Source organism: Engystomops pustulosus, chromosome 7 (genome assembly GCF_040894005.1).
Source record: "Engystomops pustulosus chromosome 7, aEngPut4.maternal, whole genome shotgun sequence".
Classification (NCBI taxonomy): Eukaryota; Metazoa; Chordata; class Amphibia; order Anura; family Leptodactylidae; genus Engystomops; species Engystomops pustulosus.
Window position 1 is genome coordinate 99121944 of NC_092417.1, and position 113816 is coordinate 99235759.

The following is a 113816-nucleotide window of genomic DNA, read 5'->3' on the forward strand; positions in this document are numbered from 1 at the left end:
GAACATTTTATAAAAAAAATACTTAAAATTTTAGTTTGATGACAAAAAATGTGCTCCAAACAGAAAATATTGACCTTCAAATCTCCTAAATGTAATAGATGGATATGTGTAGAGTTCACAAATGCCTCATATTGATATGTTTACACAATAAATCATCATTACAGCACTAAAACTGAAATAAATAAATATCTGCTTTTCAGCTAGAAATGTTGAGACAGTCACAACCTGCAAAATATATCAATAAAACAGAATATAGGTGTTAGGGGCGTGTTTACTTTTTAGATTTTTGAAAACAGACAACCACACTCATGTAACTTTGTGACAAACACAAATTATAAAACAAAAAGTACATTGAAAATGCCTTGATAATTTAAGTTTTTACATAAAACTCACAACTAAGTGGCGGTTTACGCACAAATAAGAATTAAAAAATAATAACACAAATTGCGCAGATTTATATATACCACAATTACACTCCCAAAAATGCTAAAACAAAAAACCATGACATATTTGGTTGCTATTCTGTCAAAATATTTTTTTTCCCAGAAATCAACATTAATAACTACCCATCTTCATGCAACTTTGCAGCAATCAGCAATAAAATACAAAAATGATTATTCAAAATTTCCTCTAAAATATGTACAACTCCAGAATACTTGTATAAAGAAAATATACTTTCCTAAAAGAGCAAGATGTGAGGAGATCATACAGCCCCCACACCAATATATTCATCAAAATATGCTGCAAAAGGAATGTTAAATCCACAGGGGACACCAAACAATTTTTGCTGAAAATTGCACTGAGCATCACACAGATCTATCATTGCTTGCTCCCTTACACAATGGTAACCCAAATAAATAACTATATATCCATAAACCAAGCTAATGAGATAAGACACATTTAGATGTGGGCCCTTGTATAAAGCTGTGCAATAACAGGACCCTTCATGCTTCATAAGAATTTGAGTGAGAACATCATAACATTGGTGTAAATAATGGAGGATGGTGTGAAATACAAACTTTATTCCAGAACATGTGTGCGTTTTTGGTGTTACATATAGCTTTATGGACATGTTCTGGGTCGCGGTGTTAATATGTCATTAGGCGAAGAGGATCAGATGTTCGTCGTATCAGTCAATTTTTGCAAAAAATGATTAAGATATAAAAGGCAATAAATGAGTAAGTATATTCTTAGATAGTTTTGGATAGGAGAGGGTTAAAAACATGAACATTAGTTGATATTTTCATTATCTGTGAGGTGCAGCAGCTCCTGTGTGCAGTCTCCTCCAAATCCTCCTGGCTAAGAATCGGGAGGGGGGTCACACTTCAGGGGGCTATATCTTTGGCTCTGTGACACCTGGAATCTTTTTTTTTTTCACATGAAAGAGAATTACTATATTCATATATCCAACAATTTCTTCATTTCTCTAGAATGCTGTCCAACACTGGTCCGACTACAAATTAACAATGAAAACTGATGTCACAGAGATTTGCCTTGGAGCCGAAGTCTCCAATCCAATGTCTGAGACAGAGGGAGAGTCTTGTTGGAAAGTGCTGCTCCTTTAGCACTAAATCTCACACACTCCACGGAAGCGTCTGGAATGAAGGCCGTAGCAGGTTTAAGAATAGAGAAGTTGTCTAGAAGTAGTTCTCGCTGTGTCCCTGACTTGATGTGATTTTCCAGGTCCATAAGCCAAAAATAGAGTTTAAGCTATAGAAATGGCGGCAACGTTGGCCTTTAGGTTAAGCATCGCTGACTCTCAGGTCTTCTTCAGTACTCTGATTTTCTGTCTAATGGATCCTGCAGTTGAACCGAGCCTTTAAAAGGAGGTCTGTTTTTCTGGCAATTTTAGTAACTTGTACATTGACTTTTGGAACTAAATTTAATAATTTTGTCTCTTCTTTGTCAAAGACCTAAAATTCTTTAGGAACGCCAATGCGTTTTTCCAGTTCTCTCCACTCATCTAGGATTGATTCTTTTAAAGTGTCATTAATAGGAAACACTATTTGTTTCTTGTTTTTACAACCCCCAAATAGTTCATTGTTGCTCTTTTAGCAGGGGTTCTGGTTGTTTTTGTGTCACAGACAATTGCAGTTCTCTAATAAAGGAGCACATTTCATCACAGAAGGATATTCTCTCTTCCCTAAGCAGGTTATCAATACACGGCTGACAAACTGGTTTTGGAACGGGCATAGCCAGTAGCTAGTTGGTTAAAGCACATATTGCATCTTTTAGATGATTTTTTCTCTCTTTGTGGTCACTTTCTTCCTCCTTCCTGTCTTTCTCTTTGGGTTCCTAGCAACCCCCTCCCCTTTAACGCGAAGCCACTGAGCCACTTACAGATGTTGAGGGCTGGAATTCTGGGGTAGGAGTTTCCATGACTGGAATGCAGCACAAACCTGGATACTACATAGCCGGACACAAACCTGAATATAATATAAATATTAGGAACCCGAAGCCTTAAGCACATATGAAGAATCAAAGCAGTAATGCCTGATATGAACTCGAAAGCTTTGCAGTAGCCGCGACCCCCTGAATGTAGAGGGACCTCAGAGTCAGCGCCACAGACCTGCTCTGCCCTATTTAAACTTACCGCTCCAGGCTCCTAGATCCTGAACACCTGTTCTGGCTTTGGCAAACCGGAAGAACGCCACAAGGCTCCCTGTGAGTCAGCTGGCCAGATGTGCAGTATAGTGGAGTGTCGGCTGAAGTTGAAATCCTGGAGTCGCAGACTGAGCAGAGATCAAACCCAATGAAAACAGGAGGGGTATAGACTGCATGAGGCTCCAGGACTGGGGGGGCTTTGGGTAACGGGACCCATGCCACTCATAACAAGGCCCCCCCCCCCACTGCGCCATTGAGGAGGGAGCGAGGAGAGTACCTCATAGCTCCCTGCCCGGACAGAAAGAGACTGGAATGCGGATTTGGGGGAGGGACATTTAACTACTCTGCTTCCTGTCCCTACAAAGGTCAAGGTGCATGGAAGACCCAATGGAAAATGTTATTATAATCTTTCTCTGTGCCACAGTCACTGCTGTTTTCTAATTATGATCTTTATGTGGCATGGTGCACTCCTTACAAAAAATCCATCAAATGTTGAGAATGAAAATAATTTGTGCCCATTTTAATACATATAGGATGAATAGTTACCATATTCAGTAGGACTATCATTCACTAGAAGAACAGACAATTATTTTCCTCAAGGTAAATAAATGAATAGAAAAACACTTTTTTCGCAGTGTCTCTAGATAATCGTCATTTGTGTCTATTCTCTATTATGAGATTCCCATAAATAGCATATAGCGCAGATTTCTCTCCTTGACATTTGCTCAAATGAATCACCACATAAGATGCTATTATTCCGGTTAGTGAAAGGTATCATCAGCCTGCAGTCTTAATGAAGAAACCAGTGTGAAAAGACTGCTCTAAATAAATAATGAGGGAGTTTATTAGCAATTAGTGGTGGCTAAGTGCATTGACCCTAGTAAGTATGCTGACCGTTATAGGATTTAGGAGTAAAAGGGGCCCTATTCACTTGCTGCACAGAAATCCTAGCAATCAGCATTGAAATATTGGTAGATAACTATATATTTTTTTAAGCAATTGAAAACTTAAGGGTATGCTTACATTCGTTCTGGGGTGCCAATCACAGACTTTTTGTTCAACAAATTCCACAGACATTAATAAAACCCAACAGACGCTATTGGAGTTAATTGGATCTTTTAGGCACTATTGGATGTCAGTTTTGTTTTTTGTCTGGGCGCTTCTCTTGTTACTTTTTTGCTTCTATAACAAATCCTTCTATATATACGGCATAAAAGATCTACAGAATGCTAATTATTTTGGTAGATTCTGTATGATATGCAGCTTTTATACTCAGATTATCCAGATATCCGGGCAAAACTTTTGAGCCACCATAAGACATAACCACGCTTTATGTTTGAGTTAGATGGCCCTGCTTAAATACAGACTAAGTCCTAGAATGCTTTCACTCCAGAGACAATTTTACCGTTGTGATAGAATAGAAGTTAGATAAATAAATGTGCACATTCATGCAATTTTGTATGTTACAAACACATGAAGCTTGATTGGCACAACACCTCTCAACAATAAAATCTCAGAATGTCCAGTTCATACTTTTACCTTGTATTTAAGAATAAAGAACAAGTCTTCATAAAAACATCAAAACAAAGGTAAAAGCCCAAAGATCCACATGCCAGGATATTTCACGATAGCAATGTAGTTGGTGAAAATCTACCATTTGATTTCATGCATTATGAACCAAACATACCTTGAGAATGCTGTAGCTACTATCTTGTTTAATCCCTGTGCTGAGTTGTTTTGCTGAAAAAACTATTATGACATTCTGGACCTTGGGAAATCGGATTGCATGCTTCTTGCAGTACATAAACACATTACACAAGATGCCTGCACTATCCAGACAGAACTAATCATCCTGAGCTGGATCACTCATACACAGCAGCTGGGGTATGGTGCAGCGATCGATTACTTCTGCCTGTCAGTGATTGCATCATTTTATAATAGTTTTTTTCAGCAAAACCACTCAGCTCAGAGATTCAACAAGATAGATTTCTGCATCAGTGTAGCTACAGCATGCCAGCTGCATGTAGAACATCCATGTTCTGGTACGAACCCACTGGAAACAGTGCAGTGGCCAGAAGTCATGGGTTCTTACGGAAATATGATGTCATCTGATCAGCGGTGGAGACTCTGTAATAGTGTCGGTGCTGCAGTATAACCTGCAAACAGTGGTATCATATTTCTCTATGATGACAGGATTGCCGTTCAGTCTGTTGGATCTAACCAGCATACTTTCCATTTCCACAATCTGAACACGTTTAGAATAGAAAAATATCCTTCTAAATTTGGCAATCACAGAACATGTTATCCTTTATATTGCAAGTTACTGAAACCTCAAACTGAGCGACTAGAGGCTATACAAAAGAAAAGATCAATAGTTAGGGACTCGCCATTTTTTCTCATATCAGAAATAAAACTTGTGTCATGTGAACTGCACTAAATACTGGATAAAATATCTCTCAATCAAGACAACAATTAATTAAATGGAAAGGCCACATTTAATAGACAAAGTGAACTAGGAGTGGAAATTCTTTGTTTATAAGAAAATTCAACGTTAAGCTGATCCGATCTTGTCATGTTGATCAGTGCCATATCAAGTCCTTTTAGCTTCTGTCCAATTTCAGCCTTGATGCTGGTGATACAAACTATCCAGGTTGTCCGAGTCCCGAGCAAAGCTCAATTACCGTAAAATATTATGATTATAAAATAGAAATCTATTTAGTCAATGCTTTATGTTGCAAACTTCTTCTGTTTCATTGGTGGAGGCAACTGAATTAGGATGTCAGTAAGTGGCCTCTCTACTAGGACCAACTCTCCATCATCCAACAAGTCCATGAAAAGCAATGGCTGCATGGTATCCAGCAATAAGGGTGATATTAAGTGAGGGAAAAAAGACAAACAAACAGTTAAACAATGTAAAATAAATCCAATTCATAAATAGTTTGTTTAGCATAGAGAACCATCTACACTTGATGCAAATATAGCAGACCCCCAGGTTTTAAAAGTAGCAGACAATCTTGGACATCCTCCTGATTTCATTAAGTTTTTGGTGCAGTAACTTAAAGAGAACATGTCAGGAAAATAAACCCCCAAAACTAAATATATTTTCATGATATGATAATGCAGCAGACACTGACATTGTGCAATCACTAACGAGCACTTTATATTGGCATATATTATGGCTCATCCATTTTCAACACCTTTAGTCCACGTCATCAACAGCCTACCTGAAACTTCCTGGTTATTTTAAAGGCATGTGCATGACTTCTCCTTGACCTCTCCGATAGCTGCTGCAGTAACCTTTGGTTGGTCAGGGGTGTATTTTCATCTGGCAGAGGCTGCAGAGATAAAAATGTATTAAAATATAAACATCTGCTAAAAACAAAGTTCTGCCCAACACCAAGCTTAAGTCTTTTAAGCAACAGTCATAACGCAGACTGACGTTATATTTTCTAAGGAACCTTAAGGAGTCTTGTTGCTTACCAGTGACTTATCCAAGACACAGAACATGTAATTATCATGCAAAAGTATGTGTTCAGGCTTTGAGGGGTTAAATGCTATGCCAGTGATGGGTGTATCACGTTCAAGCCAATCACTATGGAGTCCGTTCTTTAGGACTTTCCTACTCCAGTCTGTATACTGTTTCTGGGAAATGCTGAACTCCAGGACCTAGATAGAGATTTGGGTGAAATAAGACTTTTTTCTATGTACACACCAGGTTACGTTTCTCAGTACCAAGTAAAGCCTACCTGCTGGTCAGAATGAGCAATGACCAGGTTTTTTGTAGATGGGTGGATACTCATGGCAGTAGGTGGAGAGCTGTATTGAGGGACTGAACATTCATACTGGAGGAAACACAACAGAAGGTTACTATAAGATACACTTTAACTACAGTTTCTTCCAACTTAAATTAATATTAGTGATTCTTCTTACCATATGCGTTTTCATGTTGTATATGTCAATTTGAGAGTTCACAGCAGCTACTGCCAGTAGGGATCCATCTAGACTTGCAGATAAAAGATGTACAGGGTAGGAAGAACCTGTGAAGTCAAATACTTTCTGGTTAGACTGTTCAACTGCCCTTCCAGAGCACACAAAAATTTTACAGAAGATCTCAGTATTCAGTTTCTGGTACACTGTTGTATAATGGAAGTAGAAATAAATATGGCAGGTGTGAACGGGTCCTTATGGGAATTTGCAATATTAGAAGTTATGTTAGTGGATACTTGTACTTCCTCCCACAGTGTATTTAAAAATGGTGTTGAGGTGTCATTAGAAGTGCCAAAAGGTGCGCCCAGTAGTCTAGCAAGCTAGTTACTTATCTTGAATTCGATATTAACTTAAGGTAGAACATGTTTGTCCCAATATAAGAAACTATCTAGGTGTCTGTACTAGCCATCTATGACTAGACAAAAGCTCTGTTAGGCTAGTTCCTTCAATCCTACACAAATGAATGCAACTACGTATGCTCTTCCCGTGGCTCCATACATTAGTGAGAATAGGACATCCTTTCTCTGAATTGCAGGGGGTGCTGTTCTTATGATCAGAAGTTGAACCCTAACCAATCAGCTTAATATCCGCTATCCACAGGATGGTTGCGACAAATCCTAAGGTGTCCAAAGGGGTTAAATAAAACTACCAGTGCAAACAACATTTTACCCTTGGGATCCATCACTGCAGCTCCTAGTATTTGTTGGTGTGCAAGCAGCATGTGAACACTGCAGCACTCACTGACTGATACCTCAACTCCCAATGTCAACTTACCAATCAAAATCCTTACAATCAACAAAACTTTGGAGCTACATCCCTAGGCTTCCCCAATTACCAACGAAACCTTAGAAATTGACCTTCTATCTAGATAATAAATCTAAAATGTTTTAGCTACACAGAAAACCAAAATTATATTGACCTAGCCCTTTGTTTTTTTATTAAGTTTCTATTTTTTACTCCTTAGCATCAAAAATCTACTTTTTTATTTTTTCAACGTAAAGTGCTCTGCGGCGGCTTGTTTTCTGCTTAACAATTTTCACTTCATAGTGATGGTATTTAATATTCCATGCCGTTTACTGGGAAGCAGGAAAAAAAGTACAAATGCAGTGAAAATGGTGAAAAATGCATTTGTGACGTTTTCTTGTGGCCTTGGATTTTACAGCTTTCACTGTGCCCCCAATTGACATGTCTACTTTATTCTTGTGCGATCATGGGGATAACAAATTTGTAGAGGTTTTATAATGTTTTCAAACATATACAAAAATTAAAACCTCCTGTGTGGAGGTTTTGACATCTTCTGGCGCTAATGACTTTTTTATACTTCAATGTACGGAGCTGTGGGGGGTGTCATTTTTTGTGACTTTTGATTACGTTTTCAATGCGATCATTTTTAGGACTGTACAACCTTCTGATCACTTTTTTACTGAATTTTTTATATTTTTCAAAATGGCAAGAAAGTGCCATTATTTATTTTGGGCGCTATTTACCGTTATGGGGTTAAACACAGTGAAAAAACGTTATTGTATTTTGACATGACGGGCATTTCCGGATGCAGCAATACCCAATGTGTTTATGATTTTTATTGTTTATTTATATGACTTCTAGGGAACAGGGGGCGATTTGAATTTTTAGGGGGTTTTTTTGGTGATAATTTTTTACAAACTTTATTTTTATATTTATTATTTTTCAGACCCCCTAGGGGACTGAACCCTAGGTTGTCTGAGCGATCCTACCATATACTGCCATACTACAGTATGGCAGTATATGGGGATTTTCTTCCTCATTCATTACAATGTGCAATTAGCACATAAATAATGGGTTAAAAAAGAGACCCGATGCTGTCATGGCGGCCGATCAACACTCTCCGAGGACGTCTCAGAGAGCGACGATCTTCATCAAGATGGTGGTGCCTAGCCAGTGAGCCCTCTCCATGCACCCAACACACGTCGTCCTAGTATGGCGCGCGTCTGGAAAGGGTCAAACCTTATTAACCCCTTAAGGATGCAGCCAGTTTATTTGTATTTTTCTTTTTAATTTGACATATGTCTTTTGCTGTAATAACTTTAACTTATCTAAGTAATTTTGAGACTGTTTTCTTGTGACATGTAGTTTATGTTAGCAGTATATTTTTTCTGATCAATAATGTTTTTTGGGAGAAAAATCTCCCAAAACATCTCACACTATATTACACATTTAGGAAGTCTGTTTACCCTTTAAATCACAATAATTTTTTCACAAATCAATAGCTCTTGGGATGTACAACAACTTTGCCTTTTAATTTTGTTACCCACATCCAGCAGTTTCTTTGATATCCTAGCCCAGTCCTTAAAGGGAACCTACCACCACAAATCTACCTATAAAAGGTAGATTGGGTGATAGGTGGATCAATGGTACGTGAGGATAGCCCTTTTAAGGGCTAATCCTCACGTCTCTGCACTTTTTTGATAACTTTAATTTGATATTTATTCAAATTTACTTATGCGGCTACCGGGGCGTGGAGTAGCCGCATATGAGATTACACGAGGCGGCTACTCCACGCCCCGGTAGCCACTTTACCCCTCCTACTCACCCATGTTCGGCGCGCAGCTCCGCGTAGCTGCGCGCCTTCCTCCGGCGATCCTGCCGTCTGCGCATGCGCAGAAGAGCAGGCCCGCGCCTGTTTCGGAGTTGTGACCGCGCAGGCGTGGGCCTGCTCTTCTGCGCATGCGCAGACGGCAGGATCGCCGGACGAGGGCGCGTAGGAGGGGTAAAGTGGCTACCGGGCGTGGAGTAGCCGCCTCGTGTAATCTCATATGCGGCTACTCCACGCCCCAGTAGCCGCATAAGTAAATTTGAATAAATATCAAATTAAAGTTATCAAAAAAGTGCAGGGACGTGAGGATTAGCCCTTAAAAGGGCTAATCCTCACGTCCCATTGATCCACCTACCACCCAATCTACCGTTATAGGTAGATTTGTGGTGGTAGGTGCCCTTTAAGTAGCTGTATTCCCTGCCTGTGCAGACAAGCCCTGTGAACCAGTCTTGTAAACAAATATGCAGACTCACAGGTGGGAAGGGGTTGCCTTTCCTTGCTTACTGTGGTGGAAGGAGGGGAAGATCATGTGATAGTGCTCTGTGTTTGGGAGACATCTCTATTCACAGCCTGAATAATGAGGTACAAGATCTCCCCTGTTTCCTACATAAAGTGTGCACTTATAAATGTGTTACATTTGCATTAAGTACTGGTCAGGATTTTATTTAACACTACATACACAGCCTACAGAAAACTGTGTAACAGGTACACTAAGTACTGGTCAGGGTATAATGTAGCACTACGTTCACAGTGATTGCCAGGACAGGTCCACTCCAACTGGCCGAGCGACTATGGCAGGAGTTACAGCCTCACCGTGTCATGTGACAATTTAAGTAAGAGAAGCACTCATGACTTACTATTACTGCATGAAACACTCAATCTAGTAATATTACATCGAGAATCGCTAAGGGATTAAACTGTGTAATTTTTGTCACTTTGCTTAAAATATTGTTAGTACCTGCTGGAGGCTCTAGTGTTTGAAGGTGCGTGCAGGTGCTCTCAGACAGCTTCAGAACATATACACATCCACCCTCTGAACCTACATATAGATGTTCAGAGTCGGGGGAGAAAAGAAGTTGCAGACTTGCAGTTGGTAACTGAGGCATTTTAGAAACCTGGGTGAAGAAGACGACAAGTTTATTTTTAAAGCACATATCAAGAAAGTGCTATGAAAAATTTGACATACTATAAAATGAAGAATTCTATAGAAGTTTGACATACCCGGCTGATACTTATATTATTGTTATCATAACGCAGCCTATGAAGAAACATACGGGAGGATGTGGCATAAGAAATCCATGAACCACAGCGGGAAATGGCACTGCATCGGATACACTCTGATCCCTTCATGAAAAACAAATAAAAAGAAATCCATTTATCAAATAACAGTCTGTTTCAGCTTTAGCCTTTTTTTTACAAAAAAAAAAAACATGTAGACTTTTTTCCTTAATTTTTTTATTGTATGGGATAAATACTATTTTTGATAATTTTTCTTTAACTACATCAAAGTTTATTTTTTTTTAAATTTATTTTTCTCACTTTTGCCCACAAGGGGACACTAATATGAGATTGTTTGAGCTTTTTTTTATAATGCACTGCACTCCAGCCTGATAACAGAGGCAGCCCTGGGGCCCTTTAATGTGTTGGCAACTGCAAAGTGCCGATGGTTGGCAGAAGAAGCCCATTCCCTCTGCACACCGTGGTACATGTTTGACCAGAATGTCTAAGGGATTAAACAGCCGATATCCGAGTTTTTCTGAGTTTTTGTTATTGCCGGGACTGAGCAGGATGCAAGGTCAAACAATCTTCTTCTGATGTAGCTCTGTACCCTTTAAGGGGTTATGCTATGATCCAACTTATGTTGCAAAGCTCCTTCACTGGTTTAAATACTTTCATATACATATTCATAATGGTTTATAAATAATAATTCTTTATTTATATAGCGCACATAGATTACGCAGCAATGCCAAAGCATAACAAATTGGTCCCTGTCCCCATGCGGCATCAAAACAACCTAACAGTATGTTTTTTTTGGAGTGTGGGAGGAAACCGGAGTATCCGGAGGAAACCCATGCAAACACGGAGAGAACATACAAACTCTTTGCAGATGTTGACCTGGGTGGGATTCGAACCCAGGACCCCAGCACTGCAAGGCAGAAATGCTACTCACTCAGCCACCGTGCCGCCCTATTTTATTGAATAAAATGGCATTTTTATTTGTTATCCTGATGCTTCTTTGGCCTGTATTCTGTGCTACACAAGAACAAAAGTGGGAGGGGCCTAGAAGGTGCATGAACAGCACTGAGAGAGGCAGTTTTACCACAAGTCCCACAATGCTTTGCAGGTGCCTCTCTCTCAGCTCTACATTACTGCTTTCAAAGTCTCCTTCCACAAAGCTGTGTTCAAATAGTCCCTGCTCTTTCCATACATTACTGGAATACTGCTATGCTGCAGTATAGTAACAAACATAATAAAAAAGCCATGTCATTATTTCCTCTCCCAATGCCCTTACGCTCTATACCCTTTATTTTCTTATTAATATATAGAGTCACACAGATGTAAATGTTTTTTCATAAATTCAATGGGTCATTTATCATGGTGTCCTGCAGTTCTCGATAACAGATCCTCCCTCTCATTCTCAGCTCCCAGTGAAGATCTACAAGACTAGACTGTCACTAGGAGGTGGTATATGTTGGTCCATTGCTACTACAGGGAGAAGTTTTTGCTCAATTTTATCTTTGCGGTATCAGAATTTACTGTGCAAAAACATCGCAAAAAGGTAGAAATTGAGCAGATGTTAAACATAGATGCGACTGGTGCAGTCTATTCGCATAGAGCACACACATCATCTGTCCTGTGTCTGCTCCACGGGGACCAAGTCACATTTTTCTGCTAAGGGGAGCAAAATTTTAAATAACTAATTACATATTAGCTTATACATAATGACTCAAATGAAAATGAATTATTACTTATACCAGGAATAACCCTTTAAATCCCACCAGAGACGCATAGAAATTGCCAGTTCACATTTCAGTTACATCATTGTTTTTTGCATCAATTATTGTCAAAATAAGGTATGGTTGGACATACAGTAGAAGTGCAAATATTTCCATTGTATCTTATCTCTTGTAGTCCCCATTACTGGTTTTATATCACAAAAATTAAAAAGCAGAAAGGTAGGAGGGATATTTGGACGATTCAAATTAGGTTTCTTTTAGACACCAGGTCATTTTTGAGGGACTTCCAAGGGTGTAGTAATCCCAGAGAGTGCCCTCATCCTTAAAGGGAACCTACCACCACGATTCTACCAATAAAGGTAGATCGGGTGGTAGGTGGATGTAAGGGACGTGAGGATAGCTCTTTTTAATAAACTTTATTCCCTTAATATGTAAATTTAGTTATGAGGCTACTAGGGCGTGGAGTAGCCGGGCACGAGGCTACACGGCGCGGCTACTCCACGCCCCAGTAGCCACGTTACTCCTCCTACCCTGTTGTGTGAGGCGCGCGGCTCCTCGTAGCTGCGCGCCATCGTCTGACATGCTGGCGTTCTGCGCATGCACAAAACACTGGCTCGTCGGACGAGGCACACAACAAGGTAGGAGGAGTAACGTGGCTACTGGGGCCGTGCCCGGCTACTCCAGTAGCCGCATAACAAAATTTACATAATTACATAATAAAGTTTATTAAAAGTTAGCGGGGACGTGAGGATAAGCTCTAAAAAGAGCTATCCTCACGTCCCTTACATCCACCTACCACCCGATCTACCTTTATAGGTAGAATCGTGGTGGTAGGTGCCCTTTAAAGGAGTTTAAAAAGCATTTTTACCCATATATGTTATTGTTTTTTTTTTTTACAAAATATGATATTTATGTATATATATCTAATATATAAAGCTGAATGTATGGGTGTATATATATGTATGTACTTACGTACATATGTACGCTAAAGGAATCTGCGCCGTCCTGTTTACAATCACCAAATTTTGGTCTCTCTCTGTGACTCATGGGATGTCATGTGACTAGGTTTTGAGAAGAAATTTTCACCCCACGCTTTCCAAAATCCACTTATTAACCACCATATACAGGAGCCATTGTCTGCTGCTGCTGTGGCAGATGGAAGCTGAGCCGTGATTGGTTGCTGTATTGCCACAGGTCATTAATATGAGCTCTGAGCTTTGATTGGATACTATAGGCAATGAGTATAAGATGCTTATGTGTGAGGCAAGATGGATAGAGATACAGAAATAGGGGGAGATTTATCAGAAATGTCTGAGGTATAACTGTCCCAGTTTTGATCAGAGATCAGCTGTAGTTTTATAAACAGCTGTGGGAAAATGAAACTCTGATGGGCTGCAATGGGCAGCCAGAACAGTTCTGCTCTCAGACACTTCTGATGAACCTCCCCATAGACACAGAGACAGTCAGAGAGAGAGACAGAGAGAGATGCAGGGACAGTCAGAGAAAGACAGGAACTACAGCTAATATATATATATATATATATATATATATATATATATATATATATATATATATATATATATATATACACACACACACACATTTTCCCTCACAAACTAACACACATACACACATTTTCCCTCACAAACTATATACCTGACCTAAACCATGATGTAGTCTTACACAACTTATAGGCTATCACATAGTGGTACTACTCACCTTTCGCTTTAACTGCAAAAGAAGTTCTGGTTCCTGGCTCACATTGAGAATCTTCCCATCAACTCCTAAAACACAAAAGTATGCATTTACAACATGGTTCCAGACATAACTGCATGATAGATTTATAGCTTTTAAACAGGTGCTTTATTTATAGCTTACTGCTGTAAGGGGTCCTCCCATCTCTCTTCAAAAATATTTGCATCATTGATCTTTTGGTAAAGAGTTTACCTCCAATGTGTAGCAGAGTTACTTATCGATGGGTGGTCCTAGACTTGACTTGCATTTGATTAAGGGATCCAGCACTTTTGTTAGGGTATCATTGCTCTATATCATTATTGAATGCAGGTCTTTTGAGGTGGGCTGAGGCAGTCTTACAGGGGTATTCCATTTACAGCAAATTAAGGTTACTGTTTGTATAATAAAAAGTTCTATGATTTTCTAATGCACTTTATGTATCAATTCCTTGCGTTTTGTAGATCTCTGCTTGCCATCATTCTATAGGAAGCTTCTATGTTTATTTCCAGTGGAGAGAAATGTGGTCATGGTCACACAGGTGCGTAGCTTGTTATAACACACAGCGCTAATTATACAGTCAATCATCGGCCTCAGTGGTAACACGTCATTTATATGTAACTGCGGAGAGCTATGGAGACTAATGATTATCTAAAGGATAAGGTGAACAAGTTGGGGTTGGTTCAACTCTCCACCAGCTACAGGTCCAAATAAACCTTTTAGAAGTACCAGTATTTAATCATACAGGGCGATTTGAGACACTAAACCACCGGTCCATAAGGAGTCATTGCTTCTGGTTCAACAGATAACTAAAGCAGGGACTTGACTCACACAGAAATGGAACTAAAAATGACCTTTTTTCCTAATTTTTAGACACTTACCTGCTTCCCTGCCCAATTATTTTTTTCAATGGTAGAAATGTCAACTTTTATTCTGATGTACAATTTGAAAGAGTAAAATATCCTGTAATAGTTGGAATAGTATATTACACATACCTGATTCATTTGTCTGTCCAAGTCGCCACAACTCTAGCTGTTCAGGGAACTGGAATAGAAGCATCCGGGAGGTTTGGGCACAGGATACAAGATGGCGCTGTAAAAAAAAGCAGACATACAATAATTACATCTATTTAGAAGGGAAAAGCTGAACAATAGCCACTTAGTTACTTTTATCCCCTTCCCCCAATGGACTTTTTCAGTTTCTGTTTCTTTGCATTTCACTTTGAACAAGCCACAGCTTTTTTCATTGTATGGAGCTTTTTGAGGGCTTCTTTGTGCTCCCTAGTGGTGGCATTTTATATTCCATGCCGTGCACTGGAAAAAAAAAATCTACATGCAGTAATTTAAGAACAAACAAAACCCCCACACATTCCACCATTTTCTTATGGCTTCCTTTTTGCGGCTTTCTGTGTACACTCCAAATAACCTCTACTTTATTCTTTGGGTCGATACGATCACAAGGATATTATATATGTTTTTATAAGATTTATTTATAGGGTATTAACCCCTTAACGCCGAAGCCACTTTTCACCTTCCTGACACGGCCCATTTTTTCAAATCTGCCCTGTGTCACTATACATGGTTATAACTTTGGAACGCTTTTTCTTAAACGATAAGTAGGGTAGCACAACCAAATGGTACAATTGAGCTGGTGCATAAGCAATAATCAGCAAACCAACAAGAAAACAAGATGCAGCAATAAAGCTCATCTATCACAATACAATATCAATTTTAATTAGATCCAAACAGAGAAACAATCAGACATACAATTAAAATTCCCTGGTTTAGGTCCACACAGTATGTCCACCTGCAAAGAGCACTCAATGGTGCACAATGATTCCTCCCACACACTCTACAAAATGTGAGCAAATGAGTATGTGTCCCCCAAATCTTCCTGAGGAAGTCGCCAAGAGCGACGAAACGCGTGGGGAGCCTCATACCCCTGCCTTCCTCCCTCCACCTGTATGCCCGCTTGCCAGCACCCTTATGGGTAATTAGCACCTTATCTTTGGCACACTCTTCTTCAACCTCTCCCTGGTTTTTTTTGTCTTAGCACTTGCACTTTAGATAAACACAATTGTGTTTTCACCTTATTACTTGAGAGTATCATTTTTCTAGCATTAACCAGTGGTTGGTAGTTATTTATCTTTGTTTTCTATATGGTAAATTTTGCATGCTGGCATACATATCTGTTTACATATTGGATCCCTATTTGGGACACACATACTTATTCGCTCACATTTGTAGAGTGTGTGGGAGGAATCATTGTGCACCATTGAGTGCTCTTTGCAGGTGGACATACTGTGTGGACCTAAATCAGGGTCGCCAGTCGTTGTTTTCATGTACATTATATGTTTTAAGGGATTTTAATTGTATGTCTGATTGTTTCTCTGTTTGGATCTAAATAAAATTGATATTGTATTGTGATAGATGAGCTTTATTGGTGCATCTTGTCTTCTTGTTGGTTTGCTGAACTTTGGAACGCTTTAACATATCCAAGTGATATTAAAATTGTTTTCTCGTGACACTTTGTACTTCATGTTAGTTGAAAATTTTTGGTGAAAATTTGGAAAAATTCTTGATTTTTGAACTTCAAAATGTTCTACTTTTCCCATACATAGTCATAACTGCAAAAATACTTAATAACTAACATTCACTAAATGTCTACTTTATGCCTCCGTGGTTTTTTATGCATACTCTATGAGGCTTTGAAGTTAGGTGCGATTTTTCACATTTTCATAAAAACCACAAAATCCTGCTTTTGAGGGACCTGCTTAGGTTTCAAATCACTTTGAGAGACCTAAGTAAAAGTAAAACCCCATAAATTACCCCATTATAGAAACTACACCCCTCAACGTACGTAAAACAACTTTTATGAAGTTTGGTAACCCTTTAATTGTTTTACAGGGGTTAAAACAAAATCAGATGCAATTTTGAAAGTAAAATTTTTTTGGCTAAATGTGTTTTTCAAAAAATTTACAAATTCTTAGTGGATAAAATACCAAAACGCTCCACAAAATGTGATACCCAATCCCTACCGCGTATAACAATACGCCATATGTGGTGGTAATTATGCATTGTCGCTTTTTATTGGCTATACAATCATTATTTTTTTGGCAATTTGGACATATAAGGGCTTATTTTTTGCAACATGAGATGCACTTTACAAATACTTCATTTTAGTGGGTCACTAGCTTATTGATGAGATTTTATTAACTCTTGAATGTATGGGTGAAAAGAAAATTGTCATCGGATAGGGAGGTAAGCGGCACAGGGGATCCGATCCATAGGGGGAAGACCCTTACACGCCGCAGTCATGCTTGACCACGAAGTGTAAGGGGTTAACACTCGCGATCGGAGTCAGCCCCGATCGCGGGTGTTAACGCACTGAGAGCTGTGATATACAGCTGACAGCCGCTGCCCCTGGTGCCGGCTCCGTTTATGAGCCGATACCAGAAACAGGACGTTATAGCGCGTCCCTGTGCGGGAAGTATCTATCCGCAGGGACGTACTATAACGTCCAAGTGCGCCTAGTGGTTAAGATGTGGCAAAATCCAACATGTTTGTTTGTTTACATATTTTTATTAGTGTTCTAGAGAGTGATTTGAACTTTTAGCTTTTTGTATATATTTTTTTCAACATTTTATATTTTTCCCCACTATTTCCAGACCCCCTGGGGAAGAACCTATGGCTTGGGTGCCAGAGGCTGCTTCACTGTAGGTAATCAGGCCGTCACCACCTCACATGTTTTCCAGACAGGTTCAATGACTCAAGCACTCTTCCTGCAGTCCAAGGTAGCCCAGGATATGCTGTATCCAGCAATAATTTAAAGCTATACATCCTCAGCTTCCTGGGACTACATGAAGGAGGTGTGGACAGGGCTGGATTATTATTGGAGCTCCTGCACCGCAATTCTTTATGTTCAAGTGGGCCCTGCAGGGAGGCTACAATAATAATCCGGAATTCACCTTCCATCTTTCAACAGCATTGGTGTCCTTAAGACACCAATGCAACTGGAAGCTGTGGCAAAACAGGAAGCAATAAGTTGCTGATTAAATTGCTGTGCCTGCACTTTGTTATAAACAAGTGGGTTTTGGCTCTGCCTGCACTTTGTTATAAATAAGTGGGTTTTGGCTCTAGTATGGGCACTCAGCCTCTAAAAGGTTCACTATCACTGACCTAGGGTACTAGAACCCTAGGGGTTCTGATCAAGTATTGCAGTATATTGTAAATTCACTGGATCCATAAAAGAACCTGCAGACAGATATGCTATGACAGTTATGAAACTCTGTGAAGGTCCTGGCTGTCATAGTAGCCAGCCACCGCCCACCGATGATGTCACTGGGGGTGCTGGGCAGATCAAAAATGGTGGCACCATCTCCTAAGGGGTAAATTGATGCCAGCATTGATCGCGGGTGTTAGCTGCATAATGCAACTTACACACGCTGTATATGGAGTGGGCTCATCCCATGAGCCCATACATCCTTAACCGCCATGTGACATACAGATAAAGTGTCTCAGAACGGTCCAAAAACTGCATGGTTCATGTTTCCAAACATCCTGGGAACTTTAAGAGTCTTGCTCAGTATGCATAAAGTAACAGTTTTCCATAACTTCAACATAACACGTTTCCTAGGCCAGCTTTAAAATATTCTGGCAGAGAGCAGCAACTACATCTAACCTGTAAGTCAAACTTACATGTGGAAATAAGATTTTTCTCAAAGCAGCTTCATAAGATTTTATTTGCACCTTTTCCATCAAAGGTCTGCAAACAATTCGACCATCAACACCTGTTGGACAAAAAAAGATCCATGAGAAATGAGAAAAAGCATTGTGATATCAAAACACATTTGAAAGCTGCAACATACCACCAGAGATGAGAGAAGTGCTGCTGTGTGCCACAGCTCTAACATCATGTGTGTGATACCGAAACGGCTTTGTGCAAACCCACTGTCGCTCTGGCTTCCCGGCTTGAACAGCCAAACATTGGAATTGGAAGATGACACCTTCAGCTGTGCCCACCAACAAGCTGTCCTCAGCCTGCCATTACAAATAAGCACCCCAAGTTAATTTAAGTATTCAACGCTTTAGCATCTTATGAGACACTTATTCAATGATTATCACCTGTGACACTGCAAGGGCCAGGACGCCACAACTGGCCACAGAGTATGTGCGGATAAGTGTTCCATGTGCTAAATCCCAAAACTGGAGTTTCCCTGTAGAATCCACACTGATGATCTCTCCAGATGACAAGACGGCCACACTCCACACAATGCAGTCAGGTTTCCGTCCAGTCAGTACCCTACGGTCCAGTTTCAGCACCTGAAGAAGACGACCTAACATGGAATGACAGGACAAATTTGTCAGACAAACAAAAAATGATGAAGCAGGAACACAGATTAGATGTGCAAGCCTATTATTCAGTTATTTCCCCTCCACCATCCTCCCTGTTCTCATCCCTCCCTCCGTGATGTCGGCTCACTGCACACGAAACCTTTCAGGACCTGTCACCAGTGAAATTCTGCTTTTTGCTGACAGGTTCCCTTTACCAAGACTATACCTTGCTGTAAAAAAGTATAATCAGAAAAATCTGACATCAATACTGCCCTCTGGCGATCTGATCATGGACGTATCGGTGTACATCACCGAGTTAAAAACTATACACACATTTTTAACATTCATGTTTCCCTATTGTATTTATAAAGAAAGTAAATAATTTTACCAACAGGGATGTATAAAAAAAAAAGTCCTACCCTCTAGAAAGTAGCAAATATTTGCACTCTATAAATACCCTTGATATACTGTGGCATGAGAACTCTATGAACCTGCAAAAGGCATAAAACCGTGCATACATTTTCTTTGGTGACTTACTTAATACGCCAACCAGAGGTCGCACTAACATTTTTCCAGAAGGGTAAAAATACTCCTCTCACCATTTTTGAGGAGTATTTTTACCCGAGGAGGAGTATGAAAATTTCGGTAGCACACTGCGCACACAGCACACACAGCACACACACACTACACAGCACACACACTACACAGCACACACACACACACACACTACACAGCACACACACACACACACACTACACAGCACACACACACACACTACACAGCACACACACACACACTACACAGCACACACACACACACTACACAGCACACACACACACACACACACTACACAGCACACACACACACACACACTACACAGCACACACACACACACTACACAGCACACACACACACACACTACACAGCACACACACACACACACTACACAGCACACACACACACACACTACACAGCACACACACACACACTACACAGCACACACACACACACTACACAGCACACACACACACACTACACAGCACACACACACACACACACTACACAGCACACACACACACACACACACTACACAGCACACACACACACACACTACACAGCACACACACACACACTACACAGCACACACACACACACTACACAGCACACAGCACACACACACACTACACAGCACACACACACACACACACACACTACACAGCACACACACACACACACACACACTACACAGCACACACACACACACACACTACACAGCACACACACACACTACACAGCACACACACACACACTACACAGCACACACTACACAGCACACACTACACAGCACACACTACACAGCACACACTACACAGCACACACTACACAGCACACACTACACTCACACACAGAACACAGCACACACTACACTCACACACTGCGCACACAGCACACACACACTACACAGCACACACACACTACACAGCACACACACACTACACAGCACACACACACACACACTACACAGCACACACTACACTCACACACAGAACACAGCACACACTACACTCACACACTGCGCACACAGCACACACACACACTACACAGCACAGCACACACACACACACTACACAGCACACACACACTACACAGCACACACACACTACACAGCACACACACACTACACAGCACACACACACTACACAGCACACACTACACAGCACACACACACTACACAGCACACACTACACAGCACACACTACACAGCACACACTACACAGCACACACTACACAGCACACACTACACAGCACACACTACACAGCACACAGAACACAGCACACACTACACTCACAGCACACAGAACACAGCACACACTACACTCACACACAGCACACACTACACTCACACACTACACTCACACACAGCACACACTACACTACACTACACTGCACACACAGAACACTACACTGCACACTACACTGCATACACAGAACATTACACTACACACACAGAACAGAACACTACACTGCACACACAGAACACTACACTGCACACTACACTGCACACACAGAACATTACACTACACACACAGAACACTACACTACACTGCACACACAGAACACTACACTGCACACACAGAACACTACACTACACACACAGAACACTACACTACACTGCACACTACACTACACACACAGAACATTACACTACACTGCACACACAGAACATTACACTACACTGCGCGCACACACAGAACATTACACTACACTGCGCACACACAGAACACTACACTACACTGCGCACACAGAACACAGCACACACTACACTCACACACAGCACACACTACACTCACACACTACACTCACACACAGCACACACTACACTCACACACAGCACACACTACACTCACACACAGAACACTACACTACACACACAGAACACTACACTGCACACTACACTGCATACACAGAACATTACACTACACACACAGAACAGAACACTACACTGCACACACAGAACACTACACTGCACACTACACTGCACACACAGAACATTACACTACACACACAGAACACTACACTGCACACACAGAACACTACACTGCACACACAGAACACTACACTGCACACTACACTGCACACACAGAACACTACACTACACACACAGAACACTACACTACACACACAGAACTCTACACTACACACACAGAACACTACACTACACTGCACACTACACTACACACACAGAACATTACACTACACTGCACACACAGAACATTACACTACACTGCGCACACACAGAACACTACACTACACTGCGCACACACAGAACACTACACTACACTGCGCACACACAGAACACTACACTACACTGCGCACACACAGAACACTACACTACACTGCGCACACACAGAACACTACACTACACTGCGCACACACAGAACACTACACTACACTGCGCACACACAGAACACTACACTACACTGCGCACACACAGAACACTACACTACACTGCGCACACACAGAACACTACACTACACTGCACAGACACAGAACACTACACTACACTGCACAGACACAGAACACTACACTACACTGCACACACACAGAACACTACACTACACACACACAGAACACTACACTGCACACACACAGAACACTACACTACACTGCACACACACAGAACACTACACTACACTGCACACACACAGAACACTACACTACACTGCACACACACAGAACACTACACTACACACACACAGAACACTACACTACACTGCGCACACACAGAACACTACACTACACTGCGCACACACAGAACACTACACTACACTGCGCACACACAGAACACTACACTACACTGCGCACACACAGAACACTACACTACACTGCGCACACACAGAACACTACACTACACTGCGCACACACAGAACACTACACTACACTGCGCACACACAGAACACTACACTACACTGCGCACACACAGAACACTACACTACACTGCACAGACACAGAACACTACACTACACTGCACACACACAGAACACTACACTACACTGCACACACACAGAACACTACACTGCGCACACACAGAACACTACACTACACTGCGCACACACAGAACACTACACTACACTGCGCACACACAGAACACTACACTACACTGCGCACACACAGAACACTACACTACACTGCGCACACACAGAACACTACACTACACTGCACAGACACAGAACACTACACTACACTGCACACACACAGAACACTACACTACACTGCACACACACAGAACACTACACTACACTGCGCACACACAGAACACTACACTACACTGCACACACACAGAACACTACACTGCGCACACACAGAACACTACACTACACTGCGCACACACAGAACACTACACTACACTGCGCACACACAGAACACTACACTACACTGCGCACACACAGAACACTACACTACACTGCGCACACACAGAACACTACACTACACTGCACAGACACAGAACACTACACTACACTGCACACACACAGAACACTACACTACACTGCACACACACAGAACACTACACTACACTGCACACACACAGAACACTACACTACGCACACACAGAACACTACACTACACTGCGCACACACAGAACACTACACTACACTGCGCACACACAGAACACTACACTACACTGCGCACACACAGAACACTACACTACACTGCGCACACACAGAACACTACACTACACTGCGCACACACAGAACACTACACTACACTGCACAGACACAGAACACTACACTACACAGACACAGAACACTACACTACACTGCACAGACACAGAACACTACACTACACTGCACAGACACAGAACACTACACTGCACAGACACAGAACACTACACTGCACACACACAGAACACTACACTGCACACACACAGAACACTACACTGCACACACACAGAACACTACACTGCACACACACAGAACACTACACTACACTGCACACACACAGAACACTACACTACACTGCACACACACAGAACACTACACTACACACACACAGAACACTACACTACACTGCACACACACAGAACACTACACTACACTGCACACACACAGAACACTACACTACACTGCGCACACACAGAACACTACACTACACTGCGCACACACAGAACACTACACTACACTGCACACACACAGAACACTACACTACACTGCGCACACACAGAACACTACACTACACTGCGCACACACAGAACACTACACTACACTGCGCACACACAGAACACTACACTACACTGCGCACACACAGAACACTACACTACACTGCACACACACAGAACACTACACTACACTGCACACACACAGAACACTACACTACACTGCACACACACAGAACACTACACTACACTGCACACACACAGAACACTACACTACACTGCACACACACAGAACACTACACCTACAATCACACACTCACCCGTCCGGATCTGCGGGCAGGTAGAGATGGAGCAGGACAGGGAGCAGCAGCCCCGCTGTCCACAGGTATCGCTCCGGAGCGCTGCTGACACAGATCACTGTGTCAAGTGTCGCGCTGAGCGGCCCGGCGCGCGCTGTGATCGCGCGACATTTACCTCTTTTGCAGCGCGCGCCGGGCCGCTCAGCCTGCGCGCTACAGGGAATAATTGCCAAGCGTAACTTTACGCATGGCAATTATTTTGGGGGGTAATGGCGCCTCATCACGCGTCTATGACGCGTGGTGAGGCGTTAATGCGACCTCTGACGCCAACCCAATTAAAGAGTTTTTAGATAACTTTATGACTTGAAATGCCTGTGACCTAGTGTGTAATGGTTGCAGAACTTTATAATGTTCTCCAATGTTATGCATTATCATGATTCTACAAAGAGATCAGTGGGTGTCCCATCTTCAAGTAGCCATAATAATTCACACCAAACACCATTTAAAGAAGTAAGGCCAAATTAAAAAAAAAAATCTCATAGGGGTCCTTCAGGGTTTTGCACAAGAAAGCTGCTTCAATGCTATTAAACTTAAAATAATTAAAGGGAATCTGTCATGGTAAATTTGGGACACAAAACCACCCACAGGTCCTTATTGACTGGTGGTTTAGATTCCCATATTTCCCATTAGTTTTTATCTCTGTGCCTACAAAAATAAAACACATCAAAATTATATAACTTGGTCCAGGGCTCATGGCGCCTACAGGGTAATTCAACAAAGATGGTATTAAACATCTGGGCTTCATGGCATTTACTGCAAGCAAGGCGCATGCGCAATGAAGCAGGGCTGTACAACTATGGCTGCATTGAATCACTGCGCAGGAACCAGAGAGGAGTCTGATGTGCTGGATTAAGATGCCATTATGCGTAGATGTACCGATTGAACCGGTTAACAGTGGAGCAAACACATGCATGCCACTAACTAAAATTTACTGCAGCTTGTTGGGTTTTTATTCTAGGTCAGTGCTGAGGTTACTCACCGTGGCAAAAACTTTGTCAACCATGTAATAAGTGTATTACCAAGACAAACAATGTAGTGGCATAAGGTAACTTCATTAGGACAAGGGCTGTGAAGTCATAAGGCAGGTAACCTTTTTAGTGCAGTCAGAGTCATAATAAAATGGATCAACTTCACAAATACATGATAAATTGCTACCTTTTGATCAATGCAGTATTTGCTGAATATTTTTTCATTAAAATTTGGGGAAATTATGACATTATCTTTAAATGTTTGTTCTACTCCTGATCTAAGGATGTATGCCAGGTGATTAAAACCTTTATTGGACCGAGGGTCACATTGTCATACTAGTCAACGTTAAGGGGGAGCACCAGTAACCAGCACGCACATCAGATACAGTAACAACCACAGTACAACTAAATTCCACCCCAGAAATTATAAATGCCACGGTTCAGCAATACATTCTAACCCAGAAAACAAATACTGCATTCAGAGCAGACAAAAACAGAGGAGACCCAGGAGTAGATAAAAATACTGGGGAGCAGTAAGGAATTCAAAGCTACACTCATTGCTGCCCCCTCCTCTTGCACCAATGAATTCTTCCATCAGTTAAAGAAATGCTCATTGGACGCTAGACTGTCAGCAGGGTGGCAGCCACAACTCGAAGAGTGGAGTTAGATTTACCCAAATTAAGGAGTCATCATTTTGGCTTACCGACTCCACAAGTCTGATTGTGAGCACAATCCCAAATGCTAAAACAACATACTGACATACTGCTTTATTTACCTGATGAAGCATTGAATACACGGATTACATTAACAGAACCAGTGACAATCCTAGGTTCTGACGGATGCCAAGCCAGACACAGGATACGATCTGCAGAAGTAAATGTAAAAGTAATGACACGGGTTCATCAACAATGGTCAGAGACCGTTAATTAGACGATATGATGCCTTGTCCATCACCTTTCTGCCGATCTAAGGACTTCTCAAAAACAATCTTCTCAGGCGTGATGCTAAACAGTACAACAGAGCCATTTTCACAGCAAACCTACAACATTAAGAGATGCAGCAAGTGAGTGTAAATCATGCTGCCAAGATCAATACTCAGGATAGATATTGAGGATAGAGATGCAGTACTTACAGCAAGTTGGGTTCCACTGCGATTGGCCTTGATGTCCCAAATGGGTCCTCCGAAGGCATCAATGGAATATTTTACACAGAGCTTCATCAGGTCATACTCAATAATCTCTCCATTTAAACCCGCGGAAAACAGACGGTCACCAGCGGCCCAGCATATGGATTCTGTGGACCTCCTGTCATCACCAGGAATAATCTGCAAAGAGAAAAGTAAATATTAATAGAAGTATAAACAAAAAAACAAGTCCACACCTGCATTCAACAGTGTACTTTAAAAAGAACCCGTCAACAGGGAACCTCCACAAAAACACACACACCTTTTAGATGTCTTCATACATGTTTCACTGATGCCTCTATCAATGGGATTACAGCCACCATTCTTGAGAAAAAGACTTTTTATAAAGACATCTAAAAGGTACTGCATGTGGTTTGTGATGGGGAGAGGGTCTCTCGTGAAAGGTCCTTGTAAACATTCCATTATTTTTCCAATATAAATAACGCACACATTATGGGAGGTTCACTGAAGTTAATGAGGATTGGAAGTTGAGCAGAAGAGCTTGACACAAACCTCTCATGCAGGTGTAAAAAAAATTTAAATTCTCAGCATAAGTGGCTTCTACATTATATCCAGCTCCAGAATTTCTACAGTGGGTACAGAAAGTATGCCAATTGGTAAGATCAAAAAAATTTTTTTTTTTTGCTCCTTAATTTACACTCTGCACCACATCTTGACAGAAAAGAACAGAATCTTATTTCTCATAGTTTGGGAGTCCTTTATGTGTTTTTTTGGTAAGCTGTATTCAAGATTTTTTATTGAACACTCTGCCATAAATCCACAACTAGTGGAGGGCTGCAGTGATAGCTGACTTCCTCCCATCTCTCTATTGCATTTCTGGAGCTCAATCACAGGGATATTGGGGTTCTTCTTTACCTCTCTCACAATTTCTTAGTTTTGCGCTAAAGCCAGGTCAAGGAACAGTTTTGGTTGTCCCAAACTTCTTCCATTTAAGGATTATGGAGGCCACTGTGCTCTTAGGAACCTTGAGTGCTGCAGAAATTATTTTGCAACCATGGCAAGATCTGTGCCTTACCACAATTCTTTCTCTGAGCTTCTTGGGCAGTTCCTTAGACATCATGATTGCCATGTGCTCTGACATGTGACACAGCATAGGGTCTGAATACTTATGACCATGTGACATTTCAGATTTTCTGGGGTGCAGAGTGTACATTATTGAGTAAAAAAAACCTTTTTGATCTTTCCAATTGGCTGCAATGAAACAAAGCGTGAACATTTAAAAGGGTCTGAATACTTTCCATACCCACTGAAAATAGCAAATAATAGCTGGGTCATAATTTCAAAACAGCCATGAGTTAAAGGCTACAGTTATATGCATAATCTAAACATCTTCATACCTTTTCCAGGTAGTAATTGGCAGGAAAGTTGTAAATCTCTACAGATCCATTATTGCGAGCCACAGCAAGCCTCTCTGTCTGCTCAGAGTATGCCATACTGCACACACCGGATGGGACATAGTCAAAGAACCTGACGCGGTGCACCTTAAATTCTCCCATTTCTGAAAAACACATGAAAGGCAGCAATAAGATTATGTGACAGTGTGTGTAAAACCTTTTAACCACAAGAACTTGCTGTGTAAAAACACATTAAGTGTATATGCACTCTAGGGGAGAGACCCCAAGAGCAGACAAGAAAATAAAATAATTACTCTCCTTTCCTGGCTCCTCTTCTGCTCCCTGCACAACACTGCAACTTATTCTCTCTTCCATGTGCAGATTTGCTCTCTGTCCCAAAGTTGTATGACCCGACATCAGGACCTGGAGCAGAGCTGCGCTAGGAAAGGTATAGAACCAGAGAGTAGTACAGTACAGCTGGCAAATACTTACCACTGTAGGGTCCTCTCCTGCTCCTGGGGCCGTTCTGCTAAGTACGGTAAGTCCTTACCCCAGTGCATACAACCAGTGTCAGAAGTCAGTTAGGTGAGGATCATCAATGGCAGTGAGGATTTCTCTGCTGAACTCGGTGCTACTCGGCCTTCTGCACCAATGAAAGCAGCCATTAGTTAAGTGCTTATCGCACTCTGAAGCCTTAGTTATGAAGCTCCTCTGCTACGGATCAGAGGAAAAAGGCACTGGGGGAGGAATGCCGGTACTCATCTTACAACTGATCGAGAGACCAGGAAAACAAAGTCAGAAGTTGAAATGGAGGAGTCGGAGTTGGGCTTACTGACTCCACAACCCTTGTTTGTAGAAATGTCTGCATCATTTCTAACCAGGGTAAATATCCCCAAAAGGATTAGCAATAACCACAGCACCAGAACAGATGCCAGCTTTTCTTTGTCACAATTTTTTGAGAAAAGAAAACAGCAACATGATTAGTTGCTATGAACCTCATCCATATTATCTTGTCCCTAGAAGAAGCCATCCTGTATGCCAGAGGAATCTTGTTGTGAATCTACAACTCCCACTGGGAGTGCGTTCGCACGTCGCCTTTTGTTTGTGTTAACACAGGCGTTTTCAAACGCATCACACCGGCTGAGAAGAGATTTGCCTAAGCACATTGCTGCCAAAATTGCATTTACAAAACACATGCGTTAACAATGTGGTAAGGCGTGCATTTTGTAAACACAACGTTGACAGCAATGTAATTATGCAAATCTCCTCTCAGATGCTCTAACTTGAAACCGCATGTGTTAATGGAACACGTGAAGGCAGTCTCAGGGTGCTTTCACACGTGCTGTTTAATGCATGCGTTTTTAAAACACATTGCAACAGCTGGACAGAGATTTGCCTAATCAAACAGCTGTTAACATTTGCGATTACAAAAGCAGCCATTAAAGAGGACATGTCACCGCAGAAAACCTACCCACCAAATGTGCCCCCATAATCCTCCGCAGCCCCTTTCTCCCTAGCCCTTTTTTAAAAAAAATTATGTGCAGTAAATTGATTTAAAACAATCCGACCTCCTACCAAATAAGAGGTCGGATCGTGTATCTGGCATGCTGGCAGTCGGCGCGCCCCTGCCAGCGGTCACATTGTAGGAGAAGCTGGCAGCGTTGCATCGCTGCCGGCTCTCCGTGGTGCGGTCGCACCGCACTAACAGCGGCTGCAACCTGGCTTACTCACATTGCCGACCGCTGGAGCCGCCAGCAATGCGATGCATGCCAGATACATGATCCGACCTCTTATTTGGTAAATCAATTTACTGCACATAAATTTAAAAAAAAAAATGGCTAGGGAGAAAGAGGCTGGGGTGAGGATTATGGGGGGCACATTTGGTGGGTGGGTTTTCCGCTGTGACAGGTCCTCTTTAACGCAATGGTAATCTGTGCATTAACAGTTTCGTTTTGTAAGTGCAAATGTTAACAGCAATTTAATCAGGAAAATTTCTCTTCAGCTTTTGCAGTGTTTTAAAACATATGCGTTAATGCAACATTTGGCTGCACCCTTACAAAACACATACGCTAACAAACATGTGTTAACAAGATGCTTTTGCGCATGCCGTTTTTAAATGTTTGCTTGTGTTACGGCAATGCTTGATGTGTGGTAATTGCAGGCTGCTGTGGCTATTGGAATTTGTTAAACTACAGTGATCTTGTTCTCCCTGCTGTTTGTGTGAGTAATTGCATGCATTTCAAAAGTTAGACCACAAACGCATTTGTTTTAAAAAACGCCACCGCTTTGCAAAGCGCAATGAAAGCGCAGACGAAATAAAACGAAAGACTTTAACCTAAAACCCATAGTAAAAGCGAATATCCAAATATGCTGCATGTTTCAAGGATGCGAAAACACACCGTGTGTCACCGGCCTAAAGTGTCTCAACTTTACCCATGCGATTACAGCAGAGAGATCACTGTGTTTTTACAAATTCCAAGAGACAGCTGCATGAAATGAACGCACATCAAGCATTGTGATTTTTAAAAACGCAAACATTAGAAAGATGATTTTTCAATGCATTCAAAGTCGCAACAAAAACGCCACTTGTGTCACCAAGCTAAATCGTTCATGTCTGTCACGTGTTCAGGGTGCACCTCATCTCAAAGGTGAAAAGATCAGGGGGCCACTGACATATTTGCCAATTCTGGTGTTCTCTGTGAAATGCAAACACAGCTGCACAGTGCTGTACCAGTGGTGAAACAGGGGAACATTGCAGTTTTGGTAGTGAATACAGTGGCCATTTAATTACATATACACATATATGACATACAAAGTGCTCCACTTTACACACATACGTGGGAAATTGTAGCTCTGCCCGTGTGAATTATTATACACACACACTATATATATATACGCACATAATTTGCACTCAGTATAAGCACACACATGTAAGTATATAGTGTCGCACAGTGTATATCCTGTGTATCTACACACATGTAGTACAGGTGTACATAACACATGACTGGGGGCAGCAGTACTGCCATATATCTGAATTTAAAGTGTCACACGCGCGACTATATACACATTACTAACCCCGATCTTGCTCACGTTGCTCCTTTTCCTTCACGTGTGCGGCACAGGAGCCCGGAAGCGGAATCACGTCACTCCGGCGGTCCCTCCCTCCTGTACCAGAGCGCCAAGTTCATCTCCCAGCGCAGCGCCGGCAGTGAGGAGGATGGTTCAGATTGTGGTGTCCAGGTCAGTGCAGGGTCCCGAGACTACTACTACACACTGCCCTGGAGACTACTAGGACTACTACTACACACTGCCCGGGAGACTACTACTACACATTCCCCGGGAGACTGTTACAGAAGTCTTAAAAGTCCACTCCAAGGCTTTTTTGACCATTAATTCTTACTTTGATACTGTACATACACCTTTATCCTGTCTCTGGCTTATTGGATGAGGTTTGACGACCTGCAAATGAAATTCTCATCATTTTCTGCCAGTCTGATATTTTGACTGTCACAACTTGTTATGTTGCATAAAGTGGAAGGTAACAATTAACGGTGATGCTTCTATTATACCTGTACAGGCGGTCCCCTACTTAAGGACACCCGACTTACAGATGACCCGTAGTTACAGACAGACCTCTCTGCCCCTGGGACCTCTGGTGAAGTTCTCTGGAGGCTTTTAGTCCGAGTCTTCAATGGCACCTGTAAGGTGTCTGTAATGAAGTTTTATTGATAATCCTTCCCATTAAAGCAAAAAATCTAGAAAATCCAATTGTCGCAGTGACAAATATTTTGCCTGGAGCTACAATTATAAAATGTACAGATCTGACTTGCATCCAAAGAAAAAGTGTCCAATTGGGACACATGAACCTATTGGTCACTAAAAATTTACTTTTATTAGTATTTATTAAAAGATGGCTCTAACTTCATCCAATATTATATGTTAAAATTTTGCAGGGTGCAGGGGGTAGCAGCTGTAATATCAACAATTTGAACAGGTAGATAAAGGTACTGGCAAGAGGTGCATAGCACCGTGGGGTTGTAACACTAATAACACTGTGGAGTTGGATCTGTAACCCTAAGGGTAGTACGACATAGAAGTGGCTACGATTTGAACCCAATAAAGCAATATGGATCCCTCCACAATATAAAATACAGCCACAGTAGCATAATCCCATATGCAGCGAGTGAACGCACTGCCAGCTTCCGATATCTATTTTTGATGTGATGTGCTCTATCAAATAACACTGATCACCCTGCTATGGTGAAAGCTGCTACAACCCTGCAAAATTTTAACATATAATATTGGATGAAGTTAGATCCATCTTCTAATAAATACAAATAAAATTTAATTTTTAGTGACCAATAGTGTCCCAATTGGACAATTTTTCTTTGGTTTATAATTGACTTAAACCCAGTCACAATGTGGTCTACATTAAAAAACTTTTATAGACATTTTGTATACAAATTCAACTTAAGCACAAACTTAACCTATCTTTTACGTAACCCGGGGACTGTCTGTATTCCCGTACAGCACGCTTGAATCGTACATTTACCAAAATCCATCATGATAAACCCCCACTCATAGATCCAGACACTGAGGTAATCTTCTTATGTTTATTATCCATGGCCTCCTTCCTTCTAAAATCAACTTTTGTAATTATGCTAATGTTTCACAGGCTGTTATGCTGTGGTGGAGCACCTTTCCCCTCCCACTGTTTGCTGAAACCACCTCCAGCTGTTGTGAGATGTCAGCAGGCAGAGGGAGGTGGGAATGCTGAGGGAGTAGAGGGGTGGACAGTGTAGGCTTGTGAAGCTCCAGTACAGAAGGGCTCAGGTAATACCCTCCTGACTCATTAGCATAATTATAAAAGTCACTGTGCCTGGATGAATAAGTGTTCCTCCTGGTGAATCATGCTTGATTTTATTTGTATAATATATTTTTCTTTAAAGGACCTCTACCATCATGATAAAGGATTGTAAACCAAGCACACTCGCGTACTGGTGTGTGCCCCCTCTGGCCGGATCCGCTCCTCTTTGAGCTTCTACTGCCCTTGTTTTTAAAGGGGTTTTCCGAGAGTTCCGAAAAAAAACTATAGGTGGCCGGGAGCGGGCTGCTTAAAACAATAAAGAATTACTTACCTTCCGGTGCCCTCCGGTATCCGGCCGGCTGTGGCCGGGTACGCCTATCCGTCCCTATTCACAGCATTGTGTATGGGGGCCGGAAGGTTGTCGGGTCCGGCCGGAAGCTGAATGCAGCGCTTCCCCGGCGGCCATGTTTGTTTACATGGCGCCCGGAGCGACAGCAGCGCTGGATACCGGAGGGCACCAGAAGTTGAGTACATCTTTATTGTTTTAAGCACCCCATTCCCGGCCACCAATAGTTTTTTTTTTCAAAATTCGGACAACCCGTTTAACGCCGAAGCCACTTTTCACCTTCCTGACACGGCCCATTTTTTCAAATCTGCCCTCTGACACTATAAATGGTTATAACTTAGGAACGCTTTAACATATCCAAGTGATTTTGAAATTGTTTTCTCGTGACACTTTGTACGTCATGTTAGTTAAAAAATTTTGGTGGTATGTTTTGCATTTATTTATGAGAAAATCAGATATTTGGTGAAAATTTTGAAAAATTAGCAATTTTCGAAATTCAAAATTTTCTACTTTTTCCACACATAACACCAAAAAACGTAATAACTAACATTCACCGAATGTCTACTTTATACCTCCGTGGTTTTTTATGCATACTCTTATTTTTGTAGGATGTTATGGGGCTTTGAACGTCACATGCAATTTTTCACATTTTTATATAAAAAAAGCAAAATCCTGCTATTGAGGGACCTGCTCAGGTTTCAAGTCACTTTGAGAGGCCTAAATAAAGTAAAACCCCATAAATTACTCCATTATAGAAACTACACCCCTCAACGTACGTAAAACAACTTTTATGAAGTTTGTTAACCCTTTAATTGGTTTACAGGGGTTAAAACAAAATCGGATGCAATTTCGAAATTACATTTTATTTGGCTAAATGAATGTGTTTTTCATAAAATGTACAAATTCTCAGTGGATAAAATACCAAAACGCTCCACAAAATTTGATACCCAATCTCTCCCGTGTATAACAATCCCCCATATGTGGTGGTAACCTGCTGTATGGGCACGCGCCAGGGCATTGAGGGGGTAGCTGCGCCATTCAGAGCAGATTATGCATTGTCACTTTTTATTGGCTATACAATCTTTATTTTTTTGGCAATTTGGACATATAGGGGCTTATTTTTTGCAACATAAGATGACCTTTACAAATACTTCATTTAAGTGGGTCTGTAGCTTTTCGATGAGATTTTATTAACTCTTTAATGTATGGAGGAAAAGAAAATTGTCAATTTGGGGTTTCTTTTTTTTGTATATTTTGGGGGTCGTACACCATACACTAAAAATACTATAATATTTTCATTCTATAGATCACTACGATTACGGTGATACCTCATTTATATAGTTTTTCATTTATTTTTACAATTTTACTGGAGAAAAACTAAAATAGAGGAAATCTCATTTGTTTCTGCACCGCCATCTTTTCGGAAACTTAACCTTAATATTTTTTGGTTGACAGAGCTAGTTTAGGGCTTATTTTTTACGTGTTGAGTTGTTCTTTCAATTGGTACCATTTTGGGGCACACAACTTTTTTTGATCACTTTTTAGAACATTTTTGTGAAGGGATTTTATGAAAATTTTTATTTTTGGCGAGTTTTTCGGGTTTTGTTTTTACGGCATTCACTGTACGGGTCCAATAATGTTTCTGACTTATTGTACAGATTGTTACGGACGCGACAATACCAAATATGTGGGGGGTTTTGGTGATTTTCAGGTTTTTTCACTTTATTAGATGTGTATAGGGAATGTTTGTGTTTAGGGGACTTTAACTCTATTTAATTATTTTTATCAAAAATTGTGTTTATTCAGTGTTTTTAACTTTTTTTTCTTTACTTTTACAGGTTAGCTTGAACAAGTGATCCACTGATCACTTGCTCAAGCTATTCTTCACCTAATACAGTGTAATACAGATGTATTACACTGTATTATGTGACACACTGAGCATGCTGCGCATGCTCAGTGTATCACAGCCGGGTCCTGCCAGAGGGCACGGACCCGGCACCCGGAAGAAGACCGCGCAGCCCCGGGCACCGGCAGTCCCGGGGCTGCGATCAGAGCAGCGGGACCCATTCCCCCCCCCTGCTTGGTTTACAATCCTCAATCCTGGTGATAGATGTCCTTTCAGGTAGGTATCTGTCACCATGTAATTGCAGTGTCATGGATAAATAAAACTATAGTAATGGGTCAATCTGCTAAATGCTGCGCCTCATAAAACTGGTGGTCCCTGTTGTATAATCTATGTGGCCTCTCAAATTCAACACAGTTTTCCATCATGTCTGATCTTCAGCCAGCTTGTTATAAAGTAGTAGGTGGAGCGGAGCAGTTTACAATTGTTTACAATGATGGCACAGACAATTCATGGTACTCACATCCTCCTTGTTACACTCCTGTCCTTACAGGGATGCCCAAGGGCAGCCTGCTGAGTGGTTGCTTATGGAGCTGCAGGGAGAGATAGAAGCCCGAAAACAGGATGGATTATCTGGGAAAGTGATGGGTGATCTCCACTACACCAAGGAGGTAAGGAATCATAAGGTCTAGCAGTACTAAACCTCGTGTGAGCCCCAAGAGCATACAGAAACATTTCACGTATCTGCATCTTATAATCCATAAAGGGGTTTACAGGGGTAAAAAAATATGGCTGCTTTCTTCCAAACAGCAGCACTGGTCATGGTTTATGCTGCAGTTCAGCTCAACAGAATTTAGTTGCAATATTACACACTTGCTATAGTCATGTGTGGAGCTATGGATTTCAGCCTTTTAAAGGAATTCTACCACCGGTCGCATGATGAAATCATGTGAGCACACCACCCTGTAGGATATTCAGTACTGATTACAGCACATACTTTGCCTAGGGACATCAACCTTTAGTTTAGCTAAAATAAAAATCGATTTACTCACATATGCAAATGAGCCTCCGGTGCTACTCTTAACTCAACCACCATCTTTCGTTCCCTTCCGAACTTCAATTATGCACTTCAATTATGGATTTTCATTTTCATGCCTTATATTTCTAGTGGCTTCCTTTCAGAACATAGGACGTGTCACCCCCACTCCACCCCACATACACACAACAAAAATAAAGAAACACATAGACAATATTCTTCTAATAATAGTCTTGAAATATATTTTGGTGTTGTGGAATCTTTGCAATGTTTTATTTGCACACAACATCAAAACTTTGATACTTTTATATTCCCCCCTTCTAAAATAGTCAATTCCAGGAATTTAAAGGACATCTACGACCAGGATAAAAGACTGTATGCAAATGAGCCTGAGGAGCTCTGGGCTCCATAGGTGTTCATAGAGCCCTGAGCCTCATTTGCATACAGTATTTTATCCTGGTCGTAGATGTCCTTTAAATTCCTGGAATTGACTATTTTAGAAGGGGGGAATATAAAAGTATCAAAGTTTTGATGTTGTGTGCAACCCTATTATAATACATTGCATCTCTATGTCTTTATCTACTTTACATGACTGTGGGTAGATTGCCAAACTGATTATTTGATTTTGATTTTCTTCTCCAGGGGGTTCCTCTTCTTATTATTGGGCATCACATCTTGTATGGAAAAGTAGTACGCCTAGAGAAGCCTTTTGCAGTCCTAGTGAAAAGTACTAGCCCCTCGGAGGATGCCATGGACACTGGACATGTGGCGGAGACCAACTACAATGTAACTGCACTTATTAAGAGGAAGGTCATATTTAAAACCCGTCCGAAACCTATCATCACCAATGTGCCCAAGAAGGTGTGATGAGCAGACGACCAGGCCTTTTGGGATAATTTAGACTTTCATGGTGTGGCACTTGATCTGGAACAACCTTTCCTTAGTTGGGACCATAAATGGGACCATAAATTACCTGCAGATTTTAACTACTAGCCTCTTAGGTTGGGTGTACAATGCACATTCTAGAATTCCCTCTTTATTTAAAATTTCACCTAGGAAAATGAGCAGGGAAGAGTCACTTTTTTGCCTCAAATTAGTTACGTTTAGAGGCTACATGGGAAGGGTCAATTCAGATGCCTTATTTTCAGTTTTATAGCACTTAGAAACATGGCATCATATTACAGATAAGCATATCATCTTTCAGATGTGGTTCTGTGTTACAGAACTGTAGATACAGGCAGTTAAAGAAATGCGAGCTGCAGATAGACTGCCTATATCTCTGCTCCTTCAGCTCACAGAACGACAAGTCTAATGCAGTTGGAAAGATTGGAGGTTTTCATCTTTACTAAGACACCATGGTTCTAGGAATTATAAAATCAAAAATAGGGTCATCTTAAGTGATGCTTCCACTGCATTACATAGTGCAGAACCTAAATTGCATAACATTTAGCTGGTCTCAGCTTTTCTGTGTTTAAGGGCATCTACCACCAGGATGAAGGACTGTATGCAAATGAGCCTGAAGGGCTCCAGGCTCTATAGGTCTTACTGGAGCCCCACAGGCTCATTTGCATACAGTCTTTAATCCTGCTGATTGATGTTCTTTAAGTAATTAATTCTTATCCAAATGCAGTGAGGCTCCAGAAATGTCACCCTGAAGGGAACTTGCAATAGTTGCTTTGGATGTGCATTGAACTTCAATAGCCTAAGGTTCTAGTTCTTCTGATATTTTCTATATAAAATGTATTTATTTATATTTTTGTTACAAAGTATTTGAACCCCCTCACTTACAACATTTTATTACAGTGCTGTGTGGTAGATCAAGGGGTTTATTGTTCACTGTAAGTCTTAATAAAGACGGGGAATTAAAAAAGTTATTTTAAAAAAAAATTGTTCAGTGGAATTTGATTTTGCCATATTATTTTATCCAATTTATGCTGATGAAAGATGCTCTTTTAATTGGGTTGTTTGAGGTACCTGACTTGGGGTTGTCCCTGGTATCTCATTTTCAATAATGGTGTCTATGGGAGCGGTTGGGGATATTTCCATACAATTGAATGGAGTGGCAGGATGCATGCTTGTCCTGCTGCTCCACCCATTAAAACGGGTATCCTTGTTTTCTACAGGGGTTCGCATTTCCCGTGATTTGGTCCAACTGCTACAACCGCCACCAATCAGCTAATAATTCGCTATGTACTGGTTAGGGGGTAACTTGGCTATTTGGGACAATCCCTTTGAGCTACTTTGGGAGTGCATGCTACAGACTGTGTTGTGTTTATTAGGTTATAATCAAAGCAACTGAATGCATCAACGTAATCCTTGACCTCAAATCTGAATCCCCAATCACAAGAAGAACGCAACCCTAAGATACTAATTACTACAATTAATTCTTCACTTGGTGGTTTGTAATAAAGTTGAATGGATGGAATTAATCAAATGTGTCCCCGACCGCTCTATGCCTAGAATCTAGAGATTCTATTGTTATGAGAATGGAAATGACCACTTCCATCTCCTCTAGATCTGGGAGGCAAAGGCGATGGCACAGTTCACAATGTTCTACTTCTACCACCATTAAGAGCAGGTGATCAGTGAGGGAGGATCTGGATATAGCCTGTCTTTTTTTATGGGTATGTACAATTGCTGGTACTGTCATGGTAATGGCAGGGATCTTTCATTGGCAACAGAGGTCAGTGAGCCATGGAAAGCATAACAAAGGAATATTTTATTTCAAACAGTGTAGATTGGTATTATGTCAATGCTTATGAACATTATCTTCTGAACAACTATAATCCTGCAAGAATAGGGCAGCAATCAAATCTGCTGTCTTAACAAGCAGTTGTGAAAGTTAGTTACTTATAAGCCACTGTACAATGCAATGTGCCATAAATGCTTATGCAGAGAATTGCAGTTGGCAAAATTGCACAGGCCTCAGGCACTTGATGGCATCACCTGACTTACATTTGTATTATTTGGCAGGCCAGTTACAATTTCTTAGTCTGTGGCTATCCACAGATGACCCACAACCTCCTGAGGTTTATTTGGTTGCTCATCTCAAATTTCCTTCACTATGGTATATACTAAATACTCCTCCTTGGACAGGACCCAGGCTTCTACCAGTACATAAAGTAGCTGGATTAGTCTGGAGACAGTTCAATTGGGTCACAGCATATAGAAATACACCTCTGGAAATTCCCCCCTCTCTGGAAAAACCAAGACCTTGCACGCCTCTCTGAGGCCTTAGACCCTGCTTTTTGGCAAACCCATGGAGTGCGAACCATTCTAGATTTATGGGAGGACGCTTCACTTCTATCTTTCATATCCCCACAGGGGTACTGAAGGTTTCTTCAATTTAGGCATGTACTGCAGACCCAGTTCCCAAATATGACTAACACACTGTATAAATGCCTCCTGATTGGAGTTATTAGGTCCCAGGTCCCGGGAGGACTCATTTCCAACATATACTCACACCTCATTAAAACAAATTTCATTAGAGGAGTGGAAGTCCTTACTATCACCTCTGAGCGAGGAGGAGTTTGCTGAGCTGCTAGTGTCACATGGGCATGTATCGCCAGCAATGAACAATAAACGGATTCAATTATATATTATACATCAATGCTGTCTCACTCTGGTGAGATGTAGTACTGATGCGGGATGTTGCAGATACAGTCACTCATTATGCCATATGATTTGGGAGTGTCCCATATTGCAAACTTTTTGGAAGGAGTTTAACACTGTTCTGTCCGAAAATTTGTTTATTTTGACTTTTAGATGATGAGGTGTGGATGCACCATACTAAAATTCTTCTTTGGGTGACGCTCTTTTTGGCATGCAAGTCCATTGCTTTGCAATGGGTGAATTCTTGCCCTCCTCATTTAACCCAATGGAAAAAACTTTTAAACACATCATATCATTTGAACATATCATGTATAAGGATAGATCCCACCCTAAGAAATTTAATAAAATCTGGGGTGGTTGGTGTGACTCCCTGTTGACTTTATTTGTGGCAACCTCCTCATTTGGGCTCCTCCCGTTTAAAGTGTAGGATATCCAATGTAATTGAATCCCTGATATTGGGCACCATATGTAAAAACTGTTCTCACAGATTGAAAACCATTCTTTCCTTTTTTTTTTCTTTGTATTTGTTATGTGGGGTTTTTTTTTTCCTTTTTGAACACTCTGAAGGCGATTATGTGTACCACTATGTACTTTGTATACACTAATATGCTCCTACGATTGTACATGTTTTTGCTGTTCTTTGCATTCACTTTTGCAAATAAACGAGTTAAAAAAAATGCTTATGCAACTGGTGTTCTTGTAATTGAAACAACATGTTATTACAACCTAAAAGAGAACTGCAATCCAACAAACACATTAAATGGAAAATCAATAGTTCATAGCACAAGGTCATATCTTATAGGGTCTAGATAGTGCTGCATGTGTAGATGTGAGGAATGATTGTTAGAGTCCATTGTGTTCCTGTTTATGATGTGCTGTGGATGGAGCTCCGGGTAGGTAAATCAGTTATATGGTCTTTAGGCTCTGGGTACAATTGATTTTAACTATTGAGTAGCAGCTACAGTCCATAAGATTTCTGTTGACAACAGCTTAAGTTTGATAAAAAAATCAATTGGTAGTTTTACAAACCTGCCCTTGTAGCCCCATCCTTAGGATGTTTATCAGTTTATTCAGTTTTTCCTCGCAATTCATGTTTTTAATGACCTAGAATTATCCTATGTGACATCTGTATATCTTACAGATCTATTCAATTTGGAAAATTAGGTATGTAAAGAATCACAGACAGTACATAGCACATCTACTAGCTTGTGCGAATAAGCCCCAACCTGCAGGAAAGCTACCATAAGCAAATCTTTAACACTTTACTGTAATTGGTCTGTCATTTGCCGAAAACTTTAATATTCTGCAGAACATGAGATTCTTATGATGGTAAAGAACCATCATTAGCTTTTCAGTGTTCGTTTGCACAGAGGATTTTGAAATGGAAATGCCCTATGTTCTGAGCAGTATCTGGGTGGATGCCATCTAGAATATAGGGCATGTGGTCTACATCCATGTCAGGAGACCTGAAAGCAGATTTGACCTGTTATTTGACAAAGATTTTCCAATTTTTTAAGTCGTAATAAAAGGGCAGTAATAAAAGATGGCGGTATTGTTCCTACTTTTCTAGCAACAAGGAAGGCATATGGTCAACAGGAACGCTGTAAATTTGTAATCCTCAAAGTGATATAGCTAGGAATGGTTTAAAGGGGTTGTCCCGCCACTATACGTTAAATTTTTTTTTTTTAAGCCTCTGTCACAATTTTACTTTACACATTCCATCCTCCCCAAAGATTCCCAGTTCTTTCATCTGTTTCTTTTTCCCTTTTTCAACAAATTGCTCTGCTCGTATTTAAGACGACGGCCACCCTGCACTTTCAAGGGACTTCAAGTCCCATCATGTGCGTGTCCAAGCGATAGGCTGTGAACCACCTACATGTACATCTATATTCTCCCCTGTGTCCTTCATGTGAGGGCGCACTCCCAGTAGATGCAGGGGAACAGGCGGCTCCGCGGCACAAATTTGCAAACATGTGCGACAGAAGACAACGGCAGGACTACAAGTCGTTACCAGGGGATGGGGGAGTAAAGAAATGAAGGTATGGTGATATAAATGATTTTGATAACTGGAAACAGGACAGAATTTTGAATTTCATAAAATTATGGAAGTGTATTAAATGAGGAGAAAAAGATTATGATGGGGCAATGTTTATGACGGACAACCCCTTTAGTGGATTTGTTTACAGAATCAAATTGTATTTCATTTGCATCTATCCTTCCTTGGAGTTTGTATGTAATATATTCAGTGGAAAGGAATGTCAAGTTCTGAATCGGTTTATTTTATGAACATTTTAAAAACAATTTCCAAAATGCAGATCACAAAATAAATAAACATTTGTAAAAGATTTCCAAACTTTACAAAGTAAATACAAACCTACATTGACCTGGAACTTGTCCTATTTCATGCTGCATGCAGACTGTGCCAAACTCTGCCAGAGATAGTTTTGCTTTATGGCAAGTTGGGAAAATGAATGCTGACACTTCTCATTGGGCAGATGAAAATAGAGACTGTAATACATGACTGAGAACTTAGGATCTTTACACTGGGAAACCCTGTATGGTTATAGTCAATAGAGGACTGGATGAGTTTTTATCATCTCATGTTGGCCAAGGGGACATGTGGTCCCCTCTTCTACATATTGGTTGGAGGTGGGTTGGTGTTATGGAAAACCCCTATATTGTGTTACCTTTATTTTCATTGTCTCTCATCAAAGTCCGTAGGAGACTTGTCAGCATTTTAAGAGCAGATTTTTGGTGAATTGGCAATGAAAAAAATAACAATGTTATTATGGACTTTACAGTTGAAGCTCCTTTAAAAATGGAATATAGTTTCTTATTACTGTTTTTTTTTTTTTTTAGAAGAAACCTTTTATTTAGCACTATTCGCTTTTAAAATCTGGAACCACATTAATACCTTATAAAACTGCAGGTGGTATTTTTTTATAATCACTTTAAGTTCATATACCCTCAGAGGTCCTGTAATGTCTAAATCCTCAAATGGTGGCTCTTTGAGGATCAGGATTCTACAATCTATAGGCCTTCACTGCCCTAATGCGTCAGTTAGTAGGTTAAGCAATAAATAGCAGAGACATTTCATTCAGAATGTAGGCTTTGTTAGTTCTGTGGGCTTAAAATATGGTAAAACGATCCATCGTTGCTGACACTACCCTGAATTATATGTAATAGGATGAACTCCAAAACTTTCTTGTATTATATAGGGACAAAGCAATGCAATCCTTGTTGATCAGAAAGCACAGAGAAATGTGGAACATAACAAGTAGCCCTGAGAAAATGTTCAAGTTACATTATCTTATAGGATATGTTGCATAGCTACAGCATAATGGTCTTCAAGTCCTACAAGACTTGTCATTAGTTATTTTGTTTCAAAATACATGCATGTAGTCTTGTAGTCAAAGCTGCCAGGTATGCATGCTACAAGTTTGAAAAGTATCATGGAAACACCAATTCTTCTCTTTTTGGGCTCCTACTACTGTTTGTAGCTCACAAAAAGTTAGTAGACCAAACCCTCACCATCTTTCTAAGCCAACCTTTAATTGGTCTGCATAGCACAGCTCGACCTAAAGGAAATCTACCTAGTATTGTACACCAAGCACACTCACATGCCGCTGGTGTGTGTCCCCTGCATCTTAACTTACCTAAATCTCTAATTCATCACAAGAAGGGAAAAAAGAAAGAAAAAGAAAGAGCGCGGGGGCGCTCGATGTGTAGGATTTTCCAGATGATGGGTGAGTGAAAAAATGGTTATGCCCTCACCTTATTGTGTTGCGCTGATGGCGCAACTCATGTAGATCGCATGTCAGGTAGTCTATGGAACTTGATGCAGCCTTGATGGGAGTCGTCTCGGTAAGGATGCCGGTAAAAACAGTGGTAAAGGTTGATCTCTATCACTAGAGATCTTAGTGACTCCTTCTTTGGTTTTAAAGTACAAAACCTGGGCGCACTTTGTTCCAACGACAATTTTATTGTTCCAATTAAAATAACATATTAAAATATGTGGAAAGGCAAGACGCGTTTCGGATCCGAACGGGATCCTTCCTCAGTTGCATAAAAAGTGTTCGTACATGGAGTTCTATATATACATATTGTTTTGGCGCGTACACGGTGAAGAGACCGGGGTACGTTGCTGCAGGCATATAAATCAATAACTAATATGATCGATACACACACGGATAAAATGTATAAAAGAAGAATAGTATAAATAGTTATAATCAATATAATTAATATAATTAAAATGGATAAACAATTAATAATAATGATAATAATAATGAATAAAGGTGTTTGTAGCTCTACCTGTTACTGATCGGTATGCTAGATAAGACTTAGGTATCGATCTGTGCCTATCTTACTGCTGGGAACTACTAAAATGGCCGATGTGTGGAGGCAGGACTACAACTACGGAAGCCTGGAAGGGCCAATGTTCCTAGTGATTGACAAGTGGATGTTCGTGCCCTGGAAAGCGTGCATAGATGTGAAGCATGCGAAGCTGAAGAGAGCCTATTACGAGGGTAAGTATATAAAACTCGATATTAACTTGGTGGATGGGAAGTGTATGGGTTTAATGGAGGTATATTATATAGTTATTATATATTTATATAATTGTGCAGAACTGATATTTTTTATATATATAGACAAGTGATTGTTCTAGAAGTATAATTAAATTAGGATCGTTTCAGTTACTTCATTTAAACCAAGTGGTCTCAGTGTTTTAAGTTTAAACATCCAGTAAATTTCTTTGCGTTTGAGGACTTCAAATCTATTAGAGATCTCCTCGTGTACATGGTCAATTGGGGTAATATTATATCTGATATCATTCTTATGTTTTATTTCCATGTGTCTGGATACACTGTGTTTTTTATTTTGGTGTTGAATGTTAAATCTGTGTTGGTTAAGGCGGCAGTGAAGGGGTTGTGTGGTTCTGCCTACATATTGCAGTCCACATTGGCATTCAATTAGGTAAATGACAAATCGGGATTGACAGGTCATGTTGGTTTTAATGCAGAATTTCTCTTCCGAGTTATTGGAACCAAAAGTGGTGGTTCCATGGTTAATGATTTTGCAGCATTGACAGTTTTTGCTAAAGCACTTGCTAACTTTCTGAGTGGAGTTGTCTGGACGTATTTCTTTTTTCAATTGTTTGGGTACACTTGGGGCTAGTCTTTGCTTTAGTGTGGTGGCTCTTCTATATGTAAATATTGGTCTAGCCGAGATATGTTGTTGTAAATAAGGATCGTTGCACAGAATGTGCCAGTGTTTCTTAAAGACTGCCTCTATCTCCTTGTGGTTCTTGGTGTAAGTGGTGATGAAGCGGGTTTCTGAGGCTTTCTTTCTTTCTTTTATTATAGTATCAGTATTATTGTTCCCCTCCTTTCTGATTGGTCTGAGGCACTCCGCTTGTGAGTATTTGCTGGCTCTGTTGAAGGCGTCTTTTATAAGTTCTTTGGGGTAACCTTTTTCCATGAATCTGCTCTCTATGATCTGGGCTTGTTTCTTGAAGGTTTTATTGTTGGTACAATTTTTCCTTATTCTAAGAAACTGACTATAGGGGATATTGTTCAGCCATTTTTTGTGATGGTTGCTCTTGAAGTTTAAATAGCTGTTGGTATCAACTGTTTTGAAGTACGTTTCAGTGATAAAGTTGTGTTCGTTATGTTTAATAATTAGGTCTAGGAATTCGATTTCTTCCTTTTGGACATTTAGTGTGAGTTTAATGCCCCATTCATTCTTGTTGATTTCCTCGACGTAATGGATCAAAGTTGATTTTTTACCCTCCCAGACCATGAACAAGTCGTCAATGAATCTGAAGTAGGTTATAAGGTGTCCTTTATGGATATCCTCTGGTGTAATGTATAATTCTTCAAATGTCCCCATAAAGATATTGGCATATGAAGGGGCTACTCTGGTCCCCATGGCCGTACCTTTAATTTGGTGGTAGACCTTGTCTCCATATTCGAAATAGTTGTTAGTAAGTATGAATTGAAGACATTCTAATAGAAAGATTTTTTGGTCTTCTTTTATACTTGTGTTTTTTTCCAGGCATAGTTCTACGCACGTAAGTCCAATACAGTGGTCAATATTACTGTATAGGGCTGTTACATCCATAGTGACCAGCCAATAGTTACTCTGCCATGATAATTTTTGTAGTTTCTGGATGAGGTCCCCTGAATCTTTAATGTAACTGGGTAACTTGGTAACAAGAGGTTGAAGGAACAGATCTATGTAGTGGGATAAGTTACTTGTGAGACTTTGAACATTAGATACTATAGGGCGACCAGGGGGTGCAGTGGGGTTTTTGTGTATCTTGGGGAGGTGATAAAAGTATGGTTTATTTGGTTGAGTGATGGATATGAATTTTTTCTCTTTCTTGTTCAGGTATCCTTTTTGATATGCAATTTTTATAAGGTCGGTGAAATTCTTATTGACGGTCGGAAAGGGATCTTTTGTACTGGTTTCATAGTACTCTGGGTCTGATAGAATGTTAAGAGCTTCTTTGTGGTAGTCTGCCCAATCTTGTATAACTAGCCCTCCTCCTTTATCGGCTGCTCTTATGGCGATGTTAGGATTTTTTTCCAAGTTTTTTAAAGCTGCTTTTTCTAATGTAGTTAAATTGGTATGAGTATTGCTGTGTTGTGTTTTTTTATACTTATGTTTGTTCGAGTTGGATAAATGGGTATTTTTGTTTTTATTTATGTTATTAAGGTCATGGGCTACCAGGTCATGAAAAGTTTTGATATGATGACCCTGGTGCTCTAGTGGGTAAAAGGTGGAGGGTGGATGGACGTCTTGATGTACATATTCATCTGGATTGGTGTCGTATACTGATTTATAATCATTGGAATTATTTTTTGTTTTCAGATTAAAATGTCGTTTAATGGTAATTTTTCTAGTAAATTGGTGGAGATCTAGGAATAAATCGAAATCTTTTGATTTGTTATCTGGGCAGAAGGAGAGTCCTTTTTCTAGGAGACTTATCTCATGAGTATTGAGAACATGGGATGATAGATTGAAAATCTTAGTTTTTTGTTGTTGTGTCTTGATTGTGGACCTCAAAGGGTGGGTTTTCTTTTCTTTGGGGTGTTTGAGGATGGTGCTGATTCTATTCTTTCTTTTTTTGCCTCCTCTTTTTCCTCTGTATCTTTTTTTCACCGATTTCTGGGTTATTGGAAAAAACATGGTGATCGGTTTCATCGGAGTTTTTTTGACTGTATGGTTCAATGGGAGATGGTCTAAAAAATCAGTCTGAGGGATGGTGGATTCGATATGTTTATTGATTGGCTGTAGAAACGGTACCAGGCACCCTTTAGTGTTGTGTGTATTGTCAATGATGATGGGTGCGTTGTTGGAGGGGGAGGCGTCTTCATGTATGGATATTTTGGAAAGATCAAATGGGGGTGATGTTGTTGTGTCGGATACTATAATGCTGCTATTTTCAAGCGGTGTTAGAATTTTTTGGCTGAATTTCTCATTCCTTTCCCTAATAGTTTTCAATCTATTCATGAAGTCCCTATGCCTGGTTCGAGGAGATAGCGTCTTATTGAGTGGTTCTAGTATAGGTGGAGGTGAAATGATGGAACCTACGCTGATGTGGCTCGTGTCAGCTGTAGGGTTGGTAACCTCAATATTAACGATGCTGGCTGATGCCCTTTCTGTGGGTTTCATTTGATCTGTGCTATTGTCGGTTGGTTTAGGCGGATTGTTTGTTGGGATGGGGACTCTGGTTTTTTTGTTGTAATATGTGGTGCTTTTAGACTGGTCACTATGTTTTTTTGGTGGGTGTAGAGTCCTATTTTGATGTGTGGTGGTTACACTGTTTTGAAGTGTTTTTTCTGTCATATATTTTCTGTTGGTGTTGGGGTGTATGGCCTTATTGTCGTTTTGATGTTTGTGATTCTTATATTGTGATCTGTAATTGTTAGATTTTTTGTCTGCTCTATCGCGCTCTAATTTGAGTGCTTTTTTATTTATAATAATTTCTTCTGATCTGCTTATTCTTAAGGAGATGTTGAGACAGATGTGTTCGAAATCTGGGTGCAGTTGGTAAATATTGAGCTGTTCTAATAGCTTGTGAATATTTCTTTTGCTTTCGTGATACAATACTAATCTTTTGTTCTTAATTAGTTCTATACAATTTTTGGATAATGTATCAAGCATGTTATTCCAGTCATCTGTGTATCTTTCATCGTCAGGGAATGTGGACGGAATACTAATCCTAAGTCCCCTGGGTGCAATGAGTTCTTTGTTATAAATTTCTAGAAACATAATGTCTATCTCCTGAAACATTTCATTTTTCAATTCTTCTTCTAGCTCATGAAACAATTTGCGCATTATATCATAATCCATAGAGGCATTAATGTCAATTTCATCATATACATTTTCAGAGAGCCTGGAAAAAGTATAAAAGAAGACCAAAAAATCTTTCTATTAGAATGTCTTCAATTCATACTTACTAACAACTATTTCGAATATGGAGACAAGGTCTACCACCAAATTAAAGGTACGGCCATGGGGACCAGAGTAGCCCCTTCATATGCCAATATCTTTATGGGGACATTTGAAGAATTATACATTACACCAGAGGATATCCATAAAGGACACCTTATAACCTACTTCAGATTCATTGACGACTTGTTCATGGTCTGGGAGGGTAAAAAATCAACTTTGATCCATTACGTCGAGGAAATCAACAAGAATGAATGGGGCATTAAACTCACACTGAATGTCCAAAAGGAAGAAATCGAATTCCTAGACCTAATTATTAAACATAACGAACACAACTTTATCACTGAAACGTACTTCAAAACAGTTGATACCAACAGCTATTTAAACTTCAAGAGCAACCATCACAAAAAATGGCTGAACAATATCCCCTATAGTCAGTTTCTTAGAATAAGGAAAAATTGTACCAACAATAAAACCTTCAAGAAACAAGCCCAGATCATAGAGAGCAGATTCATGGAAAAAGGTTACCCCAAAGAACTTATAAAAGACGCCTTCAACAGAGCCAGCAAATACTCACAAGCGGAGTGCCTCAGACCAATCAGAAAGGAGGGGAACAATAATACTGATACTATAATAAAAGAAAGAAAGAAAGCCTCAGAAACCCGCTTCATCACCACTTACACCAAGAACCACAAGGAGATAGAGGCAGTCTTTAAGAAACACTGGCACATTCTGTGCAACGATCCTTATTTACAACAACATATCTCGGCTAGACCAATATTTACATGTAGAAGAGCCACCACACTAAAGCAAAGACTAGCCCCAAGTGTACCCAAACAATTGAAAAAAGAAATACGTCCAGACAACTCCACTCAGAAAGTTAGCAAGTGCTTTAGCAAAAACTGTCAATGCTGCAAAATCATTAACCATGGAACCACCACTTTTGGTTCCAATAACTCGGAAGAGAAATTCTGCATTAAAACCAACATGACCTGTCAATCCCGATTTGTCATTTACCTAATTGAATGCCAATGTGGACTGCAATATGTAGGCAGAACCACACAACCCCTTCACTGCCGCCTTAACCAACACAGATTTAACATTCAACACCAAAATAAAAAACACAGTGTATCCAGACACATGGAAATAAAACATAAGAATGATATCAGATATAATATTACCCCAATTGACCATGTACACGAGGAGATCTCTAATAGATTTGAAGTCCTCAAACGCAAAGAAATTTACTGGATGTTTAAACTTAAAACACTGAGACCACTTGGTTTAAATGAAGTAACTGAAACGATCCTAATTTAATTATACTTCTAGAACAATCACTTGTCTATATATATAAAAAATATCAGTTCTGCACAATTATATAAATATATAATAACTATATAATATACCTCCATTAAACCCATACACTTCCCATCCACCAAGTTAATATCGAGTTTTATATACTTACCCTCGTAATAGGCTCTCTTCAGCTTCGCATGCTTCACATCTATGCACGCTTTCCAGGGCACGAACATCCACTTGTCAATCACTAGGAACATTGGCCCTTCCAGGCTTCCGTAGTTGTAGTCCTGCCTCCACACATCGGCCATTTTAGTAGTTCCCAGCAGTAAGATAGGCACAGATCGATACCTAAGTCTTATCTAGCATACCGATCAGTAACAGGTAGAGCTACAAACACCTTTATTCATTATTATTATCATTATTATTAATTGTTTATCCATTTTAATTATATTAATTATATTGATTATAACTATTTATACTATTCTTCTTTTATACATTTTATCCGTGTGTGTATCGATCATATTAGTTATTGATTTATATGCCTGCAGCAACGTACCCCGGTCTCTTCACCGTGTACGCGCCAAAACAATATGTATATATAGAACTCCATGTACGAACACTTTTTATGCAACTGAGGAAGGATCCCGTTCGGATCCGAAACGCGTCTTGCCTTTCCACATATTTTAATATGTTATTTTAATTGGAACAATAAAATTGTCGTTGGAACAAAGTGCGCCCAGGTTTTGTACTTTAAAACCAAAGAAGGAGTCACTAAGATCTCTAGTGATAGAGATCAACCTTTACCACTCTAATTCATCACAAGCCTTTTTTTTTTTTTGTGAAGGATGGCTAGGCATAAGTAGACCGTGACATGGGCTGTGCACTGAAGAGGTTATATAACATACAAATGAGAAATATCCTATAGTGTAATGGTAGACATTTACAGTATGGCAAGGCTGACATCCTTAGTAGCAGCTATTATGGAAACCTTATCAGTTGACATTCAGCTTTCCCCAGCAGATATAACTAAGTATTTTCAATGCAATTGATATGGGCTCCTATCTAGAGATAAGAAAGGTATTATATACATGTCTTATTGCACTAACCCCTATATGTTATAGACAATTGCTAACCTCAGTAATTTCTGGTCTGCATCTACATTTTTTTTAAAACTGTAACTGTAAAGTTTCTTGCAGCAAATCTCATGTAGTTTCTCAGTAGTCATACCTAGAGAAGATGCTGTAAAAGGCCCCATTGTATAAAGTAATGCCCTCTAATAATCATATTGTCCCTTAAGAATATCAGCACGTTGCACAAGTTATGGTGTGGGTTATGAACGCACCGTTGGACATTATCCTTGGAACTCAAGTAATGTAACCTCTTCCCGGCCGGCGGTGAAGCTCTATGGAACATCTACAGGCTGGTGGTATTGTACCATTAGAATGTTTATGGATATGTTAAGGCTGTGCAATATATGGCTCTTATAGCTTTGGCAAAATGCTGGGTTTAGATTTGCCTGAGGTATATGTTTGCATAGTAAGGTTTCTGTAAAAATTGCTGGTGAAAACTGCCTCCAGTGACATGGGGCCCATTTCTATTGTCCAGAACAAATAGACCACACAGCACCATACTCTACCATTTTCTTTTAGCAGCAAAGCCAACAGAACTTGTATTAAGTTGGCTCTGCCATATCCCCAAAATCTATAAATCATTTACACTTCTGATAATGCCAAGCTGTAAAGTTCCTGCTTCTTCCCACAGCGCCTGGCCACTATTGCTAGATATAAACTGAGCAATGCCAGCCAGTAACAAGCATAAAGTATTGCTCCAGTCACCAGAAATAATAGTTCAGTCTCAGTAAAGGGATCTTGACTTTGACAATATGCTGTATACACAAGACCACCAAGAAGAACACAGAACCAGACTGATACTGGCACCATCCCCATAAAGTTCACCACCAGCTTCTTCCTGCCGGAGGTTCCCCATCCAGACTTGTTGATTGTGAGCAACGCAAACATTTTAGCAGGTAGCAGGCTGGTCATGTAGAGTAAAGAATACAAAGACATAAAGATCATTTCAGCATTTCCGCGCAGGAAGCAAGCATAGGTTGCCTTCACTATCCCCACCAGCTGGACAGTAAGAAGAAAAAGCATTATGTTCCAGATACGTCCACGGTAAAAAAGCTGTACTACAGTAGCCACCAGAAAGAAAGGGAAAAAGCCGGTGACCACCGACTCGTAAGTCATCCAGAGGTGATGCTTGTGGAACCACAGTGCATTGTATAACCATTCCCGAAAATATGACTTACTCCACCGAGTCTGCTGATTCAACCAGCGCAAATATTTGGTGGGGGTTTCAGTAAGGCACTTGGAGCGCGCTGTGTACTTAGTCCTATAACCCATACTTAACACTCGATTTGTGAGGTGACGGTCATCTCCAAAGCTGCACTTCTGACCCAGAAAGGTCTGATGGTACCAGTCTTCTAGAAAGTACTGCAGCAGGCTGTTTCGATACATCCCCAATGGTCCACTAATACACTGTACACAACCAAAGTAGGACTGGCAAGCACGTTCTACATTAAATGCCATCCAATACCGGACGCTGCTCAAGAAGGAGATCCAGGAGTCATATTTGTTCAGGATCTGTAGAAAGAAAAAGTTCAAAAAGATCTAGTCTAGTTATTAAATAGTTCATACTATAAAAATGTTGATTATTTTGTAGAACCATTATATAGAACTTATTTTATAGAACAATTAAGTAGAACTCAAACAACTATAAGTTTACTGCAAGAAGCAACTTAATCTCACCTGCACATCTCCTCCAACTCCACCAACTTTAGGGTCTTTCTCCAATATACGCAACATCTCTGCAGTGCATGCTGGATCAAGTACTGTGTCAGAATCACAAACCTTCAAATATAGGAACAAAGAGATTCATTTATTATTTATTCTAAATCAATTATGACCGTCTACATGTAGTACAATGGACATGTATGGATCTGTGTTACATTTTTGTGAATAGTGCTACCATGCATCAAAATAATGTGGCTCATTTACTTACCCGACAGCTGAAGTTCACCAAAAGTGCATTGTCTGACGATAATGCACTGTGCTGCGATTCACTGAGATTGTGCGCCCAATATCCTGCATGTATTGCCTCCCCGCTCAGGTCTGACAGAGTTCACCATCTTTTTCGTGGTGCATGTAAGTGCATGGGCTTGCGACACAATTTGAATGTGAAATTCCGCGCTTAGTCCAAATCAGTCGGATCATCCGACGCCACGGGCCCCAATTTTGCGTCGCATGGCAGGCAGCACAGCTGCAACAAAAATTGATTCCGGCGCAGCCCCAATTTGTCTGTATTTTGCTTGGCGGAAACATCCTGAAATTAACATCCTTATCCTACATCCACCAGCACATTAAGGTAAAGTATAACAGTATGTGGTATAAATGCTATTATAGTACGAAATACATCATCTTTATATATTATGATATTTATTTCTAATGTTATCATTCAGTAAAGGCCATGCATAATACAGAATACAGGAGTTCACGGTCTATAGATTTATATTTTGTCTTACATGAATGATAACTCTTTCTTATCTTACTGAGCTTTCAGTAAATGGTCTAGGGCAGTGATGGCGAACCTTTTAGAGGTTGAGTGCCCAAACTGCAACCCAAAACCTGCATATTTTTTGCAAAGTGCCAACACAGCAATTCAAGCAGTAACTTATTACAATCTTCTTGGTCCCTGCTATACCACAGTTTTCAATGGGCCTGAGGGCATCAATATCTTTCTCAGAAGTAGAAGAGATTTGGATTGCCACTGGAGCTTCCCTTGACAGCCCCCTGAACAGGAAGATTCAGGGGTCACACAGAATTATAACCTGACCCTGTCCACACCTCCTCTCTCTTCCTGCAGTCTCAGGTAGACCAGGATGCTTCACACTAAAATAACGCTAAGCATGGCAAGTCCTGCCATGGAATGCAGGAGGATCCCTGTCTGGCAAACTCTGCCATGGAACAACAGCCTGAGTACCCACTGAAAGGGCTCTGAGTGCCACCTCTGGCACCCGCGCCATAGGTTCGCCACCACTGGTCTAGGGTAAAAATCCATAACATAGAATGACTAAAACTAAAACTAAACCATAGTGACCTTTATTGGGTGTACAGGGCTGATATCCCTTCATTGGTCCAGAAAATCTGGTGTTGGGAAGCAACTTTGGAATCTGTTCAAGAGTCTCATGATTATTTGTACTGCTAAAGAACACATATTTTGGGGTCTGCAAATATTGTCCTGTCGAGAGTGAGAAGACAGCCATTCCACAAGTGAAACAGGTGAGAAGCCAGAAAATACAATATCAGAGAAGGTTTTGCAGTAGATTTGTTTCAGGAAGCAACATCACCCTAGCCTTAAAGTATTTCAGCCAACTGAGATGTAAGTTCAAGGTAATATTTGCCTTTTATGAATGCATTAAAAGAATCTCATATTGTCTTACCTGCACATAGTCCACACTATCACCAAGAGCCCGAAAAGCAGTGTACATTACTTCTCGCTTTCCTCCCCATTTCTGCATTATACAGGTGTATGGAAACTTCTGCACAAGCTCCCGCACTCCTCGCTCGCCCTCCTGCCCGTTTTGTTGTGCATTATGGTAATTGTTGTCCCAGATATAGCAGCAAGTGCCTTCAGATCCCATGACCTCTCGGAAAATGTCCATCATGTACCGATCCTCCTCTGAATTCCCGTCAATCACCATGATGACTCGGAGGTGAGGATAGGAGATCCGTCGAGCTGACTTCAGACATTTCCTCAGGTATTCTGGATCTTCTTGAAAGGCTGCAATGCACAACGCCACCCTGGAGGTTCCTGGAAGACCATCACCACCTTTCCGCATTTGTCTGTGCTCTAGGTAAGCGAAAAGGCTCTGAGTGAGGAGATGTAGACCCAAGATAGCTCCATACAGCCCAAAGGACAAGTGATGGCGGTCGGTGTGAATGAACTGGTACCCAGTCACATAAGCTGCGAGTATGCCCCCCAGCACCAGCACAGCAAAGAAGCTTGTGCCTAGGATCTTCAGGGCTGTCTGCAGCCGTCCAGGCATCTGTGCCACAAAAAAAAAATCAGATAGAAATTAAACAGAGACAGAAACTTACATATAGTTACAGCACCAAGTCACCACATGCTACTTCACCAGTATATGTGCAGCATCTGCCAACTCTGACAGTAAAGTGCATCCTTAGATGTGGTAACTACTTTAATTACATATTCATTCTACTTATGAGTTTGCAAAAGATCATACATGCTAAAAATGTTTATGGGAAACCTGAAAATAAATTTTCCGGGTTGGGACAAGAAAAACACTGCCTCATTTACTACCTTGTAAGGCAGCCCCATTAAAGGGCTAGTCTGAGACCATATGAAAAATAGATATGTTGCCTGGTGGGATTGCTTAAAAAAATAAACTACTACTTACCTCTGCAGTCCCTCCTGGTGTCCCACCGACCATCTCTCTAGTCTGTGGCCCTGTTTGTTTACAGGGGCAAGAAAGCTGTGCTGTGCTGAGAACAGTTTCAGGTAGGCCACGACCACCCATCCCCATATCTTAGCGCTTGATGCAGCGCTAGGTTGGTGTTGGAGGGGGGGGGGGTGGCTGGACAGAAGCTGTTCTCAGCATAGCTACCATGCCCCTGTAAACAAACAGATAGTGGTATGGGACATTGTGAGGGACCGCGGACCTAAATACAAGTTTATTTTTTAAGCAGTTCAACCCCCCTCTCCTCACCCCAACCACATACCTATTTTTTATAGGGTCTCGGACAAACCCTTTAACACCAGGAATGACTTTTAGGAAACCTAATAACATGATGTAGGATTAAGGCTATATAAGATAGACTCCCAACAGAAGCCATTGATGGTTCACTACGGCATTCTGGGAAATATGCAAATATGTTTTCCTGGACAGGCAAGGATTACAGTGCCTCTTCTTCCTAATACCCATGGTGCCCCCCAAATGTCTTAAAAAATCCTTAAAGGGGTTTGCCCACCAAAAAAAATTATCAAATTTTGACATAGTAATGTTTACACAATAAAGGTAATTTGTAACAACTTCCTTTACAATTTTACTCAGTTTTATTGCCGTTTCAGTTCCTATCATGATGGGCAGTGTAAGATTCCTTAGTCATGGCGGGAATCTCTAAGCAGACTCTTCATGATCCCTGTAGTGCTTTGAGATGCTGTGTGCTTACAATGGGGTTAGCTTATCAGGGTATACACTTTCATTTAACTTCTGAACATTGTACTTGTATCTGACACATAGAAAGAGAGATCAGAGATGAAATGATGAGATCCATGAGATCCATATTACACACAATGACACAGTCAGCTCTGCTACATCTCTGCTCTATCTCCCACCCGAGATAAAGAACTTATCTGTCCGTAGCTAGTAGCTCTGCTCTCGATGTTGTTTGCTGGCAGGAAGTGAGTGTGTATCAGTGTGAGCTAGTCCTAGATGGAAGGGAGGATGTGCCGCTGCAGAGAGCAGAGGAAGAGAGAAGCTCAGCTCTTCACAAAATCAGGCAAGATGGCTGCCGACCCTAAAGTCAGAAGATACAGGGTCGGAAACCAGGGGCAACTGCAATTGCGTACACCATGACTGATATAGACAGGTTGGTATTAAATCTGTGAAATGCTGTATTTTTGTTAATAACATTGAATTAGGGAATGTGTTATTTTGTTATCCTGAGTACATTTAAACTTGTCTTCGTGGGAATATCCCTTTAATTAGAGTCCTGCTTGTATGTGAAAAAGCCCATGGTCGACGTTATTATCCGCACAGTGAATTTGCAAGCACTCGGTAACCTAAAATTAGTAGTCAGGCAGAAACCTGTCATCCAGCACCCATGCCTTCAATCATGTGTTATTATCAGGCAATTTAGGTAAAATTAATTTCAGAAGTTTAGGTAGGCAATTTTTTTTCATTTAGGCCATTTTCAGAGGTTGTATTTGTTTTGCGTTTTGAAGCACTCATCAGATATAGGTTTTCACTGAAACACATGCGATAGGAAACGAGCGGCATGTGTTTTGCATTTTTTACATGCAAAAACATGTGGTAGTCAGTTCCATGGAGGGAGGGGGGAATGAGCAAATTAATACACAGTTTACTGGGGAAAAATTGACTGAAATCATTGTTCTTTCCACAATGTTTTTTTAAAGTCTGATTTATTGTTGTGCCTGTGGAGGTTTTTTTTCTCATATTCTCCTGGAGTCAAAAGTTCCTGAAGACAGATCTGAAACTACTTTTGAGTAGGTCACATGTAGCGGGGGTCATTAAGCAGTTAGATCCTCTACTCAGTAACCCTTTCACATTAATGGAAGAAAGAAAGAGTTTGTGGACTAGTCTGATAGCCTAATTACTAATAACCAGGCCTTAAGGAGGTAATGAAGACGAGGAGGAAATGAAAAGGCTACCTGTACAAGAACATCCTAAGGAACAAAGAGACTTCAAAAGCCTGGTATGACAGGGAGGGGGGCATGGAGGGATCCTAATAACAGGTTGCATTTTAGGGAGTCTCCAGCTTGTCTTTAAATTGGACTTAAGTTATGATCAGTAGTTACAAAGCCTAAAAAGAGCTGTGATCTTTGTTTGAGCTTTTTGATTCTGCAGGATGCAACAAGGGCATTCTTGTGTAACAGAAATAGAGGAAAAAATGCTATTTAATGGAGCTCTGCAAATTTCCACAAATGTTAATTGGTTTCATTTATCTGAATGCACTTGCTAAGATGGCAGACATCTGAGTTTTCACAAGTTCCATTTGGATGAGTGTCAATTCTAACTGCCATCTATGTTTCACATAGAAGGTCCAGGACTGCCATACTTACCAGCTACTGCGTTGGTTCATGTTAAGCCAGTTGAACATAAGCAAGTTTGTTCCAGCAAACTCTCTCTGTGTGATTTAGGGATTTACTGGTCCAACCCTCGAACTGCAGAACTAAACTGTTCAAACTTGCTCATGCACAACCAGCTTAAAGAGGCGCTTAATTGTGGGCTGCTATATGACATTAATATTCCATAAAGAGGGCATAATCACTATAGTAGCCATTATTAGGCAACTCCTGTGTATTCTGGGAAGGGACATTTGTTTTCAAAAGACCACTAACATTTTCAAATACTTTGCATTAATCAATAGTAAAAGTAAATATAAGAAATTTTATAACACATATAATGAGATCAAAGTGCCTCTTTTCCTACTTACTTTTGGCTTATCTTACTCTTTCCTTCCTACCTAATTTGCTTTTCACTCAGAAATCTATGCTGAATTCTAACTAGCTAACAATACATTCAGCAGCTCACTCAGGTGTCCAATTATTTATTTAGCGGGGAGGATGAGGAGTCTGTCACAGCAGCTAGGTCTCCATCCAGTTTTGGGACTGCATTTTTTTGAAAGGTGAGGTAGCTCCATTGTTATTACTCCTAAAAATGTATAAATTAAATTGGGGATTGTCTCTGTGTACTGTCTATTGTCCTGTCAAGGGAACTGGCAACTCCCAGTTGTCCATTTTATTTATAGATTTCAAATAGGGGTATCAGTATGATGCAGATAAGAAAGGATGCTCATAAATCATCATATCAGGGACTACCACCTCCACCTCATATAGTGTGCCGGGGCAGAGCGCATAGACCTGTCTCTGCCGTTGGAGGCGAATACTGAGTTCATTTTTTTGAGGGGAGGGGAGGTTTGTTGCATACTTATGACTCAATTTAAGTCATTTTATTAGTATCTATTTTTATTTTTGAAATTTACCAGTAGCTGCTGCATTTCCCACCCTAGGCTTATTCTTGGGTCAATACATTTCCCAGTTTTTTGTGGTAAAATTATGTGCCTTTGCTTAAACCAGTAATAAAGACTACTAGAGTACTAGTTTCCCCCTAGATTTCCAGTACAGATATCACTTAGAAACATCTAAGTGGCAATGAAGCCACCATACTAAGCTAGTAATTGTCAAATTATGTATTGTCAAATTATGTACCGTCAAATTATGTACCACAACACTAACATTTGCAAAGTAGGAGAAGTTTAAAAAATGTTATCACTGACAACGGATCAGTGGAAAACAACTGAATGTGAAAACACCCATTGAAATCAATGGCTCAGTAAGGCATCAGTGAAAACCACTGAACCACAAGACGTGAAAAACAATGCCAATGCGTAAGAGCCCTGTAAGCTTTTAGCAATGCATTTAGTGACTGCTGTTCTGTGCACAACACAGAATGGGAGGAAACAGGATAATATCTGTGGATGGATATAAATTGGCATTCAGAAATGTGTCAGCAGGCATGCAGGAAAAAGCCCATTCATATATTATATTCTATACATTGCACCTTAATGGTCTCACCTTGCATTTGCCTCTATGTGGATAGGCTCCTCAGTTGTAGCATTGAGTATCTCATCTCTTCCAGCAGAAGACAAGAAGACTGGGTATTTTATGGCTTTTCTCTTCATGCATCCTGGATCCTCTTATCACTACTAGACCTAAGCATCCAAGTCACCTCTGCCCTACTGCAGCTCCTTGCACTTCATGCATACACTGCAGCACTCTACATTACACTCCCCTAGGAATCTCTCCAATTCTTGCCCTGATCTAGCCTTCCTTAAAGGAATCTGTCTATTGTTAAAGTCTTCTATGCTAGATTTCTTATAAGGATCTACAGTTATTCTGCACTACTCTGCACCCTCTGTGTTCATCTATACTGTAGTTTACATTGCACCCCTCTGTCTTCATCTATATTGTACTTTACATTGCACCCCTCTGTCTTCATCTATACTGTACTGTACATCACACCCCTTTGTCTTCATCTATACTGTACTGTACATCACACCCCTTTGTCTTCATCTATACTGTACTGTACATCACACCCCTCTGTCTTCATCTATACTGTACTTTACATTGCACCCCTCTGTGTTCATCTATACTGTGCTGTACATTACACCCCTCTGTGTTCATCTATACTGTCCTGTACATTGCACCCCTCTGTGTTCATCTATACTGTGCTGTACATTGCACCCCTCTGTGTTCATCTATACTGTGCTGTACATTGCACCCCTCTGTGTTCATCTATACTGTGCTGTACATTGCACCCCTCTGTGTTCATCTATACTGTGCTGTACATTGCACCCCTCAGTGCTCATTTATAGTGTGCTGTACATTGCACCCCTCTGTTCTCATCTATACTGTATTGTACATTGTACCCCTCTGTGCTCATCTATGCTGTACTGTACAACGCACCCCTCTGGGCTCATCTATACTGTACTGTACAACGCACCCCTCTGTGTTCATCTATACTGTACTGTACATTGCACCCCTCTGGTCTCATCTATACTGTACTATACAACGCACCCCTCTGTGTTCATCTATACTGTACTGTACAACGCACCCCTCTGTGTTCATCTATACTGTACTGTACAACGCACCCCTCTGTGTTCATCTATACTGTACTGTACATTGCACCCCTCTGGGCTCATCTATACTGTACTATACAACGCACCCCTCTGTGTTCATCTATACTGTACTGTACAACGCACCCCTCTGTGTTCATCTATACTGTACTGTACATTGCACCCCTCTGGGCTCATCTATACTGTACTATACAACGCACCCCTCTGTGTTCATCTTTCCGGCACTCTTCTACGCTGCACTGTTCAGGACAGGATGGGGATCTCCTTACAATCTCTGCATACAATTCTTATCTTCCCTGCACTCAGCACTATATTCTGCACTCTTTTATCCTCATCTCCTCCAGTCACCTCTCCAGTGCTCTTTCTTTCCTCTTCCACAGTAGGTTGCTTTAACCTTCAGCTTCCCACCCCCCACTGCCAGCCCACCACCTACAGAACAGTGACAGACCTCCCTTACCCCCCTCATTTCCCATCTTTTTGTAACTCACCCCACCTTGTGATCAGACGCCTCCTTTTCTCAGTCCCATGTGCTGTAGTACTATGCACACCTCTTCTCCATGTGATGCAGCTGCTGTAGTACTGTGCACACCTCTCTTCTCCATGTGCTTCTTTGCCTGCAGGATGGAAGTCAATTGTAAGATCCCAGTGTGTGTGTATCTGCAGGCACTTCCCTAATGCAGTCACTGGTTGCTGGAGATCATCACGTTCTATGGGCAGATTCTTATTTATTAGGCAAACACTATATTTAGAGCGAAGGCAATGGACAGCTGTCAATAAGGGGATTTTAAAAGCAGGTGTTTTTTTTTTTTTTTACTGCAGACAGTCTGGAAGAATATAGGATTTGTTGGGCGCCTGTTCTAAGCAGAGTTTACATACATTGACCTCTATGCAGTAAGCATCTTATTTTATTATATCTAGTAATAGCCTTTATAGACAAAGGTACATATGTGACAAATTTAAATATCAATATTCAGAACCATAATTACATTAATGAATTATCTATCTGATTACCTTTAGTGAAATCCAGGGGTGGTGTTGGTATATGTGGGGCTACATGCACAGTTATGGTAGGGATCACCCCTAATGTACAGTTCCACTATGCACCAGTGGCTTAGAGTTACATATCATCCTATATGAGAGCTGCCTTGGCAGGGCTAAAAAGAAACCAAAACAGATGAACATACCTAGCAATAAGTCCGATTATCTTTATTGTACCCATGTCAGATGCTTCTGGTGCATGTGCTTTCTTAGAGGAAACCTGTCACCTTGCGTCTCCGCAACAGGTTCTTAGTAGTTTTATTCTATTTTTTAATGCTGCTTTTTTTTAAATAATTTATTTTTTTCTAATTCTTTTTTGATGTACCATTCTTCTAAAATCCAATTTTATTCTATCTCTTCCACCATGTTGAACCATGCAGTCAAGTTCCCTCCGCCCTCTTACGGCCGCTGTGCTTTGAAAACACTGTCCTTTATTGCTTATGTCACTCACTCCTTCAGAAATGTTGTACATGCACAACACTCCTATAATATCAGCGCTGGCTCTTCTAGACTCTAGGTAGTGGCGGCTGGCTTTATAGGCTTATTATACATGGACAAAACTTCCGCATATTTGTGAATTTTTGTTGTTATTAATAAAGATGAATATATTTATTTATTTAAGTTTGCTTCCTATTTTCTATGGATACACTTCTAGAAAATCTAAGCAATATTTTTATGGACATGGCTATGATTTTATTTGCGCTGTTTACTAAAAGTTAGTTTTAGAACCCTGCACTTGTTTTATGCATTTCAAAGGCAAATTTGTATAGTTTTATTTTATTTATTTTTTAAAGCCTTCACATTATGGTTCGGTAACTTTTTAGTTTATTGTTGTTTTATTGTTGGGGTTGCAGGATATATGTGGCTATATGCAGGATACTGGCCCACATTTAGTAAAGCGTTTGCGCCAGTTTTCTGTCTGACTTTGCATTGAAAAGAACATGCAAACTGCTTGCAGATGTATTTATAAAGTTTCTGCGGCAGTTTTGTGTCGCAGTTGCACTGTGTCCAACAAGACATGAAAAATCTGCACCTAAAGGGTTTTGTTAGTGCTTAGTCGGAGGGAGTTTCCGCCACATTATTACTGACATTCTTCTTTAATGTAGTGCACCATACACCGCTCTTGCAGAATGCACCATTTTTTTTTTTGGTGGTGCAGACAGAATTGTGCCACTCCTCAGTGATAAATGTGCCGGAAAATGCACTAACTAACACTAACAAAACCCTTTAGGTGCACATTTTTTTCTGTCTTGTCGGACACAGTTCAGCTGCGACACAAACCTGGCGCAGACACTTTATAAATACATGTACGAGCAGTTTGCACGTTCTTTCCACTGTAAAGTCAGACACTTTGCAAACACTTTGATAAATGTGGACCAATATTCTCAATCAAGTCAGCAAATATGTACAATCCCCAAAATCATAATTTTGGATGATTGGTATCATATCATTATATTAGAGAAAACTGTCCACTTATGATACTGTTTATAAATCATGCTAGCCCACATACATAACCATTGGTGGCACTCTCTCTTTGTTCATACTGACCAGTCCATTTCCTAGTTTAGGATGACCCCATCATTCATGGTCTCTAGCCTGCATTCTCTTAAAACCTTTTTCCCCAACAGGGATTTACACAAATTCCTCTAAAGTCACATGCAAATGACCTAAAAAACTCAATAGGAGGTTGCGTAAACATTAGGAAAATCTAACATCAAAATCCATCATGATTAACCAGGGAAAATTGCTCATAGATCCAGTCACCATGTCTGTGGTAATCTCCTTATATTTGTTATCCAAGGCCTCCTTCCTTCTAAAATAAACATTTAAAATTATGCTAATGAGCCCTATCCTAGCCCCTCTGTGAGCTGGCTTTACTGAATGTTACACTCTCTCACACTCGTTCCCTGCTCCCTTAGCACTTGTGGAGTGAGCACTTCCTGCTGTGCTCAGAAAGCAGGGGGAGAGTGAGACAATGTAACAGTCTGTAAAGCCAGACCACAGAGGAACTAAGGTAGCCAGTCAGATTCATTAGCATAATTTTAAAAGTTGATTTTAGAAAGAAGGAGGCCACGGACAACAAATATAAGATTATCAAATTCACAGTGACTAGATCTATGAGAAAGTGTCCGTGGTTTATCCTGCTTGATTTTGATGGTAGATTTCCTTTAAAATTTAGGCACCTAACGGAACTGCTAAAAAATAAAATTTAAAAATTTAAAAAAATAAAAATTTTAAAATAAAAAAGTCTTGAGATCAGTAAAATACCGACCTAAGCAGGATATCACCTCTATGATGTTACAGCCAGACGATGAAGCAGCACTCCGTATAAGCCAAAATAGTGATTTTATTCCACCATAGAATTGCAAGAGCAATTCTATGGTGGAATAAAATCACTATTTTGGCTTATACGGAGTGCTGCTTCATCGTCTGACTGTACTGTGCTGCGGTTCCTGTCTGAACCCCATCGAAGTCGTGCACCTGGTTTTTCCCATACACAGTGCTGCTCCGTATCCTTTGCTTGTCTACCTCTATGATGTTTATATTGCCCTATATATGAATATGAACAGGGGCTGTTTTACATAAGTACTTCATTGAAAGTACTTTACTCACTTTAAACTATTTCAGATGTAGGAATGATGCAGGTTTTGTAAGACACCGCACCCTTCTCTATTACAGTTCTCTAATGTACCACTGAGGTTAACACCTCTAGGCCGCAGGGGACAAATTAAGATTTTTATTGATGATCCCCAGTGTTTTCTTCCTTCCTTCCTTGTACAGATTTGGCTGGAGCATGCTAGTGATTAGCAATTACATGAAGATTTCATTACATTGCAAGATCTTTCATGAAAGAATGAACCACCCAGTTACTGAATTCAACAAGAACTGTAGCCAAAATAGCAAGACATGCACTGCAGGTATCAGGTACAGATCATTTTCCACGATGCCCTTGGGCAAGGCACTAAAACATTATTACACACTGTAATTATCAGAGTATTATAATGCTACCTATCTCCGCTACTACAGAAAAATAACCATTCAAAGTTAGTTTCCTCATTATAGAAATAAAAATATAGGGCATTAATGTTTGGTCAGTGAGGAGCAAACTGTTGGATTCAAGACTCAAGCACTAATTTCTGAATGTGCATTTCCATCATCAATCCTATGGATTTGTGAGTTCCGTAGGACAAGTTATTAATAGGTGGGCAGCATGGTGGCTCAATGGTTAACATTACAGCCTTGCAGCTCTGGGGTCCTAGGTTCAAGACCCATTCAGGTCAACAACTGCAAAGAGTTTGTATGTTCCCTCTGTGTTTGTGTGGGTTTCCTCCAGGTCCTCTGGTTTTCTCCCACACTCCAAAAACATACTGGTAGGTTGATCAGATTGTGAGCCCTATTGAGCACAGGGACTGATCTGGCAAGGAAATAGTACTATTATTATTGGTGGTCAACTGATTAGAGAGCTGAATGGAGGCAGCTCCATCCATCGGTTATTGGCAGCACATCAACAATTTACCTAGTGCTTTTTAGACCATGTCCATCATAAAACACTTGCTGCATCTTTTATCATTATCTTGCTTTATTTTACATAAGACCATTGAAGTTATGTTTCCAGACATTTGCAAAATAATATATATATATTACAAGGGAGGTATATTGGGATATATATATATATATATATATATGTATATATATATATATATATATATATATATATATATATATGTGTTACTGAGGGGGTTGTATACTACATGTATTACTGGGGGGCTGTGTATATATGTATAACGAGGGTGGCTGTATATATATGTATATATATATATATATATATATATATATGTATATATATATATATGTATATATATATACATATATATATATATATATATATATATATATATATATATGTATAAGCTGGTGACAGTGACCCTTTAAGAACCATTGTCTATGTTATGCCGTCACTTTGAAATAAGATTAGAAGATGTAGCTTTTAATGTCTGCTTCTGGACAGCAATACACTACTCCTACAGGGTGTATCATGTGTATGGGTAGGTGGTAGAAAGTTTAGGAAAGGTTATGTGACGTACCAAATGCATTGAAAATAATAATTATAATAATAATAGCTTTACTACTGTATTACGGAACGTAAATAAAAACAAGATTGGTTATTGTGTCATTTCTACCAAAGTCACATTTTGTAATTGCACAACTGACAAGTTGAAGCCATATCCTTAGTACAGGATTTCAACATTGAGAGCACTCCTTTATTCATTTTTAGTGGGAATTTATCTGACAGGGTTGTTCTGAACATCTCTAATCTAAGACGCCACTGAACCCTGTCTTGGGCTTCACATGTTACTGTTCGGCTCCATTCACATGTCTGTGTGCTCTTCTGGGCGAAAGTACATGGCCGGGTGGAGAAGGGAGAGCTCCTCACCTCTCCCCTTTCCATAGGGAGCTGAGCAGCATAGAAACTGACCACACAGCTCTAGCATGGTGGGGTGGTGGGAAATTCATTAAGACTGGTGTTTAGAGCACCTGTCTTAAAATTCCACTTGATGGCAGTTCTGTGCCAATCTTTGCTAAGAGGCTCTAGCTCTGATCAAGTCTTAACGATATCCGATCATCAAGTCTCCCACCACAGCAAATCTTCTATCACAGCATGTCCACCGCTATGTGTAAGTCAGAACGAGGCTCAGGTTGATTTGGTGCCATCCTTATTTCTCTCACTGCTACTGGTTAATTTTAAAGGGAAATTCCCAAACACATGTGATCTTCACTTTAAAATTCATGCTCTAATAGTGTTAATATTGAACAAAAATTTTAAGGGAATCGGTCAACAGAAGTAAACTTAAAGTGGTTGGCTGCTAATAAGAAACTTCATCAGGCTAAGTAGAAGAATCTAATATTGTAACCCATATTGCACTTAACCTGGTAAATTTTCTCTGCTTCCAGCGAGAGCCGCAGCTCACATGACTTTCTGTGATGCCCTGTGTTTCTCTGACTTCCAGCAGATGGAGGTGACCATGTAGTCCCTCCTAAGTCAGTGGTTGGACGGGCATGCAGATGTTCCTGGCACGCCTCTCCAGCCACTGATATGAGAGTGGTTATGACAAAGAAAATGACTGCACTCCACTGTAAGCGAGTAGATCATCTGTTCACAGTAAGTCCAAGGTCCTTCTGCCAGCAGGTCACCTCATCTGTGGCTCCCACCGGCAATAGGAAAGCTTTACCGTGGTAAGTAAAATATGGTTGACCCTATTAGGGTCTTGCACTCGGCTCATGGATTCTGATTCTCATTGGCACTCTGCTGGCTTCTGGTCAAGTGATGACCACCCAAGACAGGGGAATGTCATAGCTGCAACCATTCACTGTTACTGTTACCATCATTAAAGGCTGCAGTGTGTCAAGACATTTCACTGGAAAAGTGTCAGCTAGCTGAGTTAATATTATTATTTTTAATGGACAAGCCCTTTAAAAACCAGTTCATGGAAATGTTTCCAAATAAAACAGTATTAATGACAACAAATCCCAGATTTGCAAACAGAGATCCATTACAGATTTATAACAGGTCACATGGTATGTGTGTATGAGCGTACTATGCATGCCTGTCCCTCTAAGGCAGTGATGGCAAACCTTTAAAAGAGACAGAGTGCCCAAACTCAACCAAAACCTACTTGGAAAGTGCTGACACGACAATTTAAGCAGTAACTTATTGATCCCTGCTGTATCACAGGTTTCAATCATATTGGCATCTTAAAAACACAAATACAATGGAAAGAAGATGGAGAAATTTGGATTGTAGCTTCCCTTCAGGGTTCCCAGAAGAGGATGAATCAGGGGACAAAGAGGAGGAGCTCCAATGATAATCCATCTCTGTCCACACCTTCTTGCTCCTCCTGTAGTCCTGACAGCCAAGGATGTTGCATTAAAATAGTGCTGAGCATGGCACATCCTGGGTTGTCTTGGACCGCAGGAGGAGGCCTTGAAACCTTTCTGGAAAACTCTGTGCTGAGGTAAAGACCTGGGTGCCCACAGAAAGGGCTCTGAGTGCCACTTCTGGCACCCGTGCCAAAGATTTGCCACTACTGTTCTAAGGAATATCTCTATATATAAGCACTGGAGCTAAGATACATGATTTGTGGTGTGGGAGTAAACATGTAATACAGGACATACTGACTTAAAGGATATCTATCATTCTAGCACCCATCTATCTAAAAATAATGCTACAATTCTAGGGCTGAGATATACAAGCCAGCACTAACAGTAGATTCCAGTTACAATATGTATTAATTTAACCCTTAACCTTTCAATGAGCGAACTGGCACCAATCATGAGTGTTAACTTTGTAAGCGCCACTTAAATGCCCATAAATGTCCGTGCATTGGTGCCCCCACATCACCTGGAAATATTGCTGGATTGGCATCCATGCAGCCAATCTGGCATATTAATGTCCCTACCTACAAGCCAAGGATGTGATTGACAACCCCTGGCCAATCACACCCATAGCAAGAAGGTAGGTTAATTTGGGATATTTTATTGCAAATTTATTTTTTGGCCCTATTTGGTATATTTACCCGATTTTGGTATATTTACCAGATTTTGGTATATTTACCAGATTTTGGTATATTTACCAGATTTATATATATATATATATATATATATATATAGAGAGAGAGAGAGAGAGAGAGAGAGAGAGAGAGAGAGAGAGAGAGAAAAGAGATACATATATATGTGATTTTTTTGTGTGCAATAGCCACACATATTCGTGACAGTCAATGCATGCATATAAGAAAAGCAGGGTATCTAACATAGAACAGTTTACACTGTCTTGAACTTCACTCCTGGATTCTAATAACCACAACCTGGCCGCGTTAACAAGATAGAAAAGCCTGTTCCTGCGAATAAAGCACCCTTAGTGAAGATATTTAGTGTCTTCAAAGACTTAATTGAGGGCTCCAACTTAAAGAGAACTCCAGAAGAACTGGCAGACACGCAATAGACAAAAAAGACAACTTATCCAGGAGCTCCGTGGTAACAGCCCAACAATAGCTACAAATCCAGGATTTTAACGCCGGACCTGCTTTGCATGCAGAATAGACAGGAGCTGGCAAAAGAGCGCGGCCCAGTGAGTGTAGGGTGTAGGCGGTAGTCAAGAACTAAGTGACCCCACAGAACTGTCTTCCTTCAGATATGGATTTACTTTTATTCTTCTATATGAATATATTGTGTATTTCCTAGTGGCCTCATGGAACCTGCACTTATACCAGTGCTATAGCAGCAAGGGTCATGTGTTGAATTATCTTATAGTATTGCAATTTAGTGTAAATGTTAAATAATTCACTCACCATTTCTGTCACATAGGGAATATATATCTGGATTTTTCCTTCTTCATTTCTGTACCTCACGCCCCTCAAAACTGTACAGTGCTTGTCATAGAGAAAACTCCTAGTGATCTGTAATAGAAAAAAATATATATTTTTGGTTGCCTAACCTTCTTCATGCAGCAGCCCAACATTCATGCCCTCCTCCTACTTTCCTACAGGGATATAAATAATTTTTTTTTTTTTAAACACAAAAATCTCCTTGTTTCGAGTCTGAAACTGGATCCAGGAAAGGAGAGAGGAACAGGCAGCTCATTCTCTCATCCGTCTAAACCTGGAAAAAACCTCCGTCCATCTCATCCATAAACATCACCAGGACATACACCTCCAGTGTACGACAGCTAGAACAGTGCTGGTGCTTCAGGAACAAGCTAATAGTCTGCAGGAATAACAGAACGTGTGTCATACTCCTTGTGTTGCCGGAAGAGCTGATGGATTAGGAATAACTTTTTTCATCATTGTTTTGCAAAAAGACAGGGAAAATGTAGGATTCTGGTGAGAACCTGCCACATCCTATTTAGATTAAACAACTAACCGAGACAAACACAGGCCACCTGGTCCTCAATCTATACTTTGATTTTCTACAACTCATTTTATTCAACTTAGAATTTTTTTTTCTGTTTTATATCTGAAGCTAAGTATTTTGTGTTCAGTATTAGCCTATGCTGCAATAAAGCCAAAGACACATCTTTCAGTCATCTCTCACAGAACTTCAGAATTGGAAAGAAATGTATGTTTCTCCATCTACAACACATGACAAGTATTGTCATGGAAACAAAGAGCTGAGGCCTTGGCCTAGTAGTCACAGTGCTTTGCTCTGATACTGTGAAATGTCTTTATGGAATTGACAAGTGTTTGGTCTGGGAGGAAATGTGTAAGTGTTGAACATAGCAACCAGACAATCTTTAATGGTGCTGCAGATGGCAATAGTTACCCAAATATCAATAGTACCCCTTTTCCCCCTACCCAGTCCAATGTATAGGCAAGGGAGTAGTTGTGAATACTGCCCTCTACCTGTCAGGATCCATCTAGTATTCAACGGATTCCTCAGATTCCAGGAATCTGAGGAAGCGCTTAGTCCAAGCGGGAAAATGCGTCATTCCGTTTTTAATCTTTTATTGCCATTTATGGCTTAAATAAAAAGGTTTTTTAACAAAAAACGCTCCGAGCAAGCCAACGCCTTTTTCACTTCCCAGAATTGGAGGAGAGGTCTAACGCACCCAGATTGGATGCTTTCGAATACTGTACACTGTCCACAGGAGAACGAACAGTGGGATCGGGCAGCGGCATTAAGTCTCGTTACAAGATTTAAAAGGAGTTGTGCCCTTTGTGCACAACCCCTAAAGGTGAGTGTAAAGACCACACCATCGATATTCATTTTACCAAGGGTAATACACCATAGGAGCGCTCTCCGTCTCTCCACTCTATCTCTATATCTAGGATCCATCTAGTGAGTCTGATCAACTCACCCAAGGGATAATGCAGGGAGATCTCAGGTAATAGCAGCTGTAGATTCTGCCTGAACAATAGTTAAGTAGGTGTAGAATGTTATCCAATGATGTGGCTGTATTGTAAACTGGAGTGTGATTGGAGAGGTGCTACCACCTGACCAGGGGGAGGATAAAACCCTTGTGCAGTGGGAGCACAGGCCTCTTTCCAGCAAGGCTCTTGGACCTCATGCTCCTTTTTAGGAGCCTGCTCTTTAGAATCTACCAGCAGTTCAGACCACAAGGTCTGAGTGAAGAGAGAGACAGTGTTCAGTACACCTTCAGTACTGACACTTAACCTGACCCCACGATCAGAGTCAGGAGACTCAAACCCAGAGCTGCAGCTTCCACAGTTTGGACACAGCTCCATCCAAATTCTCCCAGCCTGCATCTACTAGCAGTTGTACTAGCACTACTCCTGAGGACCACTCTTCACAACCACTCCAGTACCAGAATCTGCTGTAGACCGTTTAGGCCCGTTGCCTGCTACCTGTTCAATAAAGAACCGTGAATTCATTTGCACAACATTGCCTCCGTCTGATCCCTGGATACGGCTGTTTACCACAATGGGCTTCCCCATTCATTACCCAGGGACTCATCCTAAAGACACTGAGGGGTTGCCCCAGGGAGAACCGGTACATCAGCGTCTACCTCCATATCTCTTGCACACACCACCTGCTGGAGACCTGCCAGGCTGTAGGACAGACCTCTGGTCCCCATACCAGACACCCTAGGTCGCAACCGCCAGCCACTCCGGTATTCGGGGCCCGGCTGCCTCCAGCCCCAAGAAAAGGCTAGGCCCTGGTGGGGGATGTTGCACCAGTATTAATTCCCTCCCTCTTTTCTCACAGTACCTTTATTCCCATAGTGCCAACATACAGTTCTAGTTCCCCCCACATATTCTCCAACACAAAAAATCCCCCCCCCCCAAGTGCCCAGAAACAGTGATATTGCCCATCACACAAAAAAGCAGCACATAGGACTCTTTTCAGAATTACACTAAAAAGTTATAATGACCATAAACAGTGAAAGTGCACCACGTAGACCATGAATAAGAACTAAATATCTACGTTCGAAACGCGTAGGTCGTCTGTGAATTGCAATGTAACATCCTGATTTTAATGGATATGAAATAAAGACGGAATTTTTAAGCAAGTTCGAGTGCTGGTCATACTCTACTTTTAATTACACTGATATCACCTCCAAACACAGTGCCCCCACCATGCTCCTAAACTGTCATAGGTCTCACATAGTGCCATTAAAAGTATACAGTATTCTGTACAGTAAAAGTGTCTCCTATACACAGTGACCCCAAAGTGCCCCTTAACAGTGGTTGTGTCACCTTTGTGCCTCACATAAACTGCTCACATAAAGTGTTTTCTTAGTGATCCCAAACCGTAATAGCACCTAACACACAAAACGCCCCTAACGGTAGCAATACCAAATTATTGCTCCTATAGAATAACATTGACTCACACACAAAAGTGAAGTGTGCCTTTGTGCAACACCGCCCACCTGGACCTAGCCTTTACTTGTGGCCTGGAGGCAGCCGGGTACCAGAATACCGGAGTGGCTGGCTAGTGCGGCCTTGGGCATGCTCTGGTCACAGTGCCTGGTATTGGGACCACAAGGCTGACCTACAGCCTGCCAGATCTCCAGCAGGTGGTGTGTGCAAGAAATGTGGACGGCAAGGCTGATACAATGGTTTTTCCCTGGGGCAACTCCTGAAGTGTATGAAGGATGAAACCCTGGGTGATGAATGGGGAGCCCGTGATGGTAAGCAGCGATATTCAGGGATCAGACGGAGGCAATGTTGTGAAAATCAATTTACAGTCCTTTATTTAAATTTAAACAGCAGGCAATGGCCAAATGGTAGCAGCAGATTCAGCAAGCTGGAAGGGTGATGGAGATAGTTGGTCCACAGAAAGGTTGTACACAGCCTGGTAGTAGCTTCAGGCTGGGTTGGTAGAGATGGAGCTGAGTCTAGATGGTGGATCTCGGCTCTGGGGCTTAAGTCTCCGGACCTGCCCTAATATATCAGGCAGCTTGTCTGGACACTTCTGCTTCCTGGCATTGACACACTGGCTGGTGCACTTCCCTCTGCTTACTGGAGCTAACATGTGCTCCAAGATGGTGTCTCTCACTCTGACTGAGTCTGCAGACTGACACCCAAGACTCTGAAGACCGAACCTGTGCTCCCTTGGTCAGATGGTAGCACTCTCCAGTCAGCTTCCAGCTTGCTATACAATATTACAAGACATATCATTGGACAAGAACATTTCACAGTGTTAACTCTTGCCTTACCAGGCAGTGGCTACAGCTGCAATTACTAAGTTTACCTAGCAGTAGCTTTTAGATGAGTTGCGCAGGCTCACCAGATAGATCCTGACAAAGAGAGGGCGCTATTGGCAACCACAACCTTGCCTATGCATTGGCACGGGTGTTGCATTTGTATTTGCCTCCTAAAACTTTTACTAGCTCTTTTGCTATAGATTTCCCCACAAATTACAGCTGGCTACCAACTAGTCTTCACATTATTTCAGGGGGCCCCACTCACAAGGAAATTTGAAAAGTGAAAAACTATTGTTACAAAGATTGTTGTAGGTGGCAGATTCTCTATAGCTATGCGTCCAGTGACCTTTAGGAAAGTCAGGATTCCTTTATTGATCACATCTAGTGTCAACAAAGAAACTGCATACGATGCCTAAAAACGAGGAAAATCCTTAAGCAGATCAGACGTAGAGTCTCATTCAAGCAATGGCAATCGATTACACAGTAAACATATCTTTATATGCACATAACCTTGGTTAGACAACCACATGTTATTGGGGACACCAAAGGAACAAAGGGTCTTGGAATAATAATCATTTGCTCCAAGTTTAAAATGAGCCCAAAATATAAGGACTATCATATAGTAGTATGAGTATGATTTTATTCTAGTGTTGCTATCATTATAGGGCACATTCATTTTTTTTACAGATGAAAAAATTATAGTATTTACAGTTCACATTGGTCCTAATTATATCCATCTTCTCAGCTTGTTTAACATTGGTACACAGAGACACTCAGCATTTCCATGTGTATCATTTGATGTGTACATTGCTGTTTCCCCCGGCATTTTTTTTCAAAAATATCATGGTCACTTTATTTCAAAATCTATAGCAAAAATGACACAAAGCGTTTTGTTTTTTTTGTAGTGTTTTAAGCATCAACAGTGTTTTTTGGGGTGTTTTATTCTATTTGTATTTAAATATAAATAAACAGCATTTGTGAAATTATTACTTTCATGATATTAAATGTGAAAAGACCCCTAAATGTCAAATGAAATAAAATCTGTTAAAATAACTCATGCAATTTTTTATAGATGCTCTACACTAAAAAAAAACAAAATGAGCTATTTGACAGGCAGTGTTTGCTCTTGGAATGACACTTTCCTTGTAACAGGGATTTACTTTTGTAATCTCATCCATCCCCGCAGTGTACCTATTAATAGATACACGGGGAGCCCTCTTCTGCCCCCCTCCCTCCGCTGAAAAATGAACAGAGCGGCAGAAATTGGCAGTTTATCACAGTGGGTAATTAAGAAATTGAATTTGTGTAGGAGCTGAGCCTAAAATACTCACACAGGCTGCTGCATACTACAGGAACAGAATTAACCCTAGTTAAGGCTGGGATTTTCTACAGCACTTGAAATAGAAAAATTTACCTTTGAATAATACAGTTTTGAAAATTGTTGAAAACACTTCTTGCTCGCTGCACAAGTGCTAAAGAAGCAGGGTAGATGAGACAGTGTAACAGCATGTGTCAGGGTTGTGAGTATGTGGACCCTCTGGTCTGCTGCGGGAGATGGTACTCGCTGACACCTGGGACCCGAGTCTAAGTGGCACCTGGTCTTCACCAGAGCCCGCCGCCAAGCGGGATGGTCTTGCTGCGGCGGGTACAACCTGCTCATTCCATAGGTGTGACTAGCCAGCAGTGGTAGCCAAGGTAATGAAGCAGAAGACAGTAGGACTCACGTCTAGAACCTGGAGCTGGCACACGGGACAGGAACACAGGACTGCTGGAGACACAGGAACACAGAGGAACACTGGTAATGCTGGAGACACAGGGGCAAGGAAGAACACTGGTAACGCTGGAGACACAGGAACACTGAGGAACATGGAGGGCTTTCTCTACATAGGAATGGCTTGAAGATCCGTCAAGGGTCACAGGAAGGTGCAGGAACTTATGGCAGGCCAGCGCCAATTATCGGCATGCTGGCCCTATAAATCTTTGTGAGCCGGGACGCGGGCGCCCAAGGAGCCAGAGATGGGCACACCCATCCGCGGGAGTCAGAGAGCACCCGTGACAGCATATAAAACCATATCACAGAAGGCTCATCAGTATAACTTTAAAAGTTGATTTTAGAAGGAAGGAGGCCATGGACAACAAATATAGGATGATTACCAGTCATGATGCCTGGATCTATGAGTAAGTGTCCTGGTTTATTAAGATGGATTTTGATAGTAGATTTTTTTAATGTGGGTTTTCTAATGTAATATTTTTTTTTTTTTACTAAGCATGGATTGTGTTTCTAGGTGCCATAGAATAGAAGATATGGATATGGATAATTGTCGATAATCCCTTCATTTTCAACCAGTGATTCAACAGTCTTGCTACTTACTGGAGTGGCTGGCGATTGCAGCCTAGGGCTCGCTGATGTCACGGCGCTGGTTATGGGGACCAGAGGGCTGTCCTACAGCCTGGTACTTCCAGGCTGAAGTCCTTGTTTCTTCTTGGGGCATCCTACAGAGTGTCTGTAGGATGAGTCCCTGGGTAATGGATGGGGAAGCCCATGGTGGTATCCAGGTATCAGATGGAGGCAGCATTGTGCAAATCAACTCACGGTTCTTTATTGAACAACAGATAGCAGGTAACGGGCCAAAACAGTCAAACAGCAGATTCGGATTCTGTTTCTGGAGAGGGGTGCGCAGGACTAGTGCACCAGCCTGATGGTATATGCAGACTGGGATAATTGAGTTGGAGCTGTGTTCAAACTGTGGAAGATGCAGCTCTGGGTTAGAGTCTCCTGACTCAGTTCCTGGGATTGGTTTCTGTGACAGCACTGAAGGTGCACTTCACACTCTCTCTCTCCTTAGGATAAGACAAGATAAGATAAGAGAGAAGACCATGAGGTCAGACTGCTGACAGACAGCTAAGACCTGAGACCTAAGACAGACTCTGAAGACCGATCATGTGCTCCAACTGCACATGGCTTTTATACTCCCCCTGGTCAGCTGGTAGCACCTCTCCAATCACACTCCAGTTTACAATATAGCCAAATAATTGATTAACAACTTACACCCATGTAACTATTGCCTTTACAGGCAGAGGCTACAGCTGCAGTTTACCTAAGTCCTCCTGGCATTATCCCTTGGGTGAGTTGATCAGGCTCACCAGATGGATCTGACAGGGAGAGGGCCCTATTTTCAACTACCCCCTTGCCTATGCGTTGGCAGGGGTGTTGCATGAGCAGACTCTCTGAGCTCTGCTAAATAGGAGCAGCTGCAGCAGATTATGACTGATCCTCATAGCTGCGCACCCTCGTCCTACGCTCCTGGCTTCGGAGCCGGGGCTGCACAGGTGCAGGCCTGCTGTTCTGCGCATGCGCAGACGGCAGGAGCGTCGGACGAGGGCGCGCAGCTACGAGGAGCCGCATAACCCCAGTAGCCGCATAACAAAATTTGCATACAAGTCTCAACCGTGTAGCATGGGAGTGGAAATGTCATGCTTTGAGTTGCTTTTCTGCAAAGGAAACAGTAAGACTGCGCTGTATTGAAGGGAGGATGGGTTCACCTATTGCAAGATTTTGTCCAATAGCATTGAAAATGGGTCATTGCTGAGTCTTATACACAGAAAACTGAAGTAAAAGGCATGATAAATTCCCCCTGCTGTTCTCAATGTGAAATAGCAATTAATTCTATGCAATAATATGCAAACAGACCACTTACAATTGGACTGGGCAAAGTAAGGTAGGGTAACTTCTGTCAGAGGTGACAGGAGATTGACAGGATCGGAGGTAGTGGACCCACTGAACCACCACGAACAGGGCCGCATCTGCCATGAGGCGAGATGAAAATCTCGCTTCAGGCGGCAGAATGCGGGTCCCTGTAAAGGGCGGCGAAATTTGCCGCTCTAAAGTGGGCGATTCGGGCGTCCATTAACGCCCGAATCGCCCACCAGCTAAATAAATCGCGCCTGTCTCTTTAAGACACAGGCACGATTTATATGCGGAGCGACGCAGCGCCTTTCCGGCAGCTGCGTCGCTCCGTGCTAAGCAGTGACACAGGCGTCATGACGTCATGGCGCGGCGCCTGTGTCACTGTGCGGAGCCGCGGCTCACAGGAGAGCCGCGTGAAGACCGGAGCCGCGCCGAGGGAGCAGCTGCCTGAACGTGAGTATATATTTTATTATTTTTAATGAACTTGATTAAATGTGGGGAGGTTTTATGTTATACTGGGGGGGGGGGGGGGGCTGGAAAACGTTTAATACTGTGGGGGGGGGACGCAGTAGATATCGTATGGGGCTATAATTATTTTATACTAGGGGGGGTTCTATATGTATTATTTGGGGCCATAATTATTTTATACTGGGGGGAGGGGTGCTATATATATTATTTGGGGCCATAATTATTTTATACTGGGGGGGGGGAGCTATATATATATCATATGGGGCCATAATTATTTTATACTGGAGGGGGGATGCTATATATATCATATGAGGCCATAATTATTTTATACTGGGGGGGGAGCTATATATATATCATATGAGGCCATAATTATTTTATACTGGGGGGGGGGGGGGTGGATGCTATATATATCATGTGGGGCCATAATTATTTTATACTGGGGGGGGGGGGAGCTATATATATATCATATGAGGCCATAATTATTTTATACTGGGGGGGGGATGCTATATATATCATATGGGGCCATAATTATTTTATACTGGGGGGGGGGTTGCTATATATATCATATGGGGCCATAATTATTTTATACTGGGGGGGGATGATGGAATGCTATGTATTTTATTTGGGGCTATAATTATTTTATACTGGGGAGATGCTATATATATTATTTGGGGCTATACCGTAATTATTTTATACTGGGGGGAATGCTATATATATATTATTTGGGGCTATGATTGTTTTAATACTGGGGGGGATGCTATAGATATTATTTGGGGCTATAATTATTTTATACAAGGGGGGGGGGGTGCTGTATATATTATATGGGGCCATAATTATTTTATACTGGGGGGGATGCTATATGGGATACAGTATATTACTAAGCTGGGGGAGCTGTATATGGGATACAGTATATTACTAAGCTGGGGCTGTATATGGGGTACAGTATATTACTAAGCTGGGGGGCTGTATATGTGATACAGTATATTACTAAGCTGGGGGGTGTATATGGGATACAGTATATTACTAAGCTGGGGGAGCTGTATATGGGATACAGTATATTACTAAGCTGGGGGGTGTATATGGGATACAGTATATTACTAAGCTGGGGGGTGTATATGGGATACAGTATATTACTAAGCTGGGGGAGCTGTATATGGGATACAGTATATTACTAAGCTGGGGGGCTGTATATGGGATACAGTATATTACTAAGCTGGGAGGGGGCTGTATATGGGATACAGTATATTACTAAGCTGGGGGATGTATATGGGATACAGTATATTATTAAGCTGGGGGGATGTATATGGGATACAGTATATTACTACGCTGGGAGGGCTGTATATGGGGTACGGTATATTACTAAGCTGGGGGGCTGTATATGGGATACAGTATATTACTAAGCTGGGGGGCTGTATATGGGATACAGTATATTACTAAGCTGAGGGATGTATATGGGATACAGTATATTACTAAGCTGGGGGGTGTATATGGGATACAGTATATTACTAAGCTGGGGGATGTATATGGGATACAGTATATTACTAAGCTGGGGGATGTATATGGGATACAGTATATTATTAAGCTGGGGGGATGTATATGGGATACAGTATATTACTACGCTGGGAGGGCTGTATATGGGGTACGGTATATTACTAAGCTGGGGGGCTGTATATGGGATACAGTATATTACTAAGCTGGGGGCTGTATATGGGATACAGTATATTACTAAGCTGGGGGGATGTATATGGGATACAGTATATTACTAAGCTGGGGGGCTGTATATGGGATACAGTATATTACTAAGCTGGGGGCTGTATATGGGATACAGTATATTACTAAGCTGGGGGATGTATATGGGATACAGTATATTACTAAGCTGGGGGGATGTATATGGGATACAGTATATTACTAAGCTGGGGGGCTGTATATGGGATACAGTATATTACTAAGCTGGGGGGCTGTATATGGGATACAGTATATTACTAAGCTGGTAGGGGCTGTATATGGGGTACAGTATATTACTAAGCTGGGGGGATGTATATGGGATACAGTATATTACTAAGCTGGGGGGCTGTATATGGGATACAGTATATTACTAAGCTGGGAGGCTGTATATGGGATACAGTATATTGCTAAGCTGGGGGAGCTGTATATGGGATACAGTATATTACTAAGCTGGGAGGGTGTATATGGGATACAGTATATTACTAAGCTGGAGGGCAGTATATGGGATACAGTATATTACTAAGCTGGGGGGTGTATATGGGATACAGTATATTACTAAGCTGGGGGTCTGTATATGGGATACAGTATATTACTAAGCTGGGGGATGTATATGGGATACAGTATATTACTAAGCTGGGGGTCTGTATATGGGATACAGTATATTACTAAGCTGGGAGGCTGTATATGGGATACAGTATATTACTAAGCTGGGGGCTGTATATGGGATACAGTATATTACTAAGCTGGGGGGCTGTATATGGGATACAGTATATTACTAAGCTGGGGGGCTGTATATGGGATACAGTATATTACTAAGCTGGGAGGGGCTGTATATGTGGGGCAAGATTTTATTTAAGCTGTAGGGGATCTGTATATGGGATCCGTATATAATTTAATTGGGAGGTGTATAATGAGGCCTTTAAATATATGAGAGCAGGGATAAATAAAAATAAATTATATATATATATATATATATATATATATATATATTCATTAGGGGTGCTATATATTTATTAGTTATAGGATACAGATTACTTTGCATCATGTAAACCAAATGTTGGAGGGGTCTGTAATAATAAATTGGGGGTGTTGTATATTGATTGGTGCTGTGCATGCTATAATTCCAGTAGAATATATATATATATATATTTATATTGAAGGGATGTGTTATATGTGGGGAGAGTGCGGTCAGTTGTGTTGTGAGGGGTATATATTATTTAGGAGCACAGTGTTGTTATCCAGGAGACTTCATACTGTAAGTGACTGTGGTATTTTTAGGGACCCCGGGTGGAGATGCTGCACGGAGCTGAAGATATCCGGCCGTGAATTCACCTTTGATACGTCATGGATTGGAGAACCCGGAATAAAGTCCTCCTGATGGAAGAGATTGTCATCTATAAGGTACTAGATGCCACTAATGACTCCCAGAACCTGTAGTCAGTCACACAGTGTCAGGGAGCTGTCTGTAGGGTTGTTAATTGTTAGTAAAGTTTTCCGCATTTACTTAACAGGGAGCGGGGGGGGGGGCAGCATTTTAATATTCGCCTCAGGCAGCAAATATGCTAGAATCGGCCCTGACCATGAACGATTATACTTGCAGCATATAACATGTTTGCTGTGTTTCAGTGGCACGAAAATGCACTGCACTTCGTTGGCCTTGCGTGAGTGATGTTTGTGTGGAAAGTTAACAAGTTAAGAACACATGTAAATTATTTAAAGAAACAACAATGCATCTGTAATACTGATCTCTCAATAAATGGCATCGTATAGCAACATATAGCTCAGAGAACATAGTAGCAGCACCAGTTGATCAATATTTCTTCATGTGAAGAGCAAACCATAAGGAACCATGACAACCAGTTAAGCCGATGATACGTTACAGTTACTACTACTACTACATGTACGTAGATAGTAATCATCTCAAGTGTGTGTGGAAGGGAGGCATATACTAATAAAATATATGGATTGATTATTTATGGGGTACCCATCACCATGAAAATTCTGTGAAAGACAGCATGTTATAGAACAGCTGAAGCTGAATAGATTGCACATAGAGGCCCAGTTTTTTCAATAGTGAGACAAACTGCACTTCGGTTAGTGGCCCACATCTACTAAAAACAGCCTGTGAGGTGTGCAGGGTGCGACAGACTCGTGAATTTTGCCACCAATTCTTCAAGTATCTGGCTCGCCCTGCATTGCCCAGACAAAGTGCACCAACTATTTTTTAGTGCACCTTTAACATAGGACATGTGCAACATCCCCCACTGGGGCTTAGCCTTTTCTTGTGGCCTGGAGGCAGCCGGGGCCCGAATACTGGAGTGGCTGGCTAGTGCTGCCTAGGGCACACTGTTGTCACGGTGCTTGGTATGGGGACCGGAGGGCTGTCCTACAGCCAGGCAGGTCTCCAGCAGGTGATGTGTGGAAGAAATATGAAGGGAGAGGCCGATGGTTTCTGGTTTCTACCTGAGGCAACCCCTGAGTATCTGTACGATGCAATGGCAGATGCTCATATAGGCGGTATGGGCGACTGCCTGGGGCCTTTGGCTTTTAAGTATCCCATTACCGCCTAAACCACTATAGTGAAATGTGTCCTGCCGCCAACCTCCTTTGTATATGTCAGTGACACTGATGACACAGCAGCGCCGCTGGTGGATCATGCAGGGTCCTATGTGTGAGTATGTGAGGAAGCTTCGGACAGTCTGTGTGCAGGCAGGAAAGAGTTAATACTGCTGCAGCACAGAAAGTCCTAAGCTTCCTCCTTCCTTGATGTGGACATGTGAAATGACCCCTGACCCTGAGCTGTCATTAATGATGCTTCCTGTGTGCGCCACCTTCACTGAGCTGCTGCTGACCACTGGCTCTTCAGTCTTCATAGAACTTTATAAGGTAATGCAGCGCAGCGGGTCACATGGGGAAGGGGTCAGGAACATGTTAGCCAGAAATAATGGTGCTATATTCATATGTCAGGATGGCACATTAAATAAAATTATTAGTGGGTGCTGTAAATAAATTATAACAGTGGGGCACATTTACAAATCTGACGCATTTCCGTCGGGTTTCCCGAATATTTCTGATTTACCCTGAATCGCACAGGGGTTTTTGTCGCCACGAGCGGATTGTGGTGCATAGGTGCGGGCTTTCATGTGACACAAATCGGGGGCGTGGCCGTCGGACAATCCGACTGATTCGGACAAACCGCGGAATTTAACTTTCAAAATTGTGTCACAAGACATGCACTTACATACTTCTGGAAGAAGATGGTGAACTCCGGCTGACCTGAGCAGGGAAGCGACACATGCAGGAAATTGGACGCACAATCTTAGTGAATCGCGGTAGCTCCGAATCCTCGTCGTACATTCCGGCTCGGCAGACGCAACGGGACGGGTAAGTAAATGTGCCCCAGTGTGGTGTATGATAGCTAGAGGACACAAACACATATGTGATTTGTATGTAGCGACGTGCGTTAAACTGTTGGCCTCTTTCACACATGCGTGAGTTCTGTGCATGGTTTTGATGTTCCATAGTCGCATAGCACTCTGTCCTATTCTTTTTAATTGGGTTGTTCTTATTTGCATTTTTTTCACATGCGTACATGCATTCATTACACCTTAGTGTAATTACACCATTCATTACACCAAGTTTATGGAAACGCATCGAAAAAGCATTGCACTTGCGAGCATTTCAATGCAAGTGCAATGCGTTTTAAGTGGATGGGTTGCTAGGTGATATGAAGAAAATTCAGGAAGTAGGCATGTGGCCACCAATTAAAGAATCATGTGATTTAAAACATGCACAGAAAACTCAGTAAAATCCCAAATGTGCATGAAAAAAAGCAAAAACGCAAATGACTTCTACCAAAAACTGATTGACACATTGCTCTGACGTGATCTGCAACTCGAGTGTGAAAGAGGTTGTTGTCGTAATTTTCAATGTTACAAAAATCAAACCACATGTTGTATACAGTTTGCCTGTATAGTGTGAAGGGGCGCCAGATTCAGGATTATTCAGGACTATTATTTGGTGCACCTTTCACATGGGGTGTGCGACACAATTCTGTCAAACTTTGCACAATAAATCTGGCAAATGTCCGACAGCACCGGAATGCCCTCTTCAGTGCAGAAACCTGTATCATATAAAAAATAGTGCAGCCGTGACACAAAAGGGTCACGTGTGACACAAATGTGGTGCTTACACCACAAGTCCGACAGAAAACTGGCACACGGCTCTTAGAAAATGTGCCCCATAATAAAGTTCTTCCCCATTGAGTTATTTGTTATGATGTCACTGACTAACTTTATAGCATGTGAAGCATCAGTGAGGTTTGCCTTCTGAATGTTGACTGGCATCAAGGTGTGAAGATGTTGTCAATTGTTGACAATGATCTCAGATTTTTTGGATCACAGTGTGTGGACTTTTTAAAAACTTGCCTGTATTTTAAATTAAAACCGAATATAGGCTATATCTATGTCTGTTAAACTGAAGACAGACTGGGGTCCAGACTTTATACTGCCCAGGGCCCATGGCTTCCTTAATCCGCCACTGGTAGGATGAGTCCCTGGGTAGTGGATGGGCAAGGTTGTGAAAATTAACTCACAGTTCTTTATTGAACAGCAGGCAATGGCCCAAAAAAACGGTTAACAGCAGGTTTCGGATTACTAGAGTGGTCATGGAGAGGGGTCCGCAGGAATGGTGCACCAGCCTCGTAGTAGATGCAGGCTGGGATAGTTGAGGTGGAACTGTGTCAAAGTTGTGGAAGCTGCAGCTCTAGGCTTGAGTCTCCAGACTCACCCTGGTGCTAGGCAATAGGCCTGAGGTACTAGAAGTTCCTGGGATTGATATCTGTAGCAGCACTGTTTTTATACTCCACCTGGTCAGATGGAAGCACCTCTCCAATCACCTTCCAGCTTGTGTTACAGAAACACTATTGGACAATTACACATTTCTAAATTAACTGTTGCCTTACCAGGCAGTAGCTTCAAGTTGCAATTACTAAGTTTCCCATGTTACAGCTTCTGACATGGAGAGGGAAACTTTAGCAACACCTACCTAATCCTTTGCATCTGCATGCAACACACTTCTGTCGAACTCTGCATGTTAAATGTGGCACACGGTCCAACTGTGCACTGGAACACCCCTTTTAGTGCAGATTTGCGGACAATTCTTAAATACTTGTGCAAGCAATTATCAAATAAAAGAATGTGTAAAGTCCGACATAAAAACTGGTGCAAGGTCCATAGTAAATGTTCCCATGTTCCCCAGTGTCTCTAGATAATCGTCATTTGTGTCTATCCTACATTATGATATTCCCATAAATAGCATAAAGCACAGATTTCTTTCCTTGACATTTGCTCAAATAATTAACCACATAAGATGCTATTATTCCGGTTTGTGAAAGGTATTGTCAGCCTGCAGTGTGAAATGATTGTACACTTCCTACTGATTGATGACTGTAGTAACTTTCAGAAAATGTAATTATAAACTTTCTCTGTGCTACAGTCATTGCTGTTCTGTATGAGCATTACGTTTTTCACTAAATAAAGATTTTGGGGCACATTTACTTACCTGGTCTGTTAAGGAGATCGCACTGATCTCAGACGCCATCTTGACTACTGTCCGCCATCTTAGATACAGCAGACATGTTCGCTGACCACTGTCCAGTTAAATTCATAATTCAAACTTCAGTTTTTTTTTATTTAAAGTCTGCCTGTAAGGATTTCTCCTTGACACTTGTTAAACATAATTGTTCTCCTTCTTATCTTGTTGTCTAGCATTATTTATCTTCTAGAGACATTCTCAGTACTTTTTGTAGCTTTTGATAATATAAACAATATCTGTGTACAAGGTCCCTGAGAACTGAGCACAATTAATTAATTTTTTTCCCCAGAATGTGCTGATGACCAATAGCTACTATTCACGCCTCTTTGATGACTCTTCTGTCTGTGATATTATGCATTTGAGATATTAAACGAGAGAGAAGATCTTTACATACAGTACACTAAGAGATTGACGTGTCTTGGTTTTATGTTAAAGTTCCTGGTACCAGGACAACCATGAAAGGGTTAATTAGGACTCACCTTACAAAAGTCAAGAGGGCTGTTGGGGCCCTGCATAAAAATCCCTATCAATTGGCGTCTCTTTTTGTTTGGGTGGGCTTAGGAGTGAGCAACAACAACACTGAGACAGCCTCCATGAAGGGTTCCTGCCAGCTTGGTGAACAGAACTGACCAGAGAGCTCTCAGGGTAAGATATTCATTTTTATTGTCTACCTTGATATGTCACTTCTGTTTCACTAATTGGACAGACCAGGTAAGACTGTCTCTGTGTCATATATTTGCCACTATTGTTCACTGTAACCTAAGCTCATAGTTTTGGCAAAGAACCACTTTGTAAGGTGATTGGACGGTGACTGACAGAGACTGGACAGTGACGGATGGTCAGACAGTCTGTGATGTTAGCTGAAGCTGTGAGATGGGAAGTAGTAATCCTTAGATGTCTGTAATGCTAGATTGGGAGAGTGGGAGATATTCTGTTGTGGTTATCATAGTGTCTATAGTACTGTTTGACTGGTGCCAAAAGGGTTGCCCATAGAGGTATAGAGCTCAATTTGTGCACATGCAGCGGAGACACCCCCTGATCAGGTGTGCATTTAGCTCTCTTTTTGGGGAGTCTAAACGGCCTTGTGGGACTGTAAGAACTACTAGTGACTTGGTCAAGAGTCAGTAAAAGAGTTGACTTGGTGTAGAGTCGGTGAAAGTGTAGTGGCAGGTCAGAGTTGACTTGGTGTAGAGTGCTCTGTGGAAGTCTGGTATCTAGTTTCTTTGGGGGTCAGTAAATAGAGGTGTTGGCATTTGCTGTATCTGTGGGGACAAGTTTGGCAGTGTTGCAGTAGTAGGCATTTATGATGAGTTGTGAATTGGAATTGAGCCAAGTGCATTGCATTGCAGACAAAGCGATAAGGGGCGTGTTTTTCACATGAAGGGGAAAGATGCACAGAGACAGGTTGTTGAGTTAAGTAGGACTGATGGAAAAGTGCAAGTTGAGATGATCGGACATAAGGGCTGATAGTTTTGTGTTGGAAAGAAAAGTAATAGTGAAGGTTTGAGAGTTTTGGGATGTGTTAGAGGATCTGATGATTGTACAAGTGAGAAAACTTGATCAGATTTGCAAACAGACACTTAGAGCCTCTGACTTTGACGGACAGACCAGGACAGAGTGACAGGAATCCTTCAGAGTGCCCAATGAGAAAGCCACAGGTGATAAGGGACATTTCAAAGTTTTGGATGTGGAAAGAATTTGAGAAAAAGAGATTTTATTATATTTTCCTTGGAGTGAAAGATGGTCCCTGGAATCCAGACTCCACCCCTGTATCTGGTGGTTACAGAAGGTGACACGCCCTACCATCCTTCAGTGGTGGCCATCTTAAGTCAGTTTATTTTTCAGTGGAGGCCATCTCAAGTTATATTCCCTTCAAGTCCCTGAAAGGTAATTGCCTATGACTCTACTCTGTTGGCAGCCATAAAGGCTGGTTGTGGGACTTTGTAGGATAGCAGCTGACCATGCTTGAAGCGTCCTGGCAGACGTTTGAAAACAAACGCTGGCTGGTGATATTTTACCGTTCTGGACGTCTGCTAAGGGTCTTGGAGTGTGGGATGTTGTTTGTTTGAGTATTATTAAAATTTATTTGATCCCGACAATTAGAGAAAAATTACTATAAAAAGTGTTACAATGCGTCTGATACCCGCTTTCTGGCGTTTAAGGGGTTAACTAGGCAGACCATGGGGGCAGACTTCTGCGTGGTTTGGATTGGAATTCTGTGTCTGTCTTATCTACAAGAGAGACAGTGACCTTGATGTTCATGGAAAACTGAATTTCTCCATATTGAGTTGCTTGGAATCTGTGTTCTTTTATCTTGAGGTTCACAGGCTAGTGATAATATTTACAGAAGGGGGGGCAGATCGCTGTGTTTAGAGATCTCCCTGACAATCTAAAAAAAGAGGCTTGAAGGAATTTGATTGTGGAACAAGAATAAAGCATGATGTGATGTCCTCCTGTGTAACCCACGAACAGACTAAGCAAGAATGAGCCCCCCAACTGTATTACAAAGCCTATGACTGACTTTTGTTCCTTTTGATTAAAAACCAACACAGGTGTACCTGACTTTTGGTGAGAAGTTGGAGTCTGGCCAGAACTTTATAGAAAGCACAGAACACTGGGCTGGAGATGTGGTGGAGGGACTCTGACACATTGACGTACAGAGGAAATAGAGTAGTTTCACAGACCACGCCAAAGTGAGACTGACAACATTCCCAAGTGGGCGTGTTTCGACTGCGGGGAGGAGACATTACTATAGTGAGTGGCGGAGATGGCCCCAACAGGGCAGGACAAGGGGGGTGGTTACGGACAAGGATGTCAGCGAGAACAGTCCCCCTTCTGAACGGCCCCCCCAAACAGAGTTAGCGCCTTTCATTGTAGAACTCTCCCCTGCTAGCCCGATGATGATTTTAACCCATTCCCGGTCAAGAAAAAGACCCAGAAAGGTAGGATGGTCCATGATCTCCAAGTTGCCAATGAGTGTACTAAAGCCCAATGGTCCCTAGCCCAAACTGGCAGCAGTCCCTGAGAGTGACATATTATTCACTGTTATTGATTTGGCAAATGTTCTCCTCTCTGTGCCCCTACATGAAGATTGCCAGTACCTATTTGCCTTTACCAGTTCAGTATTCCAGTATACCTGATGTAGATTCCCACAAGGGAGGTAAAACTCACCCAGCCAGTACTCCATGGTCCTACAGAGAGTAGACTGGCAGACTAGCCCCTTACTGGATGTTCTCCTTTTCAATATGCAGATGACCTACTGTTTTTGTTTGCCAGGATGCATTTATTGACCTTATGTGTTTTCTGTTCCAGAAGGGTTGCAAAGTTTCCAGAGACAAACTCCAGTATTGCCAGGAGGTGGTGGTATTCCTAGACCATTGCTTCTCAGCCACAGGCAGATACCTGACAGAGGAAAGAAAACTGGCAGTCCAGAATGTGCCCCTGTCCTGAGGCCCTAAGCCTCTTCACATGTTTCTAGGACTAGCCAGCTCCTGCAGGCCTGCGATAAGGTCTGCTGCCTTCAGCCTGATGTTGCCCCTTGATAATTGAATTGCCTTTTCCCCATTTGCCCTTAGTCAGGAGGCAATTGATGCATTCCATAGCCGAAAGCTGGCAAATCCTGTCTGCCCGGCCCTAGGCACATCCTATTGGATAAGACCTTTTATTTTATTTTTCACCGAGTATCTAGGCCACAGGTGCCTAGCCTAGGAACGTGGTGGCCTCCCCAGTGGCCCACTATTAGGCCTGGTTTGACTCAGTCATAAGGGGAGCCCCTCATCTGTTAGTAGCTGCAGCCAGCAATCTGCTCAGCAAGGCCAGTGAGTTGATCCTAGATCCTAGACCACTCAGTTACAGTGCAAACCCCACATACCTTACACAGTGTCCTCACCCAAGTACAGCCCAAGCATCTGAGCAAAGGCCAGATAACTCAGACTCCAGTGTGCACTCCTGATGCCCCAGGATACACTGATAAGGTGCACAGCTCTGAATCCTTCATTCTATCGCCAGCCTTCCAGGATTCAGAGAGGGGGGGGAGAAGGGTGATTAACCCAGATGTTGAGTTTTTTCCTCATAGATAGCTCCAGGTCTGCGGGAGAAGACACACGGTTCTACACTGGATATGCAGTGGTCAGTGGCGCACATGAGGTAGTACAAGCAGAACCACTCCCTCCACACAGGTCAGCGCAAGAGGTGAAGTGACGGAACTCAGGGAAGCGCTACAGCTGGTGGAAGGTAAAAGGGCAAACAAGGTATAGGTCTGGGGTCTTAACACGACTATGAACCCTTATGGAAGGCTAGAGATTTCCTCACCTCTGCAGGGACCCCCTCTAAGCATGGCACGCTGGCTAAAGAGCTCATGGATGCTCTCTTACTTCCACAAGAGGTGGGGATAGTAAAAGTAAAAGCAAACACAATTTGGTAACTCCACAAGCCAAGGGCAAGTATGTGGCTGACAGGATGGCGATGGCAGCTGCACATATGGAACCCAGAGACTGTCCTGAAGTCTCAGCGGTGAGTTCTGAGCTAAAAAGTTTGATCCACAGGTGTTCCAGTCCCTGGTGGCCCGAGAGTCATGAGAAGTGAAGAAAGTGTGGAGGAAAGCTGGAGCCCAGATGCCGTTGGGACCTGGATGCTGGGAGAGAGGGTGTACTTCCCCAGAGCCCTGCACCCGACAGTCAGTCAAGTAGCCCACGGACACGCACACACATCCAAAATGGCCATGCTAGCGCTCATAAATCATCAGTGGTTTGCCCGGGCATTACTACCCCTGTCACTAGACTAGTGAAAGCCTTTATAGTCTGTGCCCGCCACAGCCCGGGTAAGGTGGTAAAGACCCCACAGAAGGTGACACCCAAGCTGCTGTATCCCTTCCAAAGACTGCAGATGGATTTTATCCAGCTACCAAAAAGTGGTACGTAGGAATACGTGCCTGTGTGCATTGATCTCTTTCCAGGGTGGTCAGAAGCTTCTCCCATGACCAAGGCTACTGCCAGAGCTGCAGGCAAGAAGTTGGTGAGTGAGATTTTTCTGCAGGTTTGGACTTCCAGAGACCATAGAGTCCGGTCGCAGAACCCACTTCACTGGACAGGTAAAGACTGAAACCTTGTCCCTCCTGGGTGTAGAAAAGACCCTGCACACCCCTTGCCCTTCCCAAGTTGGTGGTGGGTTTGAGATACTTTAAATGGCACTCTTAAGTTAGAGATCCAGGAGGCCATGGAAGTAACAGGGAAACCATGGCGCGAGTGCTTTCCTGCTGCCCACCATTCAGTTAGGACCACCCCCAACAGAAAGATGGGATTATCCTCCTTTGAAGTACTTTTTGGCTGTGCACCCAAACTAGGCCTTTACTTCCCATAGACATAGACCCTATAGCTGATGGCAGGAAACTAGGTGGAATAAGCCACACAGTTGAGCCAGGCCTTGGAAAAGGTCGCCAAAAGTGTTTCTGATTCCTTTTTCAGATCCAGACAGACCTCAGGAAGCATAACCTGAAGCCCGGAGACTACATGGTGGTAAAGAGACCAGAGAGAGAGAGTCTGGAGCCTCACTACGACGGTCCTTTCCAAGTCCTGCTGACCAGTGCCATGTCTGTGAAGCTAGAGGGAAGTCAGCATGCTTCCACGCTTACTATTTGCAAACTTACTTATTCTTCTTGCTATAGGGCTGACCAGGATGCCCCCAGGGTAGGAGACTTTACCTACGGTTGGTGCAACAAGACAGTGACCTTCTTTACCATTGACAGCACAGGTAACCCTGTATTAGCAGTGTCTGATGTGTACAGGATTTGTGGGGATAGGAGAGTCAGGTCTAGAGGCTGGGAAGGTGAGTGTACGGTGATAACATTTATGCATTCCTTCCTCGTGATCCCCAGGGATAAGTTTGATCAGACACATAAAGAAAAGGTAGAGAATCGCAAAGGATTCTGGAGGTCTGAGAGAGAAGCACCTAGATGAAAACGTTTATATGGATACAGTGGGAGCACCAAGGGGGGCCCAGATGAGTTCAAGGCCCACAATCAGATATGGGCAGGACTAGAGTCCATTATTACCCAGATAGCTATGAGCAAAGATGTTGGTTGGGTTAACTGTTTTTATTGTAATCAACAGAGATTTGTGAATTATATTGGAGATGCTTCCCAGAACCGCATGGCTTTGGACATGATCCTTGCTGAGGAGGGAGGAATCTGTAAGATGGTGGGAGTGGCTTGTCGCATATACATCCCAGTTGACATCGCCCCCTGTGGATCCATTACCCATGCACTTGAAGAGATTGAAGGACTGTCCAGGGAACTCAAGAGAAACTCTGGGGTGGACACTTTGTCCTTCACTTTGTGGTTGGGGGATTGGAAGGGAGTGATATTGGGGATTGTGATTTTGCTCTTTTCACTTATTGCGTGTTGTGTTATCCCCCTCATCAAGTCCACCATGTCCCAGATGTCCGTCCAGGCGGTAAGAACCAGGACAGGAGAAGTGCCCAGAGCGGAGGATGATGCTGCCTATTGGAGAACCAGCCTGTTTACAAACCTATGAACCATGGGAACTCAGTGATGTGATTTGAGTGTGCAGACCTGTAACCCCTGAGTGACTGGCCTCCAGGGGATCTGGTGAAGAGTTAACAAGTCCAGCAGGTAAGGGCTTAGCCTACTTGTGGGTACCTGGAGCTTGAGGAGGTCGCTCAGGATGGAGTTACAGGCCAGAAAAGCTCAAAGGGGGAATTGTTAAGGAGATCGCACTGGTCTCAGACACCATCTTGACTACTGTCAGCCATCTTAGATACAGCAGACATCTTCGCTGACCACTGTCCAGTTAAATTCATAATTCAAACTTCAGGTTTTTTTTATTTAAAGTCTGCCTGTAAGGATTTCTCCTTGACACTTGTTATACATAATTGTTCTCCTTCTTATCTTGTTGTCTAGCATTGTTTATCTTCTAGAGACATTCTCAGTACTTTTTTTTAGCTTTTGATAATATAAACAATATTTGTGTACAAGGTCCCTGAGAACTGAACACAATTAATTAATTTTTTTCCCCAGAATGTGCTGTTGACCAATAGCTTTGCAGAATATTATTATTCACCCCTCTTTGATGACTCTTCTGTCTGTGATATTATGCAGTTGAGATATTAAACAAGAGAGAAGATCTTTACATACACTAAGAGATTGACGTGTCTTGGTTTTATGTTAAAGTTTCTGGTACCAGGACAACCATGAAAGGGTTAATTAGGATTCACCTTACAAAAGTCAAGAGGGCTGTTGGTAGAGATGTAGGGGAGTCAAGGAGATGTAGTGATACACTCACCTTTTGGAGTTGTGCAGGTAGGGCACAACTCCTATTGATGCTTGGTATGAGACTCAATGCCGCTGCCTCGTTCCGCTGCTGGCTCCCCAAAGGTCCATGTGCAGTAACTTGAAGAATAGACGGATAGCATCCAGGAAGGGTGCGTTGCTCTCCTATTTGGAACGTTTGTAAAGGAATCGGCGCTGGCTTGCTCAAAAAGTTTCTTTTATTTAAGCCAATTATGGCAATAAAATATAAAAGATTTAAAATGATAAAAGGAATGACGCGTTTTGCACTCGTGCTGAGCGCTTCATCAGATTCATGTGATTGTATATACATTCTTAGAATATATAGAGGTCTAAAAGCCTTGTTTTCATCCGACGGGCCGCCCCACGATTTGTGTTGCGTTAAAGCCGGCGCCGATGTGCCAAAATCCGATTGCGTGTGCCAAAAACCCTTTCTAAATGCTTTCGACAATCTTTAATTATAGTCTACCGATGTAGGTGTAGGTCACTATTCAGAACGTCCTTAAGGTGCACTTTTTTTCTCCTTAGACCCACTCAATAGTGTGGTTGAAACAACTAGAAGAGAAACAAGCACCAAATGGCGTAGTACGTTCCTAAAATCTTAGTTTATTCTTAAGAATTATACTCACAAGAGCATATTAAAATGTGCATAAAACAGTATACAAAACAGGACGCCAGCTCCACTCGCTCACCCGGCCCTGGGTTTCGCCGTTCTCAGCTTCTTCCGGGACAGTTTTGTATACTGTTTTATGCGCATTTTTAAACATATATATATGATGTCGGCTCTGCTGCATATCAGGGAAACTTAAAACTCTGTAATCAGTGATCAGTCTGTGGCACAGCACTCGTCACGTCCGTGATCACGGACTAATGTGAAACAACCGTAAGAACAGTGAGCTTGGTGACCTGTAAAATACAAGCAACTAAAACATACACAGGTAAACTGATATGTGCTGTGAGTATTCAATTACAATCAGGTCAATTAATGGTGTAGGTTTAGGCCCCATTCAGACAAGCTGTTGTGGGGACGTATATGGCCGGATATACATCCCCATAGACGCCTATGGCACCTCGGTACAGTGAGTATAATGTGTGCTCACCATACAGTGCCGTCGCAGCAAAAAAGAGTAGGCTCTGTCTTTGGCCTTAAGAACGTTGGTGTGGCAGAGGGGACCCTCCTCCTCTATAGTGTGCTATAGCTTAGGCAAGCACATGTTCATCTGAATATAACCTTACTCTGTGGCAAATCCTGTGTGAATGCCATCTGAAAATGATTTATGTGGCAGCTTTAAGGGTGCGGTCACGTGTACAGCTAGCGCTGTGTTTACAAACGCAACACTAGGGTTACAGGAGTGGACCTCAGCTCGATCTTGTATGCCTAAGTGGAGAGTAACCAGAACCGGGTGTCTTGAATTGTTTTATTGCAAGACACCGAGTTCTGGTTACTGATCGCATGTGTTTCCATATAAACGCATACACGATTGGCTCGAGTACCGCCCCCCCCCCCCCTACCCTAGCACTGTGTTTATAAATGCAGCGCTAGTGGTGCGTCTGACCGCACCCTTACAAAAGGTTATCCTATGTGGATGTAGCCACTTGACAGCACTGCATTTCTGTTGACACTAACGTCTACATTTACTGAATAAAATTGTGTGGTAGGTACAATATTTCTGAATTTGGATCCTAACTTTTAATTTTCTTGTTTATGCAGCAAAATAAAATTTCTGTGCAACGTTTCGGCAAAATCTCGCTTTCGTCAAGCACAAACCCCACTACACAAGGAGGAAAGGAGACAGTGGATATCAGAGTAATTGCATTCAGCGCACTGTGATGTGCACGTCTGTGCTTGTTGAATAGTGCACTGTCTAACCTCTAAATTTACTGAATGAAATTGTGTGGTAGGTACAAGATTGTTGGATTTGGATCCTAACTTTTAATTTTGCCTAGGGAGACACTTTGACTAAACCTGCCAGAACAAACACCCACAATGGGGCACATTTACTTACCCGGTCCAGTCGCGATCCAGCGGCGCGTTTTCCGGCGCTGATTCGGGTCTGCCGGGATTCACTAAGGTTGTGCGATATCCACCAGGTGTCGCTGCTGCACCGAGGTCCGCCGGAGTTTACCTTCCTCTTCCCGGTGCATGTAAGTGCTGATCTTGCGACAAATTCTTTTTTAAATTTTTGAAATCCGTCGGGTTGTCTGACGGCCCTGCCCACCCAAAGCCAGCGCCGATGTGCCAAAATCCGATTGCGTGCACCAAAATCCCGGGGCAATTCGGTGCAAATTGGAAATCGCCGGGAAACCCGACGAAAGTGTGCGATTGGGACCCTTAGTAAATGAGCCCCATTGAGTGGTTAAGTTAACCACTCAGTCTTCCTACACTAATTTATAGATTGAGTTGGGGCAATACCTGAGTGCCATTTGGAACCCAGTGCTGGGTCTGATATGGTGGCTTACTCTTATTCTTGTGAATATAGTACATTGCACTGAAATGGTTACCAGGGAAAATGAAGTGATAACTTTAAAAAGCTAATATACCAGGCGGTCCCCTACTTAAGAACACTCGACTTACATACGACCCCTAGTTACAAACGGACCTCTGGATTTTGGTAATTTATTGTACTTTAGTCCTAGGCTACAATAATCAACTGTAACAGTTATCAAATGTGTCTGTAATGAAGCTTCAGTGTTAATCCTGATTCTTATGACAATCCAACATTTTTAAAATCCAATTGTCACAGAGACCGAAAAAGTTCTGGCTAGGATTACAATGATAAAATATACAGTTCCGACTTACATAGAAATTCAACTTTAGAACAAACCTACAGACCCTATCTTGTATGTAACCTGGGGATTGCCTGTAACTACATATAATAATAAAACTATATAGGATAATAAAAGTTGCACTTATCATCTTACATTGAAGTACACTCTATAATATTAATTTGACAGTATAGTAACCATATCTTTCTTGTATTATCTTATTCATCTTTTATCCACAAACACACATAACAAAACAGCAAAGCAGATGATAAAAATGAAGGCTTTGCAATTCTAACTCATTCAGTCATTCATACTGGATTAAGTAGAAGATGGTGGCATTTAATTATGACGAAGCTTAAAGGGCACAGAATACAATTATATAAAAAGCCAATTACACTTCTGCTGGATGGATGCATTTCATCCTAACACTATCAAATTAATTGGGGATATTTTGAAATGCAGCACATAATTGTCCCAAAGGCCGTACACTAGATTTATTATAGGTTTTATACATTTTTTTATCTTTTCCAACAAAGTGGCATAGTTTGACGATAAAAGCAATTTTGCTTGCCAGAAAGGGGAGTGGGGTTTAATATGCAAGAATTATGACAAAATTCTAGTTCAACATTTTGTCACAAAGAATTGAAAATGCGAGTTTGTTAAATCTGTTTCTCTCTATATAATGGTTACAGAATATCACATGGGATTAATATATTATTTGCTTCCACCCGGGGCACTCTACTTTGTCCTGATTACTATCAGGCATGAATGGTCATTTTCATTAAAATCAACAGGAGTAAAACTGATATTAAAAGAATGCCTGAGAAAAATGTGCCCCAAAAATGTGTTCGACCTACAAGTCACTTGTGGCATTATTAAAATGTCTGTTGTAGAATAATCAGTCAGCAAAATATACAAACATAATTTTTTAGTATTTTTTAATTAACTTTTATGCAAACAATTCTCTTTAAAAATAACAAAAACAATGAAATAAGAATCCCATATTTCTCTGGAGAAAAAAAAACCTACATAACACTCGCCCAAAAATTCAAAAAAATCATTGAAAGAACACATGCATAAAACAGACAAATTGGCCTTCATTTATCAAAACCAGTGTGAACTGCACTATGTTCAGTTTGCCTCTGTGGTGCTCAGTGGGCGCCAGATTCATGAATTGTGGCGCATGTTTTTTGTGAATCTGGCATCCCTGAACTGAGTGGTTTTGCTGAAAAACAATTATAAAATTATAATAATGAGGCTCTGTCGGTCCTGTGACTGCTCCGGCATTTTCCACTTACCCATAATCATGTTCTCCCTCACAGGCAGAAGTAATCATTTGCTGCACCATTCTCCAGCTGCTGTGTATGAGTCGTCGAGCTCAGGTTGATATTTTCTGGACAGTTCAGGTAGCTCCCGTGTACGGAAGCCAGCAGCACCCAACAGGTCCTGAATTTTATAATTATTTTTTGAGCAAAACCACTTGGTTCTGCGATTAAACAAGATATGTTCCTGCATCAGTGTAGCTACAGCATTCTCAAGGTATGTTTGGTTCACAATACATAAAAACAAATGGTAGATTTCCTTTAAAATGTAAAAGCCCCAAGCTTCAAATAACACATAAAACCTGATTATACTGGATATCTCTGGTTCTGTAAAGCATCAAAACACAATCCAGATATCATCAAAACAAATTCAGAGCCCCCTGGCTTGACCCTCCTGCACACATCACCTACCCAGGTCCCGGCCACTGTCCTGAATTCTCACTAACCGCATCTCGTGCCTACGCGGTCAGCATGTCAGGTACAGTGCGCACGGACATGTGCAGATGAAGTGGTGGTCAAAAGGTCCCCGCATTCGTCTGCGCTGCCAATTTAGAGCAGCTATGTAGACAGTGAGGCATGGGGAGTTAAGCAAACTACGTAGCTACTCCTAGTCGGCAGCGTAGAGTGGCACATGCACAGATGAATGCGGGGACCTTGCGGCCGTCACTGCTTCATCTGCGCATGTCCATGCGCATGATACGAGACATGCTGACAACACAGGCGCGAGAATGACTGTCGCAGTCAACGAGAATTCAGGACAGCAGGCTGGACGTGGGTAGGTGACATGTGCATGGGGGGGGGGGGGGAGGAGGAGAACTTGAGTATTCTTTTGAAAATCACACACGCAGGAGAGGTTTCCCGAGGGTAGGGGAAAAACTACTCCCCCAGGGGGAGGCTTGACTAGTCACACAGCATATGTCATTCAAAGGTAATATATAAGTTGTCTTTCGTTCTGTAAAACTGATTTTTCATACAAAAATGTTTAGAAGTATATGTGCAATGCTCTACGGGGACGCGGGGATTGTGCTAAAAAGGGGTCTCCTGGTGACAGGTTCCCTTTAATGTACGACAACAGTAATTGGTGCCATGGTTCAGGAGATATAGCCGTTTGAAGTTGCCTACTGTCATGGCGTTTATAAAGGTCATTTCTGCACGGGGCATGTGCAAATAGGACATGTATAGCCATATGTGAAGGTGTTAAAAGATACCTGAATCAGTTATCCATAGCAACATCAAAATGGTAGCTTTTCTTTTTGGGGCATTATGATTTATTGCAGCACCTGTACTTTTCAACTTCCCTTGTTTTTTTATATATCTCCAAGTGTTCAGAAGAAAGTTTTCCAGAAGTTACATGCAGATAAAATGCTGATAATCCACCAATCGCACATAGACACAAGTGGTTCTAAGCTTATAATAAGCATATGATGAAGGTGAGCTGAGCTCCTCCAGAACCTCTCCATACACCTCACCCTGGGAGAAATGCCCCTTATGTGCCTCAGAGGGCTTCTTTGAAGCCAGACCCAGCCCTCAGAGTGTTTTATTCATGATTACTGAAAGGTCTCATAGCTCTGAGATGAAAGACTGCTCCCCGCTCCACTCCTGCTCTACAACCTGTGAAGGATTTCAAACATAGGTTGTATTGTTTTACTGCCACAATAGGGGCTCTTATAGATTTCCCCTGAACTTCTACTATGTGCACTCCCCACCTCCTGCCCTGCTATTATCAGCTATGCTGATCAGTGTCTGTTTGTGTGTGTGTGGGTATATGCAGGCAGGGGCGTAACTGGGAGAGGCTGGGCCCCATAGCAGGTTTCTGCATGGGGCCCCCCTTCCCCATAAAAAAATTGATATACATGTCAATCACACACATTTATATATCACACTCAAATATACACACATTTATATACTTTAAACACAAGGGGCAGATTTATCAAGCTGTCTGAAAGTCAGAATATTTCTAGTTGCCCATGGCAACCAATCACGCTCGGCCTTCATTTTACCAATATTTACCAACATTTTAAAGGGGGGCTGTGATTGGTTGCCATCTGACTTTCAACATCCCGGGGCAATTCAGGGAAAATCGGCGCAAATCGGAAATATTCGGGTAACATGTCGGGAAAACGCAAATCGGGCCCTTAGTAAATGACCCCCAGTATATACACACATTCTGTATAGTACATATACATTATAAACACAGAGGGAGATTTATCATAAGCCGGCGCTACCCGCATGCTTTACCAAGTTACCCATGCTAAAGACCTCCATGCTAGTGAAGTGATCAGTCTAACCAGGCAGCTCCTGACATGGAGAGGGATAACTTTGCAACACCTATTAACCCTTTGCATCGGCCATACACACCATATACGCACATTCTGTATATACATACTATAGCATATGCACATATGCATACAGTATATAGACACCATTCAAACATATAGTATATACACACCATGCATCACATACACACATTTACAGCATATACAGAAATACATACAGTATATAGACATCATACACACATGCATATATTATATTTATATATACACATCATATACACACATATAATATACAAATATATATATACTTACCAGAAGAGCCTCTCTGAAGCCGACTGATCGGCCAATGATCGTTTGTTAAGCTCGGGATCTTCCTTCTCCTGGGGCCTAGTCCGTCTGCTCCTCAGTCCTCGGGATGGCGTAGTTCTATGGTCAGCTGTGTTGAGCTCTGTGTGGCTGGGGCTTCTGCCATTTCCCAAGGCCCCATTGTCTCAGCAGCACTGTGTCCAGACGGTATGGAGGGAGCAGACTAGGCCTCGCTGCTTCTCTGTGAGCACTAGCCAGTGATCATAGTGGGGATATGGGTGGGCCTGTACCATGAGGAGGAGTGGCTGCTGTGGGAACTCAAGGCGGAGACTTTCAGCACCCCGTAGAAGCCGCTTCGGCTGTAGTTACACCACTGGGGATTTTACAAGAGGTCTCAGAAACCAGTGCACCAATATAAAGACATGCACAAATGTGCGAATTATGGTTACAAAAACTCCAGTGCTGATATCTAACAGTGCTAAAAACTGCTAACAAATTAATTTTAAAAAGGCAAAGCTGCCTATAATATTTCTTTTATGCTAAGTCATGGAGGCTGCAGTACATCTACTGTGATGTCCCTTTCAAAATGTTGTCATGGAAATAATCAAGCTGTCTGAAAGTCAGAATATTTCTAGTTGCCCATGGCAACAAATCACAGCTCCCCTTTGAAATATTCATGAGCACTGGTAAAATGAAAGTTGCCATGGGTAACTAGAAATATTTTGACTTTTAGACAGCTTGATAAATCTGCCCCAATGTCTTAGAATTGTGTTGTAGGTTCCTTCACGCTTGCTGGTCGAGAGTGCCATGGTCCAAAAATATGTCTGCCGACATATTCTCTTTAACATGCACTCTATTTCCTTCTGACTCGCCATTTCATATACATGCTTTGATGAGTGTGAATATTCCTTTAATGAGGATAGAGGAATAAATAATATCCAGACAAGACTAGTAGCCGACCCGCAGAATAAGTGGGTTTGTCAATATTTTGACAAACACAGAGGCAACCTGAATATGTTGAGTCCTTATGCAAAAACTTGTCAGGTCCCTCCAAACTACACTGCTCTGTATATAGTGCTCTTCTTATATGGGGTTGAGGCACCAGATAGATTGAGAAAAGCTCTTGGCCCAGTCTGCACGCCACTCCATGTTCATATGGACACCATTCTGCTGTGGCTTACATATTATGTAATTATATTCAAGTGTGTCTCTATCTTAAACACCATCTTAAACAGCCAAGACATGACTCTACAAAATATGAAATCATCAAAGCTTCCTGCTTCTACCGTGAGAAATAAATATGGTAAGGAAGAGCAAAAAGTGCAATGTAAGATTATTCCCCTTCACAGGAATGAGCTGTAACCTGAAATCCTTGTTAATACCTCTCCATAAAAGTGTAATTACAGTAAATATGACCCAATTCTGATGACACATATGATCAGAGGAAATGCCAGTCTCGCCTGGTGATGCTATAAGATATCTGATTCATTCTTATAAATTAATGTAAAATTCTTACTTGCTAAATACTTACTTGGAAGCCAACTAGACTTGGAAGCCACACCAGGAGTTGGTGTGACTTGTAGATGGTTAATGTTTGTCAGGGTGTGGAGTGTGATTTAACTCTTTTCCAGCAATGCCCTTTTTTGTATATGCATTTCCATTTTTGGTTCTCCTTTTTTAAATATCCCTATCTTTTTTTTATTTTTCTGTGTATAGAGCTCTATATGGGCTTATTTTCTGTGTATTATTAAATTATACTTCCTAGTGATGATATTTAATTTTCCATGCCATGAACTGGGGAGCTGGAAAAAATTCTAAATACAGTACAGTGAACTTAACGACACCTACCTAGCACCTACCAGTGACCCCCGAGCCCCTCTACCTCCTCTGGCCACCTCCCACCTCTGTCCTCCTTCCCACCACGTACCCTATTACCTGTATCACACACCACCAATCCCTTCTTCCTGACCACTGGGGAAACAGACTATTTAAATAAGGTTTCCCACCCACAATGCCCTCCTTCATTACCCAACACCCTGGGGAACCCTCACCCTGAGCCCGGGCAATGTAGATGATTAAAGGCACTTACCCCAGAATGAAGATTGTGTGTGCACTTCAGCCGCAGCGCTGCACAAACACGTGGGTTTAGTTTACTTCCCCCTGATTGAAGTCAAGTCTGCCTCTTAACCAATGAGAGGGAAGTAAACAAGCCTCAGTCTCCATCCTGGGGCTGCCACAGAGGCTCATCTCTGATACTGGTGCTACTGACACACTGTAACAAAATAGGGGATAATACAGCTATGCCGGTGCTAATACCACCACTGGCAGATGTGGCAGACCCCAACTCCCCCCTCCGTTTCGTCTTCAGTAACTTTTTTTAATACGCCCCATCAGTCGCCCCTCCACCCTTTCCCTTTCTGGCTGCCCTAGGCACCATGTCCATGGTGCCTAGTGGAAAATATGGCCATGACTGTTTCGATGTAGTAATCCTGATTCCTGTCCTGTATCTATATAGTAAGCTTGGTTATGGTAACAAATCTAAGTAGTAATTGTGGTCGTTCTGTAACACCCCTGCCAATGCAGTGTGTTACTAAATTAAACTCCTATTAGATGTAATGTGTATGAACACCTCTGCGAGTCTTCTAGTGTCTATAAACGTTAATGCAGCTGGTTAATATCTGCCTGAGAAGGAATGCTGTTTATTGTTAACCGATAACAAGAAATGTTTATAACTTATATTTGTTACACAGGTGCTGGTTGGATAACATCTGGGCTGACCAATCCAAACGGAAGTTATATGTGGTGAATTCTCCACAGCGGCTGCCTTCTCTGATTCTGGACAGAGAACCATCTCTGATGTGAGTACCATGACCCCAAGGGCCCTAATCACGGTGACTGTTACCATCTCTCCATTTGCCCCAGCTGGGGTACAGTCTGGCCTCCCAACAAAGAACAACATTCTTCCCATAGGAGACATTCAGTCCCAAAAGGACTGTCTTAAAGGGGCATGACCCTTCATTAAATGATGCTGACCAGCCTGCAGAGTAGCCAGGTACATGCTCTTGCTAGCTACAGAGGTCACCACCGCAGGCTCTACACTGCTCCCAATTGCAGCAGTTTATCTGGAGAACGACTTCACTCCATTTGTCATTGTTGGAGGAAAATATACAGCACCTGCAGTCACTATCATGGGCTCCACAGTGCTCCCAGCTACCAAAGGTTGGTTGGAGAAGTGCCAGCCTCCTTTGTTCTCTGAGATGTCTACTGCCTCAGATGACCTCCTTCCAGCGGATGGTCTCCAGGCTGTGAGAGCTTCTGTTTCCCAGGTTAATCCTCCAGCTGATGCAGCCAATGTTCTGCTAAAGCGTCAGCTGCACCAGAAGATACCACAAACATGCTTGTAGTACCTGCTTCTGTAACCAGGTGTGTCCAGCCGGCTGCTGCTACCAACGTACCCCATTCTGCAATAGCTAATCTTCAGCCATCTGCTGATGACGACGTCCAGGCAGCTGCTTTTTTTGTGGAACATTCTGCTATTATTTCTGATAAGGAATAATTCCTTGATGGGTGGAAGCTCTTAACAGGTACTGATTTATTACATTTATGACATTTCTTTACTCCCACCTCGGCCATATCCCTATTGTTTCAGAGCCAGAGACTTTCTTACCCAGTTCTTAAGCAAAGGACTCTTTGAACTTTATATGTGCTTAAAAGCACCCCTCTCTGCTGAACGCAGATGCAACTACATCTACTTAAAGGGGTTTTCCTACAAACAATGTATACCTACATACAGACTCTATGCTCAATTACGGAAATGTACACAATAAATCACGACCTGATTTATCGAAAATACAAGCTTTATTTACATATGCAAAATGAATCGACATTACAGTCACCACGACATAAAATCAACCCATAAAAACATCCCAAAGAAAACACAAGTACAACACTGGTCCTAATATTAGAAAGAGATAATATAGTCAAAACTGTTATGGCCACTCGACACTTGGTACAAAAAAGTTTTTTATATGGGATGAGCATAGAGTCTGTATATAGGTATACATTGATCAGCCGTGTATTGTATTCTTAGTATCTGGAAAATTGGTATTTATTTCCTACAAACAAGTTAGTCCAATACACAGCATAGGGCCTAACTTGCTGATCGGTGGGGATCTCAGAGAAGAGACCCCTGCAGATCACAGGAACTGGGGGTCTGACAGGCTCCGAGATACCTCTGTTCAACCCCTCGTCACTCCCCAATATGAATGGAGCAGATGAAATCTCTATTTAAATATTTTCTCTATATTTACTGGGCTTTTCATGTGGAATGGACTGTATCAGAACGTCTCTACGCCTGTAGTTTATGTCACTTCCTAAATCCTAAAATTGTTGCTCCATATTCGTATGGCCCCTGTAAACTGTGGGTCTTTGAGGGACCGGGGTTGTCTGAGCAGTGAAACCTAGACGTTACACACTAGGGTAAGACCATGAGATGGCAGGTATACTCTGAATTGTATTATGTGTGTATGATTGTCACCTAGGTGAAGTGTCTTAGGACAGATTTCCAGGCCTTGGTGCAAGGAGTGGATTACAGGACATGACATCAGACCTTAACAAAGAAAACTGTTGGTTTAAGGGCGAGTAGCTACCAAATGTACTTGTGTTTATGTAATGTATTTAGTCTGGTACCAACCCTGTATCCATTAACCACACTCGTGGGTATACCATTTTATGGCCTTGGTACCTTACAAAATTCATTTATTATTTATATCCTTCCAGGTTTGCAGCATACCTTCTGAAGGCTCTGAGGCTATGCCTACCAGCCACATTACTGTTCTTTCCAACAGGTCCATAGCCAAACCTTGGGGGGTATGTAACACCCCTGCCTATGTAGTGTGTTACCAATTTAAACTCCTATTAGATGCAATGGGGGTCATTTACTAAGGGCCCGATTCGCGTTTTCCCGACGTGTTACCCGAATATTTCCGATTTGCGCCGATTTACCCTGAATTGCCTTGGGATTTTGGCGCACGCGATCGGATTGTGGCGCATCGGTGCTGGCATGCACGCGACGGAAATCATGGGGCGTGGCCGAACGAAAACCCGACGGATTCGGAAAAACCGCCGCAGTTAAAAAAAAAAAAATCTGTTGGTGAGCTTGCACTTACCTTCACTCAGCCCGGCTCGGTGAACTCCAGTGCGTTCCGATGCTTTTCAGCTCAGCAGCACCACCTGGTGGATGGCGGAGGAACTACCTTAATGAATTCCGGCCGGACCCGAATCCAGCGCAGAGAACGCGCCGCTGGATCGCGAATGGACCAGGTAAGTAAATCTGCCCCAATGTGTCTCATAGAGACTGTTCACCCCTGTGAGCCTTCAAGTGTCTATAAACAGTTTAGCAGCTGGTTAATATCTGCCTGAGAAGGAATGCTTTTGTTGACCAATAACATGCAATGTTTATAAATTATAATTGTTCAATCTGTTACAAAGGTGCTTGTTGGATAACACCTGGGCTGACCACTTCCAAAGGAAGTTATATAAACCTTTGGGTGGAAAGTTTTGGGTCTTTGCTGAGAAGCTTTGATAAGAATCACATATGTCTGAGGCCTGCTACTCACACTCACGGCCTACAACTAAGGGTGCAGACACACATGGCGTTTTGAACCCGTTTTTGGGCCGTTTTTAAGTAGTCCGTTGAAAACGCATCATTTTTTTACCTGTTTTAATTAAGATAATTGGTAAAACCTGTCAAAAACGCATGCGTTTTTTAATTGACTACATAAAAACTTCCAGTGACACTCATGGCGTTTTTGTTGCCTTTTTGCATACTTAAAAAATGCATTATATTTGCATATTGGCTTTTTCAATGGGTTTTAGGTTAAAGGGTCTTAACTTGGCGTTTTCTCCCATGCATTTTTTTTGTCTGCATTTTTTGAGGTGCGTATTCATTGCGATTTTCAAAGTGGTTGCATTTTTGAAAACGCATGTTTCTGGTTGGCGTTTTGAAATGCATGTGATTAAAACAGGGATTGGAAAACAGGGTAACATTTATGAGTGGGAGAGAAGATAATAGTCACAGTGCGCCGCAGTAGTCAAAAGTCACAGTGCTCCCCAGTAGCCATCTCCCATAGCATTCTTCAGTGGCCGTCTCTCATTGGGGTCCCCAGTAGCCATCTCTCATAGTGGTAGCCAACTCTCACAGGAGTAGCCCAGCAACCATCTCTCACAGAGGTGGCTCAGCAGCCATCTCTCACAAGGGTAGCCCAGGTAGCCATCTCTCACAGGGGTAGCCCAGGTAGCCATCTCTCACATGGGTGTCCCAGGTAGCCATCTCTCACAGGAGTGTCCCAGGTAGCCATCTCTCACATGGGTGTCCCAGGTAGCGATCTCTCACAGTGGTGTCCCAGGTAGCCATCTCTCACAGGGGTGTCCCAAGTAGCCATCTCTCAAAGGGGTGTCCCAGGTAGTGATCTCTCACAGGGGTGTCCCAGGCAGCGATCTCTCACAGGGGTGTCCCAGGTAGCGATCTCTCACAGGGGTGTCGCAGGTAGCGATCTCTCACAGGGGTGTCCCAGGTAGCGATCTCTCACAGGGGTGTCCCAGGTAGCGATCTCTCACAGGGGTGTCGCAGGTAGCGATCTCTCACAGGGGTGTCGCAGGTAGCGATCTCTCACAGGGGTGTCCCAGGTAGCCATCTCTCACAGGGGTGTCCCAGGTAGCCATCTCTCACAGGGGTGTCCCAAGTAGCCATCTCTCACAGGAGTGTCCCAGGTAGCCATCTCTCACAGGGGTGTCCCAGGTAGCCATCTCTCACAGGGGTGTCCCAGGTAGCCATCTCTCACAGGGGTGTCCCAGGTAGCCATCCCTCACAGAGGTAGCAATCTCTCACAGGGGTAACCTAAGTAGTAATTTTTCACAGTGGTAGCCTAGGTAGCATACTCTGTTAACCCCTTCCTGACTTGGGCCATACTAGTATGGCGCAAGCCGGGTCCCAGTGCACGGAGAGGGCTCGAGCCCTCTGCACAGCCGGTAAGTCTTTGCTGCATAATGCAGCAAAGGCTTACCGTTAACACCCGCGATTGGTGCCAGCAGTGTTTGCGGGTATTTTCCAGACGATTGCCGGTGGCAATGGTGCCGGCGGCTTCAAAATGATGGCAGCGCATGGGTACTGCCATCTTGTCGCGGATCATCGCTCCCTGTGACGTCATCGGGGAGCGGCAATCCATCGTCATGGTAGCCTCGGATCTTCCGAAGACCCGAAGGTACTTCGTTTTAACTCATTCATTACAATGTAATGAATGGGGAGGAAAATCCCCATATACTGCCATACTGTAGTATGGCAGTATATAATAGGATCGATCAGACAACCTTGGGTTAAAGTACCCTAGGGAGTCTGAAAAATAGTAAAAGTAAAAATAAAAAAAAGTTAAAAAAAAAATTGAATAAAAAAAAATAAAAATTCAAATCACCCCCTTTCCCTAGAACTTACATAAATATAAATAAACAGTAAAAATCATAAACACATTAGGTATTGCCGGGTCCGAAAATGCCCATTCTATGAAAATATAATAACGTTTTTTTCACTGCGTTTTACCACCTAGCGGAAAATCGCGCCCAAATTCGAAAATGGCACTTTTTTTGCCATTTTGAAAAACACAAAAAAAAAAAATCAATAAAAAGTGATCAAAAGATCGCACAGTCCTAAAAATTATAGAAATGAAAACACCATCAAAAGTTGCAAAAAATTACACCACACACAGCTCAGTATGAAAAAGTTATTAGCGCCAGAAGATTTGTACAGGAGGTTTTAATTTTTGTAAATGTATGAAAACATTATAAAATCTATAGAAATTTGTTATCACCATGATCGCATCGGCCCAAATAATAAAGTAGACATGTCATTTGGGGCGCACAGTGAAAGCTGTAAAATTCAAACCCACAAGAAAACTTTGCAAATGCGGTTTTTCACCATTTTCACTGCATTTCGAATTTTTTTCCTGCTTCCCAGTACACGGCATGGAATATTAAATACCGTCACTTGGAAGAGCAATTTCTTACGCAAAAAATAAGCCGACAAACAGCCGACAAAAACGTTATAGATTTATAAAAAAGATGGGGAGTGAAAAATGGAAGTGAAAAAACTAAAAAGGGTCAAGTCATTAAGGGGTTAATGTAATGTTAAATATAATAAATTATCGGCTGCTTCAACATGGTCTGATTTGCAATTGTGAATTACTGCCTCACAGGGGCAGACTGGCCATAAGACCCACCGGGAGAAATAGATTGGATTTGTGTACCTACCTGCTTTCTTTCGGCCATAAATACTTACAAATGAATTCCTGTGATAGGATTTCACTGCATTCTAATATCTAGGGGTGAATGTGGAGGGTTTCTTGGTTGCATCATAACCATTCCCTTTGTTCGCATGAATTCTTTCATGCAATTTTAAATGTTTTTAATGGTGTCTTCAATAAACTTTGCATTTATTACTTGAACCTTATATCTCTTTGAGTATCATTTATACACACCACACTGGTCTACATTGATACAGTTGTTTTTTGGTGTGGATCCTCCTTTATACGATGTGATTTGCATATCTTGCTATCCTTCTCTCTACAACAGACCATGACGTCGGCAAGCAGCTGACGTCATGGTCTGTGCGATGCCGGCCCGTACGAAACTGTCACCGCGGCCGGACTGGGATCAAGCAGGGGAGCAGCGTCGGAGAGGTGAGTTTAATGTGTTTTTGTGGCTACGGGCTGTATACTGTGGCTATGGGCTGTATACCAGGGGCTATGGGTTGTATACCAGGGGCTATGGGCTGTATACTGTGGCTATGGGCTGTATACCAGGGGCCATGGGCTGTATACCGGGGCTATGGGCTGTATACCGGGGCTATGGGCTGTATACCAGGGGCTATGGGCTGTATATCAGGGGCTGGCGCTGTAATACTGGGGCTATGGGCTGTAATACTGGGGTTATGGGCTGTAATACTGGGGCTATGAGCTGTAATACTGGGGCTATGGGCTGTAATACTGGGGCTTTGGACTGTAATACTGGGGCTATGGGCTGTATTACTGGGGCTATGGGCTGTATACTGGGGCTGTCTGGCTGTATACTGGGGCTGTCTGGCTGTATACCGGGTCAGGGGCTGTATACCAGGGGCTATGGGCTGTATACCAGGGGCTATGGGCTGTATACTGGGGCTATGGGCTGTATACTGGGGCTATAGGCTGTATACTGGGGCAGTCTGGCCATATACTGGGAAACGGGCAGTCTGGCCGTATACTGGGGCACGGGCAGTCTGGCCGTCTACTGGGCAGACTGAATATACTAGGAGGGCTGCTAGTAATAGTAGCTATATTCTTGTACATAGGGGGACAGTATTATAGTAGTTATATTCTTGTACACAGAGGCAGTATTATAGTAGTTATATTCCTGTACATAGGGGAAGTATTATAGTAGTTATATTCTTGTACATAGGGGGACAGTATTATAGTATTTATATTCTTGTACACATAGGCAGTATTATAGTAGTTATATTCCTGTACATAGGGGCAGTATTATAGTAGTTATATTCTTGTACATAAGGGGCAGTATTATAGTAGTTATATTCTTGTACATAGGGGCAGCATTATAGTAGTTATATTCTTGTACATAGGGGCAGTATTATAGTAGTTATATTCCTGTACATAGGGGGCAGTATTATAGTAGTTATATTCTTGTACATAGGGGCAGTATTTTAGTAGTTATATTCTTGTACATAGGGGGGCAGTATTATAGTAGTTATATTCCTGTACATAGGGGGCAGTATTATAGTAGTTATATTCCTGTACATATGGGGCAGTATTATAGTAGTTATAGTCTTGTACATAGGGGGCAGTATTATAGTAGTTATATTTTTTTACATAGGGGGCAATATATAGCAGTTATATTCTTGTACATAGGGGGCAGTATTACAATATATTTTACTTAGGGGCAGTAGTATTATACTAGTTACATTCTTGTTTATTGGAGAAGGTATTGTAGTATGTTTTTAGTGTTCATATATGGCAGTATGAGTGTCTTTCTCTGTGCTGTACAAGTTGATTTAGACCATCTATTAACAGTTTGCATGGAGTTTAGCAACTCCACCCACATAACAAGGCCACGCCTAATATAAATGATATGTGATGATATCTTCAATAAATGTTCAAAGAAAACCAAGATAAATATTTACACATTAATAAACTATGTTTCACCACCATCTAGTGGCAAAAGAGAGCACTAATGATGTCTATGACTCAACTTTGTGGTTTTTGGAGAGTGGTTACTAGAGTGTGGGTCAGAACCTGCAGGGGAGGGGAGAGTGTGTAAAGATTTTGAGGGCTTGCATTCATCACTTACCTGCTTGTTTTTTTGTCACCAGTCTTTGTGGCCACTGCTGGAAAGGTGACTAGTAAGCAGCTACCTATGCCTAGTACCCACTCCCTCCAGCTACTTTATTTATTACCTTTGATCTTGGTAAAGTATTTTAACCCTTGGTAAAGGGCTTAACCCTTAGTGTGACAAGTATTGTGTCCGCAAGGGTTTGAAGATGTACGATTGGTGGTCTAATATTGACCACCATTTTTAATTGCTTTTATTTTCTTCTTTTTGTTGTTCTTCTTGGATATCTAATAAAATGTATTAATATATTCTAGCTTGTCTGTACAATGTTCTTTCCTCTGTCTCTTTGATATGCTGTACTGATATTTGTTCAAGTAGTGTAGGCTGAGTGGTTATTCAGTGGTGCCAACCTCTCTAATGAGTATGCCCAGCGGGCACAGGCAGTGGTAACATCGCTGTCTGCGTCTAGCAATCAGTGCTCCTGCGTCTTAAAGACACACATACCACTGATAGCTATTGAGGGCTAGGAAAGCTTGCCCCGGGTAGAAGGTAAGTGTGTTGCCCTTGGCGATCACCTTTACAATTGACACTTTACCAATTGGTTGCCTACCTTCGCCTACCCCTTATTCCGGCACTGGGTTACTGTTGTGTAAAGGAGAGTAAAATATTATACCTGTGTGAAGCTTGGTGTTAATTCTTATTGTATGTTGTGGTATACATAAATCTGCTTACCTTGACTTATTATTTTTACATCATCATGCATTTTTTTTTTATAATTTATGTTTGTTGCATGAAAGTTGTATGGACAAATGCAATCCCCGGGTTATCTGCTTTCAAAAAATATAAAGGTTTTAGGGGTTACTTTTCACTCCCCACCTTCAAAAATCTATAACTTTTTTATTTTTACACGTAAAGAGCAGTGTGATGGCTTGTTTTCTGCGTAACAAATTGCACTTCATAGTGATGGTATTAAGTATTCCATGCCATGTACTCGGAAGCGGGGAAAAAATTCCAAATGCAGTGAAAATGGTGAAAAAACGCATTTGTGCCATTTTCTTGTGGGCTTGGATATTATGTCTTTCACTGAGCGCCCCAAATGACATGTCTACTTTACTCTTTGGGTCGGTACGATTGAGGGGATACCAAATTTGTATAGGTTTTATAATGTTTTCATACATTTACAAAAATTAAAACCTGTACAAAAATTATTTTTTTGATTTTGCCATCTTCTGGCGCTAATAACTTTTTTATACTTTGGTGTACGGAGCTGTGGGTGGTGTAATTTTTTGTGAAATTTGATAATATTTTCAATGATATCATTTTTAGAACTGTACAACCTTTTGATCACTTTTTATAGATTTTTTTATATTTTTCAAAATGGCATAAAAGTGCCATTTTTGACTTTGGGCGCTATTTTCCGTTACGGGGTTTAACGCATTGGAAAACCGTAATCATATTTTGATAGATCAGGCATTTTCAGACCCGTCGATACCTAATGTGTTTATGATTTTTACTGTTTATTTATATTTATGTCAGTTCTAAGGAAAGGGGGGTGATTTGAAATTTTAGGTTTTTTTATTATCATTTTTTTTTAAAAACTTTTTTTAATTTTAATTTTCACTATTTTTCAGACTCCCTAGGGTACTTTAACCCTAGGTTGCCTGATCGATGCTATCATATACTGCCATACTATAGTATGGCAGTATATGGGGATTTTCCTCCTCATTCATTACAATGTGCTATCAGCAGATTGTAATGAAGGGGTTAAAACGAAATAGCCTCGGTCATCGGAAGACCCAAGGCTACCATGGAGACGGATTGCCGCTCCCCGATGACGTCACGGGGAGCGGCGATCCCAGGTAAGATGGCGGCGCCCATGTGCCGCTATCTTTTTGAGGCTGCCGGCAGCTTTGCCAGCAGCCATCGCTGTGATGACACCTGCGATCGGTGCTAGCACCGATCGCGGGTGTTACCAGTAAGCCTTTGCTGCAATATGCAGACTTACCGGCTATGGAGAGGGCTCAGCCCGTGAGCCCTCTCCATGCAGCGCGACCCGACCGCCGCCGTGAATACACGGCGGGCGGTCGCGAACTGGTTAAAAGTTGAGAAGTGTGCATGTGCAAAACTGGTGCAAACACTTTAATAAATGTGGGCCATTTGAGTCACAAGTGCGCTGAAATAACATTATAATAGCTACATATTTTTATGTTTTAGTTTATTGCACTTTATTCAACCAAGAAGTATTTTATTATATGTTTTCACTAGTGTTGGGTATTTGCATACCTTTGTATGCTTGGGCATGAACATTTACCGCATATACTGGAGTATAAGCCAAGTTTTTCAGCACAAGATGGTACCTTTATGCTAAATTCTACTATCTATGCCCTAGTGTGATAAATAGGGCCTGGAGGAGGGAGGCTTTATTCTACTCAAATTCCCCACTTTCCCCCAGCCTCCGCTTAGTTAGCCAAATGAAGCTAGCAGAGTGTTACCTGGCTCGGGAGGGTGACGAGCTTCAAAGGATCTCCGCAGCCAAATCGTCTCTATGGATTCCCCCCTCCCCCCCCCCATTTTCAAACAGGAGACAAAGAGTCATAAAAACTCTTAAACCAATACATGGATTAGGGACAGTTATGGAGTTATGGCCAATCTCAGCCCAAGGGAAACTACATTTTGGAGTTATTGTCTTCAGGAGATCACAGTGGTCCAATTCCTGGGGCTCTAGCACCCTTGGGTCCAGAGATATAAATATCTCTGGGAAGAACCATAGCAAATGGGTCAAGTTTCACCTGGATCCAATGATACCAGAACCATGACCCTACAACTTACTCTTGAGAAGCTATGATTTCTCCAGGGTTCTGTATGTAATACCAGGTAAGAGGGACCTCATGACTCCTCCTTGGGGTGAACAGAGGTGTGTCTGCACCTGATATAATCAGAAACCTCTAAGGTCACATCATCTCTCACCTGGGGATAATCTTACCATCACCAAGCTCAGGGAGTATCTTAAAGTGTGGACTATCCATCCCCATTAGGCCACATACAAGGTAACTAACTCACTGAACTGCTGAGACTTGTAGTGCTACCTTTTATTTTGTACTCTGTTTAATGTATATATCTATTGTGTGTACTGTATTGTCTAGTGTGCAATTAAATATAAAATTGAACCTGCGTTGCTCTTTTATCTCGATAAAGAACCCAAACGCACGTGTTTCGCTCATATACATGCTACCAGGATGGTTCTTCACCCTATATAATCCTGTTATGGACCGGGCTTATATTAAAGGAGAACTGGTGGCAGCTCCTTGGGTCAATAAAATTCTGTTTCACTGAGTTTAGTGAAAGGGGTTTTATAGTCATTCAGGGTTGTGATTTATTGTTGTGCCCATGACCTTGCGTATCCTTCAGGGTCCGAAACGTCACAGTTTCCTTCACACCTGGTATTCACTCAAATTTTATCTGAAACCTTAGCTGCCATCATCTATACTTTGCTTATTAATTTATAATAAGAAGGTAAATTGTTGCCTGTCTACATAAATCCCTTAACAACCCAATATATATATATATATATATATATATATATATATATATATACCCCAATTAGCAAGAAGATTACTTAATTGATATTGGTAATGTTATCTTAACAGAAACTTTAGTTCTTTAAGGCTACAAGCAGAGAATTATTAAATGCAAATGAACAGTGCAGACAACAAAAATATACAGTTGTCAGAAAAAAAGGATTGTAAAAAATTTCCGATTCAGTCAATAAATCATGGCCATATTTTGTGGTATTACCACAGGAGTCCTTTGAGAAGACCCTCCTCCTGGCAATGTGTGTGTGGGCAGATGGTGAATTCCCAGGAATGGAGTGACTGGCTTGATTCTGGGGCTTTGCCAGGGATGTCATGGTAGCCTTCTCCTGAAATGGGGCCTCTCAGCCCAGTCACAGATGATAGGGCAAAGCAAGAAAGAGGAGGACCGCTTATAGGCAAAGTTCTCACTGGGGCATTTTTTCTGTGTACAGTCAGGGCCGGATTAAGGTTGGTGGGGGCCCCTGGGCGCAAAATCTGGTGGAGGCCCCCACTGAGTGTAGCGTGCATACACGTCCTCCTTCTCACTTCTCACTATCTCAGCAGTAACACCGCTACACACAGCCGCCCCGCCCCCAGCAACACCGCTACACACAGCCGCCCCGCCCCCAGCAACACCGCTACACACAGCCGCCCCGCCCCCAGCAAGACCGCTACACACAGCCGCCCCGCCCCCAGCAACACCGCTACACACAGCCGTCCCGCCCCCAGCAACACCGCTACACACAGCCGCCCCGCCCCCAGCAACACCGCTACACACAGCCGCCTCGCCCCCAGCAACACCACTACACACAGCCGCCTCGCCCCCAGCAACACCGCTATACACAGCCGCCTCGCCCCCAGCAACACCGCTACACACAGCCGCCTCATCCCCAGTAACACAGCTACACACAGCCGCCTCGCCACCAGCAACACCGCTACACACAGCCGCCTCACCCCCCCAAGTAATACATCTATATATCTACCCTCACCCCTACCAGACACGCAGTCCCAGGTAACATACACCTCACCCTGCACCAGCCATGAAGTCCCATGTGACATACTCCTCAGCCCACACAGCCATGCAGTCCCATGTATACAGCCACACCAGCCATACAGTCCCATGTAACATACAACTCAGCCACCCATACAGAGCCATATATACAGCCATACAGACTCATGTATACAGCCACACCAGCCATACAGACCCATGTATACATGAATACAGCCAAACCAGCCATACAGACCCATGTATACAGCCACACAGACCCATGTACTGTATGCAGCCACACCAGCCATACAGACCCATGTATACAGCCGCACCAGCCCCCCATACAGACCCATGTATACATGCATACAGCCATACAGACCCATGTATACATGCATACAGCCATACAGACCCAGCCATGTATACATGCATACAGCCATACAGACCGATGTATACAGCCACACCAGCCATACAGACCCGTGTACTGTATACAGCCACATCAGCCATACAGACCCATGTACTGTATACAGCCACATCAGCCATACAGACCCATGTACTGTATACAGCCACATCAGCCATACAGACCCATGTACTGTATACAGCCACATCAGCCATACAGACCCATGTATACAGCCACACCAGCCATACAGACCCATGTACTGTATACAGCCACACCAGCCATACAGACCCATGTACTGTATACAGCCACACCAGCCATACAGACCCATGTACTGTATACAGCCACACCAGCCATACAGACCCATGTACTGTATACAGCCACACCAGCCATACAGACCCATGTACTGTATACAGCCACACCAGCCATACAGACCCATGTACTGTATACAGCCACACCAGCCATACAGACCCATGTATACAGCCGCACCAGCCCCCCATACAGACCCATGTATACATGCATACAGCCATACAGACCCAGCCATGTATACATGCATACAGCCATACAGACCCAGCCATGTATACATGCATACAGCCATACAGACCCAGCCATGTATACATGCATACAGCCATACAGACCCAGCCATGTATACATGCATACAGCCATACAGACCCAGCCATGTATACATGCATACAGCCATACAGACCCAGCCATGTATACATGCATACAGCCATACAGACCCATGTATACATGCACACAGCCATACAGACCCATGTATACATGCACACAGCCATACAGACCCATGTATACATGCATACAGCCATACAGACCCATGTATACATGCATACAGCCATACAGACCCATGTACACATGCATACAGCCATACAGACCCATGTATACATGCACACAGCCATACAGACCCATGTATACATGCATACAGCCATACAGACCCATGTATACATGCATACAGACATACAGACCCATGTATACAGCCACTTACCCTGTAAGTTGTCTCTTCTCCACATGTAGTTTGTTGTCACAGCACAGCTCCTCCACTTCCTGCTCTGATTGGAGGCTCCGTCTGTTCTCCTGACATCACAGTATCCCACAGGTATGGAGGGGGGGGGGGCAACGCGGGGGGGGGGGGGCGATCGCGGGGGGGAGGGGGGTGTCGGTAGAGTATGGTTGCCGATCTAAGGGCTGGGGGCTCAATCGGTGGAGGGCTTGTGTGGTCACTGAGAGCTGCCTCTAGTTGGGAGCGATGCTCTGCAGCCGCGGTGCAGCACATC

General features: G+C 41.9%; 3 protein-coding genes across 6 annotated transcripts; 1 reads left to right on the forward strand and 2 right to left on the reverse strand.

The window, feature by feature from the left end:
* Window positions 1-5080: 5080 nt before the first annotated feature.
* Window positions 5081-30941, reverse strand: UTP4 (UTP4 small subunit processome component). 2 transcript variants are annotated; one of them, XM_072117380.1, is made up of 18 exons: window positions 30779-30941; window positions 28196-28346; window positions 27707-27867; window positions 26298-26489; window positions 26120-26204; window positions 25941-26030; window positions 18975-19186; window positions 18719-18890; window positions 18549-18640; window positions 14847-14943; window positions 13840-13904; window positions 10385-10507; window positions 10122-10278; window positions 6535-6641; window positions 6351-6446; window positions 6085-6270; window positions 5829-5939; window positions 5081-5448 (listed from the first exon to the last, which is right to left on the reverse strand). In XM_072117380.1, exons 3-18 carry the CDS (start codon window positions 27863-27865, stop codon window positions 5332-5334), a joined length of 2061 nt encoding a protein of 686 aa, XP_071973481.1. In that variant the 5' UTR covers window positions 27866-27867; window positions 28196-28346; window positions 30779-30941; the 3' UTR covers window positions 5081-5331. The 2 variants fall into 2 exon arrangements, with proteins under 2 accessions (XP_071973481.1, XP_071973480.1); XM_072117379.1 differs by lacking the exon at window positions 28196-28346 and having other exon boundaries at window positions 30779-30940.
* Window positions 30789-39951, forward strand: CHTF8 (chromosome transmission fidelity factor 8). Its single transcript, XM_072117381.1, has 3 exons — window positions 30789-30943; window positions 35253-35370; window positions 36378-39951. Exons 1-3 carry the CDS (start codon window positions 30921-30923, stop codon window positions 36600-36602), a joined length of 366 nt encoding a protein of 121 aa, XP_071973482.1. The 5' UTR covers window positions 30789-30920; the 3' UTR covers window positions 36603-39951.
* A 9964-nt stretch (window positions 39952-49915) lies between these two features.
* On the reverse strand, window positions 49916-68121 carry HAS3 (hyaluronan synthase 3). 3 transcript variants are annotated; one of them, XM_072117383.1, is made up of 5 exons: window positions 67945-68121; window positions 60054-60174; window positions 53602-54207; window positions 51911-52012; window positions 49916-51745 (listed from the first exon to the last, which is right to left on the reverse strand). In XM_072117383.1, the coding sequence occupies exons 3-5, from the start codon at window positions 54205-54207 to the stop codon at window positions 50816-50818; spliced, it is 1638 nt and encodes a 545-aa protein (XP_071973484.1). In that variant the 5' UTR covers window positions 60054-60174; window positions 67945-68121; the 3' UTR covers window positions 49916-50815. The 3 variants fall into 3 exon arrangements, with proteins under 3 accessions (XP_071973484.1, XP_071973483.1, XP_071973485.1); XM_072117382.1 differs by having other exon boundaries at window positions 60049-60174; XM_072117384.1 differs by lacking the exons at window positions 60054-60174; window positions 67945-68121 and adding an exon at window positions 58500-59869.
* Window positions 68122-113816: the final 45695 nt, after the last annotated feature.

What these genes read in the sequence shown, in the direction of transcription:
- CHTF8 (XM_072117381.1), top strand. Translation starts at nt 30,921, where the DNA reads ATGGTTCAGATTGTGGTGTCCAG. An exon ending in GTTCAGATTGTGGTGTCCAG is followed by an intron (nt 30,944 to 35,252) that starts GTCAGTGCAGGG and finishes CTGTCCTTACAG; the next exon opens with GGATGCCCAAGGGCAGCCTG. An exon ending in ATCTCCACTACACCAAGGAG is followed by an intron (nt 35,371 to 36,377) that starts GTAAGGAATCAT and finishes TTTCTTCTCCAG; the next exon opens with GGGGTTCCTCTTCTTATTAT.
- UTP4 (XM_072117380.1), bottom strand. Translation starts at nt 27,865, where the DNA reads ATGGGAGAATTTAAGGTGCACCGCGTCAGGTTCTTTGACTATGTCCCA. An exon ending in GCAGTGGAACCCAACTTGCT is followed by an intron (nt 26,205 to 26,297) that starts GTAAGTACTGCA and finishes TTAATGTTGTAG; the next exon opens with GTTTGCTGTGAAAATGGCTC. An exon ending in TGGACAGACAAATGAATCAG is followed by an intron (nt 13,905 to 14,846) that starts GTATGTGTAATA and finishes TTTGTGTTTTAG; the next exon opens with GAGTTGATGGGAAGATTCTC.
- HAS3 (XM_072117383.1), bottom strand. Translation starts at nt 54,207, where the DNA reads ATGCCTGGACGGCTGCAGACAGCCCTGAAGATCCTAGGCACAAGCTTC. An exon ending in ATAGTGTGGACTATGTGCAG is followed by an intron (nt 52,013 to 53,601) that starts GTAAGACAATAT and finishes CTATATTTGAAG; the next exon opens with GTTTGTGATTCTGACACAGT. An exon ending in GAGTTGGAGGAGATGTGCAG is followed by an intron (nt 51,746 to 51,910) that starts GTGAGATTAAGT and finishes TTCTTTCTACAG; the next exon opens with ATCCTGAACAAATATGACTC.